Here is a 144,179-nt window from a genome sequence, read left to right as displayed (position 1 = left end):
CAGTGTGTGGGGAAGTCTAATCGGTTTGGACTTTAGGCCATTTCCAGTAATCAGCAATATTTCTGTGGCAAGTGACTGAACTAGTCTGAGCTCTGTCATACTTGACTCAAAGGTTTGTGCTCATAATTATAAATATTTCCATAGGTCATTTTCTCATTTTCCCAATCCACTTAGTTAATTGTATGAGAATAAAACACTGCGAAATAAGGTGTTGTATGCACATGTAAGTTTTTAATAAAGAAAGGAGAGTACCATTCTTTTTCTAAAATATATTTTATTAACTTATTCATATTACATCTCAATTGTTATCCCATCCTTCGTGTCCTCCCATTCCTCCCTCCCATTTTCCCCTTACTCCCTTCCCCTATGACTGTGACTGAGAGGAACCTCTCCCCCCTGTATATGCTCATAGGGTATCAAGTCCCTTCTTGGTAGTCTGCTATCCTTCCTCTGAGTGCCACCAGGCCTCCCCATCCAGGGGACGTGGTCAGGCGATTAAAAACAAGGGATTCCCGAAATTTGTGGACAAATAGATTGAACTAGAAATGATCATAATGAGTGAGTTAACCCAGAAGCAGAAAGACTCAAATGGTATATACTCACTTATATCTGCACACTAGCCCAAGAGAGTACCATTCTTGGACCAACTCTTCTCAAATTGGAGCATATCTAGGTCCATTTTATGGAAAAGAAATATAAAAACTCACAAAGGATAAATGGTCACCAGGTAATAAAGACAGCCAGTGGTCTAGACATCTCCAGTGCCACATGATATGGTTCCCATATGGCACTGCTTGTGACTACAACCATGGCACAATTTAATCAAATACAAGGGTAACACAAAAGAACTTGTTTATTAGAACTCTTCTTGGTGTGGCTCTTGAAAGATCAATCAAGAAACTGTTTCTTCAGTCCTCCAAATGATTTTGTGACCCCTCTAATATCTTTTACTATGGCCATTGCAACTTAAATGCATGGTTCTCTACTACTAAACTCATAGTGGGGCCATGCTTTCTTAATTACACCTCAAATTAACTAAAAAAAAAAAGAAAAGCAGTTGGGTGCACGTGTGAGGGATTGTTCTGAATTTAACTGTTTGAAGTGGGAAGAGCCACCTTTAATTGGAGCCACGCCTTGTGTTGACAGCCTGTAATAAGGCAGGGAGGAGGGAAGGGAGGTTCCTCGCGTACCTGCTCTCACTCTCAGTTGTAAGATCATTCCTTCGCTGCATGAGAAGCTACTTCGTTGGGATGCCGGTATACACATACTGAGGACCAAGTGAGACATTCAGCCCGGTGGACTTAACAGCTATTTGATCCGGATTCTTGGACTTGATTATACGGCATCATTGGAGTATCTGGACCACAGCCTGTAAGCCACTCTAAAATATATTTTTATTTATATTAAATATCTATATATTTAAATAAATATATATGTACTTCCATCTTTACATTTAATTTTATCAAATACACACACACACACACACACACACACACACACACACACACACATATATATATATATATATATATATATATATTTAATCTCTATTTTCTCTAGAGAACCTTGCCTAATGCATTACTTCTTGATATTTTGGGCCTAGTAGTTCAAGAAAATGTACACACCTAACTATTGTTTGCATACCCAAGCAGTAAATGTTTTGAGTGTTCCTTAGACTCAAAAACTCTGGCAAGAAGTATGGCAATTGGAAATTTAAAAATTACAGCAGTAGCAACTAGGATAGGACTGAACTTAAAGAGCATCCTGTAGTGTTCTTTCTACTCATATTGCCTCTTCTCTGTGTCATGTCTCTAGAGCAAAATAAAAAGTCCAAGGAAGAATCTATGATAATCCTGGTCAATGAGTTAAAACATATGTAGAAAGAGAGGAATGCCACAGACATACGGGAAGACTAGAATTTGACTCTGAGGAGATGCTGGTCTGTCTCCTCCACCATGTTTGAGTAGTCTCCATCGCCATAATTCTATAATTCTCTTTTACCAGTTTTGGAAATCCTTCAAAATAATTGCTGAGGAACAACTGATATCCCCAAATTGTACTGATTGAATGAATTTACTGAAATGAGTTTGAACATATGCACACACTCATTATGCTATCTTTACCATGAAGGTACTAATACTTTTCTTTTCCAAATACATTTTTTGTGTCCTGAAATTTTCCTTTTCTGTGTTTATTTGTTTTCGGTAATAATGCTTGACATGAGATATATTCTGAATATATTTAGCATGAATAATGTATTGTTAAGTGTATGTATTATGTTGTAGAGTAGCTCTCTAGAGTTCATTCATCTTGCATAATAGAATCTTCATACAAGTAAATGTCCTTTATTGTTCATAAAATTGATGTTAAAACACCCATTCTACCCAAAGTTAGCTGCAGATTCAATACAATCTCTATGGCTATCAGAACGGAATTTTCACAGAAGCTGAGAAAGAAATCCTAAAATTCTTATGAAGCCCCACTGTACTCTGAATAGTCAAAATATCTTGAGAAATAAGGAAGCTGTAGACATCATATATACTCATTTCAAAATATATCAAAGTTACAGTAAACAAAGTAATATGTCACTCTTAAAAACCACAGATATAGATCACTGGAATAGGGAGTCCAGAAACAAATTTATATACAGACGAATAGTTGTTTTGGATAATGTTTTTAAGAATATACAATGAAGAAAAAATAGCTTTTGTCAATAATATTATTGAATATTCACTTGTATCAGAAAGCAACTATGCCTTATTTTATTTAATGGATAGAACCCATTTCTAAATAGATTAAATAATTTTTAAACGTAAACTATATACAAGTTAAACTCTTAAAAAAACATGCAGCAACAACTAGACATTGGTCCTGGTAATTTTTTCTTCATATGCATCATATCAAGAGATCATGTAAGAAAAGCAATAGTAAGCAAGGAGTCTACATCAAACTTAAAAGCTTCTGTACACTGGGGCTGGAGTGATAACTCAGTGGATTGGGGTGTAATTCTCAGTACCTCATGGCAGCTCACAACTGTTCGTATTTCAAGTTCCAGGGAGTCTGATGGTCTCTTGTGGATTTGATGGGTGCTGTACCCCGTATGGTGCACAGACATACATGAGCACAACATCTGTAATTAATTAATTAAAAAGAAGCTGATAAAAAGACCCCTGTACACCAAATAAAAACATCAAGAGATTTTTATGAGATTCTATAGACTATGGAGAACTATTTCTCAGTCTCTCTGATAAGGAGTTAGCATCCAAAATATGTAAGAATCTCCACCAGTCAATGGAAATACAGACATAAAAAGAAAACTAACTCTAAAATGCGCAAAAGCCTTCAGGAGACCTTTTCCCAAGGAAACAATATAAAAGGCTGGCAGGTGTCTAGAGGAAGTGCTCCACAATCCTAATCATCACAGATATTAAGATCAGCACCACAATAAAATATTGCCACATCTGTTAGGATAGTTACAAAAAAATGGGATAATAAAGATAAAGATAGAGATTAACATTAGTGAGTGTATAATCTGGATAGGAAACATACTCCACATGTGCATGTGTCTGAAGACCGAGTCTATAGATGCCAATGATGCCGAAGCTGATGTGGGAGGTGACAAGACAGTTAGGACCTGGGATGCCCCTGATGGAAGTGTGTGGCTGCAGGTCAGCCTGCAAGTCATTGGTCACTCTTATTCCCACATATAGTTCTCTCTGGCTTGTGAGGACCAGTGCTATGCACCTATGTAACCATTTTCCCCGTTGCCCCCACTGAGTCTGCCAAAGCTACTCAGACCACCAATCACTATCCCAACCCTGTGGTCTGTACCCTCTTAAGCCATGAACCAAAATAAATCTTTCCTTTAAATTTTGGTCAAATATTAAATTGCAACAACCTGAAAAATAGCACACAAAGAGAAGATGAGAAATTAGAATCCTTTAATGATGTTTGTAAGATTGTACATTTCTGCAGTTACTACTGAACTATGTAGAGTTTTCTCAACAAATTAAGTAAAATTAACACATAGCCCAGTAACTCTATTTATGAATAGGTACAGACATCAGAATCTCAAAAGGATTTCTGCCTTCTAATGCTCACTGCCTTATTATTGTAAGAGCTACAGTATGTAAACAGACATGTTGATAAAGAAAACAAACAATCACGTTAATAAAGAAAAAATAGGATATAGATGCCACAGAATAGTTCCTACCTTGTGGAAGAAAAATGTCCTGCCATTATAAAAAGATAGAGGAGGACATTTTTCTACGAGAAAGAAGCCAGTCACAAAATGACATGGCTCCAGTAATGCGGTATATCAAATAATGTTCAAATTATTAGAATTAGAAGAAAGGGGAAGTGGGAATTGTTGTTTAATAGACATGAAGTTCCTGTTAAAACAGATTTAAATGTGTCTCCATAGTTGTATCTGAACCATAAATTCAGTCCCTTTAAATTGCTCTATCTGCAATCACCCAGACCATTCTACTGACGTGGTTTCTTTTATCCCAGAAACACAAGAAAGCAAATCATTAGGCTAACCCATGCCCGAATTAAAGTAATCTAGTAATTCTTACACCATCTCCAAAGAATGGTTATTTAACCTTTACTGGGAAGCTGCTATCGTAGCTTTTTGCTGTCCAATTAATTGAGGAAAGAAATACAGGTCAAGTGTGGACAGCCAGCTACATACTTCATTAAAAAGCAGTAAGGCACTCACTCTTGGAATTTTTGTTCCATGAAAACATAATATTGTGCTTCTTTATTTACACTGTACTTTCCCCACCCAACTCAGGTGTAAACCAAGTGACAAAGTGTTAGCCTTTCCTAGTTCCTCTGTGAATCCAGCACTAACTCCCAGCAGCTGACTATAGCTAGACCTTCACCTCCCCTTTATTTCCTCAAAATAACAGTTGTCAGATGCATAAATACAAACATGTCTATATAAATAAGGCTGCAAAAATAAGCATGTGCAGGGAATCGTAAGCTCACACTAAAATAACCTCAACTCAATCAATTGGTGCATTTGCCTTTCTAAGTGTATGTTACCCTAGGTTAATTTTTATGCTGTCTCATGTGGTCAACCACACACAACTAAAACATAGCTGGGGTATTTGAGTACCTGAGTATGCTAAAAAAGCAACCCAATTATTTTTCTACGTTGATGGCAGAGCTCAAAGACTCCTAAGTTCTATTGCCCAGGCAGAGGAAGGAAATGTTGAGCTCAGAGATGCATCCATATAAAGTATCCACTATGGAAACACTGTCAAAGGTTTCCCCTCAAGAGATGGAGGCTAGGTTTTGTAAATTGTTATATTTTTTTAAAAAAGTAAGGCAATAATTTAAGAAAAAGATCTGTAAATGTGTATGCAAATTCAATTAACAGACAAAAACAAATTATTGGCCAAACAAAACACATCCTCAGGTTCATGTCAAGCAGGTTGGTAACTGGTTTTAGGTAAGTGGACCATTTCATCTTCTCTCCATAAAGTCTTCATTTACAATCATTTATTTACATGTTTCCACAGGAGTAAGACATTTCTCTAATGGGGTTATGTGTTACTGAGCTAAATTACAGGAAGTATGTCTTTGCGATGAGTAGTTTTAGATGGTGATTGCTGATTGCAATACAAACAGTTCTGCTGGATTGTGAGAGAAACAAGTCAGAAAAAATATGTCCTCATAGAAATTATATTACCTAGTCAGGCTCATTGTCCCACAGTGACAATGGAAGTACTTTATAATTTTTCTACTCAAAAGTTCAGGCATTAGCCACACGTGGCTATTTAGCACTTGGGAAGAGGCTAGTACGTTGATCAAAATTCTGTATTTTGTCTAATTTCAATTGAGTATCAATATGTATTGTAGGAGACAGCATAGTTCTAGGAACACACCTCACAGCTGAAGATCATTCAAAACGTATCACACCTATGTGCCAGGAGTTATGTGCCCAACACTGATCAAGGTTTCAACATTTGCTTTTTCAACACCTAGCTTTTCAGAATTTAATTGTTAACTCTTAGATGACCAATTATGGTAGCTCTTCAACAGTTTAACCTTAATATTCCTGACTAATAGAGTTTGCTATCTTATAACTTGGACTATCTGATTTTGTGCTTGCAATTGCCTCTTCATGTACATTGAACATTTTCCTAATGTCTGATCTCTCCATCCCCTCCCTCTTTCCCTCTCTCCCTGCCTCTCACTCCCCTCTCTCATTTCCTTCCTATTTGATAAACAATTTAGAACTTAACTCTTTACCTGTTGTATCAATTTAAAATATCTTCTTCCAGGCTGCACATTGTGTTTTCATTTTGTAGTGTCTTATTTTAACCTTTAAATAAGGATGACATTATCAAATTACTATATGGCTTCTGCTACTTGAATCTCAATATAAAGGTATTTCTAAAGTTATCCATTTTATTTGAATTTAAAATAGCTACACCAGGGGTTGAAAATTTAGCTTAGTGGTAGAGGGCTTGCTTAGCAAGTGCAAGGCCCTGGGTTCGGTCCTCAGCTCGGGAAAAAAAAAATAGACAAAATAGATACCAGCATTATTTTAGCTTTAAAATTGCTGGATTTGTAAATAAAATCTCAAGATATTAGCTATCTGTGAGTTAAGGTAGTGACTATTTTTCTTTTTATTTTTCAGTATATTAGTTTATTTCAATAAACATCCTTAAATTAGGAATATTCATTGATTACCTAAAATCAAAATGTGTCTGGCTGTCTTTCATTTTAACAGTCAACCTTCTTGGATATGTTTTCAATTTATTTAGTCCATGATTTTTTATTTTACCCAACACAAAATTCTGACTTTCAAAAAGAATTATTTCCAGTATCCTCTATTGCTGTTTATTTATTTTTAAACATTAATTTTATTTTTTTATTTTATTAATTTATTCATATTACAACTCAATTGTTATCCGGTCACTTGTATCCTCCCATTCCTCCCTCCCTCCCTCCTGCTTTCTCCTTGTTCCCCTCCCCTAGGTCTATGACCAAAGGGGATCTCCTCCCTCACTATATGGTCATAGGCTATCAAGTCTCATCTTGGTAGCTTGCTTATTCTTTCTTTGAGTGCCATCAGGCCTCCCCACCAGAAGGAGGTAGTCAAATATGGGCACCAGAGTTCATGTCAGAGTCAGTCCCCACTAACCACATAACTGTGGAGAATGTCTTGTCCATTGGCTAGATCAGAGTAGGGGTTCGATGTGGTGGGTTTATTCGTAAATACAAGCAGATAATCTGATAGTCAAATCAGTACAAATGTACTTGTATGTAGATTATTTCAGGGCTGACCACTTGATATTGCATTACCAGTAGGGCACCTCTTCGCCAGGGAAATAATCCTCCCACACTCAGAATTCCTTAATTAACTGTAGATAGTTAGCATGTTTTCACCAAGCTTACCTTCCTCATCCATGCCTTTTCCTGTAGTGATTAGATAGATATACATGTCCCACTACAAGCCACAGATTGTGTGATCTAACTCTATTATTTTCATTGTTGACCTTAACATTTTCACAAACTCAGCTGATTTATTGATTGGTTGGTTTATCTGTTGAGTCAGGATCTTTCTGTGTTAGGTAGGCTGGCCTTGATCTCACAACAATCCTTCTGATACCTCCAGAATTGTGGGACTACATAGTTGCATTGTCATTCCTGACTTTACCCAAACAATTTTTTCTGGAAGCTATAATTGGTTATTATGTTCTTTGACCATACTTACATGAATGTTTTCTCATTTACTCATTCCGCAGTTACTTTGGTATTAAAACTGGTTTGGCACTTGGTACTTTAGATGACAGATACAGAGCTTCTCATCCTAAGAGCCAGAAGAAAAGCTTCTGCCTCTTGGTAATGACAGAAGCCATACTTCTAAATTTGTACCAACATGTCAAATAGATATGCCAAGGTAGATGGGGGAAAGCCAGTGAGTCCTCACCCTTCGCAAATAATTGTAGGCAACTAAGGAATTTAGAGTGGAAGAAATACTATTCTCTAGGGAAGAATAACTATTGTTTATGCACTGCCAAAAGGTCAGTTCTGAAAACACACATACAAGTAGAATTATATAGACAAAGAAGGTTATATCTAGGAATATGTTTGTATATGTGCATACAAAAATGCATGTAATGGCAATTAATGGAAAGAGACCATGAACCAGAAAGAGAGCAAGGCAAGAATATAGAAGTGTTTGGAGGGAGGACAGGGCAAGGGAAAATGATACAATCATAATCTCAAAAATTATTCTCATTTATTGAAAGAAGCAACTTATCTGATATCAGGTTCCAAAAGTCATCTATAGCACTAAAGATGAGCATCCCATTTGTTGGCCTTGATAAAGACTTAACACATCTAAATATGTGCAGGAGTCAAAATACTGTTTACAGAAGCATTTGTGGGAAAAGAGAGGCTCAGTGTATCAGCAAGCACAGAGGGATGTGAAGCAAGGCTGAGCTCTGACACTCTATGGTCCACCCACATTTAGGAGTCCATGTTGGACAGCTAGCCCCACCTCCTTTAGAGTCTACAGCCTCGTGGCAGAAAAACCATGTGGGGAACAAGTATTTGGACACAGTAGCCTGTGGTTTATGTTCATGTTTCATGCATGCCATGCCACAAATAAATATATTTATAATGTACTGTTTTAACTTTTGCCTTCTCCTCTTAGACAGAACAAGTCTCCTGTAGTTTGGGATCTCAGTTCTCCATACGTAGAGGCCTCTTTTAAAGAGACTTCTTTTCTTCAACTGCAGGCACAAGCTTTCAAAGAGCTTACCAACAGAATTTCCTTTCATCTGCTCTTCAGGAATCTTACTTTGCAGTTGGATTGTGAAAGCGGTATCAGAAACTTGTTGAACATTTTGAATAAAGTTTGGGGAAAGAGTTATAAGCCCCATTCAGTTTTCATTTTGTTAAAGAGAGTATACAAATGTAAGTGCCCTGATGGAACAGTGCAGTAAGGAAAGAGGGAGAAGTAGAAGGAAGCAGGGGAAAGGGAGAAGAAAGAGGAAGCGATGGAGAAGGAAGGAAACGAAAAACAGGATTAGGAAGAAGAGAATGAGTAAATTGGTGAGACTGGAGTTCATTTTGCCTAAGGATATTCAACTACTCCCACAACCACAGCTGAGTTTTTTTGGGGAAAAGAATTAGTTCTTCCTGCCTAAGTTAACATAAATTTTAAAAATAACTTTCAACCCGTAGTCCTCACACGTACACGTACCAGTAGACAAAGTCCTACGGCATCAAGGCAGCTGAAATCCTAAATAATAACCATTTTCTGCTCATATTGATACACCCAGGCAGTAAACTGGCCTTTACTGACATCTAAAATTCACTTCATTGAATTATTGCTACTTTCCGGTACTGCCATATATACCTCAGGACAATGAATATTGTCTGTTAATTTTTGTTATGTTGTTTATTTAAAATAAGCACCATTAATCAACCTGACGCTTTATGCCTTAGACTCCTCTTTGCCTCCCTTAGGTTCACCTAACTTGAATAAAATCTTTTATATACACCTAGCCTCTTCTTTCAAGGAAATATTTTGGAACAAGGCAATGCAATCATCACATCTATACTTTAGAAAGGAAATCCAAGAACTATGTGAATAGCAAATAAAATGTCAGTAATGACGGCATTAACAAAAAAAGGCTGGTGAGTGATGACAGGGAATTGAGTAGAGAAAGAAGCACTAGCTATAGGAGGAGCTCATTACCCAACTTACTTTGCAATCACATATTAGGGTCTAGATTTCATTAAATTCACTTGAATGGTTATTCAAGTGGAAATGATAAAGGAACGGTATGCTTACTAATTTCATAAATGAGTGAAAAAAACTTTAGCAAGGCGTATGATTGCTTGAGATCACAAGGTTGATATTACTTTAGATATTTTCTTGAGGATAAGTTCAGTGGCTGTGTTGGAGTGTGAGGTCAGGCAAAGAATACTGGAAGGCGTGGTAAGAGGCAAGAAGGCTTCTAAGGCACAAAGTGGGAAGTAGTCTTCTTCACAAAGAGACAAAGAGGTAAAGAAGAGAAACCCTTCTGTGAATAGAGTTAAACATGTTATGAAGAGAGAGGGCATCATTTCACAACCTCAGAATCCACCAGAAGAAACAGTGAGACAGCTACAGTGTGTCCCAGAATGAGGCCTGGGGACTTGACATTACAGAACAAATGAGAAGCTCTGAGCAGAGATATCCTTCTTCTGTCTTCGGATGCTTTCTCCGTGACTGTGATATCTTAGACTTCATGCATTTACACATATTTAGGGGATATCTATCTTTCCTACAGACTTCTGACTTTTCCCACATTGCTGATCCATACAGAGAAGTTGGAGTAGAAAGAATATTGCAGGAAGAAAAAATTAGCTAATGATCTCAAAGGAAGGAATATGATATCACATACTTCCAGTTGACAGAATGGGCTATTCCCATACCACTATGCCCTTGGCCAAAGGTAGCATGGAAAGACAAAAATACTTCCTGTTGTGACGCTGAGGTGCTATGAGCTTTGTGAGGAGACTGCATTACACTCATTGGTACCTCAAAAGCAGATGGGCTATGTGAGGATTTCTGGTAACAACAGGAAGATGCAAAGTCCTCTCTGGATAGGCTAGAGTTTACTCCTCCTTGATATTGAATTATGTGGACCACGTATGCAAATAGGGACATGAAGCTAACCTAATATCTATTGGTTCCCATATCTATCTATCTTGTTTCATCCTGGATATAGGGGAGCTACTTTTAGCCAAAGGGGAAGCAATTTTTCCTGGAGAATTTAATTAATAAAGGCAGTTTCCTTGCTTGAGATGGTGGACAGATCCCACCAGCTGGCTACTGCTCTTCAGTAAATAATGGCAACTTTTCAGCATGTGTACATGGTGGTGGATGGTAACAGTTAGATCTTACATGTTAATTCCTTGAATAAGTATGATTTGTTCTCCTGTGAGGAGCCAGGACCAGAGATCCAACCCAGATCTTACATACTTCTCCATTTTCTTCAGCATTCACTGCTGCGCTAGATTCATCACCTTAATAGTAAAAATTATTTCTAATGTGGGCCTTGCACACTGAAAGCGAGCATAATGCCTATATAATGATAATTTAAAACAACAACAATAGAAAAATTTATAACTTTGAAACAAGACCAAAGATAAAGAAAAAATAAAACAAAAAGATAGACCTATACATAGAATATAATATGGCTATAAATCAAACTCCAATAAAGCCTAAAAGAAAGATGCATAGTAGCCAATTCGGAAGAAGTGAGCCTAGGACATCTGGGTTTTCTGTTTGTGGGTTTCATTCCTTTTGATTTTATTTTTGTAATAGTTTCAGTACATAACCAAGAACGGCCTTGGATTTATAATCTCCCTCCCTCAGCCCTCCTCAGTGCTGGAAATACAAAGTGTATACCATCATACTCAGTTTGAAACATCTTAAAGAAGTCACGCTATAACTCTGATTACAAAACTCACTAGTTAGTTCATCTATCAGGTAAAGTCCTCACTCCCAACAGCATCTATCTATACCCTGGAGCCAAGATTTGATTTAATTGGAAAAAATTTGTACCTCCATGCCCAAGGGCATTCTCTGAACATGTATACATTTTAACATAATGAATAAGGAAGGCTAGAAGTGATGATGAGACAAATATCTAAGGTTTCATGGCCCAATTTCCCAACTGTCTCAGCCTTTGTCTGGATTCACCCTTAAGTTGTACATTATAGAGTTTTCCATAGATTGTTTAGCATGGTTGAATACCAATCACTCTATGTGGACATCAGTTCCTACCAATGCATCCAGTGAATACTGCCCAAATGATCTATTTGTGATCAAACCATCATTCTGTAAGTCACTGTATACATGCACATATATCGTTTTAATGAAATTTTCTCATTGGAGCTGACTGTTCTCCTTCCAAGAGCCAAAGATCACCTAACAATAACCTCAATACCAATGCCAGATAGTTACTTTAGAGGAAGCTCTCAAGATAGCCTGCCAATCAGACAATACTGTTATATTGCTACTACTGTCTGACTATAAAGGAACATCTGATATGAGGTAATTTATAAAATATACATGTTTTGAAGAAGGAAACAAACTATGAGAATATAAATGTAGTCTATATTGCCACTGTTAAAATTTTATTTATTTTCATCTATGTGAGTAAATGCCAAATGTGCCTAGTTAATTCTGTATCCATGCACAGGTCCTGAGATGAGCCTCTCTTCCCAAACCTGGATGAGAACATTTATCCATAAAGGTGATGCAGCACTTGGAGTAGAAGCCATTGTCTTTGAGGACTAGTTTGTTTGCTCAAGTGACAGGACGTTTCCAGGCCACCTGGAAGGAGCAACTGATCAGTGAGGCCTTAGGTAGTCACTGCTGATCAGTTAAGCACACCTCCAGAATTTACGCAGTTCTTCCTTTATTTAAACCAGAATCTCCTGTCAGGAACCTAAAGATCAACTCACAGTAACATGAATATTTGTTCCCTTTGTTAATTTGGCCATATCTAATAAATATGTTACTTCTGTTTATCAAAAAACTAAAATAAAAAAAAAAGTAAGAAGAGACAAAAAAGGAAGGAAAGAAGGAAGGAAGAATGTAAGGAACTTAGTGCTTTCAAAGAATAGTTGTAAAACCCCTAGTTTCAGAATCACTTGACAAGTTAAATGGCAGTTTCTTAGGTTCTACAAAGTCACTTTAAAGTTTTATGAGAGGATTGTATTTAGAGGAAGCTGGTAAAACAGCCCGGGATGGGTGAGATGATGCTGGGAATGGTTGCAGGTCATAGGAAGGACCATAGCCCAGGATGTTCAACTGCTTCTTTGTTAATTCTCAACACATCATAGCTGTTCCATCCAGGCTTTGAAAGCAAAAGATTTGAGTTCAGACCCTGGATTTGATACTTCCTTGCTGCTGGTTCTTGAGCAGGCTGTAGTATCTTCATGAACCTTCACTTCCTTACATTGCTATAGGCAATAGCACCATCTCAAAGGACTGAGGATGAGCATAGCAGACAATATCAACAAAATATTCTGAAGAATACTGGGTACGTGTCATCATCTTTATCACCACTGTTATCTCCTCTCAGAAAAGCCCTAGGTGTTCGTAACTCATAAGGCACTGATTGAAAATATTCAAAAGCAGAAGCTATAGATGGTGAGTTCTTCAGAGGAGTAATGGAGTTAGCAACTAAAATTTTGGTTGAAATTTGTAGTGACATTATTTTGAAGGGCGAATGCTAAAGCCAGTGGAGTCTTTGGACAAGAGTAGAAGTCTAGGACATGTGCAGGAAATATAAAATACATTAGAAAACAATTTATAATTTAACCTCCATTCTGCAAAGAACCTGTCCCTGAATAAAAAGTACGAACATTGCAAAAATCTGTCCCTTTCTGCTGATATTAAAAATAAACCCTTTCTTTATCCCCCCTCCAGCTGTAGAAAAAAAAAATCAGGTCTAAAATTATGCTTTCCAATTTGTACTACATTATTTCATATTTATCGGTTTATATTTGCCAGGATATGTTTCTTTTTCCATTTTTTCTCATTTACATAACAACATAATGGAGAAAAAAATATAAGAATATCATCTTTGCAGATGGTGATGTAGCTTCTGTCGAAGAAAGGTGAGGAATAACACAGTGGAGACTTGTGAATAAGGCATAAGGATAGCTGGATTATTTGGACTGTCTTTCTGGTGCCATCAGCAGCTGGCTGTGTGATCACAGCAGCATTACCAACCTCTGCTGTGTCACCCAGCTCTATCATCTGTAAAACTAGAAAGATGCCAGCTGCCCTCTATCCCTCTGAGATTGGTAATAAGATCAAATGAGATGTCACAGTCAGTGCTTTGCAAAAGCATAACAAAAGAACGCTTATTCTTCGTAAATGGTGGAGACTCACTTCTTAAGCCACGTGCACCCATATTTCCTTTTAAGGCACCAACGAGAATTGAAAGAGGCAATGTATAATTAGAATGGAGCTCAAAAGAGCTACTCTCCTGGGCCTCCTCCTCACCCCCCCCCCATTGTCATGTGTGCTGATTAATCATGGGGCCCCTTGACTTCCCTCTTTGGTGGCTGGCCACCCTAGGTTTGCAGCCACTTTTCAAATCCATCTTTTAGGCTTCCCAGCTATCCAGGACAGAAGTCTTCCCTGGTGTTAGGGCATGCCAAAGCTGAACCCAGACCCCCGCATTAGCCTAATTGACAGCATGGTTTTCCCCAGGGGAGAAGAGTGATAATCTAGCCATTTATCTTGTCTGTAGGTTTACCACCACTGTGCTCAGGCAGAGGTGTTTAAATATAAAAATGAGGTAAGGCACAATCTTTCCAGACTATGTGCTATTAATGCCAGGTTGGGGGTAAGGAGAATGAAAGGGGAGCATCTGGGATTATGGTCCCCTCTGTTGCTGTTTTATGTCTCAAGTGGCCTTGGAGTAAGGGGATGTTCATGAGGGCACTAAGGGGCATCTCTTTGTAATTGAGAGCAGGCCAAAGCTGCATGGCCACTGGTACCTATGGAGCAGCTGTCTACATGCAGCTAGACTGCTGATTTTCTGGGAGGCAGGAGAGGCCCATTAGAAACATGAAGGGGAGGTTTAATTCCACAACAAGATGTGTACAAATGTATGCCTCCCATCAAAACCCATGCAGTAGCTTCCAAAGTTAATTAAAAGCTAATTTTCTAATGAGGTGGTAACACTGGCAACAACACACTATCAGTATGGGAGCTACAGCCGCAGCCGGTGAGGGAGCAGGCAGCCTCCCTCTTACCGGATGGAACATCCTACCTGCATCCATTAATTAACCTCCAGCTGCATTGCTGTACTACCAGACACTAGTATAGGCTGTCGCGGAAATCATCAATTGCTTTGGCTTTGCCAAGATAGTGTTGATACTTATTATGCAGCAGGCTATTCTGTAGCCATAACATCACAGGCAGAAATCCATTCTGGGAAATATTAAATCTAGGGGCAGTGCCATGGACACTCTTTTCTGTCAAGTGCCAGGGGCACTTTAATCCTTCAGGCAATTGCTAATTGTAAGCCAGACTTGCAATTAGCCTTAATAAACAGAGCAAAAGTGCCTTAAATTAACTACACTTATGTTGGTTTTGCCTCTTGTTTTGATTCCAAACACATAGCCAAACAAGATGACTCTTGGTCATTATCCTAATGATATGGGTCTCCTGGCCATAGTCAGAGTGTGCCAGACACCTGTGGCCATTCCTTGGCATTCCTCACAGAAAATGTGTAATGGTGTCAGGCAAATAGATTCTGAGTATCCGCACGCTAAGGGGCAAGAACATTACATGGAATCTCAGATTTTTTTTTTGATAGTTAGGGCATACTATTTTATGTTAGCATATTAGTTACTTTTCTCCTGTCCATGACCAAATATAGATATAAGGCAATATGAGAAGACCATCAAGGATGGTGGAACTGGCCCCAGGGGCTCCTGCTCAAACTACGGTACCAAGCAAGGACAGTGCATGCAGTAAACTTAGACCCCTCCTTCATATCTAGCCAATGGATAGCACATTCTCCACAATTGTGTGGAGAGTGGAGACTGACTCTGACATGAACTCTGGTGTCCCCTATTTGACCAGTCCTCCTTGGTGGGGCGTCCTGGTGACACCCAGAGGAAAAGTAAGCCGGCTACCAGGATGAGACCTGACAAGCTGTGAACATATCGTAGGGGAGGAGGTCCTCTTCTGTCATAGACCTAGGGGAGGGGAATAGGGTAGGGGAGGGAGGGAGGGGAAGATAAAAGTGAGGGGATAACAATTGAGATGTAATCTGAATAAACTACTTAAATAATAAAAAAAAATTTTTTTAAAGGGGTAAAGGCAGGTGGAGTCATTCTGCCTTTTCCTCAGACCTTAACATATCTGAGAAACCTATTGGAAGTTGCCAGCCAATTTGAGGGTAAGTTTTCATCTTCAGGTCTCCGTCTATGAAAATCACTTCATAGATGCATCCCAAATTGCATCTGCTAGTTTATTTTAAACCAGACAGGTTGACAATCCAATCATCAAAATCATTAAACAATGTGAAAATTTCAGTGTAACTATAAGGTATCCTAAGGCATTTCCGTGAGTTGTTTAATGGTCAAAAGCAGGCAGAGAAATAAACTCTGAATATTTCATTACTATGAAAAGGTTCTTATTACCAGCTCAATAGAAGAGTCTAATTTAAATAATTTGTTCATTGTGGAAAATAGTACAGTTAGGTCATTTTAACTGCTCTTCATCTGTAGCCTTACAGTATACTTAGCATCCAATTTTCTCTTTCTTATGTCTCTTTTCTTAGGTGGAAAGCAGCAGTAATCGATAACTGAAATTCTCTCCTGTGAAAATCATAAATATGCTTAAGGTATACAAGACAAGGGGAGAGAACAACATTTGAGAGAAGCTGCCGGGATTGCCATCCCAAAATATAATGAATGAAGTCAATATAACTTTCTTCAGAAGAGGCAGAATTGCATGTTCTGTGAAACTGAGGGCGACACTGTTGGCATGTCAACAGTAAGACAAGTCTCAGAAACTTGTCATGGAGGAAAGAGATAGAAAAGTAAACACAAATAAAGTAATTTCCAGTTGTGATGGATGCACTCTGTGTAGGAGTGGATAGTTCCCAGTTTAGAACTAGAACAAGTATTATGAAACAAATTTATCCAGGGAGGCATCTTTAAATAGGTCATGGACCAAATCAAGAAGAAGCAGAGTTACACCACAAAGGTCAACTGAGAAGGCACAGCTTTATTTCTGCAATGGTATCATAATAAGTAGATTAAACATTTTTTTTCAACATATGGCTACTAAGAATTTAGAATCATTTAATGACTATTCACTAAGCACCTATTATATGCAGGCTAAGTGCTAAAAAACGGGATTTTAGAAACCAACACCACACCTGCTGAGGAGCTGGCATTCTCATCATTAAAAAACATGTCAACAGCTGGGCATGGTGGCACACACCTTTAATCCCAGCACTTGGGAGGCAGAGGCAGGCGGATAGCTGTGAGTTCGAGGCCAGCCTGGTTGACAAAGTGAGTCCAGGACAGCTAACGCTAACACAGAGAGACCCTATCTTTCTAACCCCCCGTCCCCCCAAAAAACCATGTCAACAAACAATGAAATAAATTCTATTTAGTAGATCTTTTGTTTTGAAATTGTGTGTGTGTGTGTGTGTGTGTGTGTGTGTGTGTGTGTGTGTGGTGTGCACATGAGTGCATATGTCTGCAGGGCAAGAGGACTATCTGTAGCTCAAATTACAGTCAACTGTGAGGCACCATTGAAGAGCACTATGCTCTCTTAAGCACTGAGTAACCTTTTTGCCCCTGATAAACATACTTTAAAGCACCCCTAAGTTTTAAATGATACACAGATCCTCAAATGGACAGATAATACAAAGACAGTTGTGGTTTTAAAAGGTAGGCAGTAATTAGGGCACATGACCCTGGCCTCCTATTTGCTCAGGAAGGGTGATATGAAACATGTTTGAGACCCTAAAACAAAAATTACTAAAACTAAATTATTAATATTAATTAAATCACCTTAATAAAAATTTTAGTATCCTGATAAAGATGAAAATGTAAATATTTCTAGCAATGGAGTTTTAATTGGAATTTGGTCCAGAAAGAACTGTGAATGCCAGCTTATAAACTTCTGGCTTATGTGGCCTTTGGAAGAGGAATTACTGCAAGGAGATGAATGTCCAGAGATTTCAGGGACATTTGCTAATTGTCCCTAACATTTTTAAAAAAATAAAAGAAAAAGAAAATAACCCTAAATCATCAATTTAGGAGCCATATACCTCCGGAGGGAACTTTCTAGTAGATTCCAAAGTACGTATATATTAAAGAACACATACCACCCCTAAATAAGGAATTGGGAACTTCTAAATTATACTATCAAAGGTTGCTGGGCCCTGAGTGGATTGCAGTGTCTAAATACTGCTAAGGATGCATATCAAAGAGCCTAGTTTTCACCAAGATAAGAGGAAGGGCAGAGAAAGGCAGTTTGCCCTGTCAGGTAAAGATCCCATGATTTTTCTGCATTCCCACAAAACGAAAGTGATTTTTCAGATAGAAAACGTACAGTGAAGAATAAGTAGAAATTGAACATTGGTGCAAAAAATACGCAGAAGACTGGAGCCGACATAGCTCAGCTGCACTTACATTTTCTAGTACTCCCAATAGTCCTCACGTAGGCCGTTCTGAAGTGTTCATCACTCCACTCAGATATCCTTAAGAAAGTCATGAAGAATTGTCATTTTTATTTCAAAGTAATGGAAGACTACATGAGGGTAAATGTGCCTGAAATTCAAACCCATATTAGAGAGTGGACTTCAAGTTAGTATCTGGCATGCACCCTGCAAATGTCACATAGGCTAAAAACCAAGGGTTTTCAATCACGGACACTTCTGGACCAAATTCTGATTAAAACACTGTTGCTAGAAATATTCCCATTTTCATCCTCCTTAGGATAGTGAAATTTTTATTAAGAAAATTTAATTGGTATAAATAATTTAATTTTAGTAATTTTATTTTAGGATTTCATACACATTTTACACCCATCCTGTTCAAATCTTCAGGGAAGACTTGAAACAGAGACTACATGGGCTTTAGGAGATGACTCTGTGAATAAAACACTAGCGGAAGAAGCATGAATACCTAGGTTCAAATGCACACGACCCACAGAAAGTCATGTGTGTCCATGTATACCAGTGTTCCAGTACTGCAAAAGGGAGTCACAAGGAGCATCGCCGAGTGTTCATTAACCAGATTCCCATGCGTTGATGAGCTCCTGTTTCAGATTATAGACCCAGTAGGTGTAGAATAGGGGAAGAAACCTGACATCAGCTTCTGGCCTCTGTAGCACATGCAAGGTCACACACAGCACATGCAATGTACAGGAGAGCATGTTTATGCAAAAGAGTAGGGCACTATATGCTAAAAACTTATCCCAGACTCATTATTTTTCTTTTTAATTTAGTATAATTTATTCACAGTATATCCTGATTGTTATCACTCACTTGTATCTTCCCGTTCCCACCCTCCCTCCATCTTCCGCCTTATTCCCTACCCCAAGACCTCTGGCAGAAGGGGCCCTCATGCCCCACCATATGACCACAACCTATCAGGTCTCATCTGGATAGCCTACTTCCTCTTACTCTGTATACCCACTGAGCCTCCCCACCAAGGGGGAAGTGATCAAATCCAGAGCATCAGAGTTCATGTCAGAGGCACTCCCTGTCTCCCCACAGCCTTGGAGAATGAGCTGTCTATTGGCTACATCTGAACAGAGGGTCTAGGTTTACTGCATGCATCACTGTGCTTGGTTGGTGCAACAGTTTGTGCATGCCCCCTGGGTCCAGATCCACTGGCTGTGGGATTCTGAACCCTCTGCGTCCTTCCAACCCCCATTCTTCCTTACCACTCTCACCTGGAGTCCAATAGCAATTTACAACAACTGTCCCAATCCCCCACTATGTGGAGTCTCTCAGAGGACATCCATGTTGGGTTAATATCCACTTATAAGTGAGTATATAATATTCCTGTCTTTCTGGGACTGGGTTACCTCACTCAAGATGATCTTTCTCATTCTATCCATTTGCCTGCAGATTTCAAGATGTCCTTATTTTTGGTAGCTGAGTAGTATTCCTTTGTGTAAATGTACCAGAGTTTCCTTATCTATTCTTTGCTTGAGGGACATCTAGGTTGTTCCCAGATTCTAGCTATTATGAACAAGGCTGCTATGAACATACTTGAACAAATGTCCTGTTTTGGGTATATGTCCAGGAGTGGTACAGCTGGGTCTTGAGGTAGGCCTATTCCAAATTTTCTGAGAAAGCACTAGATTGATTTCCAAAGTAGTTGTACAAGTTTGCACTCCCATCAGCAGTGGAGAAGTGTTCCTCTTTCTCCACATCCTTGCCCGCATGTACTGTCACTTGAGTTTTTTTGGTTTTTGTTTTTTGTTTTTTTAATCTTAGCCATTCTGACAGGTGTAAGATGGAATCTCAGAGTTGTTTTGATTTGCATTTCCCTGATGGCTAAGGACATTGAACATTTCTTTAAGTGTTGCTCAGCCAGGCTCACTTTTAAAAAAAAATCTTTAAAAGTTAATTATTAAATTAAATAATTTTATTATAATTTATTCACATTGCATTCTCATTGTTATTCCTTTGCTCTTATATTCTAGTTCACACCCTCTCTCCCTCTTCCCCCCATTAACCTCCCCTAGGCCTCTGATTGGGGAGGGCTCCTCCCCCACCACTTGATCATAGTCCCTCAGGTCTCATCTGGATAGCTTGCATCCCCTTCCTCTGTGTACCCCCAAGGCCACCCCACCAAGGGGCAGTGATGAAATCATAGTCACCAGATTTCATGTCAGAGGAAGACCCTCTGTCCCCACTCCCCATCCCCATTCCCTTGAAGCCTGAGCTGTCCATCAGCTACATCTGCACAGGGTCTTGATAGTCTGCATGCATTGTGCTTGGTTGGTGCATTAGTTTTGCCAGCACTCGGGAGGCAGAGGTAAGTGGATCTCCGTGAGTTCAAGACCATCCTGGTCTACAGAGTGAGTTCCAGGACAGCCAGAGTTGTTACACAGAGAAACCTGTCTCCAAAAACCATAGATAAATAAATAAATAAATAGACAGGCTCACTTTTTAAAGCTAATTTTTCTCACTTTCCTCCAAGTGGCCAGCACTGACCTGTGAAGATGGTTCGCTACTCTCTTGACCCAGAAAACCCTACAAAACCATGGCAATCAAGAGGTTCAAATCCTTTAACAACACCTGGGAAACTGCCCAAACCATCCGGGATGTGCATAGTCAAAAAGCCACCAAGTGTCTAAGATGTCATTTTAAAGAAGCAAAGTGTGCAGTTTGGGCGGTATATTGGTACAATCAGGAGTTTTAGAAGACTTTATCTAACTATCCTACCTTATCATTTTATAGAATCATATCTATCTGCCGCACATAATATATATATTCTTGTGATAAAAGTAGACTAGTGATTGACATAACCATGATTTGATCAGCTAACAATTAACTTGTATAACTTATTTATCCTAAACAGCCTGTAATAGCACTTTCAGAGTATTGGAGGTAAACCTTGTATTATAATTGAGTTATTTGGGTACAATACCTCATATCAGAGTATATATGTGTGTGTGTGTGTGTGTGTGTGTGAAGAATAAACTTACACTTGAATTCTATACCACTGTTTCTAAACAATTAAACTTATTTTGCATCTATATACAAAATAAAAATGTTTTATTATTTTAAAGATTCACTGACAATGAGACAGGTTAACTCCTTGGAACATGCAGCCTACCTCAAAGAGGATGATGAGCATCAAATAACCTCTTTATGGAGATGGCTTTAAATGTGGCAAACAAGCCACTGGGCAAAAATGTCCTCATTTCTACCACAGACAGAATTCTGCCTGAGAAGGGGCAAGCTTGGATGCAGGCAGAGTCAACGACAGCCAAACTCCGCCAAGACAGGGTAAGCAAGTTCTCAATAGTTCCTGCCTCACAAATATGGATGTCAGATATATTGGGTCAAAAAGCTGAAGAAGATGCTCCAACATCTTAGAGAGTTTGGATTCAGGTAGAAAACTGTCTCTGTCATCTTTTCATTTGAAAAGCTACTAACATGCATTCCTGGCATACTCAGGTATTCAAATTATTCCTTCTCAAGACTCTGATGAAGTTGAGGACCAGATAGCTTAGTTTTACAATGAAGCTTAATTGTTTAGGGGTTAAGATGTTTTTAGGTCTAGATAGATGTTTTGAGTTGATAATGACAAGATGTGATGGAGATTGATTTACAGTCAGAATTTTAGATGCACCAAGATAGGAAAGATGTTTTCTTCAAGGCTGTCCAATACAAATAGCTGAAACACTAAGAATGTAACATTTATATAATTCCTGATTGTGTTATGGTTATTCTTGCTATAGGTAGTTTATTGTATATAAGTGGAATAATATAAATGTACATGTTAAAAAAAAAACGTTGGGACCCAGTTAAGAAATGGGGCTCAGAATTAAACAGAGAATTCATAATAGAGGAATATTGAATGGCTGAGGAACACTTAAAGAAATGCTCACCATCTTTAGTCATCAGAGAAACGCAAATCAAAATGACTCTGAGATTCCATCTTACATCAATCAGAATGGCCAAGATGAAAAACTCAAGTGACAGCACAGGATGTGGGGAAAGGAGAACATTTCCTCATTGCTGGTGGGAGTGCATACTTGTATAACCACTTTGGAAATCTATCTGGTGCTATCTCAGAAAACTGGGAATAGGGCTTCCGCAAGACCCAGCTATCACACTCCTTGGGATATACCCAGAAGATAATCCACCACACAAGAAGGACATATGCTCAACCATGATCATAGCAGCCTTATTTATAACAGCCAGAACCTGGAAACAGCCTAAATTCCCCTCAAAGAATGGATAAGGAAACTGTGGTATAATTAGGATATTAAGTTCATAAGAATTAGAAGGGTCTGTTTTAGTCACTAATGTATGTGCCCAAACCTCGGTCATATTACAAAGTAAGCCCTCAGTAGATAATAAACATGAGTATATGCTTCAGTGAATGGCCCTGAACTTAGCTGCATATGATTTCACTAATTGGAGTCTGTATTATAAAGAATGAGAGGAAGAAGAGGAAGAAAGAAAGAAGGAGGAGGAAGAAGAAGAAGCTATGAAGTTGAAAGGAAAATGGGGCCAGGGATCCAGGAGGAATGAAGTGGAGGAGGTGGTGGGAGGTAGATATTTAAATAAGTTATATTCATACTTAAAATTTCCAATACTTTTTTAAAAGAGTACCTATATATTTAACATGTCTTTAATTCAGGTACTAAAAACCTTCTGACCTCAAAAAAAGAAGAAGAAGAAGAAGAAGAAGAAGAAGAAGAAGAAGAAGAAGAAGAAGAAGAAGAAGAAGAAGAAACCGTGGTATATATACACTATGGAATACTACTCAGCTATCAGCTATTAAAAACAAGGAAATCCTGAAATTTGCAGGCAAATGAATGGAACTAGAAATGATCATCCTGAGTGAGTTAACTCAGAAGCAGAAAGACTCACATGGTATATACTCACTTATAATTGGACACTAGCCCAAAAGGGATGTCCCATGAAAGTCTTCACTTACAAGGAGATTGAGATAGATGCGGGAACCTCCTATTGAGACTCTAGGTGAGAGAAGTATGGGAGAATGGGGAAATAGAAGAGTCCAGAGGGTCCTAGAAACCTATAAGAAGAACATCATGACGCGCCGATCTGGACCCAGGGGGCTCTGCTCAAACTACTATACCTACCAAGGACAATATATACAGTACCCATTGAACCCCTACTCAGATTTAGCCAATGGACAGGACATTATCCACAGTTGTGTCCAGAGCAGGGACTGACTCTGACATGAACTCTGGTGCCCCATATTTGACCACTTCACCATAGTGGGGAGGCCTAGTGGCACTCAGAGAAAGAATAAGCAGGCTACCAAGATGAGACCTGATAGGCTGTGACCATATGGTGGGGGAGGAGGTCCCCTTCAGTCACAGACCTAGGGAAGAGGAATAGGGTGAGAGAGGGAGGGAAGGAGGAACAGGAGGAGACAAGCAAGGGGATAACAATTGAAATGTAGTCTGACTAAATTATAAAAAAAAAAAAAAAAAACAACCTTGGGAGGAAAAATGCTGAATTTTTGCTGCACATGCTTAAAAATGTAGAGAGTAATGCTGAATTTAAGGGTTTCAGTGTAAATTCTCTAGTCATTGAACATATCCAGGTGACCAAGGCACCTAAGATGTGCATAATTTACAGCGCTCATAGCAGGATTAACCCCTACAGGACTCTGCCTGCCACACTGAGAAGACCCTCACTGAAAAGGGACAGATTTTTCCAAAGCCAGAAGAGGAGTTGTTCTCAATTAATGTACCATAGGAATGCAGGGAACACTGCATACCATGGGCTATTTACACGTTCCCTATTAGGTGATATATAGGAGTTTCCCTACTACAACATGGACTACAACACGACCTTAGATGCTACATAACAATTAAAGTAGAGAAGACTAACAGCTTCGTCTCTGCCGCTCAAGGAAAGCAGAGAAACTGAAGCCGAGAAGGTGTTTGTGTAAGGCTCACTCTGAACTAAGACATTCTCATTTTGGAAACCAGGACTCCTACCTCTGAGAAGATGACGCTGAGAAGATTCCTTCGCATAACTAAGCGGGAGTAATGATGCTAATCACAGGCATTCTGGAGGCTCAGAGAAGGCAATGCATTTAAAGTGCTTCCTGATGGGCTAGAGGGGCAAAGCCTTCCGTGAATGATAGCTGCTTGTGCTATTATCATTTTTAGCTAATTAAATTTGGAGGTTTTGGAAGTGGCAAGCCCACACAAAGCTCATGGAAAGGGGGCTAGTACAATGGCATAATAAATTTTAAACTGTTAAGAGAAATTATCATATGAGAAAGCCCTAATCTCACATGTTAATATAATGCTCCATTAAAATCTTATTAATAATCATTAATGTTAATTTTATTTCAGGGTGAGCTCTGCCAAGGTAGTCAGAGAACAGCAAAATCATACATAATAAATGTCTAAAACATTGTAAAAACATGTATTAATGCACATATAAATGGCTTGCCAAAAGTAATGGAAGACAGTAACTCTTATATGAATACTTCAAGTGTGCTTTTACATTATAGTGGTCAGCCATTTAGAATTATAAGCATATATATATACCCACATATATATACATATATATATATTTCCATGTAAATATGGGTGGGGTCTCCTGATCTTTGAGATGTTCTGTGAATAGTTTCTCTGACCTTATTTTGAAAATGCATTGCATAATTTGGGATACTTATTCAAACAGCATTGCCTACTGACTTACTCTGATATCAGAATATTAGCTAGTTGAATTTGGTTTGGGTTTTTTTTTTTTTTTTTGGGTACATTATAAAGAAATAAAGAAATGGCCTTCTTGCACAATGGATAGCTCATTGGACTTTTAATGAATATAAACCTATATAGGCTACAGCCACTGCAATATAGTAAAGGATGAATTAGACATGAAGCCAGTCCATGGAGAAGTAGAAAGCTGCATGCATGACTCTAATAGTTGCCGGACACTTTTACTTAAGGAAAGGTGGTGTTGATATACCCTGTGGGGGAAAAGAAACCATCATTAGTGGGCCAGCCGTGAAAATGGGAAAGCACTGGAAAGTAGAAACAGAATGAGTACAGAGAAGAAATGTGTAGGTGACCTTTGTCAAATCCAAGTGGATTGGAATAAGGAGTTCATGCATATGAAATAATTAGGGGGAAAGAGGATAATATCTTGGACTTAGCTTTGAGGACCATTGTGACTTAGATGCAGAGACAAAGAAGAATTAACATAGAAAACTGAAGAGAATCAGGAACGTGAGCAGAAGCAATGGTGTGGCAGGAGCCACAAGGAAGGGCTTCAGACAGAAGGTGGTGTCCACACTACGAAATGCCATAAACAGGCAAGGCAACAAATCAGGACAGTAAGTGAAAACGTGGGAACACCTGGCAAAACCAGTCAATCAAACTGGACATCCCAAAGCTTATAACTAACCTCAGGTAGCACCGATGTGGAGGAGATGTGATGACAGAAATGAAACTGCAATAAGAGAAGAGTGAATTACAGATGACAAGGACAAAGCATGCACTTGGAGGAATCCTGCATGCAATGCTTCCTCCTGCACTGGGTTCAGAGAAGCCAGTATTCAGGACCTGGCAGAAGAAGTATGCAGAGAAGAAGAGACAGCAAGTGTGGGAAGACAGATGCGGAAGACACTGCATATGCAGCCAGGAGAAGGGATCCAGCAGGAGAGCTGTGTTGCTGCAGGAGGTGTGTCTTTGTTGAGTGAAAGGAGACAAGAGAGCAATGGATTTTGTACATATTCTTGAGCTGAGATTATTTACTAGGTCAATGTGGGGTTTTTCTTTTTAGTCTAAATGCAAGTTATTTTTAGATCATATACAGGATATTTTCCTTAAACAAACAGACAAACAAAACACCAGACAAAAACCCCAAAGTCTCTACTCCAAGTAAAACACAATTTAAAAAATTTTAAAAAGCTCATAATGACTTTAGTCCCATTTGTCTTAGGTCCTGTTTCTGTCTGGGGGATAAGCAGCATCCAGTCACAGTAGCAAGTGACATATCCAAAGCAACTGGCCATTTTGTTAATATTTTCCCTTAAATAAAATGCCAGCTGGAGTCACACCATGCTCAGAGTAGTCCAGGAGAGGTACTGTGCCATCTCAACTCAAGTTTTCACCAACCAGTAAGAACTCTAGTTTCTAAAGTTTAGAAACAGTATGCTTTGATCTGCTTTGCAGCCTCTATCACAAAAGGAGTTATTCTTCTTAGTTTCTTTTTCTACAATTTTGTCTTTAAGGGTTCTTTCAGTAGTATTTGACATAATAAGTCTCTTCTGTGGGACTGTTTTCTTGTAAGTAATACCAGTCCTTGATGTTTAGGAAGCTAAGGATCTGGAGCTTCAGTAGAGGAGTTACTATCAATGAGCAAATCATCAATATTAACCCTGTGTCCTACTATATTGCCAGCCACCTTGGGGCCCAGCCCATCCGCAATGACCCTGGGTTTCTTTTTTATTTTTATTAATTTGTTTTTGTAACATCTCAATGGTTATCCCATCCCTTGTATCCTCCCATTCTTCCCTCCCTCCCATTTTCCCCTTATTCCCCTCCCCTATGACTGTGACTGAGGGGGACTTCCTCCCCCTTTATATGCTCATAGGGTATCAAGTCTCTTCTTGGTAGCCTGCTATCCTTCCTCTGAGTGCCACCAGGTCTCCCCCTCCAGGGGACATGGTCAAATATGAGGCAACAGAGTATGTGTGAAAGTCAGACCCCACTCTCCACTCAACTGTCGGGAATGTCCTGTCCATTGGCTAGATCTGGGGAGGGGTTTGAAGTTTACTGCATGTTTTGTCCTTGGCTGGTGCCATAGTTTGAGCGGGAAAGAAAGAGATGCCTATAAACATATAAGAGGCCTACAGAACACCAAATAGAATAGAACAGAAAAGATGACCCTGGGTTTTGCAGATGATGTTTAACAGTTCTTTATGGCTGTTGAGGATGAAGACAACCAGAGGAAGAAGGGGGGGGGTTCTATCTTGGGACACCAATGTGAGTCAGTTCAGATAGAGATATGGCGGGGGTAGGATGGACAGAAGCATGGGAGAGGGGAGTGGGAAAGTTACTTCAATGACTTCTAAGATAAGTTAGCTCATCTTAAGGTTTCCAAAATTATTTTCTGTTCATTTACTAAATTACACTACAGCCTGTGCATTATAATCTATGTGGCCAACTTTAAAAATTTTTTAAAAATCTTATAATACTTCACAATAAGATTGGAATTAACAGTAAATTATTTTTATCACCAAAGACAAATATGTTATATTCAGTTGGGAGCACAAAGGCCCTTGTGCCCACAAATCACTAGGAAAACCAGGAATGTTAATCACACAGGGTTGTCTCCTCAGTGGAGGAAATAAATACTTGTTTTTCCACTCAGAAACCTGAGCATGGACGTTCTTAATGACCTGGTGACCTTTGTTATCTGCAGAGCCAGACTTTACCAAATCCCTCAGAATGTTTATCCCAAACTCTCATTTCCAAGACCTTTATCTTTAGTTCTTAGTTAACAGAACCCATCCTTATGGGCAGGGTTACATGGACTTTATATAGCTTGCTGACCTCTATGCTGACTCAGTCAGACACTACACCAGGTGCTAGGCTCTTAAACTATGGAACCCACCTTAATGGTCACATGTACTTCAAGTTGGGCTTTGAAGTAACTGTGCTTCTTTGTCTACCCAATATTGTATTACACAAGAAACCTTCATATATAGATATAGATATATAGATACATATATATATATATATGAATACATATATGTAATTGTACTGCATTAAAATGTGCTTACAATAAACTGTCTGGTGTCAGATTCCTGAGAAGTTTGAACCGGCACTTACTAAAACTGGCTGAGCTGAGCTTTCCTTCTTGCTTCTTCGTGGTTTATGTCCCTGCCAACCATGATGCTCACAAGGAACCCCCACAATTTTGTTTGAAATTAATAAGAGTAGGAATGCCTAAAAAGATGCTGGAAACTAATCTGTGACCAAAAGGAGAGGGCTGTGCATTCTCCACATTGAGTAGCTTCTGCTTGTTGAAGTATTGTCTTTGATCAGGTCACAGGATAGAAGCTAAATGTGCATTTGTCCCTGTTTTGTGGCCAGCTTGCCCTGGCCTCCTCCTCTTAGGCTTCTCCACCTTACTAGTTTTCATTTGACACTGATGGACATGAAGGGCTCTGCTCATCCTCATTTTTCCATGGGACTAATTTCAATTTTATGAAGTAAAATGTCACCCTTTATGACTCCTAGATTTTTTATTTCCATCTTTGATGTCTCCTCAAACATTGAGTGTTTTATTCCACATAACTATTGTAAATGTATAATAAATACTTTTGAATACCCATGTGCTAGGCATGAGCTTTAGCACTTTACATATTTTATTGTTAGGCAGAAAACATGATAGAGCACATAAACAGAAGTGTGGGAATAGGCCATACAGTTTTAAGTTAGGAAGACTAGAAATAGACAAGATGATTAATAACTAAACTATGTATACTGTCCAAAAGTGATGGTTTTAAGGGGTGAGGAAATGGTCAAGAGATTTGAGGGTTTAGGAGAAGGATAAAACATTGGGTTAAAATTTCGTAGAGTGTTTTCTGTGCACCTGGTTGAGGAGGTGCTATTTGAATAAATATTAGGGAGATCTGAGAACGCAGAGTAGGAGTCCAAAGGCTCTGTGAGGAGAGAGACTCATTAGTTTAAATTCACTGATATATTCCCAGCTATTAACAGTGCCTTGCACTTCAGAGAAACCCAGTACTTGTAGAGTGAATGAATAAGTAATGTAACAATATCATTTGCGAATTTCTACCTACATTTATACATCTTCCCTTTGAAGATGAAAAAAAATATATGGATTTTCCTGTAGTTATAGGCAGAGGACAAGGAACAAATAAATTGAAATTTTGTATGCCTAAGAATACAGCTTATAGTATAGATAGATACCTATCTAAAAGAAAATTACCAAATAAGACCACAGATTCTATATGCATAATATTTGTCTTAATTTTTTATTGTTTTTTTTATTTTAAATAAAGCACATAATAGTATACTAAAGAAAGATAAATATACATACATGCATGACCTAAACCTGTGACATTTGCTGAATTTATCTAAACTTTTGAGAGGGGGTCAAGATGGTCTGTGTACATTAAAGATTTGCCTTGGGATCTTATTATAATTTTTGCTTCGGTAGACAGACTCTAATTGTGGTGTACCTCCACAAGCCATAATTTAATGAACCTGGAGCTTCATTTCTAGCACCAAAGAAGACAAGGAACCTGGAGCTCAAAAACACTGTTGTGTTTCATTAACTGTTCTTAACTGTTGGTGTGGAAAAGAACGTGACTTGTCTTTGACAGATGATGAAAGGCAGGCGACATCATTAGTGTCCATCACATGGCTTCTGACACCTACTGGCAAGAGGGCCTCTGTTTGCTCATGATCACAAGGAAAATCTTGCCACAGATTGATGTGAAATTGCTGTTTAACTCGGGGCTCAGATTGAGCCATGAAGCTAGGGTGGTTCCGGCTCCAACCTTAAAAACCTTCTCCAATTTTCAATCATTTGAGCTCCACATTACAGGATGCTTCAAGGAACAGCAATGCTCACAAAGGAAGAAGGTTCCATAAAATGCTCTATTAGAATTTCAGAAAGAACCATCTCTCAAACTGCTCATTACTAGAAACAACCTGATGCCAGGCAATTTATGATTATTAAAACATATAATTTGCATTTAAATTAAGTGAATTAATAAATACTAGAGATTAAAATAATACATCATATTTTCTTATTGTTTGCTGCTTTAATTTTCACAAAATTACAATAAGGAATAAAATGCATGAGATTTTATTTTTATTATTATTATTTTATTAACTGAAAAGCATTGAGAAAATATAAATTGGAAAAATTAGTTTTCATTATTTCCAGGTTTGTCAGGAGAATATAAACTTATGTGCATTCTTTTCCTTACAGATTCCGTTAAAGAATCTTTAAAGAGTTAGATTATATTAAATTTGTTTTACAAAACAGTTCTCAGTACGTATATATTTAAGAAACTTTTAAAAGAGCATGTAATATAAGCAACCCAAATAAATCGTTTTAATTTTTTATATAAAATAGTTCTCTTATAGCAGTAGTAGTCTTCATAAATAATTTACTGAGAAAGATACACATGAGATATATCAAATAATATTAAAATCAGTACTTTGAGGCCTCTTCCTCAATCAAATGTATAGAAAAGGTTAAAATTTTAAATGAAACAAACTTATAAGAAAAATGCCAAGGCAATTTTATTGTATATAGTTATCTCTTTGAAAAAATAAAAATCTGTTTCTTTTGGAATTATGGGTCTAAGAATAGTACCCCAGTGGCCCCAAATCTCCCCTCAAACCCCATCCATGCCTCACACTGATACTAGAAAAATTATGACACCAATGAAGCTTTAGAAAAAAACAAAAAACAAGGTGTACCAATCTTTTCCTATCCCCCTGCAGCCACACTCTGCTGGCTACTGCTATAGCAGGGACTTAACTCTTCCTATGAGTTAAAACAACACTTTACAAAGCTTACAGGATAAGAAAATTGAAAATACTTTAGGTGGTTCTTGTCTACAAAAACAACAAACAAAAAAGTGTCTAAAACAGTCTCTCAAGACTAATTATAGTATCATGGTTTGAAGATTAGATACACAATAAGAAGGTAGGTAAGTAGTAGATGAAAGTTGCCATGAACCAGAATAAAATTGTAAATGACCCAAATGGAATAAAGGCACAATAGAATCTCTCTATTTATCAATCAATCAATCTGTCTATCTATCTATCATCTATCTGTCTATATATCTACCTATCATCTGGTCTCTCTCTCTCTCTCTCTCTCTCTCTCTCTCTCTCTCTCTCTCTCTGTGTGTGTGTGTGTGTGTGTGTGTGTGTGTGTGTGTGTGTGTAAAACAAAAGAAAAGAGAGATTTTTAAAATCCTTCTCAGAAAAAGTTAAAATATACCCTACCTAAGATATAATGAAAATATTACAGTGAAAATTCAGTGGGTGAATTTTGTAGAAAATAATCAAAGTAATAAAAGTGAGATAAAATATAATAGTTTTGTCTTAGTCTGCTTTATATTGCAGTGATAAGAACACTAAGCAAAAGCAAGTCGGGGAGGCAAGGCTTTATTTGGTTTTCAAGTCTTGATCACAGTCCATCATTGTGGGAACCCTGATAAAAGCCAGGTTAGGAATTCAAAAAACCTTATTAGCTAGTAAAGCATCAATAAATGGAGAAACATCATGTGACATGAATGGATATAGAATCCTGGATGAAAAATGTGAAGAACTGAAGCTAGCCATTTTCAAATGCTAGCCTTTTTCAAAGTATAAGTGGCTTTTTAACTCATATGTTTCAAGAAAAAAATCATGTTAAGTCAAATGGCAAATCCCAAACTATGTTCCATATGAAAGACTCCCCTGATACAGAGCGATTTTAAAAGGCCGGTTTCTGAACACTTTGGAGAAAGGACGCTCAACCTGTGATAGGGGAGACAGGAGAGGGGGAAGGGAGATAAATAGATGACAGATAATAGAAGGACACTAAGATAGCAAGATGATAGATAATTATAGGCAGATAGAGAACATATAGGTGATAGATAGATAGATAGATAGATAGATAGATAGATAGATAGATAGATGGATGGATGATAGGTGCATGGCAGATTATTCTCACATTAAAGAAATCCTTATGATTTAATGGAATGGCTCAGCAATTTTAGAAATAAGAGTGACTCCATCTTATACCTGTCAGGATGTCTAAGAACATTAACAAAAATGACAGTTCATGCTGGCAAAAGTATCGTGTAAGGGGAGTGGAAACTTATACAGCCACTATGGAGATCAGTATGAAGGTTCCTCAGCTTTACCATTCCTGGCATATAACCAAAAACACCTCATCCTACCACAAGGACACTTGCTCAGTTAGGTTTATAGGAGCTTTACTCATGGTAAGCAGAACCTGAAAACGTCCTAGAAACCTCTCAACTGAAGAATGTATAAAGAAAATGTGGTACATTTACGCAATAAAGTATTACTCAGCTGTTAGGAAACGTGAAATCATGAAATTTGGTGGCAAATGAGAGAAACTAGAAAAACTCATCCCTAGTGAGGCAGCCTAGACACAGAAAGGAAACATGATCTATACCCACTGATAAGTGGGTATTAGCTGCTAAGTAAAGGATAATAACAATGCAATCCACAGACCCAGAGAAGTTACAATAGGAGGAGAGGTGTAGGGGGGAAGAATGGCTCTCCCGTGAACGGAAAATAAATTCTGTGGGTGGACTGAGGCAGACTGAGATGGGAACAGGAGGGATCGGGTGCAGGAGGGAGGAATGGGGAGAGTATGGGAAATGAAGACTGGAAGAGGTAAGCATTTAGGGTGTGAGGCAGAAGCTTAGCATAGTGGAAAGCTCCTGAAACCTATGGGTGTGGCCCTAGTGAAGGCTCCTAGTCATGGAGGATTTGGAGCCTGGACAAGCCATTTTCTGTAACTAGGCTAAGCTCCCAGTCATGGGACTGGGACACTGATTCAGCTGCAAAACCTTTGACATACAACTTGTCCTCCATGCCAGATGCACTCGGACAATGGTGGCACAAAGCTTTTGGAAGTGGCCAATCAATGACTAGTCTAACTTGAAGCCTAAGTTATGAGAGAGAGATACCATGCCTGACACTGCCTGGATGGCCAGAATCCGGAAGCTAGATGCCTCACAGACCTAGGGTAGAAGACTAGCAAAGGGGGAGAAATACAATGAAATAAGATGTTTTTAGGTCAAGATAGAGGTTTTAAGTTAATAATGATGCGATATGTTAGATATTGAGTTATATTCAGAAGTTTAGACTCACCAAGTTAGAAAAGATGTTTTATCAAAGCTGCCAAGTACAAATAGCCAAGACAGTATGAATGTAACATTTATAATATTCCTGATTATTTTGAGGTTCTTCTTGCTGTAGGTACTTTACTGTATATATGTGTAGTAACATAAATATATATGTAATTTTTTTCTCCTCTGGTAGTATGCATAGGACTTTATTGCTTGAGATCCTGGTGTTTGGAATTACACTATAATTTTGAATCATTTCTGAAATACCTGAGAAAATACTATCACCATTTTCTAATATGTGTTTATATGAAGTTATTTTTAGTACTGATAATTTTAAAGTAAAAATATTAATCAATTCTGAAAGGCATTGAAAATTATTTTCTGTAGAATCATGTATTTATTCATTTCATGTTATAACTAATCATGTTCATTTATTAGTATACAGATTTGTTTTAATCTTTAAAAAATATAAAAAGAAAAGAAATAATTTCAAATGGTATTCTGTTATACTTACAGATCAGTGCCTAGTCCAATTGTCAACAGAGAGGGTTCAACCAGCAGATTCAAATTTCCACACCCATAGAATCAACTAACCTGGGCTCATAGGTCCTCACAAAAACTGAACTAGCAACCACTGAGCCTCCACAGATCTATTCATACATGCTGTGATTGTTTACATTGGGGTTTTTGCTGGACTCTTAACCATAGGAGTGGGAGTGTCTCTGACTCATTTGCCTGTACATGGGACCCTTTTCCTCCCACTGGCTTGCCTTGTCCAGCCTTGATATGAGAGTTTGTGCCTAGTTTAATGTCCCTCGTTATGCTGTTTTCAGTTGATATTCCTGGGAGGCTTGTTCTTTTCCGAAGGGAAATGGAGGAACAGTAGATCTGGGGAAGAGGGAGGTGCTGCAGGAGAATGGGATTGAAGGAGAGGCTGTGGCCAGGATACATTGTATGAGAGAAGAGTCAAGACAAAGAAAAAGGAAAGTAAACATGACCAATATTAGTGTTATTGTTTCACATTATCTTCATACCATTCTCTTTTCTTCCACGGAAAATAAACATCTATTGCCAAAGAAAGCAACCAAAAATCTACCAACCCCCCTTAAGGGACATGGAGTGTCTTCCCTTAAGGTTTCTTCCAGATGATTTGGGATGGATAATGACTTCGTAGAGTTCCAAATAAAATTGGGGAAATGGTTAAATAAACTAGGAATAGCATTTGTGGTCCAGATTCTAAATGTTGAGCAATTATAGGCTTAATTAGAATCCTGTGTGGGACAGTCTGAAACGCTGGGCCAATTAGGATTGTACAGGTGGTTCCTCATCTAATTTTTCATGTGCCTTAATAAACAGGATTGTATACTTGCAAATCCTTACAGAATCAACAGTAAGACTAAATAAAAACATATAAATATTTTGTAACCTATAATATAAATATCTATAAATGTAATCATCTAAATGTATTTCATCTAAATGTAATTCATCTAAAACTGTTCAGGTCACAGTCCAATCCATGTTTCATGGTGGTGACTGGTAGATTTATAACAGACTAACATAAGTAAAACATGACTATTTCAGGCAGTAATACCTGCCACAGAAAACAATCAAAAACAGGAAAAGTGGATAAGAACCCCCTAAATAAAATAAATGGCATTTGTATTTTTAAGCACATTAGGCTTCACAAGACAACAGTTGTATCAACACTTGCAGCCTCTTTCACAACCAAGTAAGAGAGAACCAAGTTAAAGTCTATGCTAGAAGTACTGAAGGTACTAACTCAATGTGAGCTGATGAGAAAAATCAAACAGCACTGAAGTTGGAAATGGACAAAGTTACCATTTATGTGAACACAATGCAATATGATTAGACAAAATTCCAGCATCTTTATAGCAATTACTAGAATATTAGAATTAATACATTCTTAGTATTACTATATGAACAGGATTAATATGCAAAGATTCTTTGTATTTCTGCACAGTAATAAAAATAAATTTTAAATGCTTTCATGAAAATGAGATGAGAGCTTGGTGGGGATAGGAGGTTAGTTGGGCAGTTGTGTGGGATGGGCATGAAGGAGGACGGGTGGATGAGTGTGACCAGAATGCATTGGACACGTGTGAAATTGCCAATAAATAAGTTAATTTAAAATGGCCAGGATGCTATAAATACTAAAAGATATCCAAGAATATCTCTGACAAAAAACACTCATGAAAAATTTCAGCATATACTTATGTGACTGCTTTAATGAAATGGACAAAATAAATTAAAATAGCATGTTCCCTGGGCTATTTGGGTTGTGTTAAAACAGGCAACTTTTCTCTTGTTGATTTAATAAAATCACATTAAAATTGTTAGACCACATCAGAGAAAGAGAGCAACCATTTCTAATGTTGGGAGGTCACACAGTCTCTTCTGCAGTAAAGGCTGTATAGAGACCTTCTATTCTCCAGACGATTGAACAGTGATGTTTCGGAAATGGACCCCAGATTAAACACATGCCTGATGAGTCAGACTGCAGTCCCTCCCCTACATTGTTCAGGATATTTCAAGAGTTCTCACAGGATCCTGGGATAGAAAGCAGACAGCGCCCAGTAAAAAATCTGGGGTAGGCAGGGGGAATAAAAGACTGCCCCTGGGTGATAGTGAGCAAATCAAAGCCAAGCAAGAAAGCCGGGTCAAGAAGAGAATATGTCTGGTTATCAAGACAGACACCACTGAGAATATAAGGATAGTATTTAATCTAGTTGGGTGGGGTACCCATAACTGCACCAGCTTCTGGAAGACTTTAAAGATTTACTTATAAGAAAAAAGAAACATTCAGAGGAAAATATGTGCATGGCTCTGGAGGGAAAAAAAACCTTGCTCTGAGCTTCCTTTGCCTCCATGTTCCAGTGACAGCCGCATTTTTTGTGTGTGTGTGTGTGCAGTGCCAGCCTGAGTGATGGAGAAGGTCAGAGTGAACCGATTTGTCTGTATTTGCTGCCTGGTTACCAGAGCTGCCTGCTCTTCTGGCAAAGTGAGCACTGTTGCCGTTGATCACCCTTCATTGCCTTCAACAACACAGTCCACATGCTCCAGTATGACTCTACCCAGGGAAAGTTCAACTGCCCAGGCAAGACTGAAAACGAGAAGGTTATTGATAACAGGAAGCCCATCACACTCTTCCAGGAGCGAAATCCCATTAACATCAAATGGGGTGATGCTGGTGCTGAGTATGCTGCAGAATCTACTGGGGTCTTCACCACCATGGAGAAGGCTGGGGCTCACTTGAAGGATGGGTCCAAAAGGGTCATCATCTCCACCCCTCCTGTCGATGCCCCCATGTTTGTGAAGGGTGTGAACTATGAAAAGTTTTAAAGATTCCCCTCAAAGCTTCCTGCACTAACAACTGCTTAGCCCTCCTGGCCAAGGTCATCCAGGACAACTTTGACGTCGTGGAAGGATTCATGATCATAGACCATGCCATCACTGTTATCCAGAACACTGTGGATGGCCCCGCTGGAAAGTTGTGGCGTGATGGCCATGGGGCTGCCCAGAACATGATCCCTGCATCCACTGGTGCTGCCAAGGCTATGGGCAAGGTCATCCCAGAGCTGAATAGAAAGCTCCCTGGCATGGCCTCCCATGTTACTACCCCCACTGTGTCTGTCATGGATCTGACATGCTGATGGGAGAACCTGCCAAGTATAATGACATCAGGACTGTGGTGAAGCGGGAACTCAGGGGCCCACTAAAGGGCAACCTGGGCTACACTGAGAACTAGGTTGTCTCTTGTGACTTTAACAGTGCCTCCCACTTTTGATGCTGGGGCTGGCATTGCTCTCAATGACAACCTTGTAAAGCCATTTCCTGGTACGACAATGAATATGGCTACAGCAACAGGGGGGTGGACCTCATGGCCTACATGGCTTCCAAGGAGTAAGAAGCCCTGGACCATCCACCCCAGCAAGGACACCCAAGAGACAGGCCCTCAGCTGCTGAGGAGTCCCTGTCCCAACTCAGGCCCCGACACTGAGCATCTCCCACACACTTCCCTTCACAGACTCCCAGGATAATGGGAGGGGCCCAGGAGCCCTACTCTCTTGAACACCATCAATAAAGGTCACTGTACCCACAAGAAGGGGAGAGAGAGAGAGAGAGAGAGAGAGAGGGAGGGAGGGAGGGAGGAAGGAAGGAAGGAAAGAAGGAAGGAAGCAAAGAAACAAAGAAGAAAGTTTACTTTGATCTCAGTAATTACTAAAGTAATGCCTGAGCATTTCGTCACCTTAAACTTTTTTTTTTTTTAAATCAACCAACACCTCAAAGAAAGGGATACTGTAACACACAAATCCAATTCTATTTTTAGAAATATCAACATGTCAACAATACTTATTTCTATTTATTTTTCATTATGTGTCTGTGTGTGAAGATGTACACATGCATGCATGTGCCCACACAAGTCAGGAGCATTTGACTCCTGCATATGGGATTACAAATTATTGTGAATCACTTAATTTGGGTGCTGGGAACTGATATCAGGTTCTCCGAAAGAGCTGCACATGCTCTAAACTACAGAACTGTCTCCTCAGCCTCCAAAGTTTTAAATGGAAAAATATGAACAGAGTTTTTACAAAGATAAAATGTAAATAAGGGGGCCGGGTGTGGTGGCGCACGCCTTTAATCCCAGCACTTGGGAGGCAGAGGCAGGCAGATTGCTGTGAGTTCGAGGCCAGCCTGGTCTACAAAGTGAGTCCAGAATAGCCAAGGCTACACAGAGAAACCCTGTCTCAAAAAACCAAAAAAGAAAAAAAAATGTAAATAAGTAGAAATGTATAATAAAACCAATTTAACTTCAAGACCAATAAATAAAAATTTGCAAAAATTATATTTTATATTTCAACTGGTAAAACATGAATCAGGAAATAATAAATATTGACATGTTGGGCATTAAACATATGGGTATGTTTATTTTAAAAATAATTCTTTTAATATCATATGTACATATATACATACATAACCATTTGATAATAAATTAAAATTTAATATTAGACATATGTGTTAGTGGTAAAGAGTTCACAGAGGAAGGTCCAAAGGGCTTTCTAAGAATCAAGCACATATTTTTAATATTTATCATTTGGTTACAGGTTTAGTTATCTTGTCTCACACCTACAACAAAATACCCAACAAAAGCAAGGGCTTATTTTGACTTAACCCATCCCGGAAGTGCAGGCTATCATCTCAAGGAAGATACTATCATAGCAGGGAAGTGTTGGTACAGGAAGTGGCTAGTCACACTGTGTCCGCAGTCAGGAAACAAACTGTGATAAAGGCCTATGCTCAGCTGGATTACTCCCCTTGGGGGCCCACACCATTCAGTCTTCCCATCACAGGGAACCTAATCTGGAAACGCATTACACACAGGCCTAGAGGTTCCTTCCTACTGTCGTTCTAAATGCCACCAAGTTGACAGTCAAGACTCCCTTTAAGTTGTGCTCGGACGCTTTCTTCAAAGCTGTTCTGGGAGCTGACCTGTTCAGATGAGCAGCAGCAGCTGAAGCACGTGGTGAGTAACATGAAGGATGCGGGATGTCAGTATCCAGCATGCTGAGAGGAATGAATCCTGTCAGCTCTGATCCAGCATCAGTGACTGGTTCTGCTGTTCTGAAAATACATAATTTCTCACACGCATTATATAAGCCTAGAATTATAAATGTGTGAGGTATGCATGATGCACAGAACAATAAGGCCACAGACAGAGTTCTGCCTAAAAATGGGCAAGCTTGGATGCAGGCAGAGTTGACAGTCCAACTCTGTCAAGCCAGGATGGGCCAGTTCTCAATAGTTCCTCCCACACAAATATGTCTGTCAGATATACAGGGCCAGAAGGCTAAAGATGAGGCTCCAATGTTATAGAGTTTTGAGTGACTGTTCAGGCAGCAAACTGTCTCTGTCATTTTTTTTCCATTTTGGAAGCTGCCAACCTGTACTTCCTGTTTACTCAGGTAATTAATTTTATTCCTTCTCAAGCCTTTAATAGGGTTGATGATCTGATAGTTTAGTCTTACAATTAAGCTGAGTTATGTAGGGGTTAAGACATTTTAGGTCTAGGTAGATGTTTTAAGTTGATAGAGATTAGATAGGATAGATATTGATTTACATCCAGAATTTTAGACTCATCAAGATAGAAAAGATGTTTTCTTCAGGGTTGCCAAATAGAATTAGCCAAAACACTGTGAATGTAGCATTAATGTAATTCCTGATAGTCTCGTTGTTCTTCTTGCTGTATGTTGTTTATTGCATATATGTGTAATAATATAAATGTATATGTAAAAATAAATTAATTAATTAAAAATTAAAGACTCCCTTAAAAGCTACAGATACATAAACGTTCTTCATAGTGAACAATATTTTGTTAATAAAAATCTGAATACAAATAAGTAAATAAATCTGAATAATAGAATGTAGAGCTATTTAAAGAAAACTTCAAGAGTTAAAATTTTGTCATGGAGTCTAAAATTTGTCTTAAAAGTCTAAAATTTCTTGAAAAAAATTTACTTAATTGACAAAATAAATATTTTAAAGTCTCCACTCCACTCCTCTATGAATAAAACAAAACAAAGTAAGGTTACAATATCATAAGATATTTGCACAGCAATCATCTATACATGGCACCCTCACTGTCTCTCTGTCCATCTGTGCCATCTTTAGTACAGGGTTCAAGTTCGACAACTAACATAAAATTAGGAATGCCTATGCTTAACAAACTGCCTTTCATGAAAGAACTGGAAAGGGTCATCTTATGCATTCCAATTTCCACTCAAGAGTCATTAGGAATCTGATCTTTATGCTCTGTAGTGTTTTGCTTCTGAAAAAGTGATGAATGATGCTGACTTAGAGGCATCTGCACACACAGAGCAGGCATTTGCACAAAGAATTACCTGCAGCTCACCTCCGCTCTAGCAGTGACGTACTATTGGCCCCATTCTCGGGAAAGCAGCACAGTGCTCAGGCCGTCAAAGGCACAGTGTGTCTCACAGGTCAGGAGCACTGAGAACTGAAGATCCAGCAGGAAAGCCAAGGGTTATTTGAGAAAAACAGTTACAAAATAGGTAACTTGTGTGAAATATATACAAGATTTCAGTGAGAGTTGCCTCACTTGGCTTCAGGTGAGAGGGAAAAATCCCCAAGGAATCCTGGGAACTGATTAGTCTTAAACGATGCACATATAGGTGGCATATGCCAGGGTGGACTAGAGAAATCATTTTAAGGCAAGTAGTAAAAGACGAGTGTGCACAAAGGATATGAGTAGGCTTCCAGGCCTTCAGCACCGTTCATACGGTTTATTCTAGATATCAGATGGAATGGATTGGACACCAGAAAAACCTTTGTGCTCTTTTGTTGATTTTTCCCATCTATTCTCATACCATCCCATCGTTTTATTATTTTTCCCCTTTTCCTCTTTGATGAAAACATTGGCTGCTGTCAAAATTACTTGTCATGAAAGAAAGAGTATGTGGATTTTCTCCTTTTAATATCATCCATTTTTCCTGAGCACACAAAGCACACTGAATGGAATTCAGAAAACAAACAGTAAAGAGTTTGTGTGTAAATAAGAAATGATTTTGTCACTGTGAAGACATAACCGTTTCAGCTCTAGTGCTGATCCTGAGGACTCATGAGGGCTGAGAAGACATAGTTAATACCTAATAGATACTTAATAACAGTTAAGTGACTGAAAGGCAATGAAAAAAAGGGAACATACATAGTAGATGTTTGGACTTCTAAGCAGCTCAATGAGACACTGCCCACCTAGCACTCTCTAAAGAGTAGAGATGGAGGATTTTCCTTACTACAATGAAGTGTACCAATCTTAACTTGTACACAGAGATCAACAGCCCTTACTTCTTGCTAAATACCCTTCCTATGCATTTAAACACACATATAGAAAGAGACACATATTTAAACAAAATAGAGTTGTATGTCATGTATCCATTCTCTGATCACTGAGTCAAATACTTACCACTTTAAGGATTACCCCATGCTTGCTTTATGGGCTAACATGGCTTATTTGAGCTAGGCATTTACATTGCTGATAGTACTTTGGGTATTATAAACAGAGCTGTGGCCAATATGTTTAGCCCATTTCTGAACACTAGTGGTGTAATCACCTTGCAATGCATGTATAAAGTACATATAGCACTTAAAGCTTTAAGGTACACTGTGAAAGAGCCTTCCAGAAAACATGATCAATTATCACTCTCAGGCAGTGTGAAAGACACTGTTTCTTCAGAGCCTTAATTACGTTCAAGCCTGAAATGTAAAGGAGTATTTAATGTGTGCTTACCTAAGAGTATTTACATTATGATTTTTAACTCATAAATCAATGTATAGAAATAATTTCCCACTAAAAGATTTTAAATATGTCTGTGTTTTCTCCTCATAACTTATATTATTTCATTTTCCATACACTATAAATTTAATCAGAAATTAATTTAGTAATAAGCCATGGTATACAGGCATGTTCTAATTTGTAAAGGACACTGAATTTTAAAAATACATTTAATGATCATCTCTTCATCATTATTATATATTGTTCATTAAATATATATGTAGTTTTAGATCTCTTACTACATAAAACATCTTTTGTCCTGATGATCTATTTTTCCTAACTATAAATATATACTATATTTCATTATAATGTTATACTATATATTAATATTTTACACATTAAATTTATATATACTGAAAATATATTAATAGTGTACATATTAAGTTTCTCTGTACTCTGAAGACTATTCATGTCGGTACAACTGGGTCTCTCCATCCAGGATGACTTTGGGTTTCTTTTGTATAGAAGCTTCCTCATGTTCCTGTGTAGAGTTTTTATTTTTTAAAGATTATTCATTATATTTACTCATTTTTTGCTTATGGGCCATAATTTAAGTTGACATTAAGAAAGACACATTTGAGATTATATTTACTAACTTGCAAATTATTTTTATGCACATGTAGATCAAAGATTAATTATCATTTATGTTCTCAAGGGGTATATTATATAAATCTCATTGAACAGAGACTTGATACCCTATGAGCATATACAGGGAGAGGAATTCCCCCTTAGTCATGGTCATAGGGAGGCGAGTAAGGGGAAAATGGGAGGGAGGGAGGAATGGGAGGATACAAGGGAGGAGATAACCATTGAGATGTAATATGAATAAATTAATAAAATAAAATTAAAAAAAAAGAATCTTAAATTGAGCATATTGGTGCATGTATGTAATCCCTGTACTCTGGAGGTGAAAGCAGTAGAATCGGAAACTCAATGTCATCCTCAGAGACACAGTGAGTTGTAGGCCTGCCTGGGTACAGAAGTCTATCTCAAATACACCAACACACAGCATACATACACATTACATACATACATACATTCACAGAGACTTACATATATACACACATATACATAGATACACACTGACTTACAAACATACATATACAATGTATACATACATATATACACATGTACATAAAGTCTTTCGTATATGCTTATATTAAAGCAATGGCTCTCATTTTCAGGAAATGTCAAGGAATATGGAGGAAAAAAGTTCATTATTTTAATAAAAATACTTCTAACACCAATCATGATAAAATTTCATTTAGATAATAAAAAAGTTATTGCAATAGGCAAAAATACATCAAACATAAAAATCTATTACTCATAATAACAATAAAAAATTGCAACAATAGTGAATCTGCATCGGTTGCCATTGGAGAGTGCTAACTACCAGCTGTGACATTTAATAATGAGAAAGATACATGTATTTGCCCCTTCTTTCTAAATAATATACAAGTTAAAATGACAAAATATTAATTATAATTGAACAAAAGTAATTTTACTTGAGAAAATGGAATAATGTTCCTTAGGGACTGGGAAAGACAGAAAGTAGGGAGGACAGAAAGAAGTTACATAAAAGACACCAAAACACAAAGAACTAATTCTGATTTTCAATAGCACAGTATTGGTTGTAATGATATATTTTAAAAAAATACTAAAAGACTACAAATGCTATCAACACATAGACAGAATTAAGGAGATAAACCTGTCTTTAAATGAATTCTTCATTACAAACTGTTTAGGTGCAGCAAGATATTCTATTCTATTTCATATAGAAATATACTGTCTCTGTTAATAGTAATAATAATAACAATAATAATAATTATACTTTTAAAATGCAGAATGAATGACAGAAGCTGCATTTTTCAGTGTCTAAGGAGACAACGGATCAAACAATTTGAATTCCTACTAAGAAGTACAGGTAAAATCAAAATTGAAAGTCAGAGTGGAAGAATATGAGCCCATTGATAAGACATAGTTAATCAAGTGAGATAATGAGATATAATCCTCATTAAGCATTATGAATACTCTTGACTTAGATGGAATATTTAACCATCACATCCACAAAAATTGAAGAGTGAAATGAATAATAGTAACACCCCAAATCAGGAATATTGGATATCAATAGAGTCTGTAAGTTAATGGCATGAAAAAAGAAAACAAACTATTCACTTTTGAATACATTTAAAAAGTAATCAAATGTACTACAGACCTGATTCAAACAGAGTACATTATAAGTAGACATCTTGGAGACAATTAGAGACATTTTAGTATTTACTAGGTATTAAATGATACTAAGAAATAATAATCATATTAGCTGCAGTGTCTTGGTAAAATGCAATTAATTAAATTTAAATACTCATCAACCAACCAAGCACAACATTCTTATAAGAAAGACATACTGTTTATTTGTATATAAAAGGTCATGAAATCTAGTTTACTTTAAAATATTTCATATTTGAAACACTTAAGATAGTTATAATTACTTCATCTGAGCAAGGTGTGTGATTAGTTTTTAAATACAGAAAAGCTTGTCAGAAAGCAGGTCATGGTGAATCAATGATCTAACATGAAAGTAGAAGCGCTTCACAAAGAGTTTGCTCTCAGGGCACCACGAGAGGAGACCAACACTTCAGAGAAGACCAAAGGCTAAACAAAACAAGAAACAGCCCAAAGGACGTTAGAAACTGTGCAAACTAAGAATGAAGGACACGAAGTTGAAGGCTGGCAGTCAGAGGAGGAGGCTAGAGAAGTCTAAGCAAAATTCCCTGAAGATCTCTCTTGGGACCACAGATGATGGCGACTGCCCGCAGCTGGCTGTCCCGCCCACTAACTGTCCAACTTTGGCGCTTCCAGGGAAGCATCAAAGAAGGATGGAGAGTTATGGCCTTCCTTATTTTAATCTTTACAGCAAAAATTACACACACATTTGGCTAAAGCCTTACTTAGCCATAAAACTAACTGCGGCATTTTGAGACGTAAAATGTGTGTACCCTCTTTAAAATACTAGGAGTATTTTTTTTTTAAAGCAAATAACAACACTTCGGACTTTTGTGTTCTCACCAGGGTCACCCCACAGGAAGACAGCAATGAAGCGGCCCTCGTCCAGCACAGCCAGTGTAGACGCATGTTGTGAGCAGCAGATGGACAGCTCTTCACCGAAGAGGCTGACAAACCAGGATGAAACTAGATTTCAAAATCCATTTCTTTTAGCTTTACCACGAAACTTTAGCTCCACACAAACAATTTTGTTTGATGAAGTTAAAAAAAAAAAAAAAAGTCATACAAAGATGGGTGCCCGTGCGAACAGAACTGCACACATACTATAGCCTTTACTCACCACTTACTCGATTGGTCCAAATATTTATAGTTCATTGTTATGACTGCCAAAACTGGCAACCACGAAGATTGTTGTCTCAATTAAGACAGTAAACAGATTGTCTCCTTTTTTAATGAAAAAATCTAAAATGTAATGCTTCACAGTTTCACATGTTTATTCATCCAAACGAGCTAAAAAATAATGGTGCGACATCTGTTCCAGAAACACTGGTACCTCAAAATTTGGCTGCCTCCCCGCCAATTTGGTTGGTTGTTGTTTTAAAAAATGAAAAAAAAAAAAAATAGGAGAGGGTACTGTCATCTAAAATCTTCTGGCATGTAAAGTAACTTATTTTTCTTGAAATAAGCATCCCCTATCTGTTGCTAAGGATACAAAAATTGTGTAACAAGGAGTTACTATGCAGAAGGGGCTGCGGTTCAATTGTTTTAAACGCTTCTTGGATCCACTATGACTGGTCCACCCCGGTACATTTCTTCAACCCTTTTCTTCCTTACCTACGCAATTACAAAGGTAATGGTGAGAATGTGTCTGTAGGCACTGGATTCATCTGCTACAATTGTGTCTTTACTGAAGGTTGTAGTGATCCTATGTGATGTCAATGGAACACCATCTAGCTAACCAACACTTTTCTTTCCAGGCTACACTGGTGTAGTGCTAATAAAAGAAGGTGGTGCTGCTGGGGGGGGGGGAGATAGGATGCTCCCCAAGAGAAGGCTGAGGTAAGTGTGAAGAAGTCTCATGGTCGCTGGAGAGAGAATGACAAATCAGATTCAGTAGGCTCTGGCTCGGAGTTTGTTACAGTGTAGTACATTAAAAGAAACCTGTTTAATTCCTAAGCATTTATTTCTGAAGTTTATCTAATGTACAATTCACTCCAGTGAATTGTTTTGGGCTATATGCTTTTAGAGCCTAGAAAATTGAATGTTTTAGCATTCATGTAAACAAAATAAAAATTTAGTTATATTTTCATTTAAAGTGAATACGTATGGTAAGTTGTAGTGAAATGCTAAAATGTTTTTTAAATAAATATGCACTGATTTCCTAAAAATATTTCATAGGAACTGTGTACCAGTTCTTTAGGTCTACAAGAAATTAATACTGTATACATGAGGTTTATACATATGTTATCTTTCAATATATCAGAAAACCATAAATGCTAAATTCTGGTTGATTAATATAGTGTTTAGGTTTATTAAATTCAAACAATTTTTGTCATTTAATATAGAAAAAAATCACTCTGATGCAACTAAAATAACACATTGAACCAAATTCTTACATGCATTAAGTTCGTGGGCAGATGACCTCACACTGGAATGACAGAAATAAGCAAATCTGAATTCTCGGGATCTCAGTCATTGGCTGCGGTTAGAGTGTATCACCAGACTTTGGGAAGATGCTGAAAGAGAAACTCTTGATATGTTTTGCCCTGTAAAATGACCACCTTAATTTGCACTAAAATAGGTCTTGTTTGTTCAGAAAAAATTAGCTGATGTCATATTTTTATAATATTTCTCCTCAAATAAATTTTAATGATTGTTATGTATACTTGTACATGCAAGCATAACCTTTGCACCTCATTTGCAACTCTCCACAACTCTCTGGCCTTGTTGGAAAGTTATACTACATTGCATGTTAAGAGATTCCATTGTTCCTTAAAAGTCAGAATCACATTTTTTGATTGTTGTCTTGGTCACTCTGAGCAGAGCACATTATTATGGGGAGAGAGCCTACACCTGATTGGAACCCCACACTTATGACACAAGGCACCACTAATAAACACGCAGTCCCCTGAAACAACATGGATTTAAACCTTTCTATCTTGATTTAGTCAACTCAGACTTTCATTCTAGACCTTCTGTTCAGGAGGTCAGGGGCTTCCAGCTACTGTGAGTTCATGAAATGTATACATATGAAAACAGTATTATCTAAAAATATCATCATCTCACTTTACCTGCTATTTACTGAAACCAGAGCTTTCTGCCTGGGATTTTTTCCCTCTGGGAATGTGATATATCAGCCAGCTACACAAACAGATACAGGACAAGGATAAATTCAGATAGTGAAAGTTTCTTACTAAGGTACAATTACACTAATATTCATTATTATAGAAACAACATTTTCTCCCCAAAGCGCAGCTCATGAGTAGAACAGGGTGGTGAAGTTTTACCATAACAGCTACTTGTCAAACATTTCCTGGAGGCAAACATCTAACTTGAATACCAAGAACTGTGCTACTATCTAACCGGGATAGGTAGCTGATAAGCAATTATTACATACCCTCTCACTTCAGTCATCACTGAAAATGAGAAATAAGCTTTACTGGATGTGACTGCTTTTTAACACCATATGGGAGGGAAATAACTAAATGAAAATTGTTCACGTAAATGTGATGAGACTGGAAGAAAGCAGTATTTCTTGACATGTGGCATGTCATTCACGAAAGTAAAAGGCCCATCAAATCCAAAATGCCAGCTTGGATAGTCCCTTGCCTCCCACTTCGCCAACAGACATACCACATGGCATAAAATGCTGCAACCTTTCCTAAAAATGCCACTTGGATGGGTCCTCTGTGTGAGTATACAAGAACTCTTGCTCTCTCTCCTGAGTCTGTGAGTTCAAAAGGAAGAATCCAGCAAATAACACTGGCTAAATTTTGCCCTCAGATGTTTGGCATAAATAATCTGTGAGGGTATTGGAACCTTTGGCTGTTTCACACGGATGAAATAAATTATGCTGCTTAAAAAAATTCTACAGAACAAATGCTACACTGACATACTGAAATTTCCTTTCCTTTCCTTTCCTTTTCTTTCTTTCTTTTTTTTTTCTTTTTTGCAAAAGTACTTTAGAATATCTGTTCTTTCAGGAACTATGCTCTAAAGCCAGCTCTACTCCTAGAGTATTTATTAGAGCTTCTGTCTCTTTGCTAGTATGGAATTGACCTTAGAGTTGTATTTATTCTTCATAAAGTCAATGTCATTCTAAAACTCTGCATATATTTCAAAATAGCAATTTTATGTGCATCTTTATATTGGGTAGGAGCTATTCTGTGGATATATATATATATATATATGCATATATATTATCAAACTTCTAAGCTTTATGTGTTCATGTACTTTACAATTTTGTTAAAATTCTGATTGCCAATAAAATATTGAATAGTCATTTTACTTTACTACAACACAAAATGCATTGAAAAAAATCTACAGAAAAGAACATATAAAAGTAACATGTGATATATATTTTTCTGTTATTTACTTTTCTCTACAGAATGGTAATTAATTCATAAGAGACAAAGTGTAATTTAAAAAGCTTTGTAATACTCATATTTAAGAGACGACCCAATAAAATTATTCTGTGTACCTACAGACCTGCTAATTCTGCAGTGTAAAAACCCTGCACAATTAAATGGCAGATTGTTACCCAGCTCCCTAACAAGAGGGGCAAGCTGATAATGCAGACAGCCAGAACAACGTAATTAATACAAGATTCCAACTTTATATTAATGGAGAAATAAGTTAATTAAAATCAAGATCAACTGAACTTTCTATTTACACCAGTTCAGGCAACCCAAGAGAAAAGGAACTCTACTTTAGGGACATATGTGACTCTTTGAGCTTCTGTCATCCAGGTGCCATTTCTGACGCAGCACATGTGCACTAACAGTTGGCAAGGAAGGAAAAGATTATTGTGGATGTATGTGCAGATAGTCTCCCTAATGATATAAAATATGTCTGGAAAGAAAGCATGCTTCTTTGTAAAATGGAAATTTCCCCTGACTTCCTGTTCCTTCTTGGGTGCTGATATGAGTATGCTTCTGCAAATGGCAATGTATAGTTTTTGTTACAATGTGCATAGGATAAAATAAGTTTCATGATTTGTAACTGATGGAGTTATCTATGTAAACTGGAAGGCATCTGAAAATGTGCTTTCATCTTATTTAACTGTACCAAGAATATGATATCTGCCTGAGCAGAAAGACTTATACAGTATCAAGTAGCATATGCGATTCTAGATTGCTGGGGAAGGTTTGTTTCTGATACCCTCTGCCACTAGACACAAAGATACTTCTGCACACTGACAGTACCAAGAGGAAAATATGCAACACGTTCTAGTTTTGGAAATTGGCAAAGTACTTGTCCTCAAAGATGCTCTGATCAGAATTATCTCCCTTCCTTTATTGATTTCTGCTCAGCTAATCTTCATCTGGGTCCATTTCAGAGTCAATATTCGTGGACAGTCGGAGATAAAAGAAAGCGTAGAAAGCCAGTAGGAGGGCCAGTATAGCTGCAAGCAGGAGGGCGACTTCCTGGAGAAGAGAGAAACGGCAGACTTGAGCCAATGGAGAGAGAAGAGAGATCAGCTTCATTAGATACAATAATAATATTATTCCATGATGTAGGACAAATAATGTCATTGCAATAGTTATTAATGGTTAATCTGCTTTTCATAAACAGTATGTGTTGCAACAGCAAGTATATAGTATGTGAGACATTTCTATTAAGATTTTTTTCATGGCAAAATATAAATTTATTATTATTAATACACTTTCTTAATTTTGTCACCAAAATTTAAAGAGCAATCAATGTTGCTTGTGTTTACATATTTCATTTGGTTTCTTTGGGTACATGTAACTTTTTTTTTAAAAGAATTATGTAATTTAGTAGTTATGCAATTTACCAGAAGACATTTTTACAAATTATCACTCTATTTTCTATTGGGAAGAAATGTCCATTATAATTGATTGATTCTAAAGAATAGATTCTATACAAATATAACCATTCATACTCAGACTCTTTTTTTTTTTTTTTTTTTTTTTTTTTTTTTTTTTTTTTTAGATTTTAATAAACCTCTAAGAGTTCTGGAGATCTGGAATTGCAGGTTTGTATCAATATGCCTGACCACATTCTACATTTTAGAACTCTCAACTATATAACTCACACAGTAGGGAACAAAAGTGAACTCTAAGGTCATGAGGCATAAACTAGTGTGGTTCATTTTAGCTCTGAAGATAGAAATTGTATACTACCTTGGTAATTTGCTGTTGATTAAATTAACCATTTGTATTAAATAATGGATAAAATTTATGGTAAAACATATTTTCCTTCAAAAAATCAGTGTATGTGTTTTGTAAAGTAATTTTCTCAACATTAACATGTTCTTTTACTGCACAGAAAAAGAACTGAGTCCAGGTCATGCATCCAAAAGGCTCTAAAACAACCTCCTGATTTTCCGTTTTGTGCCACACCCCTTACCTGGCATTGTTTCATGGGGAAGCAACTCATTTGTATTTGTATGAATATATTTTATATTTCATATGAATATAAAATAAATAATTCAACATGTGCCACCCTAATAAACTTTAAAAAACATTGAAATGAAATTGACGTATAACGAACATGAAATTTCAGGGGAATGTTGAAAATACAAGTAGACATTATGTAGAGATTATCAGTTTTTTTGGTTACATTTACTTAGATATCTAAACTACGAAAATAAATATTAATAGAAAGTACAGGGTAGGAACCTGTGTCAACAGCTTTTGGGAAGCTTGATTTTTAAGATATAGTTTTATCAGTATAATGTCAAGTGAAAGTGAAATTTTCTTTGTTACAGCTGGAAGGCTTTGGCATCTCAAAGGGCATGCAGCGTCAGACAGGTTTCATCTATTTTCTCACATCCACAGCTGTGCTCCCTGGCCCATCTGCTTAAACGGCTACTAATTTTAAGAGGATGTAATAAACAAGAGACACAGGGACCAACTCCATCTGCCTTGTAGAGTGGACAACACAGTGTTCAACAGCAGCCATCACTTACATAAGCTCAACGAAAGAATGAAATGTTTATTCTTGATTCAGGCCCTGTTTCTCGTCGTACTGATAATCAATCTTAATTACTGCTTTCCCATTCACTGTCCCCAAGACAACCTGTCATTTCCCTTATTAAATGAATTCAGGATATTCAGAGGTATTAAAAAGAATGTTGCAAGTAGAAAGTACCATGGTCAATTTTTTTGCCATGATCAAATATTTTAAATTCATATGAAATGTGAAATGTATCCATACAATGTAAACAAATTGCTTCTCCATGAAAAAAAAATGCCAGGTAAGGGGTGTGACACAAAAGTGATAATCTGTAGGGTATTTTATATTATGCATAGAAAAACTCGTGTACTTTAGTGTTGTCTGGTTGGTGTATGACATGCAGATGACTTCAAAAGCATTGTGGGTGATGGATGCCACAAACAGTTTCCTTCAAAATACATTCTGGTTGCAGCAAACAGAATGGAGGATGAGTGTCTGAAGTTTCCTGCTTTGATCAGATCTCAACACTAAGCTTTCAGTGTCCTGGAGGCAGTGCCCATAACCTGAGACACCTGTAGGCATATGACTTCCTCTCTGAGATTTGGCTGCTATTCAGATTTAAACTCAAAATAACAAAAAGAACAAACAATATTTCAAGCTGTTCATCGCAAAATGATTCTGGCAGGATCTGCTCAACACTGAATATTTTACTTATGTGGAGAAGCTAAGTGTTCTTATTCCTTTGTGATGACTATGTTTTTCTAATAGACCTTTAAATTTAGCAAATGAAGATTTGTTTCCTTCTACAAGTTGGGCAACACGGGTACTGGCATTCTATAAAAATTTTAGCGATATGTACAAATGTGTGTCTCCGTCTATATGTGTTTCTTGTGCTTTTTCTTTGGCTCTTTTATTTTTTCTGCTTGTTTGTTTTTTCCAATTCCAGTTTGTGTGGTTTTGCATTCTCTTACCTTAATTTATGATTATTTAGATGCTTGTTTTGTTTCTAGTGAGAGACAAAAAGGGTGTGTATTTGGGTGGGAGGGAAGGTGAGGAGTATCACAGAGGAGTTGGAGGGGGGAAACCATAATCAGAGTATATTGTATAAAAATTTATTTTTACAAAAGAAAAATAAAAAATAATTGTAATGATGGAAAATTAATATTCTACTTGAAAAGCAACAAAATATGAAACCTGAATGTGGAAATGTCTCTAAGTACCACTCACAGCCTTTTTATCTCTTAAATTATTATACTGATTCACAGTTACAAAGCATAAGAAATGAGAGTGGTTTCTAAAATAGAAATTAATTCTACTTAACACAATATATTAATATATTAAGCTGAAACTATTGTTCCTCCAAAACATTTTCTATCACTTACTTAGAAATTTAAAACAAGGCACCAGAAGCCTTACAAAGCAAATGTCCTATGTCCCAAATTGTCCCTGCTCAAGGTCAGCGCACTTGGTTTAACACTGTAAGTCACTCAGGAGGGGATTTCCTGTACACTCTTCAAGACAATCATGTCTTACTCATCTCTTCCCAGAGGTTCTATAATATTGTAGTAGCTTATAGTGATTTCTATGGAATACTGGATAAAGTAATACCTATATGACTTTGAGAAGAAGCATATTAAATGTTTGTGATGGTTTCAAGATGTTAACTCAAATATCCACAATACAAACTCCACCGCAAATCCAAGAGCACTTTGAATCATGATGGCTCCACAGTGCAAGAACAGCTGAGGTAAGGAATGCCCTGACAGATATTCATGGGAAGTCTTGCTTATACAAACTAGACACTGCTGGTTTTGTGTTTTCCCTCTCACTTAATAGTCACGGATGCATTAGATGTGGTGAGTGCAATGCTCTGTGTCCTCCATGCACTTTTTAGCTCTACTGACACCTCTGAGGTGAATGTTACAGTTTCCAACTACAAACACAGCTTCTTAGGTTCAATTACATCACTTGTGCCAACAGTGAGAATCACAAGGAAGTAAAACCAGGCCTTGCAAGATATGTTCTGTTTTGTTTTCATTGGTGTTCTTTTTCCATTCTGTGTGCCTGTTCATATTTTCTGTGAATTTATTTTATTTGAAGACCATAACTCTGAGTCACTCAAATGTAGCACAGCAGCGATGTAACATCACTATGGTCATCCTGTACCAACCAGACACAAGCTGAACATGTTGGACGTTCATTAGTCCTCAGTTGCTTCTCTGACATTATCAATATGGGTAAAATCACTCACTAGGGAAATTAAAAAGCATTAAAAGACAATTGCTGAAGGAAACTCTGTTATTTAAAATCATATGCCAAAATGACAAGGCAGTCAAAGTTTGACAGGGCAGACTAATTAGTATGCCAAATTTGAAACACATGACGCCTTCACAGTAAAAGTTTCAAGTCATAGTAATGACCTCTACACACATATTTTTATGCAAAGAAAATAACAGTTAAAGGCTTTGATTCTCAAGGCTTACAAATCAGAATGATACATTAGATTATTAAAATAGATCTAGATTCTAATATTAGATAATTTTCAGTGCATATTTTATGTATTAATTCTTGATAGTTTTTAAACAGATATTAGCTAACAGCACTGTATGCTAGACTTTAACTTATAATAAGAACACAGTTATTTCCTCTAAGCAAACTAAAACAAAAGTATAATAGCAAATTAAATACGGTGTGTGCATAGAAATGCAGTATATAAATGGCTGCATTGTTTCACAAATCTTAATATCTAACCAATCATGAAACTATGCTAGCAATATATTTTGTTACACTAATATTTCCTTAAAAACCCCTAGTATGTAATGAAACATAAAACCAAATATTAACTGTTTCCTTGGGGGGAAATGTCAAAATTGTTCCTGCTGTAAGATTCAATCACCATGAGACCAGACAGAAAATAAATGCTAAGCATTGCTCTTTAAAAGCTCATACAACAGAATGTCTTTTCCACATGAATGCAGTTTCTTATGTATTTGAAAAAACTAAAAGGCAAATCCCTCTTTTAAAATAAGTTTTTTCATTAAAACAGCACACAACACCAACTGAGGAGCCTGTGTTGTGAACAGAGCATATCACACAGCAAAGCTTGATCACAATCTGCACTCAGAAGCCAAAGGAAGGCAGTGTTTCAGGATCATAATAGCAAGTCCTGGAAGATAACCAAATAGATCATCTGGCAGTTGAACAGCTGTTACAGCTTGCTAGTAATACCTTGGCATTTGTTATAAGCTATAACTTAGAAAAATTGATTTTTTTATCTGCCAGATGAAACCCCAAATCTTCTTTTAACAATTTAATATTTAAATAAAATATTTGTGTTGGTCATTTCTACTTTACACATTTGGTAGTGTTGCTTCCAGATGGATTTTCCTACCTAATTTACTTCATTCTAAATTCTCGGTGAACATTTCATATGAATAATAATAAAAATAAATTTGGTTTTGCTAGCACAGTGAACTAATAATCTATCAACATTATTCTCAGTTGCACTTATCCCACATAAGCAGATCAACACTGGTTTGCCAAAAGGGCAACTTTGAGAATGTCATTAGAATTTCATTATACAGAGTACTAGAGACAATAAAAAGACAGTAATATTACAACAATAATGTAACAACTATATAGTGAAATTTACTGAAAAATCCGAGAATCTAACTAAGCCCACATACACAATTGAAATGTTTGCACAGTAGCTATAACAGCTCGAATAATGACTTTAAGAGTGACTTCTTTTCTATGTGCTGCATATACGATTCACTTCACTTATGACTTTTATTTTAAGAGTCATTAAAAGTTCAAGATAGAAATGGATTTTTCCAACAAATGAATTTTTTTTATCAAAATCTTCACTTTTGATATATTATTGCGATCTAACTAGCTTAAGATGTTCAGAACTCAGTACTAATACAATTCAGTGTGTATAGTTATCTGGCATACATATAGCAAATTTTAACTTATCAAAAAGGAGTGTACCTTTATGCCTATTGCTGTTTTCTTTGCTTCTGCTTTTAATTTGGTTGCTCGTAAAATAGGTTTGGTTTTTTTATAATCCTGTTTACCTAGAAAGAAACAGTTTTAGACAATGAGTTATGTTTGCATATAATTCAAATTTCATGGTCACCTATGAAATATCAAAGAATGTTTACATAAAGTAAAATACAGACAGAGAACTACATGGCCATTCTCAGTTGTGATTAGAATAAAAATCATTCCCAGTCAATATATGTCTTTTTACTCTTTTTGCAAGAAGACTGTGACAGACATCTTAATTTGTTGTGCAAAGAATGTCAAAACCAATAATAACATTTTTAGAGTATAATATATTCACAGAAATTGTCTCTTTGGAAATAAAATCACTAATAAATGAACATATATAATTATATTATCATATTATTTTGTAAAGTTAACTTTAATTTAGAAATTAAAAAATAGCTCCTGATATGTGTAGTATATTGCAGCTATATTAAATATTCAATGATAAATTTAAGAAATATTTGGTTGCTTTTCTCTGAGACTAAAACAGGAATATCTAAACAATTGCCTTTCCGTTCCCTAAATTCATTAAAAGAAAATATGCCCATAATTTTCTTTTTTGTTTGTTCTTAATTTTTAATTTCTTATAATTTATTCACATTATATCCCAATTGTTACCCCATCCCTTGTATCTTCCCATTCCCATCCTGTTCCCCTCTTCTTCCTCACCTAGTCTTCTGACAGGAAGGGCCATCCTCCCTGGCATCTGAGCCCAGCCTATCAGGTCATTAGGATAGCCTCCATCCTGTTCCTCTGCACCCCACCAGGGGGAAGTGATGAAACTGCAGGCACCAGAGTCTGCATCAGTGGTAGTACCTGCTCCCCTTACCGGGGGATCCGCATGGAAATGAGTTCTCCGTCAACTACATCTAAACAAGGGGTCTAGGCTCTCTGCATGCATGATCCCTGGTTGGTGCATCAATTAGTATAGGCCCTCCTGGGTCCAGATTTGTTGGCTTTGATGGTCTCCTTGCGGCACCCCTGTGCCCTCTGGGTCCTTCTATCCCCCCACTCTTCCACAGGACTCTCAGTGTTCTACCCTGAGTTTGGATGTGCGTCTTATGCCCTTAACTTTCATTCCTTTCACAAGCGGACAGAACAGACATGTATAAGTAGGGCAGATGTAGCGACATTTAGATATGACCTCAATCTTCTTTATCACATTTCACAGCCAGGAAACAAGCAACATTGAGGTAGTGTCAAAAAATTTTGGTATTGGTATAACCATCTGGTGACTCCACTGACAAGCTATAAAAGAAGCATTACTTGGCCTTGCAGGGAGGGGGGACACATAGATTTCACAACAAAAGGATTGCCAAGAAAAAAAAAAAAAAGAGCTGATCTAAAGTATACCATAAAAGTTTAATGTGAAATAAATCCGCTTCTTAATGTGTCTGCTAATGATTCAAAACTGCCTTTAAACTTCCATATAGATTTTCAGAAGTAGAAACGGCAGAGAAGTGAGGTAAATGGACAGTCATACTCCAGAGGAGCTACAGCTGAGCTCACTGCACACACACACACGAGGGTTTCCCTGCTACAGAGCTGTGTGTTAGCGCGTGGAACAGCGGTGTGTGTTTTCACATTGCTGCAGCACGCTCACTCTGCACCGCACAGCAGAAGCCTGATGAGTATCATTTGTTGATGGGGTTTAATGATGCAGAAATGAGTCGATTGTAAAAAAAAAAAAAATGTATGTCAAATGTTCTAAGTTTAAATCATGGAATAAATAATTTGCAGAAAAACATGACTCTGATCCATGTTAAATTAGTAACATTTAATTTTGCTGGAAAAAGAAAAAAAAAACTTGACAAGTGTTCATTCTGATTTCACATCTCAACAGTCACGTTATTCTTGTCATTATTCCTGCTGTGAAATAAACAGTTCAGAACAGTAAAATGGTGACACAACTTCTCCACTCAGGGTTAGCAAGCATATTTCTAATGAAAATCTGAAAATAAATGTGAAAGTCACAGATATGAACAGAAAGAAAACACTCTATTCATCTTGTGTACTTCTATAATGACCCCAAGCTAAAATGGTGAAAAATAAGTATAAATGATGGTTTCAAACAATGTGACTCATAAATATCATACGTCATTTTATATAATACTCTGAGATAACACACACCAGATAGGTATCAGAGTCAATGCAACAGTAAAAATTTACCATTCAACTTCTGGTACCATTAAATGATTTGTTAAGTATCTCTACTGTACGTTTAATCTTTTACAGAACAGAACTTCTAGATTATCATCGAGGTGGATACAAACATCTAAAAGCATATTTATAATAGATGTTATTAAAATGAGTATATAGCTGGCACATTTCCAAATAGCACATCTGGCATTAATTTACATTTACCTTCCTGTCCATGACACGCAACAGCATACACCATACAAAGGGGTTTACACTGAGAACACGCACAGGGCATCTACTTAGTTCTTGAAACTCAAACTACATTTTTGTGTATGGACAAGGAACTTTTTAACACTTGAGTTTTTTTTAAATTTATTTATTTATTTATTCTTGTTACATCTCAATGTTTATCCCATCCCTTGTATCTTCCCATTCTTCCCTCCCCCCCATTTTCCCCTTATTCCTCTCCCCTATGACAGTTCCTGAGGGGGATTACCTCCCCCTGTATATGCTCATAGGGTATCAAGTCTCTTCTTGGCAACTTTTTTTTTATTTTCTGACAGTGTCTTGCTATATAGACCAGGTTGGCCTTGAACTCATGGCAACAATCCTCCTGCATTTCTATCCCTAATGCTTTAGTTACAGATATGGTCTCCACATGTTGACAAAATTCAGATTTTGCGGCTTCAATACAGAAGCCTATGGCCATAATAGCTGTATTACCTACACGCTTGTATTTAGAGTACTTGTATTTGGTTACCTAAACTACATAATCTAGATTTTTACATGTAAATAATTAAACTTCCATTTGATTTGGGATATATTAGTCATACAATAGGGACGGATAGTGTAGCATAGTGATTACATATGCTTAGCATCCACAAGGCCTTAGATTCAACCTCCAAGCATCTATGACAGTAAATAAATGCAAACAAATGCCCAGAGTATTTCTGAGATAGTTGTGCAAGATGTACATGGGAAACAATAAACTAATCATTCAAGCCAATGAAGATAATCACACTAATATTTGTGTTAGCATGAATTTTCCTCCCTTTAGATAGAGGTTCTCAGCTCATGTGTTAAATATGTATGTAGATATGTATGTGTATATATATATATATCATACATAAATAAATATGTGATAAACATTTATCATATTTCTGGAAGAAGCCAAACTGGGACCTCAGTCATCTTCTCTGTTATGATGTGAAGATAAAACATACTGAAGGCTAGGGTCTCAGCTGGTTGTGTTATTTTGGAGGTGCTAGACACTGTAAGAGTTTGGTATACCTGGAAGAGGTAGAGCACTGAAGGCTTTACAAGGTTAGACCTGGTCCCTAGACCTTGTCTGTGGTCTGATTTCTGTCAGCCAACAGATGAGTACGTCTCTGCTACATGGGTCCTGTTGTCATGGGCTTAGACTAACAAGATCTGAAACTATGAGGCAAATAAATTCTTCCTTCCACAGCTACTTTGTCCATTATTTCAACATACTATAAACATTCTAGCACACTGTCTATACTATCTGTGTATACGCAATAAAAATTATACAGTAATTTTCTTCCCAATTCTACTTCTTACCGTTTTGTACTTTATTTCTCCCATATATTTCTGATGCTCTTTTAAAAGTTTTTCTTCATTTATTTATTGTGTGTATTTACATGAGCTACAGTTCATGTGTGGTAGTCAAAGGACAGTTCTCAGGAATCAGTTTTCTCACTCTACTATATTAATCCCTGGGATCAACCTAAAGTTGCTAGGCTTGTGGCAGGTATCTTTCTAACTGAGCTCCCTTGTCTGCCCCTGTGACACTCTTTTAAAACATCATGTATCTGTATGTGTATATTTGGATTAATCAAGGTTCTTTCTGTATATGGGAAAAAACATGACCTTTGTCTAAGTCTTACTTATTTTGCTTAACACAACAATCTTCAGCTCCACTCTTCTTTCTACAAATAATATAATTGTATTATTTATGCTTAAAGATATGCCCCTGATGCAGCAGTGGCATAAATATTATGGGCATCATGAATAACATTCTGAATGGATCTAATTCCTGCTCCATTAGATAGAAACAATATATGGCACTGTTAGAGAAGCCAAGAACCTGTGGTTAAATAAGTTTTATGTACTTGAGGAAATCTAGTACTATTATTCTACTAAATGGATATAATATTAAAACAATACTCAATGGATTATTGCTACACTCATAGATAAGCTGATCCAAAGATGAACCCTCATCAGAGAGGCTACTTCTTGTAGTAGATGGTAATTAACATAAAGACTCTCTACTGGTCCATGTATGGAGAATAATAAAGAGCAGATAGAGAAGAAAACTGAAAGTTGGGCAGGTAGGGAGATGAGGGTGCAGACTAGAGATATGAGAGAAGTTAAGGAGGTAAATATGATAAAAATATATTATATGGATTTTTAAATTAATAATATATTGCTGAGAACTCATTTTTATATTCAGTATCATAAAATATGTTTAAAATCAAGCAGTTTTCATAAAAGAAACAAATATCTAAATAAATATAACACAAATGTACTGAAAACACAGGCACAAAATATTTTTAGTAAAAATCATGTATTTTAATGCTTTACTAGTTCTCAATAACCGCTCCTCATATAACCTTGTTTTAGGAAAGGATATAGTAATTTATATGTGCACTAAACCAATATAAGACCGATGTGTAAGAAATTATTTCATATTTCAAGTAGTCCTTGCCTTTAATATTACAAAGCTTTAAGTAAAAATAAACAAAAACTGTCTTTGGTTCGACCCTACTCAGTTATTTACCCTTGGCCAGAAAGAAGTCTGTGTGTACCCTGAGACTGTTGCTCCAGTTCATTATCATGTGAATATCTGGTCACTGTATTATAAATGGTCACCTTTTCACAAGCATACTGCTTCTCTTTTGACTTCACATTGGCCATATTCATTATCATCATGTGACAGCACAGCTTCCTCTGCCTTCACTGCTTTAAACACTAATGCTCCGTATTTTCTGAATACTGTATAAGCTGCTTATGACTACATTATGCTATCAAACAAGCACATGCAGAAAAGCTTCCTAAACTGTTATTCTTGCGATGAAAATACAGCTGGTTCTGCTTCAAAGGCACATCCTTTCACCTGCAAATGGACTTGCTCCTACACTTATTCCTCAATTCATTGTCTTTTATTTGTGTCTGCAAATCTTTAATTGCCTTTAATTAGAAAAAAAAGTAAATTCAGTGCTTTAATCTTTCAAATACATTCAATCATAATTCTGTCTGGGATGAATACCAAGTTCTATTCACTGTCTGATCTCTATAACAAAGATATATAATTTATTGTCCATTTATATAGACCACACCAATTAAGATACAATAGAAAAGAAGAGAGATAACAGTCAAAATATTTGAAAAGAAAAATTTGCAATCTAAATTTAATTACTCAAATGAATTATTGGAAGATGAGTTATTTGCAGCATGCCAACAGCACTGACAAATAATATTTGCTAATCAAGAGTAAAGACTTTTATCTTGCCTCCAACATTTTAGAATGAATTTCAACTGCTTCAAATTCCTTATTCAAAAGTAAAAAATATTTTATAGTCTTTTCTGGTACTACTAGAAGTAAATACAAGAGCAAGACAAAATTTTACATCATTTCAAAACTGCCATATAATTTATTTTTACTGTATTACATACTTCATGTAACTGCAGAAATTTCAATACAAACCAAAACTCAATAGTCTTTCTCAGGGTATTTATAGGAAACTCTAGTACCTATGTCATTAAACAATTTGCATTTTGATATCATAAAGATAAACCACATGTATACTTAAAATGATAACCAAGTTGGCAAAAATTATTATATAATAAGAAACAATTAGAAACATTGATCCATGTGCATATACAATTTTGGTTGTTGTCAGTCACATAAAATAATACCACATGCTTCCTAAAAGATAAAGGTAATATAATAGTAAAATTTGAAAAAATGTTTTTTCAAAATGATATAGACATTTAGATGACACCAAGCCACAAGGTCAACTATCCCCGAAACACATAAATCTCAGGCCAACTCTGAGTATAATGATGCTACAGGGATGATTCCAACAATTTCCAGTGGTGGGCAGATCATATTGGCACTAATCATAACTTTGAAGGCCGTATCAGCATCTAATGCCATATAGATAAGCAAGTACTAAGATTTATGGTACTAAACGAAAAACAAAACAAAACAAAAATGGCCAAGAATGAGAAAGAACAAAGATTTCACAAGAGTTATATAAGTATATCTTTTAGCATGTTTCTAAGTTTAAAAACATTTCAACAGACAACAATAGACATGCAAAAATAGAAAAGCCCAGGAAACCTTAACCCTTCACAGGGAACTGAGGGCAACTAAGAAGTAACCCAGAAGCAGAAAGACTCAAATGGTACATACTCACTTATATCTGGACACTAGCCCAAGGGGGCATGTCCAATGAAAGTCTTCACTTACCAGGAAAGTGGGACAGAGGGGACAGAGGGGAGGATATCCTACTGGGACTCTATGTGAGAGAAGCATGGGAGAATGGGGAAATAGAAGGATCCAGAGGGTCCTAGAAACCTACAAGAAGAACATTATTACAGGCGGATCTGGGCCCGGGGGTCCTGCTCAAACTATGGCACCAGCCAAGGACAATATGTGCAGTAAACTTCAAACCCCTACCCAGATCTAGCCAATGGACAGGACATTCTCCACAGTTGAGTGGAGAGTGGGGTCTGACTTTAACACGAACTCTGGTGCCCCATTTTTTTTACCATGTCCCCTTGATGCGGAGGCCGGGTGACACTCAGAGGAAGGATAGCAGGCTAGGAAGAAGAGACTTGATACCCTATGAACATATACAGAGGGAGGAGTTCCTCTCAGTCACAGTCATAGGGGAGGAAAGTAGGGGGAAAGTGGGATGGAGGGAGGAATGGGAGGATACAAGGGATGGGATAACAATTTAGATGAAGTATGAATAAATTATATATTTATAGTGCTGAGAGTACAAAAAATAATATTCTCCAGGATAGACAACACCAACTGGTTGTCCAATACCATTGCTTAATCCTGAAAACATACATACAGTTAACATTATACACACTGGATAGGTTACACTTAAAATATATATGCACATGCATATACATATATGTCTGAATAGCAGTTAATGGAAAAGGCATGAATTTGAAGGAGAGCAAGGAGGAGTATAACGCTAGGGTTTGGAAGGAGGAAAAGGAAAAGAGAAATATTATAATTATATCAGAATCTGAATATGAAAGTTAAAGATATTTAATAAATTGTTATTCCCTAAATATCAGTACAGAAACAAATGAAAAATAAGAGCATTTGCCTTCAATAATATTAAATTTTAAAAGACAAATATCATTACATATAAGAAATAAGAATACTCAATATGATCAAAAAGTTGATAAACATTAAGTGTCAATAAATATAATGTGACAGAAAAGAGAATGAATGAAGAAATCCCAGAAAATAAATAAATAAATATGTTTTCAAATACTTATGAATGAAAAGCAGTGCAATATTTAGAGATGTAAAATAGGGTGCAAACTAGTAAAGAACATTAAATTTAAATGATATAAAATGAAACAAAAAATATAGAACTTTCATTCATCTTAATGTTACAAATTACATTTGTTCCCCCAAAAGTAAAGATTTTGAGGGATACATATATATACTCATAAAATCAAAATCTGAAAGTCCAGTTAATAATGAAGAGTGAGAAACATACTTGAGAATTAAACAAAAGTTAGAAGAGGAATTAACAATACTACTTTAAAACAAAAACAGCTCTGAAAACAAAAAAATCTTTTCAAATACTTTTCTAAGTCATTATAAGAGAAAGAGGTAGTAAAATACACATTAAGTTTCAAATGTTAAGTGACAAAATAGAAATGAATTATTAAAATAGGAAACATTATAATCTTAAGACATTTTAATTCTTTTTTAAACACTGGCATTTCAATATATATAACAAACAAAATACTCTATGAGCATATAAAGGGGGGAGGAAGACCCCTCCCCAGTCACAGTCATAGGGGAGGAGAGTTAGGAGAAAATGGGAGGGAGGGAGGAATGGGAGAATACAAGGGATAGGATAACCATTGAGATGTAATAAGAATAAATTAATAAAATAAAATTTAAAAAAAAAGAAGAGGAAGTTATTGCCAAGAAATGATGATGCTTTAAAACAGGTGTTAAATATTTTCTTCTAAAAAAATCAGAAGAAATGTTTATAGCCACCTTAATTTAGATATCATACTTCCAAAATGCTGCAGTAAAATCGTAAATGTTTCCATTTACTTCAGATACATTCAAGGTTATGAAGAAGGTAGCACGTGATACAAAATTTAATAAAAGTGTAAATACAGTTGAGTCTGAGAAGAATTACTTGTTCTGGATTAAATAACAGAATGGATTCTGACATTTAATTTGATTTGGTGATACCTTTTTATGTTTGTGTAAACTAAGAATTTCTCAAACAAAAACAAAAAGATATTAAAATTATTTTCAGTTTTTGAGAAAAAAGAAAGAAAACAGAAAGTACAGAGGTAAACCTCACTGACAGAATACCAGAGATGGGAGAAAGAATCTCAGGTATAGAAGATGCAATGGAAGAAACTGACACATCACACACATCACTCACCATGATCAAGTGTAAACTGAAAAACTAATTATAAAATAATCACCACACAGAATACCAGTTTTTTTGCTACAAATTTTTTAACTTATTTATATTTTCACTATTTTATATGTCAGTACAACTGAGGAATTAACAACTCTCACAGGTCAAATGTATAAATCGTGTACTCTTTTAAATAAATTTATTCTTAGGCAAAAAAAAATAGTTCTGAAAAAGTCATAATTAGTGTTAGTAGTATTGTATCTAAATTTAATATAGTACTTATTCTTTCAATGCCAGAGAAGATGTGAGCAAGATTACTACACAGAAGAAAGTGTCTATCAAAACTTGATAACGCAAAATAGCATTCACAGCTTTTGTACGTAGTTTAAGTTGTTCCCAGCTTTAGCTAGACTATGATGTTTCATCTGGGCAATCAGAAACAAACATCAATAGTAGACACGGGAAAGATAAGGACTTTATAGCATTAAAAATCATCGTGAAGAAACACCAAGGGAAGGAAAAATGAAAAAATAAAAATGAAACAACACAATGGCCTAAGTAACTCCTGTTCTGTTGACAAGTATTTGAAATGTAAATGGAATTGTACCAATAAAGAAACAAATAGCTGAGTGGAATGTAAAAAGATACAATTTAATCCCTACAAGATGAGAGTCACTTTAGATTTAATGATACATAGGCTTTGTCTTTACAGAAACAGAAAGTATATTGAAGAAGGAGGGAGGGAGATACAGACAGACAGAGACAGAAACAGATGAGAAAATTAGAGAGAGAGACAGGGGGGCGGGGCGGGGAAGAGAACTAGAGCCAGAGAGCAAGCACAGGACTGACCAGGCTTAAATCTGACAAAAATAAACTATAAAAACTGTGATAAATGAAAAAAAGTTGTAATGCAACATAAATGAGTCAATTTGAGAAAGTGATATAGTAATGATAAATGTATATAGTTTTTCCTGGTCTTCAGAGGATGCTTCCAGGACCATCAGCAAATACTCACATCCAGGAAAACTCAGATGCTGTCTGCACATGCTGTTAGCGCAAACCTAGCATGTTGACCTCAAAACGTCTCTACATCTCTTATAGCCCCTAATATAATACAAGGCCTACATAATGCAGTATTGTTTACAAAAGGATAACAATGGACAGACCCTAGTCATGTTAAGGTCAGAGATATTTTTTTTCAATTTGAGCTTAGTTGACTTCATCTACATGAAATCCATAGATTAAGAAGGCTGGAGAGATGGCTCAGAAATTAAGAGCACTGACTGTTCTTCCAGAGTCCTGAGTTCAATTCCCAGTACCCACATGGTGGCTCACAAACATCTATAATATGATCTGATGCCCCCTTCTGGCGTCAGGTATACATGCAGGCAGAACATTATACACATAATAAATAAATAAATCTTAAAAAAGAAGGCATATTTTATATGTACTAAATTTAAAGGATATACATATAAATACATATATACTTATACGTGCATATATGTATGTATGTATGAGAGAGAGAGACAGAGAGAAAGAGAGAGAGAGTAGACAGATCATGAAACTGGAAAGATCAACATTAATAAAAACAATATGCTGACCCTGAAGTTTCAGGTATGGATAGATCACCAGATGAGAGTAGCAGGGTTAGATAATGAGCCTCATAGATTAATATAGAGTGGCCACATTTTTTATGGTATGCTAACATTCTCCAGGATGTATCACATGGTAGGGCACAAAATAAATTTTGACAAACATAAGAAAGAAAACTAAATTCACTCAAAATATCTCTTGTATACAATGGGATTTCATATCAATAAAACAAGTCAAATGAGGAAAAATCACAAATACGATGTAAAAGAAAATAATTAACTTAAGTAATCACTGAGTAAAAAAATTATGACATGGAAATGAACAAATTAATTGCACACAAGACAAGTAGGTGCACCTTGGGCTAGTATGCAATATAAGTGAGTATATACCATTTGAGTCTTTCTGCTTCTGGGTTAACTCACTCATTATGATCATTTCTAGCTCAATCCATTTATCCACAAATTTCGGGAATTCCTTGTTTTTAATAGCTGAGTAGTATTCCATAGTGTATATGTACCACAGTGTCCCACGAAAGCCTTCACTTACCAGGAAACTGGGACAGAGGGGAGGACATCCTATTGGGACTCTAAATGAGAGAAGCATGGGAGAATGGCAAAGTAGAAGGATCCAGAGGGTCCTAGAAACCTACAAGTATAACATTATGATGGGCAGATTTGGGCCCAGGGGTCCCGCTCAAACCAAGGCACCAGCCAAGGACAATACAGGCGGTAAACCTTAAACCCCTACCCAGATCTAGCCAATGGTCAGAACATTCTCCACACTTGAGTGGAGAGTGGGATATGACTTTCTCACGTACTCTGGTGCCTCACATTTGACCACGTCCCCTGGAGGGGGAGACCTGGTGGCACTCAGAGGAAGGACAGCAGGTTGCCAAGAAGAGACTTGATACCCTATGAGCATATACAGGGGGAGGTAATCCCCCTCAGGAACAGTCATAGGGGAGGGGAATAAGGGGAAAATGGGAGGGAGGGAAGAATGGGAGGATACAAGGGATGGGATAACCATTGAGATGTAACAAGAATAAATTAATAATAATAATAAAAAAAAAAAGACAAGTAGGTGCCACAGTTTGAATGACTTTTTCAAAATTCATGCTGAAATGTAATTCCCAGCCCAAATGTGGCTAATATTTAGATGCGATTAAGGTTATGCAGAATCATCAGGATGGGACATTTATGGTGTGCCTGGCGACTGTAAGAAAAGCAACACAGGTGAACTGACTTTGGGTTCCTCTGTTTCCATGTGATATCTGATGGCATGTTAAGAAACACCAAGGAGGCACACACAACATGCTAGCCAGCAGCAGAAAATGGGCTGCCACAATACGCAGTGATGTTTAAAATAATAACTACCTGCATGAAAAGAATCATCTCAACTAAACAACCACAAATAGCTCAAAAACTATGAAAACAATAAATTAAGTGTAATGTCAGTAGATAGAAGGAAATAATAAATACTAAATAAAAAGGTCATGAATATTAACTAAAATGCAATAGGAAAAAGATCAATAAAGGAAAGCAGGGATTTACTAAACTAAGGAAAGTGAACAAATACCAAAATGAAGAGTAGAGGGAGGAGGAATTCAGGAAATTAAACTCAAACATAAAAGATCATAACAGGCTATTATGGATAATTATATGCCAACAAACTGAATAATGAGAAGAAATGGGAATATTTATATAAACATGAGTATATTCCTAGAAACATTTTTTAGCTCGTTGTAGCAAGAAGGAATCAAATATAAATAGAAAACCTAAAGAGACAAATAACAAATAAAGATACTGAATCAGTAATCAGAAATTTCCTGACTATAAGCATCTCAGTACCAGATGCCTGTACAGATGAATTCTACTAGACATTTAGAAAAGAACATCCTTCCAAAACACAGTAGACAGAACATTTCAAGCCAGTTTAACTTACATGCCAGAGCTGAACAAAGACATCACAAATGAAAATTAACATCTCATATTTATAAGAAAAGGATCGCTAAAATCATCTATAAATGAGAAGAAGGCTGAATTTGATATTACATTCAAAATGCCATTCCCACTGACCAAACTGTATTCATCCCAGATGTTGTGGTTAATTTAAATTGTCAACTTACCTAAATTTGGAATTACTATGAAAACATGTATCTGGGTGTGTCTATGAAAATGTTTCCAGGAAGATTTACCTGATGAGGGGGGATACTGACGATGACCGGGGTAGCCACATACCATTTGTTGCCTAACCGTTTTGTCTGAATAGAAGAATGAAACTTAAGCAGCATTCATTCTTCTTTGCTTCCTGTATGTGGATGCAATGCGACCAGCTCCTTCCCGCCAATACCAGTATGCCTTCTCCTGCCTGGGAGACTGTGTCCTGTGAAGGACTGGTAAACAAACCTTCCCTTCAAGCTGCTTTGGTGAGGTATTTTGTCCCCACACTGATGAGAAGAACTAACTGTAAATTGGTGCCAGGAGAGAAGTTCTGGCTTTGAGGAACCTGATCATTGTTTGGGGGCCTTTAGAACTGCTTTCTAGAAGGAATGTGAAACAGTAGGAAGGCATGTAGGCAAGGGGAGCCCTACAGTGTGGTGGTAGAGCTTAAGGGACAATTATCAGGATAGCTCAGAAGACCAGAGTGCTAAGAGAAATGGGGACGTGGAGGTCCAGACCATGAAGTTTAATCAACCAATACTCTAAAGCTGCCTTCTGCCAAGAAACCTTACTTTGTCCTGCCCACAGCCTGATAATTTGAGCCAAATGAAATTTAGAAGTAATACATATATAACAACAGTAATGAAAAGGAAAAAAAAACAAAACAATGGGAAATTGAGGTTTAAATAGAACAATGGGGATATGGAAAATTTTGGAGGTGTCAAAGGGAAGGAAGAAATTATGTAATTACATTATACTCTCTCCTCCCAAAAAGGATAAAAAAGAAGTAATGGATATCTTTGGTTGCTACCCAAGTGGAAGGACAGGAATGGGAATATATAGGTCAAACAGTATAAAGCTGCAGCATCTAGAGATCAAATATGGGCAACATTTAATACTGCATCATGTTCAACAGAAAATCTATGAGTACATTTTAGGTAGATTTAGCCTCCACAAAAGAGACAATTATGTGGAATGGTGAATATATTGTTGGCTTTGGTATGGACAAGTTATATTGATATGTGTATGTGGGTATATATAGATATATGTAGATTTTATAGTAATACATCATACAAAACATAAAATTTTATTCATTGGCCTATGCATTCTTATTTTTTACTTAATTTTTTGTAATTTTTTAAATGCATGCTTTGGGAATATTATAAAATAAATGCACATTATTTTGTATCAGTTATTCTGCTTATTTTTCTGAATTCAATTGAAAATTTTTATTCTACAATAATGTAATGAGATCATATTAATTGACCACTTTTTTGTTTAAAAAAGATTGGATAGTGGTAGAGAGAAACAAAGAGAGTGGTATGCTGAGGAGAGGGAGCTTTTGTTTAGCTTTTGATTTCTACTTTATTACACTTTTTTTTTTTTTACAAAGAATGGGTTTCTAGGCTACAATTTCTCTAAAATGTCTGGTTTTTCCTTGTGCTCTACCTAGTGCATGAGTATTCTGTGAGCAAATGCTTCATCTTCATTTAGAAAAAAAGCCTGCACTTGGAGCAAGCTGTTTCCTGCTCTCCCTTGTTGTCTTCCCTATGGATGGCCATCTTCCCAGGAACCTTTGTCTTCGTATCTGAGGTTATGCTTTGGGTCTTCATCGTCAAAGCTTTGTTTCTTGTCTCTCATAACTCTTGACTTATAATTCCTGGAAAGTTCCTCTTTTTCTTTCTAAACTCAATTCTATATGTTAAATGGCATTAATATTTCATTCAACATGTTTTTTTTAAGAGCAATGAAAATAGCCTTTATTATTTGGGGTGACCTCTTTTACTAGCCTGCCCAACAAACATCTTGAAGGGAGATACACCACGCCTGGTACCAGGTATTTTGTTTTATAGTTTCTGGGTTCTTTCTCAATTTCATATATGTGTATAATGCAACCTGGTCTTTTTCACACTTTGTTATGCTCTAGCACAAGAAAATGTGCTCAACCATGTTCATAGCAGCCTTATTCATAATAGCCAGAACATGGAAACAGCCTAAGTGTCCCTCAGTAGAAGAATGGATAAAGAAACTATGGTACATATACACTATGGAATACTACTCAGCTATTAAAAACAAGGAATTCCCAAAATTTGTGGATAAATGGATTGAGCTATAAATGATCATAATGAGTGAGTTAACCCAGAAGCAGAAAGACTCAAATGGTATATACTCACTTATATCTGCATACTAGCCCAAGGGGCATGTCCCACGAAAGCCTTCACTTAACATTCAACATGTTTTAATGGAGTATTGTGAAAATAAAACTCACTGGCATTATGGCACAACAGAATTAGCATTTTAAGCTAAAAGAGTAACTTATTAGATGATAACATGAAAAATATTGTAAAACAGCATCTATTCTTAAAAATTACAGTATTAATTTTGTTTTTATCCAATTGGTAAAACCACAAAAGCACTAGAAAAAGCAAATACATGAAGTACATTCTTTGCTAAAAAGCAGGGTTATATTTGCTCTTCCTCCTAAAGCCCTGTAAAGTATTGCTTTATCCATATTTTCTGTGAGTCGTATATATTACAGAAAACGTATTTCTTAACTGACATCCATTAGTGTCCCTTCTTTATTTCCATTATAAGAAGCTTGCTGCTTACCAATTTGCTTTCTGTACTGATCGACAGGAAGCTTTGTAGTGGAGGAGTCTTTTCTACCCATCTTTGCTCTCCAAAATACCTGCTAAAAAGAAAGAAAACAATTATAGTAAAACAATTTTAACAACTATCTGCAAACTCCCCCATAGAGTTCCTTACAATGATTTCTAAAGCAGTGAGTAGACATGCTGCCGACTCAACTTAAATTTGATATCTACAGAGAAAACAACACTCTTCAAACAAGTAACTGGCTATATGCTTATTGGTGATGTTAATTTTATCAAGAACTAAGACCAACTAAACCAGAATACTCGAGACAGTATCTGTAAATGGAAATTTCTTTGTGATTACCCACTGCGTTTCATTATAATAGAAAGGCTAAAGTTTGTGAGTTGGGTAGTTTAAAATACCTCACAAATGTTGCCAAAGTAGGTGGGTTTAGGCTCCGCTCTGCCCTTTGTAGTATAAAAGCAGAACACATACTATGTGTTATTATTCTCACTTTTGCAGTATGCGCTGCTTTATTTAATCCTCAAAACAGCTTTCAAATTCTATTTTTATTAAATTTAACTATTGTCCCAGAAACTATGCTCTTCTCACCAAATCTATACTCTCTTTTTCTTATTTTCAATTAGACTACTCTGCCTAGCTTTAATTAAAATAGTAATTAAGTTCTTATTAAAGAATTTGAATGTCTCATTTTCAAATGCAAGTATGAAAACCTTGCAAGCGTGACCATGCATTCTCTCTCCCTCTTCCTAAACCACTTCAGTGTAAAGGAGCCTCACACACAATGAGAAGGCCCCCTTTCTAGGAACCTCATTATCTAAGGAATAGAGGAAGTGTTTTTTAATAATTTAGAATTCTTAAAAAAATTAAGTTCTCTTGTGAGTTTTTAGATATTTCTGGTCTATATGTACTATCTATAATCACAAGTGTTCATTGATAAAATCCAAACATTAGTGTTCCGAAGTTGTTCTTTTTTCCTCTTAGCATAGTTCTATGTGAAAATGACAAGGCCAAGCAAGAAGTCAGATTAGGATTAAAACTATCAAGGCCTCTTTTTCTTTGATTATTATTTTTATTACATGTATATGCATAACTCTATAAGCAGTCTGCCTTGTCTGCTTAGGGGGACTGGAGTGCATATGATTTCAGGACTGGCCACTTGGGACTGGGTACCAATTAGGTGCTGCATCCCTGGGACAGGCTAACTCTCCCTCCCTGAGCAGTCATTAGTTGCCTCTAGTTCTTTGTCTTGGGTAGAGAGGAAAGCAAGTAGAGAAGTTATACAGTTGTGTTTTAATTAAAAATTGCTAAGTAGAAATACATAAAGGCACAGGAATTCTAAGAACTTGAGGTTTAGGAATCTGGAAAAGCTAACTTCTAAAAAACCTGAAAGGAAGAAAAAAATTGAAAAATGTTTGAAGATTAGTTTGAAGATCAGTTAATACTTCTTATCTGAGAGACTGCAAGGAAGGAAAGGAGGAAAAGAAAAGAGAAGGATGGAGAACAAGAGACAGTGGAGGATGGGCATTACTGTGTCCGAGATCTACTGCCTCGTGCTACCTCAAGAGTCGAAATTAGTGGCTGAGAAGCAGCTGCCCACAAGTCCTAAAGAACAGCTGAAAAGCCGACAAAATTATATTCATGAAAGAAATTGTGGCAAAATTACTGGCACGTGGCACTCCCTGTAAGTGGTAAGAAGATTAGCGAAAACTGAGGAAACTATTTCGTAAGGAAGCAGAAGCCTTTAGCACTGGATTGAAAATACACCTAGGTCCTCATCTTCTGCAAGAGCTGATGCAGTGCTTTCCACAGTAGGCAACTGCACAATGTTTTACTGCCTTCACACTGAAGGAAGAGACATCCAGAGAAGAGAGACACAGGGAGGAGTTTCTCTAAAATGATCATGATTCGGTTGGAAACACAAACTTCCCATAGGTTATGTGAGGAAAGGCAGGGGTAGGCTGTGAGTTTCATGGTCTAGAAATGTCAAGGGCCCAGGACACAACTTGAGCCAGGACAGTCTGTTCTAGTCTCTCATGTTTGGACTGGATTAATGATAGGGGAGCTCTTTCAGGCTCCAAATAAACTGACAGAATTTTCCTAATGAGCTTTATTAGGGCTTTCAGATACCAAGTACATCTGAAGTCTATTCAAGTTAAACTACATTTTTTACCTATCCTAACAGAAATAGCCAACAATGATGTCATTGACACAGCAAAAAGACATCACCAGAAGAACAACTTCCACCCACATGTAAGAAAAGTATAAGTTCATCTAAATGCTTTTCTTACAATAATAGTAATAATCTTCAGATTGATTGTATAACAAAACCTAAGAATGGAAAATACTACTAATAACAGAAAGTCAAATAAATTAAGTCCTTAACTCTAATAAACCATGGTGTTATTACATCTAAGATGACATATACTTAAAGTTTTCTAAATGAAAATAAGACATCACCAAAGCCATATAGTCTTACTTGTTATAATTCAAAATATTAAAATCAGTTCTGTCAAGACAAGCCATAAATAATGTCAATAGATATAATATATTCATATAGCAGTTCTATTTTGCATAGTGTTTGCATTTATTAATAGTCAAGTGGAGTCATTATTTTATTCTTAATTGTGTGCAGCTTGAAGACATATCCATTTCATGAGAGAAGTTAGTTTACATGAATAAATCACAAGATAATACTCTTTCTTCAGTATAGTTTTGCTCCTTCATGGAATAGGCTTAAGATAAACACACAAAATAAAAGAAATTGGTAAGTCTGTGTGCCAAAAGGCTGTTCATGGCACTACCCTTCTCTTTCTGGTCACTTTATAACCTTTGTATTCTACTCACTTAACAAAGTAACACTTAAGAGGCCAGTGTAGTTGTTTTGATTCATTACTTGTAGTAATAAAAACCAGTATCATTCAGTATCTTTTGATTACGTGCAGTGAACTCTATTCATTTTCATAATATTATTTTTAAAAAGTTAACAAATTTAAATAGTCACGTGACTACAAGCTGTAAACAGACTACATATATGTACATATATATAATATATAGCATATAAAATTACAAAAAACCTTAAGAATTTTAAAGATATATATTAAAGACAAAAACTAGCTTATAATTAGTTTCTAATTATTTTAATGATTGATAATAATAATTGATCAGACTTTCAAAATTTCAACTTTCTTTTCATATTTGAAATAATTATATTATATTCTTTAATCCAAAAAATTATTTAACCAAATGATGGGTAAAATAATAAATTAGAAGCCTAAAAAAATCCACCATGACATATATCTACATTTTGTTAGATGAAACAAACATAAATTAGTAAAAAAAAATACTAAAAAATGCATTGATTCTATTTAAAATGATCTAAAGATGTACCCATTTAGCTGTATGGCACAAACTGTCAATGTTTCAGACATCTAGAACTTTTAAATGTTCTGACTTGTGTTTTGCTCTTCAAAGCCTTATAGTAATCATCATTCATTTCTATTGCTTTGATGACATGATAGGAAACTCCCAAGAAATCCATGGAGACATTAGCACATACACCCATGATTTCTAATAAGACAGCTATTTGCATATGAGATCAGCAACAATTTAGAATGTGTTGTGATGGATGTGGAAAGGGAATAACAGATTTAAATTAGCATGTACACTACCAAGATTGTATTCACAATTTAATTCTTCAGAGACTATGTCTCGTCACCTTCTTTTATAAATAACAGTGTATTCCCTGAGGAGGTAACTTGCTCTGAGACCCAGCTCAACTAAAATTTGGATTAATAAGCTGATATTTATTATTTATGAATTTTGCTGTGGGAATGATTTCAGATTAAATCATCAGAGAACTTTTTATCATTTTTGAAACTTGATAACATATTTAAGAAAGAAAAAATACAATTCTATTCAAAACTTAGACTACATATTAAAATAACTCATAATTAAAATGTTGGTTATTTAAAACTTTATACTCTAGAACTTTTAAGACTGAAGATGACATTGCTGTTTAGATATGCTTTCTTAACCTGAATTAAACACCAATTTCAGTCATATGTATGCTTAAATATTTTTGTGTCATTTAAAAAGGATGTAGATATGGCTTTTTGGCTAAGAACTCATACTGTTTTTTCTGCAGAATTCAAGCTGTAGTGCCCATCGCTGTCTGTACCTACAGCTCCAGGGATACTGATGCCTCTGACCCGCATGAGCACTTGCATTCATATGAACCTATCTGTCTTTCACCTCCACCCACACAAAATACATCTTTAAAAACAAAGCATTCATATGCTCCACAATCCAACTGAACCCATTTTGTCTCTAAAGACTGGATCATAAGTGAGCCCATTTAGGCAAGGTCTAAACAAATCTTAGTCATGTTTGTAGTATTTAGACCTTTGTATAAAGTCCAGGAAGAAAAAGTTTAAAAGTAGTAAACCCTACACCACTGTATATATCTTTACTTCCATAAAGAGAATTAAATCCAGATTGTAACATTCTAATCCATATCAAAACATAAGTTATATTTTATGATAGATGTTGATTTACATTCAGAATTTTAGACACACTGAGATAGGAAAGATGTTTTGTTCAAAGCTGACAAATACAAATAGACAAAACACTAAGAATGTAACATTTATATAATTCCTGATTGTGTCATGGTTATTCCTGCTGAAGACAGTTTATCGTATATATGTATAATAATATATAAATGTATATGTTAAAAAGTGGTTAATTAAAAATAATTCACCCTTGACCATAGAATAATATATATCTTAGCATTTATTCCTAATAGAAAGACCATAACATATGAAAATTCTTCATTAGATATCAAGTTATAATTACACAGAAAAGACACTTGGTATAACTAAAATAAAATTAAAATGTCAGAAAAATAGAGCATCATGCAGAATGATCATGAGCGATATTTCTTCCTGATCATCTAACACATTCACTGTTTCCAGAGTATTCAAAACCTTGACTGTGCAGTTAATATACCTGAATCTTCTGAATGATGGTGAGGCTTTTTTGTTATTCATTTTCTATAGGTTCATATAGCCTAGGTTGGCCATGAAAACTCACCAGTTCAAAGCTGGCCTTGTCTACAAAGCAAGTCCAGGACAGCCAAGGCTACAGAGAGAAGCCCTGTCTTGAAAAACAAAAGCAAACAAGCAAAGAAACAAACTAAGTGCAAGGCCAGCTTTGAACTAGTCAGGGTTTTAATCCCAGCCCTAGGGAGGTACAGACCAACCACACCAAGCTGGCCTTGAGCTTTGGCTCTTTCTATTTCTACCTGAGACTACAGCCATGCAAGACCAAATCTGGCTCACATTAGCTTTGAGTTCCATTATGGTAACTCATTATTGAGATGAAGCCAACTATGAAAGAGAAATGAAGGAATTAATAGACAAGATAAAAATTTTATTTTGAATGCAAATACTGAAAGGACATGGTCTAGCCACCTGCAGTCTTGGACAAAGAAACTCTGGACTGAGAAGACTATGGAAGGAAGGAGCTGTCCACAGAGAAGGCATTGCAGTCATGTAGAATAAAGACATGAGTTGTGGTTTTTGTTTGATTTTTTTTCTTGCTTGTTTTAAATATATGTAAATCTAAGCATCATAGATGTAGAACTAAATACATAAGATGATTACCCATATACTAATTCTTAGGTGAGCCTAGTGTCACAATGGCCTTTAATTATAGAACCCTAGAGGGAGAGGCAGGAATATCAGGAATCCAAGGTCAGCTTTCAGGCCCACCTAGGCTACTAATATAATGTCAAAAACTAAAAACTAAACAAGCAAACACAAGACTTTGTGAAAATTGGGTCTATTATGAAAATCTGGATAAATAAAAAATGATATGCTTAAGTATGGAAGGATTTCAAGAATATGAAAATACATAGAGAGCCAAAGAAATATCAGGCGTGGATATGGACATGAATATTCACAGGAGGACATATGACCAAATGGCTCATACTTGAAAGTAATAAAAAAGAATGTGTTTCATCCTAAACCAGTATTATCTCAAGACTACACAGAATCTTGGTGCCTTTCATGACTTATCTGGGGCCTGGGTAAAATTGGGAAATCCAACCCTCCTGAGAAAGTTTAGCTATACAGAAGTCAGCCTCTCAGAGGAAAGTCTCAAGTCTCAAGGGGCAGGAACACTTGACACCAAAAGGGACCAGATGTTCTAGGTCAGCCATTGTCAAAATGTCTGTCTATCTTATTATCCATTAAGAGGCAAGTTTCTGGGCCCTTCCCTAGTCCTGCTGGACCGGAATCTCAGCAACTAAGAGTCACAGAGATTTGGTACTGTTTAACTTTTAAACTTTCCAAGTAATTGCTGTAAGCATCAAACCTGCTGATCTCTACTTTGCTTCTTCTTTAACAAGCTCACAGGAATGCTTCTACATGTGATCATTTGCAAAGCTGTTGAATGAAAGTATGGTGCTTGACAAGGGACTGTGACATCCTCAGCCTTCTTGGAGGATGACAGCCTCTTTGTACAGGGCACTAGGCTGTTGAGGCTTTTTATTTTGATAGGCTTTCTGAATGCATCAAGAACTCATCAAAGGGTTTTGTGCAGTAAGGAAACCAAATGCCTTTTTACATAGTAGACTAGGAAGCTAGAATATCATTGATAAATGAGAAGTGGCACACAGCTAGGGAAATCCCAAAGACCATCCAGCGTGTGAGCAGCACAGGAACATAACAGGATGCTTATGTGCTGGCTGTGTAGAATTGGGAACAACCTTGATGGGTCCATGAGGCAGAAACACGGATATCAGCAATGGTTCCCAACTTCAACAATAGTTCATTAAAATACAGAATGCAAGGCCTCACCCACTTATTACAGAATACTCAGTAAGACCGAGGGGTGGGCTAAGTATATTCAACAAACACTTACTCTTTATGAGAGTTGTCAAACTAAGTGGCCATGGGCCATGCTTTGCAAAATATAAGTTTGGACAGATGGTAACAGTACTAACAGAATAAGTAATATAGGAGGATACAAAGGATTGATGGTAACAGTGGGGAGTGTTACAAACCCATCTGATAAAATGTTTATAACTACAGGAAAACAATGGGCTTGGTTTTCCTCAAATCTAACAAAATTGGTTGTTTCAAGCATAATTGTATCAGAAATCCTTCAGTACCTACCAAAAGAGATCCACAAATATTTTGCTTACTTTTCTTTTGATTCCTTTTAATGCACAGACTGTTGTGGCATCTGGATACATGACATACTTGAAAACAACACATTAAATTTATACTGCCCAGAATAGACAGAAAGCTGCCTTGTGTGTGCCATTAATAACATTCTCCATTGAGGGAGGTTAATGTGACATTAGCTGGGACCCATTTTTATAATTTTTATAATTCTAACCTTTGCACAAACATAATAGGAGTAGGTGCTACAAGCCTGACATGCCATATAAGGGAGACCATCTCTAGCTGACCATTTTCCCAATCATGAAAGTAACCTTTATAATTCAGTAAAGTTTTATGAAAGAAAGCTAAGAATTAACTTGTTTTGCTAAATTTCCAAAGGAGATATTTAGCTACAAACTGTCTAGGTTACCCATCTGAACTGTGGTCATCAAATGAAAATCATTAACTGGTCTAGGAAGTGTTCAGTGAATAACAGTTCTTGTAAAAGCAAGAGGTCCCGAGTTCTAATCCACAGCACAAACCTAAAAACCAGGCATGGCCACACCAGCCTGTAGCCCAAAGAATGGGAGGCAGAAACAGGCAGATGCCAGGAGAGGCTAGCCAGCCCTCCCAGCCCAAACTACAAGCTACAGACTCAGAAAATAAGGCAAAGAATGGTAGGGAAATGCCCTTGCCCATATTCTCTACTCATCAAATGCACATGCTGTAAGACGGCACGTGCGTGGACACCTGTACTCAGGCATCCCTCCTCAAACACAAATATAATACGCTTCTAAGCAGGGGAATACATTTCCAAGGGTTTACAAAGACCTCATAAAAAGAACACTGACATTTAAAAATGGATCATGATATCTTTTCATATCAAGATAAAAGTAACCCAAAGCAAAGCATAGTAGTATCAACCCTGACTACTAAGCAACAGAGTTCAACTTGTTTTCCATCGCAAGACAAAGAGTAACTGGAACTAGAGCTATATCTACAACTTCCAACTGTGACTTCCTCATATGTATAATACTTTTAAGTTTCTTTAAAAGATGAAACCCAAGCTTGTCTGAATCATTATAAAGATAATAATGTCCTCACTTTATTCAGTTTGTACCAAATGGTGGTTCTAAAAGAAAAAGGAAAGCAATAAGCCATAGATATGAACATTTTTTTCTTTTTCCCAAATCCCTGGGTAAGCTGATATGAGATGGAACAAATTCTCAACATGGATTGAGTGGCCAACTATTTGAGACTTGATAGGCAAGAGACATAGAAGAAAACCAAATACTACTGTTAAGCTAAAGAAATGTGGCAAGAAAATGATTCCTAATGACATTTTGCTATGCTCGTAGATCAGTGAGTGAGTTGTTCAACTATCATCAGACAAGCTTCCTTATATAACAGATGGGAATAAATACAATTACCACATCTGGACAATGTAGAGCATGAGAAACCGTGGAACACTCAGTCCCAAATGAGATGTCTCCATCAAAGCCTTCCCTAAGGCTCAGGGAACCATGCAGAATATGACGTAGAAAGATAGTAAGAGCCAGAAAGGATGGAAGAAACCAGGGAAGCAAGGCCTTCTAAACACAGAAGGACCAATGTACATATGAGCTCACAGAGACTACAGCATCATGCACAGGACCTGTCCAAGTCTGGGCCTGATGGGGTCCCAGTGTTGAGACTGTAAGTGGACACAAAGCCCCATCCCTAACCCAGAAGCTATTTCCACTTGATTACCACTGGCCATTGAAAAACTAGTTCTCTCTGACAGAGTCTCACTTTGTATACAAACAACCCTTAGGGTCAGGCCCTCTGTGCCAAGCAGTTGATGGTCAACACAAAACAAATTCAATGGTAAGTTTGGAAGGCTTATTGTTGCCTATGTTTTTTATTTGATTTTGCCTCATAATGCTTTGTTTGGGTGTGTTTTCTTTTTCTTATCCTACAGGTCTTTTACTTACATATTTTGATTTTTGGTTTGTTTTGGGGGGGAATTTCTATGTGTGGCAGTATGTATGTGTCTACATCTATATGTGTTTCTTATACTTTTCCTTAAGATGTTTGTTTTTCTGTTTGTTCTGTCCTATTCAGGTTTCTTTGTTTTTATCTCATATTATTGTTTTACATTTTTAATATGTCTGTCTGTTTTATAATTAGAAAGAGCAAAAAAAGGATGTGGATTTTGGTTGGTGGTTAGGATTTGGGAGGAGTTGGGTGAACTATAATCAGAATATGTTATATAAAAACATTTATTTTCCATAAAACTATAATTTTAAAACTTACCTAGTATGTATATACAGGTATAAATTAGGAAAGAACTACATATATAAAAAATTTTAAATTTAAGATATTTATTATGAAATTATGAATATATATTCTATCATAACCTGATTTTTTTTTTGGTTTTTTGAGACAGGGTTTCTCTGTGTAGCCTTGGCCATCCTGGACTCACTTTGTAGACCAGGCTGGCTTCAAACCCACAGAGATCTGCCTGCCTTTGCCTCCCGAGTGCTGGGATTAAAGGCGTGCGCCACCACGCCCGGCATAACCTAAGATCTTTAAAATATGATTTTATACTTTTGACTAGAGATAAATATAGATGTCACATTATAAACTAAGCATCTCAGGTTTGTTTATTATGTACTTTATAATTTTTATTAAATATTTTTGCATATACATTTATATTATTATACATATGCAATAAACTACCTACAGCAAGAACCACAAAATGATCAGGAATTATATAAATGTTACATTCTTAGTGTTTTGGCTATTTGTATTTGGAAACCTTGAAGGAAACATTTTTCGTAACTTAGTGAGTCTAAAATTCTGAATGTAAATCAATATCTATATCTCATCAATATCAACTTATAACACCTTTAAACCCAACAACATCTTAACCACTAAACAACTAAGCTTAACTGTAAAACTAAACTATCTGGTCTTCAACCTTATCAGAGACTTGAGAAAGAATAAAATTAATTACCTGAGTATACAGGGAGTGCAGGTTAGCAGCTTCCCAAATGAGAAGGTGACAGAGACAGTTTGCTCCCTGAACAGTCACCCAAAATTCTCTATAATGTTGGAGCATCATCTTCAGCTGTCTGTCCCAATATATCTGATAGACATATTTGTGAGGCAGGAACTATTGAGGACTTGCTTACCCTGTCTTGGCAGAGATTGGCCTTCGACTGCCTGGACCCAAGCTTGCTCATTTTTAGGCAGATTCTGTCTGTGGCAGAAATGATGACATTTTGTCCAGTGGCTGGTTTGCCCTCCCTTCTTCATCTCCTGTCCTTCCCTTCCTCAGAAAGGGAGCCCTCCTCCCCTAACATCCTGTCTCTACCAATCAGGCCTCATCTGTAGTACCTGCATCCTCTTTCTCTGTAGCCTGGCAAGGCCGCCCTGTCAGGAAGAAGTGATCAAAGTTGGGGGGCCAGAGCCGATGTGTGAAGTCATTCCTACTCCCCATATGTCGGACCCACAAGGAAAGTGTGCTGCCTGTCTACTACATCTGAGCAGAGTGTCTAGGTCCACATCATAAATGGTCCTTGGTTGGCGTATCCACCTCTGTGTTGTAGTGGGTCTATCCTGTATTATGTGGCTAACATGTGCTTATGAGTGAGTATGTACCATGCATGACTTTCTGGGTCTAGGTTACCTCACTCAGGATGATCTTTTTTAGTTCCATCCATTTGCCTGCAAAATTCAAGATTTCCTTGTTTTTAATAGCTGAGAAGTATTACATTGTGTAAATGTACCACAGTTTCTTTATCCATTCTTCAGTTGAGGGACATCTAGGTTGTTTCCAGATTCTTCCTATTACAAATAAAGCTGACATGAACATAGCTGAGCAAATGTCCTTGTTGTATGGTGGAGCATCTTTTGGGTATATTCCCAGGAGTGTTATGGCTGAGTCTTGAGGTAGGATTATTCTCAATTTCATGAGATAAAACCAGTTTGATTTCCAAAGTGGTTGTACAAGTTTGCACTCCCAGTGGAGGAATTTTCTCCTTTCTCTACATCCTCTTCAGCATGTGCTGCCATACGAGTTTTTCATCTTAGCCATTCAGATAGGTGTAAGATGGAATCTCAGAGTCACTTTTATATGCATTTCCTTGATGAATAGGGATGTTGAGCATTTCTTTAAGTGTTTCTCAGCAATTCGCTATTTCACTGTTGAGAATTCTCTGTTTAGTTCTGTACCCCATTTTTAATTGGGTATTTGGTTTGGTAGTATATAATTTCTTGAGTTCCTTATACATTTTGGATATTAGTCCTTAGTCGAATATGGGGTTGGTGAGGATCTTTTCCCAGTCTGTAGCCTGTCATTCTGTTCTGTCGACAGTGTCCTTTACCTTAAGGAGCTTTTCAGTTTCATAAAGTCCCTTTTATTAATTGTTGACCTTAGAGCCTGACCAGCTGGTTTTCTGTTCAGGAAGTTGTCTCCTGGGCCAATGAGCTCAAGTCTCTTCCGCTCTCAGATTTATTTTTAGTGACAGGCATAACTTATGTACATTGCTAGTCATTTCATTGTGTATCATCTACTTTAAATAACCAGGCCTCCAAATGTGAATAAACTATTCTAGAGGACATCGAGCAGGGCAACACTGAGGGGACAGAAAATGCAGATGTGTCGCTTCCCTGTCTCTCTGCATATCTAACTACTTGAGGGTTAATAAACTGAAACAGAAATTTAGAGTCATGTCGTGAATAGCTTCCAAGAGACACTCAATGTTTGTTCTTTGGCGAGCGTGGACTAATGTATAAGCACACAGACTAGAAGGCATAAGGCATTAGTTTAGCTGCTTCTTTTCAATAAAAGACTAGATGGTCTGACAAATTTTTTATAAAATATTCCTAAATCCTTTGGTACAATTTTAAATTCTAGCATGTATGAGTCTATGTACTTGGCTGAGAGTAATTACTTTAATGCCTAGAAACATATTTTGCATACTAGGAAAGTCTAATAATACTAAAATATGATATTTTAATATACATATTCTAAAACAAATGAAAACATGAAGTAAACATAATCTAAGTGTTGAAGGGGAACCAAATAGCTCAAGTGAACTACAAGAATATCCTTTGTGGTTATTTAGTTTTTAGTAACTTTGTAATTCTGCATTACTTATTTAAAAACAGTTTTATTAGTAAGTAGATGTCAAAAGACAAAGTTACATTAAAAGTATTCATTATATGAAAGTCCCATGTGATATCATTACCAATTTACTAATGTAAGGATTTCTCAGAGTGGTAGTTTAAAAACAGATTGCAATATTAAATTTTACATTTACAAACCATGAGGCATATTACACATTTAAAAGCTACCAAATTATATTAAAGAAATGCAATAATGAGTACTGAATTTATAAAGCTGGGTAAATAATATGCAAAAAGTTAATATTGAGAAATGCTGGGTATCAATAATATAAATACACTGTAGAATAAGAAAAAAGAATACTAAAAATCATAAGTGAATCATTATTAAAGTGTATCATAAAGGAAAAGGACTGAAGGGATTAAAAAGTATATAAGAGCAGGAACCCTGGAAAGTCCACTGTGCCATAGGTGTCCAGCTTCCTTCTCCTGCTCTGATGTCTCTCCTTCATCAAGGGTACAGCACCTTTTCACATAAGGAGATGTCACAGAACTGATTTATAGTGATCCTGGACCTTTTTTAAGCATTCAGTTTTTAAAAGAGAAACAATACAGTTCTAGGAAATGAAAATATGGTAAATATAGATTTGAAATATATTATCCAAAAGTAAAATGACTCCAAATTTCAGCCACATTGAGAACAACAGATGTTAACCTGCAAAAATGTCTAAAAACTATGGCTAAATCATTCAGGATTTCGTATAAATGTTCATTTTGTGAAAATATGCCATATACACTATAGTGCTATAGACAAATCACTATATATGTTTTATGTCAGGGGATAATCTTTTTAAAAGGAAAGTAGCTATAATTATAAGAAAAAATTATTAGACAAACAAAAGGGCTAAAAATGAACTATAAAGAACTTGCTGGAAGTATGAAATCTCAAATGACAGGTAATAAGACAGTACGTTAAATAAAAAGGAGTAAAAAGATTAGAAAACAAGATTTAAAAGAGATAACACAGACAAAAAAAGATATTTTTAAACAATGGAAACTAGATTGTATTTGTTTTTGTAATGTGCTCATCTTGATTTTATATCAAACCGTATTAAGTCCTAAGAAATGTTTGGAAGTGCTGTTCCTGTCCGTGTGCTTCAAAGACACTTCTCATTTCACATCTAAGAGATTTTGATAGTGATTATCACTTTAACAGTTAATAGAACTTACCCATAAAACCAGTTAATCTTGCCTATTTTTTTCTATGTGTAAGTATAAGATGGTATAAGGGCTGGGATACAGCTTAGTACTAGGATCTGGGTTCATCCCTAGCATTCTAAAAGAATGACAAACAAACAAAGCAGGCCAAAACACTTTGTGAGTAAAGCTGATACAAACTTCAAAACAAATTAAATACTGGCTGAATAAAACTAGTGTGGTCAAGGCTGTCCTAGAGACTCTCAAGACAATGTAGCCTATTGTTGTTACTTGGTTGCCAAGCACCCACCCCTAGAATTTAAAGTAAGACTTTATTGCTAAAGACACCACATGTTAGACACAGAAGTTGGAGGAATCGTACCTGACCTGGAATCCTCATTCCTGGGGACTATGTCTAACAGTATCCAAAGATGCTATGCAAGCTACCTAGGGTGAAACATAATCATCCAGCAAGATATTCCTGTTGGTGTCAAGGTGGTTTATTCATCTTGATGGTAACCAACAGTCATCTAATTGAACTTGAAGGAAGCCCAATAAGAGGGAATTCATGTCTGGTACTGTAACCTTGGCCAACTATCCATAGTTGGAGAGGTCCTGAGTCCAGAGCTAAACATACTGCTGCCACGTGCCTAAACCAGTATATTTCCTATCTGCATTCTAAATGTGTATTCTTATACCCACAGATAAGTGTAGTTCTCACCCCTCATCAAAGAAAAGTTTCTTCTTGAAGAAATTAGAGATTATTAAAAAAATCTATAACTGGTCACAGTGCAGGGAACAATGGACACATCTATACTGCCACCCCTATATCTAAGACTCATATAATATCATAGAATAGGGGACATAAAGATTATAAAAGCCAGATGCCATTAAGTTAGCACAAGACTGTATAATTTAGATATTACAAGAAAGCTGCACTCATGAAATCTCAACAAAAGGCTGCTTAAACAAGTCCAACACAATGACACCATTTGGCATGCCAACATGGATGGAGAAATCTTACAAGGTACCACCTATAGTTAAAAAGTTATAGGTAACAAATGGCCAATGGGAGAGAATCGACAGATGGGCCCCCTGGTAGATTCTACAATCCTGAGTGGTCAGCTCTAAAATATGTACATATGAACAATACTAAATAGACTCAATAGATGCCATATAAATATATACATATATTATACAATCAGATATCATATATAATGTACATGTTATATGTAATATAAATATATTTGTTATATATTAAACATGTGAGATATATATATATATATATATATATATATATATATATATATATATATATATATATCACAATAATAATTAAGTGGTTTTGAATGGGAGGTGGAGAACAGGAGAAAAGTGGGACAGGATAGAAGTGGAGGGAAGAGGGGGAAGAGTGAAAATGATGTAAATACAGGATTCATGTAGAAAACTTAAAATTGTTTTTTCTTTAAAATCACTGCTATAAATTGACTGCATTATTTATGGATTACTTGTCTCCTAATCCTCATTTTGCACATGTGTAAATCCTACAGCTATGAGGAAATTCTGTGGTTATGTTATGTGTAAGTAGCACAAAAAATATCAACCTACAACGAAGTTCCTATAACAGAATATTTTAAAGGATGGATATTATCCTAGTGGGACAGAGCCTGTCCCATTAACATATTTAATCTTGGTCTAAGAGTCACTTAGAGAAGTTTAAAATTCCAAGTAAATATGAGAAAGCCTCCATTGCTAGCCAGGCCAGTGATGAGCCAATCTACCAGGAAGGCAAATGTCTGGCATCTGCGATAGGCTCCATGGGATATTTGCAAAGGAGATTATCAGTAGTTTGCTATTTGCCTCAGTAAACTAACAGAACACCAATCACTAATGTTCAAAAATGAGAATCTGCAAGTACAGGAATGCAAAATGTCTTCTGAACTGAAGAATATAATTATAAAAAGAAAAAGTCATTTATATACATAAAAAACAAAAATGGTGCTTATAATTTTTTTGTTTTTTATTTAATTAATTTATTCAGATCACATCTCAATTGTTATCCCATCCCTTGTATCCTTCCATTCCTCCTTCCCTCCTGCTTTCACCCTACTGACAAATCTGTGACTGAGAGGGACCTCCTCCTCAACTAAATGGTCATAGGCTATCAAGTCTTGTCTTGGTCTTTCTTTGAGTGCCACTAGGCCTCCCCACCACGGGGAAGTGGTCAAATACAGGGCACCAGAGTTCACGTCCAAGTCAGTCTTTGCTTTCCATTCAATTGTGGAGAATGGCTTGTCCATTGCCTAGATCTGAGAAGATGTTCAATGCTTGCTGCAAGTATTGTCCTTGGTTGGTACAGTAATTTGAGCAGAACCCCTGGGCCCAGATCCGCCTATCATGATGTTATTCTTGTAGGTTTCTAGGACCCTCTGGCTCCTTCTGTTTCCCCATTCTCCCATGTTTCTCTCACCTAGAGTCCCAATAGGATGTCCTCATAACTATCCCAAACTCCTGGTAAGTTAAGCCTATCATGTGACATGCCTCTTGGGCTAGTGTCCAGTCATCAGAGAAATGCAAATCAAAATGACTCTGAGATTCCACTTACACCCACCAGAATAGCTAAGATCAAAACTTCAAGTGACAGCAAACACTGGCGAGGATGTGGAGAAAGAGGAACACTCCTTCATTGCTGGTGGGAATGCAAACTTGTACAACCACTTTGGAAATCTATCTGGTGTTGTCTAAGAAAACTGGGAATATAGCTTCCTCAAGACCCAGCTACTCCACTCCTTGGAATATACCCAGAAAATGTTCCACCACACAACAAGGATGTTTGTTCAACCATGTTCATAGCGGCCTTATCCATAATAGCCAGAACCTGGAAACAATGCTCCTCAGTTGAATAATGGACTAAAAAACTGTGGTACATTTACACAATGGAATACTACTGAGCTATAAAAAAAACAAGGAAATCCCAAAATAAAATAATTTTAATAAGGACAAAATTACATTATAATATTAGTCATCAAGAAATGCAAAAAAATGTTCTTGTGTAATAAAGGCTCTCTCCCTTAGAATCCAGTTATATTAGTATAGTTTATAGGTATATTTTATTTCAATCTTTTATATGATGATACTTCTATATTGATATCACAATGAAGAGCATCTGGTCAGTCTTGTCAATTAATAAAAATTTTTCTATACACAATGAAGTATTATTCAGCTATTAGAAAACAACATCATGAACTTTTCAGGCAAATGAATGGAACTAGAAAAACTCATCCTGAGTGTGGAAACCCAGACTCAGAAAGACAAATGTGGTATATATTCACTTATAAATGGATATTAGCCATTAAGTAAATGGTAATCAATCTACAACTGGAGACCCAGAGAGGTTGAGTAAAGAGGAGGGTATAATGGAGATACATGATCTCCATGAGATGGGGCACTGGAATCAATCTTACAGGTGGATGGGGTTGGTTGGTTGGGTCAGGTTGCAGGGGGTGGGGTATGGAGAGAGATAGCTGGAACGGAGGGATACTTGTGGGGCAGTGTGGACACGTAGTGCAGTAGAAACTTGCTGGTGATCCTAAGGAAGACTCGTAGTAATGAGGGATACAGAGTCTCAACTGGCCATCTCTTGTAGCCAGGTGAGGCTTCCAGTGGTGGAATTGGGCTGCATTCAATTGAGTTGTTGGCCAAGAGGTCCCCATGGAAATCTCTAAACAACCCAAACTGTTGCTAAGACAAATGGTTGCTTTCACAAACTGACAGTAGGGTTCCATTCCTGAGGACAACATCTATCCAGCTCATTGAACACAGAGAGGTTGATCTGGTGACTACAGGGAGCCCTCACACCTATATTCTAGTCTCTTGGGGATGAAAGGTACTATGCAGGCTGCTAAAAGGGAAACCTGGACACCAAGCTTGCCACAAAACCTTTGACATATGATGTGTCCTGTCTCCAAAATATACGCGCAATAGTGACACAGAACTTGGTAATATAGCCAATCAATATCTGATTTGACTTAAGGCCCACTCCATGAGAAGAAACCTGTATCTGACACTGGTTGAGTAACTAGTAAGCAGAAACTAGATAACTCAGAGACCTAGGGTAAAACCAAACATGACTGATATAAGCTGTTTTTTTTAAAGTCAACAAAATGATTCCTAATGATATTCTGCTACACCCATAGATCAGTGTCTTATACAGCCATCACCAGAAAGGCTTTCTTTGGCAGCAGATGGGAACAGACGCCAGAGAACCTACAGCTAGACATTTCCGGAGAGAAAGTCTAAACTGAAGTTTTCCATCAAATCTTTCCCCCTTAGAGCTGAAGGAATTACCACAGAAGAGGAGGTGTAAAATTAGCAAGACCTAGAGGGGTTGGAGGACAAGGCCCTCTGAATCAACTAATCATGACTCATATGAACGCACAGGGCACACATGGATTGACCTCAGTCTCTGCACAAATACTACAATATTAGATTAGTGTCTGTATGGGTCTCCTGGATGTGGAAACAAGTAGTCTTTGACTCTTGGGCCTGCTCTTGGTACTCCTGCTCCTGTTGGGTTGCCATGCCCAGCTTCAATATGATAGTTTTTCTTTCACCTTATTATATGTTATTTTGTCATGTTTGGTTGTGAACTCTTAGGAGCCTGTGTTCTTCTAATCAGAGACAGAAAGAGATTGTATCTGAAGGGGAGGGGAGGTGGGGAGGAATTGGGAGAAGTAGATGGAGGGGAAACTAAAATCAGGAAATACTAGATGACAAAGAATCGATTTTCAATGAAAGAAAAATCAGAAAACTTTAAAAATGTGCTTTAATTATTTTGGATACTGACTAGAAGATTATCCTCCCAAGATTTTTAAAGGAAATTGAGAACTATATGCTTTGGGTCCTCTATATAAATAAGTAGTAAATGAATAAAAACAATTATATGCCACATGGTCCTTGTATACTCATACAAATATTAGTCAAAATATATGCAGCAACAACAGCAAAAGCAGAATTTTTTTTGCATGATTTCCAAATGAATAGTAAAACTGACTGGTGCCAGAGAAGGAAGGGAAACTTTTAAGTAAAATCTCTGGTTTCAAAATTTAAAAGAAAAAATGATTTTTAGTCCTCATCGCAATTTGAATAATGTTTCATAATCTGGAAAGTAAATGGTGGTATCTGCTTGCTGCTTAGAAGCATCTGCCACATTCATCAATAATCAACATATTTATTCATGTTATATTAATTACAAAGCCCCTCTTTATATAGTATTATGTGTCTATTGGGATGTATGCAGACACACCTATGTTCACAGATAATATGCATATGTAGACATGGAAATTTAGTCTTTAATGACAACATGTGCCCATTGAAACAGCTCCAGGTATTGCTTAGAGTATAAAATGCAATTAATTCTCAACCAAGTTATAAACAAAGGTATTGAAGGTTTGTCCAAAGACCAGATAGTAGCATTTTTCATTAAAAAATAGAAGCAAATAGCAAAAGATGAAGAGAAATATATTTATCTTAAATAACTATAAGAAGAAGCAAAGTTAATTTCCCAGTGGAAAAGATGGTTTGTTTAATGATAATAGTCTAATTCTTAAAAACATCTACTGCATTTCCTAGAATGCTTTGATGATATATACAAAATGATGAGCAAATTATTTCTCAAGTGTGATGTATCAAGGAAGTAGACTGCCGAAACAAAAAGAGTAATATCACAGCACACAAACAGAAAATTCACATTTAGACAGAAATCTCACAGTTTACATTGCATTCATGTATAAAATTAAACAGCATTTTTTTCACATTTTGAAAATTTCCCCCCTAAATGTGGAAAGAACAGCAAGCCAGGACTTTAATATAATATTTTTTCTAACCTGGAACAGCTGCAAAAAAAAATCTTGCTGGAGATAAGCTTGGTTATAAATATCAACATTCCCTTTAAATAAGGGAGTCCAGTTTTCATACCATCTGCCTCCTTCTAAACAGAGAAAACCATGAAAATCATAAACCAGGACATTCCTTTCAAATAAAGCATTTAAAAATGAATGCAGTAAAAAGCCTGTGAATTACTCTCAGCCCTCATCTTTATACTTGCCTTTTGTAGCTCAGATCACAAAACAGACTCTATCCTGAGCAGAAGCCTGACTTTGCTTCTCTTACCACAACACTTTTTTCTTTTCCTTTTTTTTCATGTATTATATACTAATTACAGTTTCCTCTTTCTCTACTTCTACCAGTTCCTCCTCATGTCCCCTCCCATCAGGAACCACCCCCTTTCTGTCTTTCATTAGAAAATAAACAGGCTTCTAGGGGGTGATTATATAATAAATATAGCATAATATCATATAATATATATGAGAAAACAAAAGCAAACACTTAGGAATAGGAAAAATAACAAGTAACCATCTCCTTTCTGTCTTTCATTACAAAACAAACAGGCTTCTAAGAGATCATATAATATAATATAATAATATAATATGAGAACACAAAAATAAACACATAGGAATAAGACAAAATAAACAAGTAGAAGGAAAAGAGCCCAAGAAAAGACACAAAGATCAGATAAAGAAGCAGAGACACACTTGTTCAACACTCAGGAATAACAGAAGCACAAAACTTGAAGCGATAATATATACACAAAGGACCTGTATGGTAATAAAGACAGAGAAAAAATATAAACAAACACATAATTATAAAATTTAAAAGAAAAGGGCCTGACATAGCATTATATGACAAAGATCCTCCAAAGATGCTGTTGAGTTCACTTTCTATTGGCCACCTAGTGCTGGGCATGCGGGCTATCCTTAAGAATAGAACTAGGTAGGACAGGGGCCTGGGATAAAACCAAATACTACTCTTCTACTAAAGTGACACAGCAATAAATGACTCCTAATGACAGCTGGCTATACTCTCAGATCCCTGTCTTGCTCAGCCATCATCAGAGAAGCTTCCTCCTGCAGCAGATAGGAACAGATACAGAGACCCACAGCAAGACAATATGCCGAGAGTGAGAGAACTTGGAACGCACATCCTTAAAGCGGATGTCTCCATCAAATCCTTCCCCTCAAGGCTCAGGAGACCCTGTAGAAGAGGAGGCGGAAAGAGCATAAACGACAGAGGGGAACAGAGGACACCAAGGAGGTCTTCTAAATACACCCGGACTGATGCACATGTGAACTCACAGAAACTGAGGTAATGTGCAGGACCTAAACAATATGCACCACATGGGGTCCAGGAGCTGAAGGAAGAAGCCATCTCTATGGCAACTCTAAACCAGATGCTATTTCTAATTGATAACCACTTGCAAATGAAAAAATTAGTATTTTCAAAGGGTATCACACTTGGGAAAGCACAATATTTTTTATGACCTTCTTTTCTTTGCCCTTAAGTGTTTTCATTCTTTGTCAATGACATTGTGAGTCAATGTTTTACTTTTTCACTATACCACAACACTGTTATTGCAATAATGAAGTGCATAAACTGCATTTATTATTAAATCACAAAAGTACTAAGAAGATTAATATATGACGGTCTACCAAATAAGGTTCAGAGCATTGTTCTAGACCTGCCCAAAGGCAGGAATATCCACTATGGTAACTGAAACTACTATTCAGTAAGGCAGGGGGGTGGAGCCTGAGTTTACTCAATAAACTACTTGGAGGAAAGCACATTGGGAAATGCCTGGGGGTTCTCACTTCAAGGAGATTGATTCGGTTTCTAGAGCAAATACAAAAGAAAGACGGCCACACCCCAGGGGTGGATTGCAAAGGATCTATTTTGAAATATGCCAAAGCTCCCTGTTGTTGACAAGTTCTGTTCTTACAAGATACTAGTTAACCAGCACCTGACTGATATGGGGAAAGAGTCAACCAGTTCCACTGTACATGTCATGTGAGAAGAGGAAATAACTATCTCCAGGTCACTTTAGCTATTCTGTTATGCTCAGAAATCTTCTAGAAAAAAATCAAAAGTTTCAGAAAATAACAGGGTACAAAATTACCTTCCAACCATCAGTAGCCTTTGTCTGCACTACCAACAAACACAGAGAGAAAAAGGTTGTGGATACTCCCATTTATAATAGCCTCAAAGACAATAAAATATCTTGGAATAAACATAGTCAGGGAGGATTAATACATCTTCTATGTATATTTCAAATTGCTGAACAAAGAGATTGAGAAAGACACTAGAAATGGAAAAACACATATATTCATGGATTGGTAGAATTAATATTGTGAAAATGACCATCTACCAAAGGCAATTTATAGGTACAATACAATTCCAATTAAAAAATACCACAACATTCTTCATAGAAATAGAAAAACAATCCTAAAATTCATATGGTACCTAAAAGACTCCAGATGGTCAAAACAATACTGACATAAAGAATAATACTGGGGGGACTGCCAGTCCAGACTTTGAGATATATTATATAGCTATAGTAATAAAAACAATATGGTACTGACACAAAAACAAACATGGAAACTAATGAAAGAAAATAGAAGAGTATTCATAAGTATACATGAGTATTCATAACTATCACCATCTGATATTTGACAAAGGGGTAAACAACATACACTGAAGAAAAGACAGTGTCTTCAACAAATGGTGCTGGGAAAAATGGTACTCTCATGCAGAAGAACAAAATTACATTCATATCTATCAATCATTCTGTACAAAAATTAATAGCATATGAATAAAATACTTCAATATAGAACCTGAAATGATAAAACTGATACAAGAAAACATAGACATGTTTTCTTGTGTGCATCTAAGTGTAGGAATTGACTTTCCAAACAGGACTCCATTTGCCTAAGAATTAAAGCCAACAATTAACAAGTTTAATCTCACATAACTAATAGTTTCAGTAAAATAAAGAAGTAAGCAATCAAATGAAAGAGAAACCCACTGAAGAGAAGAGAATATTAGACAGCTACACATTTGACAGAAGGTTACTACATTTATTAATATACAAGTAATGTACAAGAACAAAAAAAAATAATCAAGGAAACAAATGACTCATTTAAAAGTGTCTAGGGACCTAATCAGAGAGTTCTCAACAGAAGAAATAAAAACAGCCAAGAAATGCCTCAAAGTGCTCATCATCCTTAGCAATTAGGGAAAAGCAAATCAAAATAACTTTGATATTCTACTTTATCCTACTCAGAATAGTTACACAACACAAAGCAATTAAAGACAAATGCTGGTTGGTGGGGTTATGAGGAAAGGGAAACCCTAATTTATTGTGTAAATTTATTGTGTAATTTATTAATGTAAATTGGTACAGCTACCCCGGGAAAAAAAGTATAGATAATACTCAAAAATCAACTCAAAGTAAGCCTAACATATGACCAGCTATATCACTCCTTGACATATGCTCAAAGGACTAAGCACCCTATTCACTATAGACACTTACTTAACATGCTCACTGCTGCCTTAATCACAATGGTAAGGGGGGAAAACTACCTAAACATCCTTCAACAGCTGAATGAGTAATGAAAATGTAGCACATATATATAGTGGAATATTATTAAGCTATTAAAAAATGGAAAAATTCAGGTAAATATCTAGGCCAATAAAAGATTAAGTTGAAGTAAGTAAAACTCAGATCAAACAAACGTGGCATGTTTTCTCAACTACAGTTCCTGGCTGTAAATCCTCAGACGTGAGGATATAATATAGGCTAACCACAACACCCAGGAAAACATAGGCTAACCATGAAACCCACGAAAACATAAGGGACCATGGAGGGTGGCTTGAGAGGCTGAGAGCAGAATACAGATGATATGAAGCAGGAACAGACAATTGGGGAGTAGGGGTCCAAATGGAGATGGGGGAAAGTCATTAAGGGAGGAGAAGAAAGGTCTGTTTGATAAAACCTTAAGGAATCTTATTATTTTGAATTTACTTAAACATGTATACAATATATACACATTTAGGCATATACATAACATATTAACATATTTACACACACTCACACATATGTGTGTGTGTGTGTGTGTGTGTGTGTGTGTGTGTGTGTAAACTATATCACCAAGGCTGACAATATTACCCAGAAAAAAAAGTGACTAACAAAGCCTCCAGTACCAGGCAAGAGAGCCCTCCTTCCCAGTGTTTGGTCAGAATAGTGCCAGTGCCTCCCAAAACAATTCAGACTGTGACTGTTGCTCTGGGGGTTGCCCTTTGGAGGCTGAAGAGAAGCCTCTATTGCTGAAGAACACACTTAGGAAGCAGCACTCTGAAGATTCAAGTTGAATTTAATCTTAAAGCCTACTCCTTCTGTGGTCTGGTTTCCATGGTGCCAGAAAAAAAAAAAAAAAAAAAAAAAAAAAACATGCAATCAGCCCAGGGAGAGAAGCAATTAATAATCCCATCAGCTTTGACAACTATGAACCAAAACAATAGCCAGCATGACAAGATATCCATGAAGATGTGGTAAGTGGCACTCACATGGCATGGCATCACGTGATAAATAACTGCGGTCTAATAGGATGTGAGGCCCAGTCAAGAGAAGGAAGCCCATGGCTAGCACTAGAAACCTAGCAAATGTCCAAGGGCTGGTGAGGTCACTGATCTTGGAAGATGATATACTCCTGCTGTATTGTTAGCTGGCATAATTCCTACCACATACATCCGACATTTTACCCTGTAGCCACGGAGAAGTGTGGCTATCATCCCTCACTAAAGAAACTTCCTTTTACAATAAATGGAGATTAGCACAACTACAACGGGAAACAAGGCAGAGATCAACCAATCATGGGGACCCCCGGCCCAATGGATACATCTACATCACGGTTCTTGCATCTCTGACTCAAGGAACATTGCAGAGGGACACCAACATGTCTGCTGTAAAACAGTCTCTCATAGAAATGCCTATATAAACAAGATCTGCATGACGGTCACATCAATAGACATGCCAAGATGGAAGGGGAAAATGTCATGGGGTCACAGTCTCAGAGAAGGAACTACAGGTAACTGATGACAACTGAGAGGGAGAGTGGCTTCTCCCAGGGATGAGCCCCTTTTCTGGTTATTCAATAAGAACCCTTGTTGCTGGAAGGAAGGAGGAACTGAAGTCACTCTGGAAGATCTGTAGGCATTTTCTTATAAAATTAATCATGCCCTTAGCACTGAACCAGTAATTGGTATTTACCAAAATCAGCTGAGGATTTATGTTCACACAAAAACCTCTACATGACCGCTAACACTTAGAAAGAAGCAATATGTCCATCAAAAGGTGAGTGTTAATACTGTGATGCTCCCACACAAAAGAGTGTAATGAAACCAAACCCAAAACGTTTTAACAGAAACTTCAGCTACTTGGTGAAAGAAACAAGTCTGTGAAAGCTATTATTGTAATTAGCACACCCAGTAATCGGTTTCATCACAGCAATTTCATGCACACTTTCTTCTTATTACTCTTCCTCTACCTCTCCCCTCCTATGTAGAAAAAAAAAAAATGTTGTATCTGTTTTTCTAGATCTGGCTAATTTTATTTAACAAGATAACTTCCAGTTCCATGCAGTTTTATACCCATGTCATAGCTTACTATTTCTGTACTAGTGAACAACATTACCTTGTGTAGATCTACCACATATTCAGTAATCCATGTGATCTGTTCATGTGCATCTACATCAGTTCTAGTAGCTAGTATGAAGATGAGAAGGCAGCATGGATGTACTGGCGTCTCTAGGGTAGGACTTTATATGTGTGCGGTATAGCCAGGTCACATGATATTTCCATTTAGTATTTCGAGAAACCTCCATATTGACCAGCATAGTGTTTATACCAAGTGACACCCACACCCACAGTGTGTAAGGGCTCCTATGACACCGCGTCCTCACCAGCAGGTGGTATTGTTTTGCTGATCGCAGCCATTCTGAAAGGAGTTAAATGGATTCTCAAAGCAATTTTACTTTGCATTTTCCTGAAAGCTAAGCACTTAATTTTTGTCAAATATGTCAAAAAATATACACGAGGACAAAAGACAGCTTTGTCTATAAATAAAGCTAAGAAAACTGGACACACCTGAATGCGGAAGACATTAGATACTTATCTTCAATCCTGCACAAAAATAAGCTCTCAGTGGATCAAAGACCACAGTGTGGCACCTTCAGCCCTGAACTTGCTGGAGGAAAACACTTCAAGGTGTAAAAGTAGGACAAGCTTTCTTTTAAAAGACTCCAATTACACAGAAAATAACCCTGAGGCTTCTGTGAAACTTAAAAGCTATACAGCAAAGAAACTACCAGCAGAATGAACAGACAGCATATCGGATGGATGGAGACCTCTTCCAGCTATATTTCAGACAGGGATTAAATAAAGAACACATAAAGAGCTGCAAAAATTAAAAACCGAAATCAATCTGCCTGCCAGTGATTGAGTTAATGAACAGAATGGGCAGTCCTCCAAAGCAGTGACACAAACAGGCAGCATGGAAGTGTTTCACAGGGTTCTACACATTCTCTTACTCTAACTATATGATATTCAGGGGAAAGGCAAAATTATAGATACCAAAAAAAAAAAAAAAAAAAAAAAAAAGGAGTTGTAAGCCCCCGGGGGGGGGGGCGGGGGGGGAGATGAGGAAGATGCAGGAAACTCCCAGAGCAGCAAATCTATTCTGGTTGACACATGTCCTTCTGCAGAGACTCAAACCCATAGAATTTATGGTGCCAACAGCAAGGCTGCAGAGCTGAGATTGGAGAGATCATGCTCTACTGTGCCCTCCTGGGACTGTGCTGGGGGATGTGGATCACAGGGGAGGCAACATGTGTGTTGGAACAGGAGATACATGGGAACTCTCTGTACCTTTCTGCTTTGCTGTGAATCTAAAACTGATCACAAAGACATTCTATAATAAAAGACTCTCATACAAAATGCTTCTCTAAAATAATTACTTAACTTCAGAAACTTTTCTTCTAGTAGGAAATTTTTTATCACATTATGCAATATTTTTGCCCATAAGTTAGATTATGTCTCATGAGTCATTCTAGTGGAAACTACACAGGATTATTTTCAGGGATGCCTTTCCATATGTTTCTGATTCGGGGGCCATGTAAAGACCAATGAGCTTCCTGACAATGTTTTTTTTTTTTTTTTTTGCAGTAAACTGTGTGATCAAGTTTAGTAAATGCCTAGTGAGGCACTGCAACTCTGGACCTCTCATGTGCTGTCTCCCATTTCACTCCATAGGTGCCCTCACTAGTGCCTCTCAAGCCCCAGCCACCTTCAATCTAGTCTGGACACATAGGCTTCTTTTCCCAGGTCAAACAAATTTGCATAGGACACCAGGCAATAATCATTCGCTTTGTAAGCTTGCTATAATTCATTCCTTCCACCACACGCCAGAAGACAAATCTATCCACACATCCTCAGAAACAGTCTGCCTCCAATGGTGCCTCTGCCTTGTTCTCAGAGCAAAGAGCACCCTGCCTTCTGCCAAGGCCTCTTCTGTGCTCAAGTGGTGCCGACAGTCTCAGCCTCCCGTCCTCCTGCTGGCCTCCCTTTCATCTGATGGCCAACCTGAGACTCATCCGCTCACGAAATTCACATCCTAACTGGTTCCCCTCACTCCAGTTCTCCTCCCTCAAGCCCATCTCCACACTAGTTCCAGAAGGAGCTCCCAAAACTTAAATTTAGTCATGAGCCTCCCCTGGGGCTTATACTTCAATGTTTCCCTTTGTCCTAAGTACAGTTTTTACTCTATTATAGTCTGGCTTTTCTTTTCTCACCAATCTTTTTACCCGTCTAACTCCCACTACACACACACACACACACACACACCATGTGCCTACTATTTTGAGCTGTGTGGAACCCTGAATTTATCTACAGAACAGTTTACTGTTTATGCTCGTTTGCTATTTCCTGGAATACATCTTAAATACTTCTTTACCTACTAATGTTCTTCCTTCAAAGCAAAAAGCCAGGGGAGCTGTTGAAGTGGCTTAGTGGAGACAGACATCATGCCTGATGGCCAGACTTCCACGCCGCGGGACACAGCACACAGTGAGAGAGCTGACGCCTCTAGGTTATCCTCTGACCTCCACGCACATTCTGTGGCATGTGTTCCCCACCCCACATAAACACAATGAACAGACACACACTTACACACAAGCACATGCACAGACACACATGTATACACATGTACAGACACACACAACATGCATGCACACATGCACACCCATACAGGCAGAAAGGTATCGCAGCTGTGAACATAAATCAACTACTTTGCACCCTTTCCCCTGGCAGGATGCAAAGGTGTTCACACCATTCCTGCATCTGGAATTCAGCTATTTGCTTTGACCAATGAAACTCTGAACTCAAAGGCAGAAAAGCTTCTTGTCTCTCTCACTGCTGAGGGATCCTGGGAGTATGGTCAGGTGAAGCCTTGATATCCCGGCACTTAAGCTTTCCTTTCCTCAGGCACACAGCCTATGTAAGAAAATAAACTTGTGGTTTCAGGACATTGAGATATGGGTTTGTTTACCTAACTATATAAATGCATCATATCCATGGCTGTTCTAACTGCTCATCATTTTTCCAGGAAGCATTTCATTAATACACTATACTCTGATTTAGGTCAATACAACATATTACTGCACGTTTTTATAACACAACATTGCAATAGAAGAGCTGTTGTAATTATGTTTTCTTTATTAAACTGTATTATTCAAGGCAAGAACTATGTACAGCATTTAGTAGCATCACTATCTAGCAGTATTTATCTCTTAGTAGGTACTTTATTCATCACTCGCTTATTAGTAACCGGAAATTACTCTAGCCAATGGAGACTGAGTGAAAACACAGCCATCATATACTGCATCATTTACTCTTCTCGCTGTGAACAAATAACCACTAAAGAAACAAGGTAAGGCAGGAAGAATTTATCTCGGTTCACTGTTAACCATTGCAGCCCTGAGGCATAGTGGGAGACCAGATCGCAGTCTGACAGCAGGAGCATGGGGTGGGGGAGGGCTGGGCGTGCTACTTGCTTACATCCCCTTGGACCAGGAAGGAGAGGCAGGACAGGAAGCAGATCTGACCTGCATATCCTAAGCCCACTGAGTCATTTCCTCCTCTCAATCTCAACTCCCAAAGGTCCCTCAAAACACCAAGTGCTCAAATACACAAGACTGTGTGGCACATTTCACAATAAAACCATGATTAGATATTATATTCTTGCTCATGATAACCTTAATAAGCAAGATCAGTATAAAATATGCAGTTTGTTAAATACTGACAACTACTACAAGATAGAGAGCAAGACATAGTGTTGACAGCAGACCTTCTAACTGAAAAGTGGCTTTTTAATACCTATAGATGGTGATATCTTCATATACTGTGAAAGCGGTTAGGCAGAATGGAATAGCAAGTACAAGCTTGCTGAGATGGAGAAAGCCTGGAATATTTAAAGGCGTGTGCTCTACGCCTGGAACAAATGAATGGGTACAAGAAGAGAGATGAAATTAGAGAGAAAACAAGGGGACAGATTTTTGTAGAAAATTCCTGGCTGACTTCAGAGCCTAGGTTCACAGCTTAAATGTCTAGAGAGCCATCCAAGTGCTGTGAGTTTGGACGGAGAAAGGAAAGACATGGTCAGCCCAATAAGAGCCTGGTCCTTTGGCTGTATTTCCTGCTTAGAAATCCTTTGAAGCCATGCAACAATTAATTAAGAAACAGTGAATGTAATGTTGTATAGCTAAGTTTATATTCACTAATTAGCATATTGCAACATTGACTAAAAGCAATAAGTAATTACCAAAATAGTATAGCATACTAGGGTAATGTGCTAAGTGTCAAGAGACTACATGTTGAATGTAATAAGTCAGAACACAATATAGAACAATAGCATTTAACAAAAAAAGTCAGATAAAAATCCACATGTATGTCTAAATTACACAAAATACAAACATGTAAAACATTTCCTTATTATAATAATACCCTCTTAACAAAAAGCCATGTTCAGAATCCAAGTTCATTGCCAGAAGCAAACAATTCAAACCAAGAAAAACAAAGTAAAAGCAAGCAAACCACAAATGAAAACACCTTTTTCCAAGTGTTCAATCAAGAAAACATACCTTACACTGTGTCCTTGATGCTGCCAAGTGTAAGCTCTGGAAAACGGCCAAAAAGGAGATGTTTCCCGAAGCAAGGTCTCAGAAGCTGAGCTGCATTCCTGGCAAATTCAATTCCAGTCACCAAAAATTACACTCTTGGTTGATTTTTCTTACTGTAATTTAAAAAGAGAATATATGCACAAATTAAATGGATGATTTCCAGTTACCTAATTGATTAAGAATGAGACACATTGAAGGGGCTGGAAAAAGATCAGTTGGTAAAGAGTTTGCTGTACAAATCTAAGGACCAGAGTTCAGTTTCTAGAAAGCATGAAAATGCCAGACAGGAGCAGGGCCACCAAAATTCTCAGTGCTTGGGAAGCAGAGACAGTATCCCTGAAGCAAGCAGGCTAGGTGGACTAGCCAAGTAGGTAAGCTCTGGGCTCTGTGCCTGACCCTATCTCAATATATTATGTGGAGATAATTGAGGAGAACCCCTGACGTCAGGCCTGGGCCTCCAGATAAACCCACCATACATACAATCACAAATCAGAACATACAAACACACAGAAACAGAAACAAAAAATAATTTAAAAATTAAAATGAAACAAACAGAAAGAAAAGAGTATTTGGAGTTTCATATGGTTTCTTTTTGTTTTCTTCTTTGATGTCTTTGATTCCTGGTTTTCTTTCTCTCTTTCTTCCTTTCTTTCTTTCCCTTTGGCTTTTTGAGACAGGGTTTCTCGGTGTAGCTTTGGCTATCCTGGACTCCCCTGGAAGATCAGGCTGGCCTGGAACTCATGGAGATACACTAGCCTCTGGCTCCTGAGCAATGGGATTCCTGGTTTTTATAATTATCTATTTAACTCAAAACAGACTTAACTGCCAAAGTATATTTGGAAAAGAATGAATCTTCATAAGGCACAATTCCATAATAATAGCTAGGAGAAAACCCCTTGTAGGAAACCATTACAGAAATTTATTTGACATAATATGTGTGCAAAGGTCATGCATGCATGTGAGTGAGGGTGCCTGTGAAAGCAAGAAAGGGTGCTACAGATCCCCTAAAACTGGTACAGCAGTAAGACACCCAGTCTGGGTGGTAAGAACTAATCTTCAGTATTTTGCAAAAGCAGCAAGAACTCTTAACTACTGATCCATTTATCCAGCCTTAAGGCCATTTATAAGTACAGATAAACATTCAAGTCAGAGTCATAACATGAAAGACTGTCTTTGAAATAAACAGTGCTATTACAGAATACAGTTTGATGCTTACCTCATACTACAGACTAAAGATAACAAAAGCAAATCACAGTCCTAAATGCAAGGGCTAGCATATAATAAACTTGTAAAAAAAATCTTCAAAGTGAAACTTCTTGATTTTGAGTTACTTATGTGAATGTTGCTTTTATTTCCTCAGAGGAAGTGGTGAGATGAGAGCCGTACCCAAGCTGTAGGAACTGATGCCTTGGGATGCGCCCAGAGTGTGAGTGTCTCTGTTCTAGCTATACCTAGGTCTGGGCCTGGAAGCTTCTAACTTCTGTACAATCTAATCTGTTGTAAGCCCAGACCTTGAATGCTTCCAGCATTTGTCTGCTACCCTAGGCCTAAAATGTTTTCATCCTCTGAAATTTACTGCCGAATAAACTCATTGTTTCCAGTTCTTTCTGAATTTGGCTAGTTGGTTCAACTCAGCTGTCCTGGGTCAAACTCCTCTTCAAGCTGACTGATTCAAATTGGCCTCTCTTAGCTTCTGACAGAGGAAAAACTGCCTCTGAACTGCACTGACTTCACTGCATGAACTGAACTCAACCACATTCAAATGAACTGCACTGAACTCAGCTCTCCTTCCTGTCTTGTTCTAGTGAGAGTTGGATGTATCCTATCTCTCACTCAGACCATCAAATCTTTCTCTGATTCATCACTTTGTCTGCCCCTCAATTAGACTGTTACTTTCAAACATACCTGCTTCTTTGTATAACTAATCTTACTTTCATTGTTTTAGATTTAAGGTGCGTGCTAAAGGCGTGACTGCATTCTAGTCAGATCACATAGACCTAGAAGGTATTTAGATGTGATCCCTTGCCAGAGCAGCCATGTTGGTGGATTAAAATTCCTATTCATACACAAGTTTTTAGAGACTAAAGCCAGAGCATTATAAGCCTCAAAGAACAAAAACAGTACAAAGATGATCCACACAATGGGAGAAAACATTTACAAATCAGTTATTAGATAAAAGTTTTGTACTCAGATTACATGAAGGACTTTTACTATTTAGCAGTTTTAAGAAATCATTTATCCAATTTTCCAATGATCAAAGTATTGGAAATGACATTTTTCCAAACACTTTTCCAATTTTCCAGTAAGCACATATATTATTTATTTATTATGGAAATTCAGAACAATGGCACATCACTTTCATCTCTACCTGGTTGACCATACTAAGAGAAGAACATTGACCATGGAAGGATCAGAACTGCCACTCATTGACTAGGAAAGAGGAAGAGTAAACTCACGCTTTAGAGAGCAGTCAGCAACTTCTCTGAAGAAAACACAAACCCAGAATCACATATGACTAACACTTCTGCTTTAGGAAGACTGAAAGGATCTCTACAGAACTCATACATGCATCTTCAGAACAGAATCATTCGAACAGCTGTACAGAGGGAGCAATCCACAATGAACAGGCTCAAAAGTCCAAGTCACAGCCACAGAATAGGATATTAGCCAGAAAAGCCAAACAAAGGTTGATGTACACAACAACATGGATGATCCTAGATAAAAAGCTAAGTGAAAAGGAGCAGGCAGGATAGCTCACTCAATGTATCCGTGCTATTGTTCTCTGGACATGAAATACTCAGAGCAGAAAAATCAACAGGGAAAGTAAAAACACTAAAGGCTGCTTATGCTGTAGAAGTAGAAGAGATAAAGTGTGATTTTGAATGGAGAAAAGATTTCTCGCTGAAATGCAAAAATGTTTCAAAATTAGTGCTGATGGGTGCACAATTCTATAAACATTCTAATCCTATTTAAGTGTACCATTTTTAAAATGCTAAATCTTATACCTGTAAACAATAAATCTCAATATAAAGTTGAAAATAAATGTGTCATAATAATCCATTTTAAAGTCCTTATCTAAAAACATGGGACCAAGTGATCCTTATAAGCTTTTAGATTATGTAAAGGTGCCATATTCATCTCTCACGTGTGTGAAGCTCCTGATGTTAAGTGAGAATGAATGCTGAAGAAATCACTTGCCCACCGAGAGCACAAGCACTCCAATGACAGGGCAGCCCTGGCTGTCATTTCAAATAGTTTATGCAAAACTCCAGAAACAGTAACTTAACACAATGACTGGATTTTTACAATGTAAAGAATGGGGACTGGCCCATCATAAATGATGATGAAATTGGTGATAATACTGAGAAGTTGGCATTTTTAAAATGGCAGTTAGCATGGCAGGCACTGTGATTGTGTAATAAGCTGTATGGTCAGAACTTGTTCTCGCATCCCTCTGGGATAAGCACAATTAGCTGTAACTGAAGAAATGGTTCCCTTGGGATTCAGTAAGTGGCCTACTTGAGCATGCTACCTTGAAAGGGAAAAGGACAAACATCTGCATTAAAATCTATCCACAGAGTTTACTCTTTATGGGGAGCTACGTGTTCTGAGCTGTGGACTGTCGTTCCATCTGCAAAAAGGAGGAGAAGACTCTTATAAGATGAGATATATAAATGAGATATTATTATCAAGAAAACGATTTCATTATTAACTGAACCAATATTAAAAGGGGAGCACAGATAGTCAAATTCTCTGCAGCCACTGAAATAATAGTTTTATCAAAACTTGCTAAGCATTAGTTTAGAGACTGCACTATCTACATCTAAACTATGAATCTAAATAAGTCCAGGTGGCCCCTAACTAGATTATCACCTTAAGCATTCATGAACTTTCCATAGGACATATTTAAAGGCATCAGAGAAGGCAAACATATGAATATGGATTATGTTTTGTCTAAATTGATATGCATGGGGAGAGCAGAAAATATTATATTTTATACCTTATAGGTAACTTAATCTTCTACATTTTAAATGATTTTTGACTTATTTAGTACATGTGTTTATATATGACATAATCTTATATACTCCATGTGTTCCTAGGACAACTAAGAAGCTGCTTATATACAATCCTTTAAAGGAGAGTGTTAAAATTAACATAGCAATGAGAATTCTCAAGGCTACTTTCATTTATGTGATAACAGAATTGAAGAATTTCAGGGAACGCTGTATTTGAACGGTTTTAGAGTTAACATTTAAAGGGATAATTGATTATTTGTTGTACTATTTTTTAATACCTCTAGTAGGTCCTATGCTACACGGTGCCGGGTTTTGTTTGTGCATAGCATTTATCAGCCGTCTTCACTTGGCCCTCAGGTCCCTAAGGCCCAGATTCAGCAGTGTTATGAATAGTCTTCCCTAGCCATTGAACTCCTTTCTATTTTCTAACCAAATGCTCCCCCTGCATTTACATCTTCACAGCTATGTTCCCTTTACCTCAATGCAACCTTCCTCCTAGACTTATCAACCTTGTATTCACAGGGATTTTTAAGACATCACTTAATTTTACACCTAATCTGTGTAACTTACCTACTTCTCCCAGACACATCTTTGATCATATGATTAGAATGTAAGTCACTTACATTTATAGTCACTTGGTTTTACCATACAATAATTACATACTTACAATACTCAGGTAGTAACTTTTTTTTTTTTTTTTTTTGCCATTCAAAACCAAAGTCTAAGATCTTTATAGAAATGTTAACCTAACTCTATAGATGATAAAATAAAATAATGACTATGAAATGTAAAAAAAAAAAAAAAAAAAGTAGATTTTTCTAGTGTTGGCACAATTTGTTGAAGACCAAGAAGATGCTGATGCAAGCAAAACATTGATAGACATTTGGAGTAAATCTGGATCCCCTGAATTGAAAAGTAACATTTAGTCTTGTATATTAATATTTATCATTCAGTCCAAGACAGAACATTTTACAAGGTAAAGAAAGGACCAGAAATACAAAAGTCATATTTTTATGTAAGATATGACCATTCAAAGAAACAACAATTTCAAATTATAAACACAAAAAGAACTATTTCACATTAAACAAAAAGAATGTATCTTTAGGAAGAGAAAGCTGCTGTTTTCACATCTGTTCTGTACATTGTCCAATTCCACAAAACCCACACAGCAATCATTTGGGAATTTAAACTGTATTCCTATGAGTTTTGTATTTCTACGGTTTGGGTAACAGAAATCTGCTACTATATGTATAAGGGAGTCTGGCTACTTTGTGTGCTTTGGGAAGAAAATTAGCCTGAAAAGGTACTAATTATAAGATGTGTGCCATGGACATAAAAGTGTATGTGTATGTTACATAAGCTGATGTAGTGTGTCTCCAAATATTTTGATTAAATCTACTTTAAAATTGATAGCACATGTAAAGGGAAATTTTTAATTCAATAGTACATTGTGAACTTCTGACTTACTTATGTCAGAGATGATATTATACACCCTGGTGCAAAGATGTACAAACTCTAATGCCCAGGACCTGGGATAAGTTTCTGATGGATCCTTGCTGTCATGAGAAGATGGGCTACAAAAGACTAGTCAGACACATGTAATGTTTCTGGCTTAGTAGATGAAAGAAGAGAGCCATAAATGTAGTGATGTATGTGGCCCTACGATCTGGGGAAGGCACAGAACCCAAGATTGTCTACTGGAGTTTACACAAAGAATGCAGCCTGGTAGCACTGCCATTTCCATTCAATGTGATCCATGTCAACTCCCAACTACAGGAGTATACGATGACAAAAGTGCTTTGTTTCTAAGCCACCAAATTAGTGTTGTGCTATAGCGAAAATAAAGACAGTGGTTTCCATAATTTTCTTGACATCTTTTTATCTTTGCTACTATCTCTATGACATCACCTTATCACTGTTTGTCCCTTTTGGATGGAGTTCTAAACAAAGAGGCCATTCATTCTGAATGCATCAGCATCAAAATTTCCTCGAGTTGGTCTTCTTTGACTTCAGGCATGCCTCTGGGTTGTTTGCTAATTTCCTTCATTTGATGGGGCTGGTTTTTTTCCACTTGATTTCACTGTCAAATGCTATCTTTCCCAGAATATTTTAGTACATAAAAACTTGTATAGGACATTTCTGCATAGTCCAGTGTTTCTCACATGTTTGGAAGAAACAGATCTGAGGAGAGGAAAGAAACTAGAACATGGGAAGCCTAGAAGCAGAGAAAGAATAGAATCAAAAAATGAATAATCTGCTCTGGCCCTGCCCAGAGAGCCCTAGTGCTACCCTGAGTCCCTGTAAAGAATGCATTACAATGCTCAAGTGAAGTGGTGGAAAAATAAAAGGAAGCCACAAATCTCCAGTCTTCCCTGCACAGAACAAACTTGATAACTAGCAATGCCTCCATGGTTTCCCACCATCTTGGACTGCTTATAGTACATTAATCCAGAATAAAGCCATCCGTCCTTAAATTGCTGTAGTCAGGTGTGTTCTCAGCCACAAGGAAAGTAACTAAGACAGGGGAGTATCTAGCAGTGACTGGATCCACCAGTCTACATCACTACATGATGGAGCTAACATGGATGATACAAAATGGTAAGTCTGTTGTAAGTGTATCTACTATGAAAACTAAGGATTTTCCCACAAGCTGATTAGGGTCCTGGTCTCTAAGAAAGGAAACAGAAGGCTAGCGGAAGCTAGGAGGAACTAGTAGTCCTTTTGGTATCCATTTAAAAGCACTAACCGAGTCAGTTTGTTAGTACCAAAACTGAAGTTTGAACGCTGTTTGCAAACTCAAGACAGGAAACAAAAATCTCCATTGGCTAGATCTGGGTAGGGGTTTAAAGTTTACCGCCTGTCCAAATCTAGCCAATGGACAAAACATTCTCCACAGTTGAGTGGACAGTGGGGTATGACTTTCACATGAACTCTGGCGCCTCATATTTAACAAGAATAAATTAATAAAAAAGTAAAAAAAAAAAAAAAAAAAAAAAAAGAAACAAAAATCTCTCACTGAGTCTTAAAATGTTTGGGTCATTGTAATGCTCTATCTAGTCTAGCTTTCTTTGATCCAGTTTCTCTACCAAAAATGGAGAGTTCAGTACAGAAGGGCAGAGTTCATATGGACAGTTTTAAGAAATACCAAGTCATTTTTGTATACTCCACACTTCCTAAGAGAGAGAGAGACTTCCTACTTTAATGCTTTCTCTGTCCAGTGGTAGCATGTCTACAATAGGAACCCACTTTTGTGAGTTATTTTAGCAAAGAAAATAGCAAAGTCTAACATTTTCTATTTGAAAATAAAATCAGGAAAACAGTTACCAGTGAACACAACCATGCTTTTTTAGTCTATTAAACTAAATTAAATTAAGTTAAAATAGGAAATATATTTTGAATGATCTGTAAAAAGAATCAGGTAATAATTTTACAGTTGTCTGAACTAAGCATAATTAGCCTTTTTGTCCTAAATGAACACTGATGCAAGAGAAATTTTACATATTTAATGTTTATCTCAAAATACAATTTAGCACTGTCCTATAAAATTCAATTTTCTCCACTTCTTTAAGTATCTGAATATGCTTTCATGGGCTTGATCAATGGAGATCTTGCAGGAAACACAGCTTACACTGAAACAAAGAAGCAAGTCATTCAGTACTGGATGTTTGTTTGATGATTTCTAATAAAAATTAGATGGATTGTAATGAGTCCATTTGGATAGTTAAATGGAGTAAGAGGCTCTTTGAAAGAAAGCGTCTTTTTTTTTTTTTTTTTTTTTTTAATATATCTCTGCTCCGAGTTTTCCTTAGTGAAACATGGGGGAAAGTAATTATCCTGTTCCTAGATTAAAGGAAAATAGATGGTCTCTATAAGGCTTCCACTTAACTCTTCAAAATCTTCCCAGTCTAGAGGATTACCCAACAGCTTTCCTTGGCTTCTCAAAATGGTCACATGAATACACTCAGAAATTATTAGATCTAACATGAACATTTCCTAATCTTTCCATGAGCTTCTACAGGACCATGCCCACATGGCCATGATCCCTTCATCTTGTATTCTTGAGGGATGGAGAACTAATGCAGTTAAGGGCAGAGGAATTGGCATGCAAGATATTTCATGTGCTACCTAAGCAGTAACAACACTGAGTCAGTAGAGGAAAGAGGAATGGGCCAATTCTCATTTCTCAGCAAACTAAAGAAATAAGAAAAAAATTCAAGTACTTTAAAGTACTGTCTGCTAAACAAATGGAAATTGTAACCAATAATGCTTTGCATTTGTGCAGATCATCATTTTAATTATACTTTAAAAATCAATCCTGCTAGGGTAGATACTAGATTGGGAACTTTACAAACGATGAAGCAAAACTAACCTTGCCAGCTTCCTTGCTACCAGGCATTGTTAACAGTAGAACAACGGAAGCACCCTTCCTGCGGATATACGCTGGGAATCTGGCATAGGGAAGGAAAGGCCTTCTGCTTTGTTTTCCTATAGAATGTTTGTTCTGCTGACTCACGTGGGCCGAAAGATACCACGGAAGAATCAACTTGTAGTAGTTACCTCTGTTATCTCGTAGTTGATCATTAAATACGGACTTAATACTAGGTGCTTAGAGGTTTGACATGCTTCTCGGTGTTGGGAACAAGCCAAAGGAACTTACTCGAAGCACTACCATTTTGTTTTCAAGGCTCCATTTAATCATAGGGAGAAACTAAACTCAAGGTTCCAGGCCTTAGGGCAGCTAGGGACTTCCCAATGGCTGAACACCTCCTGTTGTAAGGAGACAGGAGTCTGAGTCCAGACATCTCAGGGACAGCTTGTAAGGAGGCAGTTGTCTGAGTTCAGACATCTCAAAGACGACTTCTCCATCTTGCTGGAAGGGGCAAACAAATTCACTCCATTCCCCAATCCCTTATGTCAAAATAGGATTGGACAATGCTACAGCCCACATACCACATTCCCCCTCACTTTATGGTGCACCTTTTAAATATACTGAACAGCTCCAGCGTCTGTTCTGCGCCGCGGATCAATCAGTAAAGGCTTGATTAGAATACATTTTTGTCACCTGCATTGAGCTGGTGTTTGACTTACGTTGGATTTAAGTAGACCTCATAACAACAATAGATTGCAAGGAAGACCAAATATGAAAGCCCTTCCTGTAATGCGTTGCAACTTGCAAAGGAAGTTCATTAAGGTCAAGTGGAAGACGCTATATCGCAGAGTTCCTTTTCCAAGTCATCCATATATATAGCAACATATTTGGGTTCAGCGATTCATCAAGCAACAGGAAAAGTAGCCCTACGTGACCAGCACCACTACCCAATAAATGAACTGTTCTCTACAAATATTTGAGCTTTCACAGACTGTTCCTATAAAAGGAAAACAGGAAAGAGTACACAGGAGTTAAAACACAGGAGGAGGCCTGAGCAGGATTAGTAGAAACTGGAGTTACACGCAGCTATGAAAAGGCCCCTCTAAGTAAAGGAGCTGGGAGAGCAAATCCCCAGTTTAGGGTAAGTTCTTGGGGAATGAGTTTCAGGACACTAGGACACGCTGGCAGGGCAAACCCCGCGTTGCTAGGCAACAGAGACAGCCACGCCCACCCCGCCCAAGCCCGGGCAGTTCTCTCTGGGCCCCAGAAGCAGAGACCGGTTGAATTGGAGGCCACCCCGCTTGGCTCCGAGCCCAGCTCCCCGAAGGAGCCTCGCGATGCCCAGGCCCAGCGCCTGGCGCCGTCCCCTGGGCCGGAGCTACAGTCTCCACACAGGGCTGGGAGACGCTGGGGAACCGCGCTTCCAGCCCTGGGCCCGCGTCCAGAGAACTGTGACCCCGAACCCCCAGCCCTCGCCAGAAACACACCTCAGCATAGCTCAGAGAGGGCGGCCCAACTGCGGGTCCGGCCGGGTGGGCAGCTGTCCACGCTGCTGTCACTCAGAGGCAGGGGCGGGACGAGGAGCTGCACGCCCCTACTCCAGAAGGACTAGACGTGGATGGGCGGGGCCAGCACTCAGTCTGCATTCTGATTGGCTAGACGATTCCTGGGCGTCTTCTGGACTGTGCGCGCTCTTTGGCCCATCCTTTTTAATACCACAGAGCTATAGTAAGTCTGAGGATACAGAAGTTAACTGAGAGGAGCCTGACTTTTTTTTCACAAACATAAAACGAAAACCAAGTTATTTTAATGAGTGACCAACTTCCACCTTTTACACGCCAACCCAGCCAAATCCGGTCAGGTGCATATCCTTAGGAAAGCATTCCAACCATGAGAACGAATTCAAGGGGGTGCGGTGGGATAAAAAAAAGAAAAGAAAAGAAAAGAAGCGGGAAGCTCTTATTTTAATTTTTAGCTGTTGTTATTGTTGTTGGTGTTTGTTTTTTGTTTTTCGGAGACAGGCTTTCTCTGTGTAGCCTTGGCTGTCTCAGACTCACTTTGTAAACCACCCTGGCCTCAAATTCACAGGGTAGTTTTTGCTTTTACCAAGGAAGTTAATTTAGGAAAAGGAATTGCTGAAACCTGACCAGTGACTGATTGCAGCTCTGTTTCAGGAACTTAGTTTTCGCACCTGTAAAGTAGGAGCAATATTGAGGTATTTACCATTTGGAATATATTTGATAACTGACTGATCTATAAATTATGCTTTTTACAATCCTGACAAAAACTTCCTGAGAAATACTCTTATCCAGAGTGTATGAAGCACAGGCTATAATCGGTTAAGTTTATTTTACTCAATGAACAAATCTAAGGGTCCGAGGTGATTCTCTTTATACTGATGTAACCTAAATTTTAGGTCCAGAGTGTACGAGTCACAAGGGATGGAGGATTCCAGGAGGGCATGGCCCACCAAATCAACAGTGGCTCACGTGAGCTCACAAAGACTAAAGTGGCAAGAACAGGGGCACATGGTCTGTATATGTTATGGCTGTTAGCTTTGGATTATTGTGAGACTGGTAACAGTGGAAGCAGGTGTGTGTGTCTCTCTCTCTTGCCTGCTCCTGACACTTCTTTCATCCTATTGGGTTGCCTTGTCCAGCCTCAATATGAGGCATTTCACCTTGTTTTATTGTATCTTGTTTTGTCCAGCTTGGCTGTTGTTTCTTGGAGGCCTGCCTTTTTCTAAAGAGAAAATGGGGGGGGGGAGTAGGGAGGAGGGGGAGAGGGGGAGAATCTAGGAGAGGGGGTGGGGCTAGAAGGGGTGGAGGGAGAGGACATTGTGATTGGGGTGTATTATATGACAGAAGAATCTATTTTCAATAAGGAAAATATTTGAAAATAATAATAAAATCTTTTCAAGTGTAATGTTTCTATTGCTATAGTTTGTTACCCTACTCTGGCTAGCCCATCATATCTTTTGAAAGAGGCAAAATACCATACAAAAAGAATGTAGAAAGATATAAATAGATTTCTCTAAGATCTCCCATGATAGCATATTGAGAAAAAAAAACCAAATTATGGTTTTATTTTCTGTACTTTTAATTTTCTGGTATCCAGCATCTTTAAGCCTAAAGAAAGATAGAATTAAATGAGATTATATCAGTGCTTCTAATGGGGCTTGTATGTGTTTCTTCTGAGGAGGGTAAAATAGTTGTCTTTTATGATAGTAAAAAGAAAAATACATATCTCAAGATATATGGTTCCTTGTTCAAATAAAATGGCCACTATGCTGTGACAAATTCTTCTAATAAAACAAACATACTCCAATTGCACAACCCCTGAGTTGTAACCCTAACCCTGAGTTGATGATTTTATTTTCTGATTTTATTTTCTTATTTTGCTGAACTTTCAAATTCTTCTGAGAGCTTCAACTATGAATACTCTACCCCAAACTTTCTTGATGTGTGTGACTTATGCTCCCATTTAAGTTTCTTTAATCTTTTAAAATATTTTAGTCTGAAAGAGTTGTGATTGTGTAATAATAAGTACATTGTATAAATAAATACTGTTAGCTTTAAATAAATATGGAGAGCATCTTTGAGTCCTTTTTAAATGCATATTCAAATAAAGAAAATGTCTTTGTTTGAATTTCTCACATGCATAAAATATACATTTAAGTAAATGTATTGTGTGCATGTAAATGTGTTATATTTGAAATAAACACAGCTGTATCTTCCACATATGTATAGCTGCAGATGTTTGAGGCATTTATTCTGATTGCTGGAACTCTGCACCTTTTTATTTAGTCACACATCCAGTAGAAAACACTGTGCTCCATCTGCAAAGAACAGCAAATAATGAGTTTCCCTCACTGAATTTCTTATTGTGAGTACCCTTATGAGAGGAGCTTGGTTAAGCTACTTATTGCATAAGCATTTACTGCTGTACGAAGTGGGAGTGGCCACTTCACAGTACATAATAACTACTACAAAGTAGGCTTACAACAGTCTTTAAAATAATTATTCTAAAAAAGTTGTCTCCAAGTAACTTGATACTTCCTACACTCTGAGTATATGAATGTGAGTCTGTCTAGACCTGAGTTGCTTATTTTTCATTCCATATTTCTGTCCCAACACTTATAATTACTGCATAGACACAACACATACTGGAAGAATTTATGTATGTGGGAGACCTAATATAACAGACCAAGTGCCAAACAAATAACTACATATATTTTAGAGACAGGCAATAAACACATTAAAAGGCAGTGTGATGGTACACATTCATGTCCCTGGCGTGTAGAAGGCTGAATCAGAGGAATCATTGCAGTTTCTAGGTCAGTGTCTTAGTTCATGTTCATTGCTGTGAAGAGAAACCATGACCAAGGCAACCCTTATAAAGGAAAGTATTGAATTGGGACTGACTTGCAGGTTAAAAGGTTTAGTGCATTATCATCATGGCTAAGGACATGGCAGCACGGAGGACGGCATGGGGCTAGAGAGTTAACTGAGAGATTTACACCCCGACCACCCCGACTCTCAGGCAGCAGCATGCAGAGGAGAGAGAGAGAGAGAGAGAGAGAGAGAGAGAGAGAGAGAGAGAGAGGGACAGATGGACAGACAGACACAAAGAGACAAGGACAGAAAGAAACAAGAGAGTAAGACTGGAAGGCTGGCTAGCAAATGGGCTTTTGAAATATCAAAGCCCACTCCCAGAGACATGCTTCCTTCAGCAAGGCCACATCTGCAAATCTTCCCCCTGGCTGCTCAGCTGGGGATGAAGCATGAAAATAATACATGAGTCTGTAAAAGCCAACTTCATTCAAACTACTGTAGTCAGCACGGGCTAGGTAGTGAGTCCCAGGACAGTGGAGACCACATAGTAAGAAACCCAAACCCAAACCTTAAAACATCCAGATGTACATAATGAAATGTTCTTTATTTCTGATGATATTACCAGCTGTGAAGCAAAATTTACTGATATCTATTGTCTTTCATTATTTTGTTCATATTTTTTGTCTGGTTTGGTTTTGGGGTTTTTGTTGTTTGTTTGTTTGTTTCTGAGATAGGTTCCCAAACTATAGCCCAGGCTGACCTGGAGCTCACTATATGACCTAAGTTGGCCTTGAACTCATGGAGATTTACTACTCCAGTTTCAACAAGTACTAAGATTACAGGCATGAGCTGTCACACCAAGCTTAGTATTCTTTTGCATTTTTTTGCATAAATAAGTTAATATTTAGTTTTCCAAATTTTAATCAACTACATATATAGAACTACATATATAGAAGTGTTTTAAATAATTTAGATAATTTGTTGCTTTTGATCTAACTTGACATTAATCGCCATGTGGGTAGGACATATGTCTTTACCATCAGTTGTTTGTGTCCTATTAGGGACTATTTTTATAACTCAAGTCGGTTCCTTTTATTGGTTTAGCATGAAGAGTTTTAATGGTTGACACATGGTTGCAGTCTTTACGTTTAACTTGCCACCATCTATCTGAGTAATATATGTAGTTTGGTACATGATCTAAACCTCCCACAGTCCATGACATATCTTTATCCTGTGATAGGTCATGCATTTTATTTAAATATGTTCCATAAATTGAATAACACACGTGTTTATTTTATTTTTATTTGTGTGTGTGTGTGTGTGTGTGTGTGTGTGTGTGTGTGTGTGTGTGTGTGTGTTCCTTTAAAGCAGTGGTTCTCGGCCTTCCTAATGCTCAGACCTTCAACACAGTTCATGTTGTGGTGATCCCCAACCATAAAATTATTTTAGTTGCTAATTTATAACTGTAACTTTGCTACCAATATGAATCATAATGTAAATATCTGAGCTTTCCGATGGTCTTCGGCAACTCCTGAGAAAGGGCCGTTTAACCTCGAAGGGGTCATGACTCGCTGATTGAGCACTGCTCCCTTAAAGGGATTTGGAGAACCTTAAAAATGAGTATTATTCAAAGACCCAGAAATGAGTCCATACACATATGGTCACTTGATTTTTGACAAAGAAGCCAAATCAATGCAAAAAGGATAGCATATTCAACAAATGGTACTGGTCTAACTGGATGCCTACATGTAGAAAAATGGAATTGGACCCATATTTGTCACCATGCACAAAACTCAAGTCCAAGTTGATTAAAGACCTCAACATAAAACCAGAGACACTGAATTGTTTAGAAGAAAAAGTGGGGAAGAGCCTGGAACACATTGGCACAGGAGACAACTTCTTAAAGAGATTACCAACAGTCCAGGCCTTAAGGTCAACAATTAATAAATGGGACCTCATGAGGCTGAGAAGCTTCTGTAAGGCAGGAGACACTGTCAACAGAACAAAGCGACAGCCTACAGACTGGCAAAAGATCCTCACCAACCCTATATCTGACAAAGGTCTAATATCCAAAATATATAAAGAACTCAAGAAATTAAACACCACCAAACCAAATAACCCAATTGAGAAATGGGGCTCAGAACTAAACAGAGAATTCTCAACAGAGGAATATTGAATGGCTGAGAAACACTTAAAGAAATGCTCAGCAACCTTAGTCATCAGAAAAAATGCAAATCAAAACGACTCTGAGATTCCATCTTACATCCATCAGAATGGCTAAGATCAAAAATTCAAGTGAGACCACATGCTGGAGAGGAAGTGGAGAAAGAGGAACACTCCGTCATTGCTGGTGGGAATGCAAACTTGTACAACCACTTTAGAAATCTATCTGGTACTATCTAAGAAAACTTGGAATAGGGCTTTCTTGAGACCTAGCTATTCCACTCCTTGGAATACACCCAAATAATATTCCACCACACAACAAGTACATATGCTCAACCATGTTCATAGCGGCCTTATTCATAATAGCCAGAACCTGCAAACAGCCTAAATGTCCCTCAGTTAAAGACTGGATTTAAAAACTGTGGTACATTTACACTATGGAATATATGGAATACTACTCAGCTATTAAAAACAAGGAAATCCTGAGATTTATGGACAAATGGATTGAACTAGAAATGATCATAATTAGCCCAGAAGCAGAAAGACTCACATGGTATATACTCACTTATAATTGGGCTCTAGCCCAAAAGGCATGTCCCACGAAAGTCTTCACTTACCAGGAGATTGGGATGGATGTGAGGACATCCAACTGAGACTCTAGGTAAGAGAAATACAGGAGATGGGGAAATAGAAGGACCCAGAGGGTCCTAGAAACCTTAATGATGAACATTGTGATGGTGAGTTGGGGCCCAGGAGGGTCTGCTCAAACTATTGCATTTACCAAGGACAATAGAAGCAGTAAACATCCAACCCCTATTCTGATCTACCCAATTGACAGGACATTCTCCACAGTTATGTGGAGAGCAGGCACTAACTCTCACATGAACTCTGGTGCTCCATATTTGACCACTTCCCCTTGGTGGGGAGGCCTGATGGCACTCAAAGAAAGAATAAGCATGCTACCATGATGAGACTTGATAGCTTATGACCATATAGTGTGGGAGGAGGTCCCTTTTGGTCTTAGACCTAGGGGAGGGGAATAGGATGAAAGCGGGAGGAAGGGAGGAACGGGAGGATACAAGTGATGGGATAACAATTTAGTTGTAATCTGAAAAAAATAATAAAATTAAATTTTAAAAAATGAGAGTTTTTTGTTTTTTTTTTTTTTTTTTTTTTGGTTTTTCGAGACAGGGTCTCTCTGTGTAGCCTTGGCTGTCCTAGACTCACTTTGTAGACCAGGCTGGCCTCGAACTCACAGCGATCCGCCTGCCTCTGCCTCCCAAGTACTGGGATTAAAGGCGTGTGCCACCACCGCCCGGCTGGAGAGATGGCTCAGCCATTAAAAGCTAGGCTCACAACCATAAAAAATGAGTATTTTATATTCATCCACTTATTTATCATTTCCAGTTCTTTTTATTACTTTCTGTAGATACCCATTACAACATATATTATTTTTTTTTTCTGCTTAGTAGACTTTTTTGAATATTTAATGTGTTTATCTACTGGCTGTGAGTTCTTAAACCTTTTTGTATGTTCTAATAAGTTATCATTTTATCTTTTTTTTCAAAGCATATCATTGTTAAGCATAAAATCCAGATGCCTGTTTTTATTAGTACATTAAAGATGATGTCCAAATTCCTTCTGCCTTGTATGCTTTCATCAAATTCTCTGTTTTTTGTAACTACTAAATCTTTTTTCTCTGCCTGCTTCTGGCTTTTCCTTTTAGTGATCACTTTAATTTGGTCACACCATGGAAAAATGTCAAATTTTTTCTTACTTTTTGTGCTTCTGGTCTATGTTTCATTTCTTACAAGGATTTATAATTGTCTTCATATTTAAAAGTATTTTAGTCATGATTTTAAATATTTTTATCCCTGGTACTATTTTCTTTCAGGGACTTCAAAAATGTATATATTTGAGTATATTGTTTTATATTAAATTTTTTTATTCTTTATTTCATCAAATGTATTCTATACATTGATTGTTTTGTATTAATAAGTTTAAAGTAGTATTTTTTAAATGCCATACATTTATTCCTTAACTTTTATATCCTCTTCTTTTAACCTTTGAGCACTTGGGGGTATATTTATAATGACTGTTTATTCTGTTTCTCTACTAACTCTATCATCTGTATCCTTTCTGTGTTTGGTACTATTTTAATAGCATATGTTAATTATACAAAGTAAGGAATTGAATTATAACATTTCCATGCTTAAATATAATGTGCTTTGATAATAGTCCACTAAGTTCAACTAGTGCCGACCATATGAAAATGGGTGTGGGGTGATCTATTGGAGCATGAGCAATCTACCAGAGGGCACATCTCAAAAAAAAAAATAAAATGACTCCCTCCCCATAAGCCATCACCTGCCTTTATTTTCTCAGGTAGGAGTTCTCCTCCCCTGTCTATGTTGTGATTTTGATTGCTTTCATTCTGTGCAGGTCTGGTGCTGCTATGGGTACCTATGTGCCTTAACAGCTTTAGGTGCAGAAGAGATAATGTCATAGCACTTCTCAGATATCTTCTCATTCTTACATTTTTCTTACATTCTTACTTGGGCTCAGGGAGCACAGCAGAACAGGAGATGGAAAGATAGTAAGTTCTCGATTACTGGGGAAGTCTACCGTGAAACAGTCTCTCCTAGAAAGGGCTGCATATACATGAGCAGGAAGATGGCGACATCAATGGCCATGTTAATGTAAGGGAAGGAGAAGTGTTCTGGGTCCCACACTAGACAAAAAAAAAAAAAAAACAAGGACCAATGACTACCAGGAGAATAATAATTGGGCTCGCCCAAGATAGGACCTCCTTATTGGTTGTCCAATGCAGAGCGCTTAGTCCTGAAGCCATATATACACAAACCACAAAAATAGAGTTGGAAAATTATAGTTTTATATATGTGTGCATGCATATACATACATGTGCATATAACAGTAATTATGAAGGAAAAAGAGACTGCTAACTTTAATGTTGGGGCATATGGGAGGAGTTTGAGGGAAGGTAGCTAGGAAGGACTGGAGGAAGATAAAGGAAAGTGATATAATTCCATTTCAATTAAAAATATTTTTAATATAGGCAACAATAATGACTTAAACAAAACCTTGTAATATGCTGTATTAGTTGTTTTTCTTGTGGTGCTGACAAAATACCTGACAAAGTAAATTTGTAAATGCTTTATTTATCTTCACTGTGTGAAGGGATATTATGGTGGTTTGAATGAGAATGGCTTCTGTAGTTTCATGAAGTGAATATTTGGTTTCATACTGCTGGAGTTGTTTTGAAAGGGTGAGCAATTAAGGCCTTGTTGGAGGAGACGTGTCACTGAGGGTGGTCTTTGAGGTTTCAGAAGCCTATGTCCTCTCCCGCCTCTCTCTCTCTCTCTCTCTCTCTCTCTCTCTCTCTCTCTCTCTCTCTCTCTCTCTCTCTCTCCTGCTTGTAGATCAGATGTAACTTTTCAGCTCCACTTGCATTCCCTTTCTTTTCTGCTCAGGTTAGGAGTGAAGTATGGGGATGGTACTATCCACATTCAACATGAACATTCCCTGTTCAACTGAACTGCATTGGAAATAATACTGTCAGAGATATGCCCAGAGGTATTTCTCCCAGGTGATCCTAAATCCTAGGATCGCCCAGATCCTAAATCAAATGGATATTCAAGATTAAACATACAAGCCCAACCCTTGTTAGGTTGATGTAAAACACTTCACTTTAAATTTTAACACCCAGCTATACCACTCCTGGAAATATATCCAAAAGATGCCACACCATAGAACAAGGACATTTGCTCAACCGTGTTCATAGCAGCATTATTCATACTATACAGAAACTGAAAACAACCCATATGTCCCTCAACCAAAGAATGGGTAAAGAAACTGTGGTACATCTGCACAATGGCATACTGTTCAGCTATTAAAAACAAGGATATCCTGAAATATGCAGGCAAATGGATGGATCTGGAAAAGATCATCCTGAGTGAGGTAACCCAGACCCAGAAATATACACATGGTATATACTCACTAATGAGCATATATTAGCCATATAATATAGGATAACCACATTACAAACCAGACCTAAAGAAGCTAACTAACAAGGAGGACCTTAGGGAGGATGCTTAATTCTTATTCAGAAGGAGAAATAGAATAGACACTGGAAGCAGTTGAAGATAAGGAACAGGAAGGGAGCCTACCATAGATGTCCTCTGAAAGACTCCACCCAGCAGGGGAATGAAGCAGATGCTGAGACTCACAGCCAAACTTTGGGCAAAGCACAGAGAGTCTTATGGAAGAGTGAGGGGATAGAAGGACCTGGAGAGGACAGGAGCTCAACAAGAAGACTATCAGAGCCAAAAACTCTGGGCCCAGGGTGGAGACTGAAGCATCAACCAAGAACCATTCATGAAGACAGCCTAGGCTCCTCACTCAGATGTAGCTGATAGGCAGCTCAGTCTCCATGCGAGTCCCCTAGTAAGGGGAGCAGAGACTGTCTTGGCTATGGACTCTGCTGCTTGCTCTCTGATCATTTCCCCCTGCCGAGGTGCCTTGCCAACCCACAGAAGAAGAGGATGCTAGCAGTCCTGATGTGACTTGGTAGGCAGGCGTCAGTTGGTAGGACAGGAAAGCTCCCCCTTTCCGGGAACTAGGAGAGAAGGATGGGGGGGGGGCGGGGAGAGGGAGGGAGGGTGGGACAGGGAGGAGAAGACGGAGGGGGTAGACTTGGGATGTAAAGTGAATAAATTTTAAACAAAACAAATTAACTAAAGAAATTGTGACACACTAGCCCCAACCAAATTCTTCAAAAGCCACATATTTCCAAGACTCAGTGGCTCTCTTTCTTTGGGGATCCCTTATTATTGCACTTTGTACACTCGAATAGTCAGTACAATGTGAAAAATGGTGCCAAGTCCTTTGGCAAACAGGAGATGTCTGCCCCTCTTTTATCTTGGCCACCATGTGCCTGCATGGGTAACCTAGAAAAACACTACTTCTTGTGGTGGGTTTTGTACAAAGTACCCCAAAGTTGTATTCTCTGTTCAGTCTCTCTCCTTTCAAATAAGGAATTTGTATTTTTGCAAGCTACAGCCTTTCCTGGGTGGAGTCTTGTCTTAGTTCAAAGCAAGAAGTATCTCTTTAATTGTGCTGATTGTCCTAACTACAGCAGCCTTCTCTGCATCTCCTTCAAACACAACTTTAATCTCATGCATGTACATTTCCTCATCAAACTAGGTTTTATGAGTTTATTTTTCCATTGGTGCTCCATCTAAATGTGACCATGGATGAGAGCAGTAAGAACTAACCATGGTGCAGCCCAAATGCTATTTTGCCTTGACATTTTTCTCAGTGAAACAAAACCATCCACCACTTTGGAGTTCAGCCTCAATCTTGTCCTCAGAATATGAAAATGATGAAGCCAGATTTATAACACTAGCCCAGTTCCCAGTAGAGTCCTTGCTCAGTTCTAAACGTCATGAGTCAGATCCCATTTCTCCTAGCATTCTGGTCTTCCACACTCCCATCAGCCTAGCCCATTTGCCCTGCTTACACAATTCTAGACCATCTCTAGACCATAATTGCAACCTATGTCAAGGGCCTATAGACTATGTTTATTAAAACTTTGTTACAGCAACAGCCTCATTTCCAGTACCCAATTTCTGTATTAATCACTCTTCTTGCTGCTGAAACAAAATGCCCCCAAATACAACTTAATAAAGGGTGTGTTTGAGATAACTGCTTTAAATGGATGTAGTTTACTATGGCAGGGAAAAGATGCTAATAAGAATGTCTCCAAGGTGTGTGGTTATGTCACATGTACAGTCAGGAAGTAGAGAGAAGTGAGTGCTGGTACTCAGTGCACTTTCTCATTGTTATTCAGCCCAGGATAGCAAACTATGAGGTTACCACACTCACATTCAAGGTAGGCTATCCTTCTCCAGCGAACCTTCCCTGAGAATACGCTCCAAACCAAGATAAGTCTAAATCTAGCAAGCTGATAATCAAGTTTACCCATCATGTTAGTCATTTTTAGGAAGAACCAACAATTCAATACCTGAGATTATAAGAGGTCATTTAAAATAGAAAATTGTTCTCACAGTGTTTGGTTCTGGTCAGAATGAGGAAAGATAGAGACAGAAACCTGGAATCACCAATGAAGCAGTGTAGTATGCTCATTCTTCTTCGGCACAATGAAGGGAAGTGAGACAGTTCATCCTAAAGATTCTTCTCAAATGGTGGGAGCTTCTTGTCTTGTTTGTCAATTTATAAAAAAAATTAAATTAACTAGAACATCTGTTGCTATAAGAATTCAGTCAATTATGTACTAATATGGATGCTATTTTTGCATCGATGCTCTTTTTTCACTCCCTATGTTTTATGTTTGTTTTTACACTGTGTTTTGTGTGATAAGACTTGCCAAGATGAATTTGTGTCATTGGTGTTTAAGTTAAAATGCAAAAAATATTTTTTATCTCTCGTACCAAGTAGGATCTGTTGATACCAAGTAAAAAACTTGATTTTGATTCAAAGAAACATGTGAGAGAGAGAGAGAGAGAGAGACAGAGAGAGAGAGAGAGACAGAGAGACAGAGACAGAGACAGAGACAGAGACAGACAGAGACAGACAGACAGACAGACCGACAGACTGATAGAGACAGAGACAGAGACAGAGACAGAGAGGTTAGTGAATTTATAGAATTAAAAAGAACATGAAAGAGGCTTGGCTGGTTATTTTTTTGTCAACTGGACACAAACTGTAGACACCTGGGAAGAGTGTCCTATGGGACTCTCAGTTGAAGAACTGCTTCCACCAGAGTGTCCTATGGGTAGGTTTCAGAGCATTTTCTTGACAAATAATTTATGTGGGAGAGTCTAAACTGCTGTGGGTCATGCCTTCCCACCCAGATCTATAGTTCTGGGTCAACTCTTCACCAAATATTTATTAACTTGGGTAGTCTTGTTTATTTTCAGTTAAAACTGATAGACTTCCTTGATAAGTGTAATAATAATCAAGGAAGTTGATCTCTTCCAACCTCATTTTCCCATCTCATTGCATTAACTATTACTTTAAAAGTAACATGAAATAATTTACTTAACTTATCAAAGTATTCAGCCTAGCTTACTCTTTTTCCAGGAGCTAGCTAAAGCCTAGAGGACATAGCAAAGAACAGAGAAAATTCTCTATCCTCATAAGAATCACAACCTGAAGAATATGATGCCAACAAGAAGCTAAAATCAATTAAATACACAGCATATTTTGTATTCCTAGTGTGAGTAATAAGAATAAAATGTGGAAAGTCACAGCCATTGTTGAAAGTTAGCTGACTCCCTTTTGGTCCTACTTTCAACAGTTGAGCCTCATCCTTTAGAATGACTGATGCTTCTGTGCAATCAACCTAACTTCTATTTCATTAGTTTCTTTTTGTAAGTAAAGTCAGTTAATGTTATCCATTTTTACATTTGTCTCAGTATAATCAAATTTAGTAGTTTTCATTAATTGTGTTTTAACTCTCCTTGCAAAGTTTGTTTTAGTTAGCACTTGACATTGGTCTCTCAGTTTTTGATATTATGATTTCAAAAATCACTTATGATCTACTCATGTGTTCTACTTCTTGGACTGACATTCATACCATGCATTTTGTTAGAAAGATGTCTACTTCTGTTAATTTTCAGTTTCATCCCAAGTTATAAATTTTTAATTACAAATTTTTATTTTTCTCATATCTGTGATTATTCTCATACCCATATCAAATCACAAGCGTATTTACTTCCATTCTGGTATTAACTCCATTTTTATCTCCAAAGAATACATGTTCAACTTAGAACTTATTATTACATTCTATATTATTTAATGTCCTACTATTTTTTTAATTTCAGATTAGTGTTACATTATTTGTTTGTTTGTTTTGAGGCAGGGTTTCTCTCTGTGTAGTACTACTTATCCTGGACTCACTTTGTAAGCGAGGCTAGCCTCAAACTCATAGACATCCACCTGCCTCTGCTTTCCAAGTGCTAAGATTAAAGTCATGAGCAACCACTGCCTGCCCAGTTTATTTTTATATTAAATTATCAATATAAAAATTTTAATTCAGGGATACAAAATGGTGGCTTCAAACACATACTTTATATGATCAGCAATACAGCAGCAACTTATTCAACAACCGAAGGGCCAATCTGAGAAACACAAGACACCAGTGCCTGTGACCCACAGGTGAGAGGGGTCCAAACTGTGTGTGGCATAGTTGGGTCCAACCTTCAGCCACCCATCAAAACAAAAGAAAGGTTCTGGATTCCTGCAGAAACTGGCATGCAGCCTCAGAAGGCTTCCACCACATACCTGACTGGCTGACAGCTTCTGAACTCTCAGGGGTGGGGGGGGCAGGGGCAAAGAAAGCCTTGGGTTCCAGCACCTAGCAGACACCACAGTCTGAAACACAAGTGATCTGACCTCAGGTCACCCAGAAAAGCCACAGAAAGCTCCACTCCATAGCCAAAGTGGACCCTGGAAGCCCATACCACTCACTTGGTGGGTGGGCAGCTGGTGAATTCCCAGGGGTGCCGAGTGAGCCAGGGATTGCCAAAACAACAGAGTCTGTGGGTTCTAACACTGAGCAAACACTACAGCCTGGCACACAAGTTGATCTGACTTAAGGTCACCCAGAAAAGCCACAGAAACTTCCAGAGAAAATTCAGGCAATGGGCACACAAGCCAAACAGACATATCACAATGGAAAGAGCTCAGCATAGGAACACAAGCAACAATTCCCAGGACCATTTGATACCACCAGAAACCAGGAGTCATACCACCACATCAAGTTCCAGAGATACTATCAGATCCGATACATAAGAGAAGGATTTGAAATTTGAGGTTTAAAGGAGGAAAATAAATCCCTCAAACTAGAATTGAACAAATTGCTTAAAGAAATTTGTGAAAGACAGGAAACTACTATCAAACAGGAGAAGGAAATGAATAAAAGGATTCAATACTTAAAAAATGGAGATAGAAGTAATGAGGAAAACACAATCTAAGACAATCCTGGAAAAGGAAAACCTAGGGAAGAAGACAGGATATTCAGATACAAGCTTTACCAACATAATTCAACAGATGGAAGACAGAATTTTAGGGGTAGAAGAAATGACTGAAGAAGTCAATACAATAGTCAAAGAACATGTTAAATCTAAAAAGTTCCTGACACAGAACATTCAAGAATTCTGGGACAGTGTTAAAAGACCAAATCTAAGAATAATAGGGATAGAAGGAAAAGAAGACTTACAACTGCAAAGCCCAGACAATGTTTTCAACAAAATCATGGAAGAAAACTTCACGAATCTAAAGGAAGAAATGCCCATAAATATACAATAAGCCTACAGAACTCTAAATAGATTGGAACAGAAAAGAAAATCCTCCTGCCACATAATAATCAAAACACTACATTAAATGTACAGAACAAGGAAAGAGTATTAAAAGCTGCAAGAAAAAAGAACAAGTCACATATAAAGGCAAACCTAACAGAAATATACCTGACTTCTCAACAGGGACTATGAAAGTCAGAAGGGTATGGACAGATGTTATGCAGACACTAAGAGACCATAGATTACAACCCAGATTACTATACCCAGCAAAAGTCTCAATCACCATAGATGGAGAAAACAAGATGTTCCATCAAAATGGGAAAGGACACTTCATACTCACTAAAGCAAAAATACACTAAGATTATGTCTCCATTCTGAATATCTATGCCGCAAATACAGGAGCACTCACATTGATAAAAGAAACATTACTAAAGCTTAATTCACACATTGAACCCCATACATTAATAGAGGAATCCTTCAACACCCCACTCTCACCAATAGATAGATCATTGAAGTAGAAGTTAAATGGAGAAACAAACTACAGACATCATGAATCAATTGGACCTAACTGATATATACAGAACTTTTCACCCAAAAACAAAAGAATTCACCTTTTTCTCAGAACCTCATGTAACCTTCTCCAAAATCAACCAAATACTTGGTCACAAATCAAACCTCAACAGATATAAAAAGATTGAAATAATCTCTTGCATCTTATCAGACCACCATGATTTAAAGCTGTACCTCAACAACAACAGAAGCATACAAACTTATGAAAACTGAACAACTCCTTACTCAATGATATCTGGGTAAAGAATGAAATAAAAAAGACATAAAAGTTTCCTAATATTCAATGAAACTGAAGGCACAACATACCAAAACTTATGGGACAAAATAAAAGCAGTGCTAAGAGAAAAGTCCTAGCACTAAGTGCCTTTATACAGAAATTGGAGAGATCTCATACTAGCAATTTAAGAGCACACCTGAGAGCTCTAAAACAAAAAGAGGCTGACACACCCGAGAAGATTGGACTGCTAGAAATCATCAAAGGTAGGGGGTAAAATAAATAAATTAGAAACAAAATGAACAATTCAACAAATCAACAAAACCAAAAGTTAGCATCTTGAGAAAATCAACAAGATAGGCAAACCCTTATCCAAACTAAAAGGCAAAAATAGAGTACTCAAATCAACAAAATCAGAAACAAAAAGGGAGACATAATGACAGACATTGAGGAAATCCAAAGAATCATTAGGCCTATATGACACAAAATTTAAAAATATAAATCAAATGTACAATTTTCTTAATAGATAACAACTACCAAAATTGAATCAAGATCAGGTAAACAACCAAATAGTCCTATATATCCTACGGAAATAGAGACAGTCATCAAAAGTCTCCAAAGCAAAAGAAGTCCAGGGCCAGATTAATTCAGCATAGAATTCCACCAGATTTTCAAAGAAAAGCTAATACCAAATCTCATTAAACTATTTCACAAAATAGAAACAGAAGAAACATTACCGAACTCATCCCATGAGGCCTTGATGTGTAAAGCACAGAAAGACTCTACAAAGAAAGAGAATTTTAGACCAATTTCTCTTATGAATGTTGATGAAAAACAAAACAAAAACCCAAAACAACAACAACAAAAACTCAATAAAATAACTGCAAATTGAATCCAATAACACATCAAAAATATCATTCACCATGACCAAGTAGGTTTCATCCCAGGCATGCAGGGGTGGTTCAATATACAGAAACCCATCAATGTGATCCATCATATAAGCAAACTGAAAGAAAAAAAACCACATAATCATATCCTTATATGCCTAAAATGTATATGACAAAGTCTAGCAGCCATTCATGTTTAAAGTCTTTGAGAGAGCAGGGATACAAGGCACATACCTAAATATAATAAAGGCAATATACAGCAAGCCATAGCTAACATCAAACTACTTGTAGAGAAACTAAATCAATTCCACTGAAATCAGGGATAAGACAAGGCTGTCAACTCTCTCCATATCTCTCCAAAAATGTACTTAAAGACCTAGCTAGAGCCATAAGACAACTAAAAAAGATCAAGGTGATACAAATTGGAAAGGAAGAAGTAAAACTATCAATATTCGTGGATGACATGATAGTATACATAAGTGACACTAAAAATTTTACCAAGGAACCCCTACAGCTGAAAAAAATACCTTTAGCAAAGTGGCTGGATACAAAATCAACTAAAAAAAAAATCAGTAGCCCTCCTGTATACTAATGAAAAACAGGCTGAAAAAGAAATTTGGGAAACTATACCCTTCACAATAGTCACAATTATAAAGTATCTTGGTGTAACTACAACCAAGCAAGTGAAGATTTGTATGAAAAAAAAAAAAAACTTCAAGTCTCTAAACAAAGAAACTGAAGAGAACATCAGAAGATGGAAAGATCCCCCATACTCATGGATCAGGAGAATCAACATAGTAAAATGGCCATCTTACCAAAATCAATCTACAAATTCAATGCATTTCCCATCCAAATTCCAACACAATTCTTTACAGACCATGAAAGATCAATTCTCAGCTTCATATGGAAAAACAAAAAACCCTGAAAAACTAAAACAATCCTGTACAATAAAAGATCTTCTGGAGGAATCTCCATCCTGGATCTCAGGCTGTACTATACAGCTACAGTAATAAAGAAACCAGCATGGTACTGGCATGGAAATAGGCTAGTGGATCAATGGAATTGAATAGAAGACCCAGAAATAAACCCACACACCTATGGGCACTTGATTTTTGACTAAGAAGTCAAATCCATACAACGGAAAAAAGATAGCATCTTCAACAAATGGTGCTGGTTTAACTGGATGGATACACATAGAAAAATGCAAATAAACCCATATTTATCACTGTGCACAAAACGAAAATCCAACTGGATTGAAGACATCAAATTAAGACCTGACACACTAACTCTGTTAGAAGAAAAAGTGGGCAAGTGCCTTGAACTTGTTGGCATAGGAGACAACTTCCTAAACAAAACACCAATAGCTCAGGCTCTAAGATGGGACCTCATGAAACTGAAAAGCTTTTGTAAGGCAAAGGACATTGTCATCAGAACAAAATGACAGCCTACAAACTGGGAGAAGATCTTCACTAACCCTACATCTGACAAAGAACTCAAGAAATTAAACACCACCAAACCAAATTCACTTCATTTTGACAGCTTATAATCTCTCCTAAAACCATAAGAAGCCTTATTTATATACATAAGGACTTGGTGTTCACTGTTGACTGTGTCCCACAAGCCTCAATGTGATGACTGTTAGAATGATGTCTCAAAGCCTTCTATCACTTTCACAAAGCACAAGGTATCCTCTCCTGAGGAAGAACCAGGAAGCTCTTGGAGTAGAGAGATAGAGAGAGGGTTGCTTTTGAAGAGGAAGGCACTCTCACCACCTTCCCTCAGGGAGATGGAGAGCTGCTCAGACACAAAGGCAGAAGCAAAAACCTTCTGCCACTGAAGAGTATAGCCATGAAAACCTCCCATGGCTCACAATGAGGTTTGTCCTAATATCAGTACCCTTTGTCCACTGGCCAAGTTCCAGGTAAAGGCGCTGTCCCAAGCAAGGGCAAAGGACAGAGCACATCTGCCTGTGGGAAGAGGCCAGGAGCCCTGATTACTGGGCCAACTAAATTTGTATCCAGCATTGCTGAGGTAGGCACACAAAACTCTCTCAGACACAAGACTCAATATTTGGGGACAGGGTGTGTACTGGCTGACACAAAAGGGGTGTCTGGCAGTCTGAGATAGGTCTGTACTTCTGTGGCCGAGAGATCTGGGCTGTCACTGAGAATTTTCCCCTGGTAGTCTATTTTCTTTTCCTTCTCGTCTTTGCAAAGTTGCATCTTTCTTTGATGGATAACACAAAGGTACATCATTTTGATACTACAGAGTGTTCCTCATAGGATGTATTCATTCATTCACAGACTAGGAGAACAGTCTGTTCGTAGAGAATTAGTAGACACTAAAAGCTTGCTAAAAGTTGAGACAGTAGGGGCTGGAGAGATGGCTCAGAGGTTAAGAGTGTTATCTGCTCTTCCAGAGGTCCTGAATTCAATTCCCAGCAACCACATGGTGGCTTACAACCATCTATAATGTGATCTGATGCCCTTTTCTGGCATGCAGGGGTACATGCAGATAGAGCACTCATATACATTAAATAAAATAAATTAATTAATTTTTAAAAAGTTGAGACAGTAAATAGAATAAATGCTGGTTGCTCAGATCCCTCACTAAGCCACAGAGATGCATCCCATTTATAGAAGAAATGATGCTCTGACATACCGAAGGTGATGCCAGTATTAATTAAACCCAAGACAATTCCACTAATCACTAGACTCAGTGGGTTTCCCACATCTGCAGAAAGGACCCTGTGCCCCTCACGTCTGCGCTATCCTTTGCCTTCCCCAACAAAAGATCAGAAGACTATTTGATGGTGACAAATGCTACTTTAATAAAAAGTTCAGTCCATTACTAGGTAGAGAAACAATGGATGTGTTTGTTTCTGCTCTTTCCATTTTTAGTTTACATCTTTTAATCTGTTGGGGGTTTTTGTTTGTTTCTTTTTTACTGAATTATTTATTCCCCTCTTTACTTTTTCTAACTTCGTGTTTTTTATCCTTTTTCCTCGATGTTCAAAATACATTTTAAAGCATTTCATCAAAGCAAGGCCAATGTATGACTTCACTGATCGGTACTGTACTCTCTGCTCTACTGTGTCAAGCCTGTCAACATGAGTTTCTGAGAATGTGCCTGGCTGTTTTGTTACCCTCCCTTCCCAACTTCTCAGGTTGCTAAGATAGTTTGCAGCTTTTATTCTGAGGACTGTGGCTGCCATATCCCTTCTTCCAAAAATCCCAGGTTTATTATGCATGTTACTAATAAGCCAATCATAGTACTATTAAATATAAACAAACTATGTAAATAATAAAACATAACTGTGCATATCAATGTAGTACTATATAATATTCTGATAGACATATACATTGTATGTTTAACTCCTGTTAGAGATTGGTAGCTCCCGAAACATTCACCATTTCCTTCTGATAAGTGGTTTAAACTTTTCTTCTTCCATCTTGCCCCAAGGAATTGTTTTTTGAGTATCACAAAAGTTTATTTCCCAAAAAGTTTCATATGAAAATGTACATGATCCAATTCTACATCACAATCTAGCAGGCTCTTCAGGGAGGGATGTGGGCGCCTCTTCTGAGCATTGTTTACACTCTTCCCAAGGCTTCCAACACGATGCTGTGGTTGCCTCAAATGACACCACTCCGATGTTATTCTGTTGCCCACTCGCTGCCATCTCCACACACTCATCAATCACAAGGTCCATGAAGGGTTCAAAGCCCCGCAGTATTCCTTGTACATGTCTGCCATCATTTAATTTCCATGAGAACTCCTTGTCCATAAATTTCCTCAGTTCAGGAGGATGGGCCTTGCTCCTGGCAACTCCTCAGCGGGCTCAGCACGACTCCGCCCCAAGGGATTTTTATTTATAGGCTTATTGCTCACTGTGACTATCTTGCTAGTCTTCTACTCCAGGGTAAATCTGCATTACAATTTATTTCCTTTTAAAGTTTTCTTTGGTGTATGGCTGTGTGCTATATAGACTATATACACCTATGTCATATCTTAAAGTTTATTTTTCTAGAATGATCTAGATGAGAAACAAATACAACTATCAATACATAAAAGAAGGTATAAATGCCTACTTAGTCCCAACTCTAAAATCCTGCGCTAAGATCTTCGTTAGTAATCATTTTAATTAATATGTATTTTAATCCTATAGAAAGCTCCTAGTAGAGTGGCTGGTCCTCAGTATTTCAATGTATGTAGGATAAATTAATAAATAATTAATATTAAATACTTAGCTTACTTAACAATGTCATGTTCAATCCTCTTTCTATATTCATTTTGACCCCACTAGTCATCAGGTATATTACAATAGAAAGTGAAAGAAACCTAGTCTACAGAGTGAGTTCCAAGACAGCAAAGGCTACACAGAGAAATCCTGTCCCCAACGGCCCCCCAAAAAAGAAGAAAAAAATGAAAGAGAAAGAAATTAATTGAATCTATAGTGTGAGGGATTCATATGAACCCACAGAAGAGGATACAAGCCTCATCCCTAGCCCAGAAGCTCTCATCAATTGATAACTTCTTGCAAATGAAAATTTAGATTTCTTTAATGAAGTCTGACTGGGGAAACAAACCACTCTTAACAGTAGGCTGCATGCCCAGCAGCAGACAGCCAGCAGAAAGCCTATTCAATTTTGCATGTTCCTATATCTCATATTGTCATTTCAGGGCTTTAGTTTTAACTTTATTTTTAAATTTTTATTCTAATTATGTATATATATATGTATATATATATATGTATATATATTATATATACTATTTTATCTGTCTTTATACCCTTTATACCCTACAGGTTCTTCATGTATATATTATAGTTTCTAATTTAGTGTTTTATGGGCTTCCAATGTGTGAGAAAGAGTGAGTCTCTGTCCGTGTCTGTTTCTTGTGCCTTTTCTTGTGCTTTTTTTCTTCGTGTTTGTTTGTTCCTATCTGAAGCGTTTTTCATTTGCTTGTTTGTTTTATTTCATTATTTATCCCTTAAAAGCCTGCTTGCTTTCTAATGGGAGACAGAAAGGGATCAGGATGGGAGGAACTGGAAGGAGGTGAGGGAGCGGAAACCATAATCAGGTTGTATCATATGACACAAACCTATTTTCAAAGAGGTGGGAAAGAGTGCAGTTAAGCATTACATCGGATTAATAACGGGGCAGTTACAAGTTTTCCTCCAAGATGCATGCCTGCATTAGCCTCAGGCAGTTGGCTAGATATCCAGCACCAGGCATGGTTTGCCTCTTGTTGACTGTGACCTTTATTCAACCAGAGTAGTTTTCTGCCTGTCAACTTGGCACAACGTGGACTCACCTTAGAAGAGAAACCCAAGGAAGAATTATCTAGACCAGGTTGGTATGTAGACATGCTGGGCATGGGGGGATCTTGATTGTTACCAGCCAAGGCCACAAAGGACTGGTAACCTGGGCAGTTATCAGTATGCAAGGGGATGGCTGAGTGCAAACCAGCAGATAGACAAGTGAGCATTCCTTGACTGCTCTCTGGACGTGGTGGGACACAGCCTATTTCTTTTAAAGAAAGTACCACCGGCATTTCAGATCCCACTGCATGGGGAAGGCAGGTTGCAAAGCGGGGATAGTGATGCCCTAGAAATACAGGTCTTTTGAGGATATAGTTGATGGGGTGTCAGGCTGATGAGATGGCTCTGTGGGTAAAGGTGCTTCCGGAAAAGGCCAATGACATGAATTCAGTACCCAGTTCCAGATGACCTGTGTCGGTTCACCAGAATCCAGATGGTGGAAGGAGAGAACTGACTCTCAAAAGCTGTTCTCTGACCTTATGCACCCAATGCTATAGAATGAGTGTGCCCACACACAGACAGACATACAGACATAGACACACACAGGCACACACACACACACACACACACACACACACATACACACAAATATGTTAAATATGTTACAAGTTTAAAATTTGCTGGAAAGGAAAAGACATAACTGGGTAAGCATTGACTGTGTGCCAAAGCACTGCATTTTAGTTCATCCTGCAACACAACTATTACTACACGACTGTAGTGTGAGAGCGAACCTTGTTTTATAGATAAGGGAACCGAGGAACACAGGAGTTGGAAAACTTGATTCAAGCAATACAGTAATGAGCAGGGTCCGAACCCTGCTTAAATTCAACCCCTGTCCTTAGTCACTTGCGTTCTACAGTCAGTGCCACAATAAATGCGAGTGCTGAAGGGCAGTGACAGAAGTGGGTGGTCAGGCGTGGGGAGGAGAGGGGAGGAGAGGGGAGGACAGGGGAGGACAGGGGAGGACAAGGGAGGAGAGGGGAACACTCATGAACCAAACCTGACGAAGCATGTAGGGGCCATGAGGAATGTCTAGTACTGGATGGTGAAAGTCAGAGATGAACAGCAGGAGGCACAAAAACCAATGACCCGGAAATTAGCGGTGAGATCATCATAGGGAGTAACTTAGTCTCTACGTTAAATGAATCAGTTATCATTTAGTAAGCCTGGAATGAGGAACCTTATTTATAGGCAGCAGTCTTTCCTCTCCAGTGTTGCCTCTCATTGTCCATCTGTCTTTTCCTTATACTTGACAATATCTTTTTAAAATATGTATTTTATTAATTTATTCATATTACATCTCAATTGTTATCCCATCCCTTGTATCCTCCCATTCCTCCCTCCCTCCCGCATTTCCCCTCCTCTCCTATGTCTGTGACTGAGGAGGACTTCCTCCCCCTGTATATATGCTTATAGGGTATCAAGTCTCTTCTTAGTAGCCTGCTATCCTTCCTAAACTCAGCAAAATGTGTAGGACACATCTGTGTCAATGATCAGTGTCGAAAACGTCGTACGTAGCTGGTCTCATTAGCATGTCAACTGGAGAGAGCAAAGGTGGGCACCATCCCAGAACATACATGGTTTTAACAAGTGAGTGCTCTAGTGTAGTTATGAGTATTCTGCGTCATGGTAGGTCACACTCTGATGGCTAAGAAAGACTGAGCTAGACAAACCACATAGATGGGGCTATTCACTCACTTCTATCATTCAAATCTTCACTTTTAATCCAAAATTCAGAAAGATCTCAGATTTTCCTAAGACCTGGAGATTGAAACAGAGACAGGATCAGAGCGGCAGCATCGGTCACCACATGACACAGATGAATTAGCTCCATCTCGAGCTTAATGTTAACAGCATGTGCCATGGATTTGATTTATCAGTCCCACCCCTGGAAGCCAAGGATAGACCATATTCCTGATGCTGCTGTCCTTACTGTGCAGATCACAATTCAGAGGCAACGCATTTGAGAACACATTAAAAATGCTGTTGTCACACATCTCCCTCAGGATGTTGAGATAGAGAAATATGCACATGCGAACACAGTATTCTGTGATTTCATAGGCACTCTGACTGATTCAGATGCATGTTGAATCTGAAAGCCACACAGTATACTGGCTGTGTGTGTGCGTGTGTGTACATGAGTGTGTGTGCGTGTGTATACATGAGTGTGTGCATGAGTGTATACATATATGCACGTGCATGTGTGCATGTGTGTACATGTGTGCACACGTGTGTGTGCCTGCATGTGTGTGTGTGTGAGTGAATGTGTAGTGTGAAGGGAGAATGTAAGAAATGTGACATGTAAGAAAGAATGATGAACCAAAATAGCTTTGCTAACTCTTTGCAGAGTTCTCAGGCTTAATTAGTAAATGAGTTTGACCTTTCAGTGGAGGTCAGAGGGGAAAATAATATAGAATATTCATAATAGTCCATCCTCAAAAAATTGCCAATAAATTGAAAATCATTCAATGAGATTTCATTAAAGAATGCTTCAAGTACGTGGTTTGACTCTCTCATTCGATGTAAAAAATAATTGTCTGGTCTGGGGCTGTATTCCAATGGTAAAACAATGGCCAATATGCATAATGGCCTGATTTAATGCTGGTACTACAAACAAAACAACAACAACAAATAAAAATAATCATATACATCAGTCCATGTGTCTCCTTTACCCACCCTGGCGAGTAGGAGCTATGATGTATGGACCCAGGACATCATGTACCGTGAGAATCATGCATTGAAAGGACAAGAAGGAAGGTAGAAAAATACCAATTAGAACGAAGTAAATAAATTAAAATTAAAAATTTGAGCTAGCAATAAAAGCAAATAGTGATTTTACTCTAGCACATGAGTTTTATTTCCCAGCAGTGTGGTCCATGGAAAAGGGACATTCCTCCAGCCACTCATATAATAAAACTACAGAATACAAATCTGCGGGGAGGCAGATGCTCGCAGTGTTTATATATGTCAATTCTACATAACCTTCAGTAATACTACTCATCCAGTTTTCCTACATGTTTCCCCTATGAAACAATCCACCTTCTTACACAATAATAATTGCTAGCAGCCTAACTCTTATAAACAACGGGGCAGCAATAAATCAGGATGCGCCTCTGCAGAGGAAGGAGAGGAGGGCGGCAGAAGCAGATGTGAGCATCGAACCTGCAAGGCTTTGTTATAAACAGAGATGAATAAACACCATGAGGAATCCTTAAGCAGAGATGTTTGAAATCAGAGCTAAGGGATGGTCATTGTCACCACCAAATAGACACTACCACCCAAATTGCTAGAAAAGCCACTTTGGGGGAGCGGTGATGCCAAAACATGACTAAGTAAAAACAACGCAACAACAACAACAGCAAGAAAGGTTAAACAAAAATGTGAAACAGCAGCATGAACTTTCTACTGGGAAATCCATTTCAGGATAATTGCATTCTGTTGTGCCAAATGGGAAATATATGAAATAATGAATTAGAAGTCAGTTTCGGATAAGTACATAATATCACAGAAGAAGAATAAAGTGTGTGCTTTGGCCTTTCTTGCTCACTGCTTCCTTCTCTTTACTATTCATGTCAGTAAACACTTTAACAACAAAGGTAGCGAACATGTGTGAGCCTAGCCTAACTAACCAGAAGAGTGATTTTTTTTTCTCATTACCTTTTTTTGTGCTGGCCTTTCTGCTACTGGAATAAACCTAGCAAAAATCATCACGTTCGTTAAGAGAAGTAAGGTTTTAAAGCACAATGTCATTAAGTGAATGTTTTGTATTTCGCAACTTGTGGGTCTTACTGGTGTGATATTTTATTTACTGTTGTTACTATTTGTTATCGTTGATGTTTCTGAATAGCAACCAAGCCAATGATATCATAAAAAGTAACTTTATAAGTTGTAATCACATATATTTCAAACCCCAAATAGGCTATTCAGACAAGGAGCTGTTAGAGGAACCTATTACAATACACAATGACATGGGATGTGGAGATGCTACATTTATTTTAAGAGAGAGAGAGAGAGACAAAAAGACCCTCTGTATTTCATTTGTTACACTGCTAACTTCACTTTAGGTAATTGCATTCAGCTTTATTATTGCCCAGAGCAATAACTGATTGTTAGTTATTGAAGTCTGAAATGATTTTCTCATTTCCCAGGGGAATCTAGAGATTTACATGGTGCACAGCAGTAACTAATAGATATAATCTGGTCATAATGTAGCCATATAATGTGTTATTTACTCGTAGAAAACAGAGATGTTCAACATTTTAACATTTCCTTTAGAAGAGTGGCATATTTTACTCAAGGTATGTAACCATTAATTGCACACTGCTGTGTCTTTTAAGGCTATCAGAATGTCAACAATTTTTTGGAAAATCTGGTCAGAAATAATATTTTGTTAGAATGTGTCAAATTGGGCATACATGTATATGCATATGTCCATGTTTATCTTTTTATGACTTAAACATTACATTTTACATAGAGATGTTCAAAAGAACTTCTTAATGTATTAAAATTCCTTCATAATTCTAATGTGTCTTTCAATTCTAATCAAGTTCTGCGCTAATATAACTGAAGTAAATATTCTCAAGTTAATTTTGTTTGTGGCTATGCAGCAAGAATGTTTTATAAGAAGTAATCATTTTGTGTATTTCATATGTTTTCATCTTAATAGCCCCTATTCAGAAGGTTATATAAGCATAATCTTCTGCTTCTTCAACATATTAAATTACAAAAATAACTATGTCCAAACTAAGAGAAGCACACAAATACATTCAGATAGAGGAGAGTCAGGCAAGTTTCTACCAAAACGCTCACCTTTATTGTGTGGAAAGCTCTTTCTTTAAAAAATGAGAATCCTGGGCAAAATGGACATATCACTCAAATTTATTGCATGTGATGCTTGAATAAATAAAATCCTAAAGCAGTAGTGTAATAGGGGCAAATGTTTTATTAAAGGAGGTTTTTTCTTTGCTTTTTCTTTTCCTATCCAAGTGCTATGAATGTTTTATGAAGGTTTCAGAGTGTCCCTACTGGAAACATTATGTGGCCTGTACATTTCACAAAGCAGGAGACATTTTTGCATCTTAGTCCAAGTAACCCTAATGAGTGTTACCCACAAAACACCTTGTGCATTTAAAAACAAAGTTCCATCATCTTTTTCTCAATGTAAAATAATAAGTCCAGCAAAATTTTGGGCTATAACAGATATGTGTACATTTCAGGAGTGAACTTATCATGTGCGATGTGTGCTTCTATTTGTACCTTCTTTTGCTAATTTTGAAAATCCTCACAGAACACTGATTATCTTGACCTCTTGTGAACAAAGATGTATTAGGAAAGTGCTTCAGTACAGACTCAACTAGTGTAACTATAAAATATGGTATAAGACCTCTTCATGAATAATTTAAGCTAGAGTAGTTATTACAATAAGCAAGGTACATTTTGCAAAACAATGCCCCTGAATTTTAAAAGGAATTCTGACTTGCTAATTCAAAATAAAGATATACATGCCCTCTAGTATTGATTTTAAAAGGAGTTTGTAAGTCAATAGCAACTTACTATTCTAATCAGACATTATCCACTGTAACATGTAGAAAAGCGAATATTAGATGCATAAAACTGATTTACCAACCATATGTCTGCTTTGAATTTTAATTCTGTTGAAATCCAGTGCAAAGGCTTTACCAGCTAGATGTCTCAAATATTTTACTTCTCTGTGGTACTCAGCCAAGTGCTTTAATTTTTCACCTTATTTTGGAACTCCGAATCTTCTTTGCCATGTGGGAAAGACATGCCAGGATGATGATCAGACAAGAAGCCACAAGGAAGAATGTCTAGGCTGAAACATATGCCCTGGAACTAGGCTGACTGTGGCCACTGGGAATAGGGGTGGAGCATAAATAAGGTTTGTAGGGGGAGTGTGCCTGGCAGAGACAACAGGTATGAAAGCCTAGAACTGGGCACAGGTATACCAGTGGATTAAGTGGGCTAAGCAAAGAAAGATTAAAACTGGCAAAAAATTCCACCAAAGGAGAAAGATAAAACATTTACCACGTATTCTTATGGCTAATATTTTGCACCAATTAAAGATAAACTTGCTATTTACAAACTGCTGTGGACAAAATTTCATTTTAAAAAAATTTAGTGGGAGATTGGCTATGGAATAATAAATATGTGACACATTTATATAAACTTTAAATAAGACATTAAGGAATGCTATCTTATGGTTAATCAAAAATGTGAAACATACATAGACTGGGAACTTTCTTTCATATGAATGGAACAGAAACAGGATTCAAAGTTTATAAAAAAGACTCAATGGGTACTCCAGACGTCAGTGTAACAGGCAAGTCAAAATACAGAGCAGGATATCAACATCCAGCCATGATTCCGAACAGATGTCAGCTGAGAAGTATGGCCGGAGTATGTCAAAATAGACTTCTGTCTACTGGGAGCCCACAACTCTGGGCTCACCCAGGCCACATGTGCAGGGGGAGTGCTGCTTTCTAAGCGCTTGATGCAGTGCTGTTGGGGAGTAATTCCTGCATTCCCAGAGCACAGCTTTCTGAACACTAGGAGGAACAGAAGAACTGAATATCAATGGTGCTTCTCAAATCACCCAATAGGAACTTCTTCCTCTCAAAAGAAAGGCAAGTGGCTGCATGCACTGCCTTGCTGTGACCATGGAATTCCCTTCTATTGGGAGGAGACAGCAGGGGTGGGGAGGGGACAGCAGGGGTGAGGAGGGGACAGCAGGGGTGGGGAGGAGACAGTAGGGGTGGGGAAGAAACAGTAAGGTTGGGGAAGGGGCAGCAGGAGTGGGGAGGGGACAGCAGGGGTAGGGAAGAGGCAGCAGGAGTGGGGAGGGGACAGCAGGGATGGGGAGGGGACAGCAGGGGAGGGGACAGCAGGGGTTGGGAGGGGACAGCAGAGGTCGGGAGGGGACAGCAGGGGTGGGGAAGAGACAGTAGGGGTTGGGAAGGGACAGCAGGGGTGAGGAGGAGACAGCAGAGGTGGGGAGGGGACAGCAGAGGTGGAGAGGAGACAGCAGAGGTGGGGAGGAGACAGCAGAGGTGGGAAGGGGACAACAGGGATGGGGAAGAGACAGTAGGGATTGGGAGGGAACAGCAGGGGTGGGGAGGAGACAGCAGGGTTGAGGAGGGGATAGCAGGGATGGGGAGGGGACAGCAGGGGTGGGGAGGGGACAGTAGGGGTGGGAAAGGAGTCATTATTTCCCCTCTAACAGGTTGAAAAGACTTTCTGAAGGAGGCAGATAGCCTTACCAAGAATAGAGATTGGGTTTGTCTTGCTCACTAATAGATTTCCCAGCACCAAGAATAGTGGTTGGCACACAGTACATACACAGACCTCATTTCATTACGCCGAGATCTTATTTCTTATGAGTAAAGAAAATGTGGTTTACATATCCACTGGCATACTAGTCAGCATCTTAAAAGGAAACTCTATCTCTTCTAACAACATGGATGACTCTGAAGGACTTTTTGCTAAAAGATATAAGACAGATACAAATTGACAAACCCTGCTATCATTTATCTATCATCAATCGATCTATTATCTATCTATCTACCTTCTTCTTCTTCATCATCTATCATCTATCTATTTATCTATCATCATTTATCATGTGTGGTTGACCTTGTACCACATATTTACTTCTTATAGTGAGGATCTAAAAAAATGCTTTTTAAAGCAATTTAGTAATACATATTATTTGAATTATTATTATTATTGTTATTATTATTATTGTTTTGCATGTTTATTCATGGAGCATCTCTGTGACAAGCTGGAGATCTAAGTCTGGGTATGCCTCTGGGAAGATATGAGAGGGACTCTGGCAGAGTCTCTTAGGTACAGGGGCCATAGAGACTGGATAGCACATCCTCTAACTAGGCAAGTTTCCTAATAGAGGGAAGGGAACTCCAATCCACCCACAAAAACTTCGACTCAAAATTAACTCTCCCTAAAACATGTGCAGGGATAAAGATGGAGCAAATAGAGCAGAGATTGGAGGAATGTCCAACTAATGCCTGGCCCAACTCAAGACTCGCCCCATGGGAGAGAACCAACCCTTGACACTATTAATGATACTCCACTATTTTTGCAGACAGGAGCCTAGCAGAGTTGTCCTCTGAGGGCCTCTACCCAGCAGTGCCTCAAAACAGATGCTGAGATTCACAGCCAAAGATTGGGTGAAGCATAGGGAGTCTAGTGGAAAAGTGGAAAAGTGGGGGTGGGGGGTGGGGAGAGAGAAGAAAAGGACCTGGAGGTGACAGGAGCTTCACAAGAAGACCAACATAGCCAACTGACCAGGGCCCAGAATGTTCTGCTGAGACTAAGGCACTGACCATGCATAGATTCAACATAGGTCCCTTACAAAGATGTAGCCAATGGGTAACTCAGGTTTCATGAGGGTCCTCTATTGAGCAGAGCTGGGGTTCTCTCTGGCATGGACTCTCTTGCCAGCTTTCGATTACTTCCCCCTGGCGGGACTGCCTTGCCAGGCCTCAGGAGAAGAGGATGTGCTCCATCCTGATGTAACTTGATGAGCTGGGGTGGGTGCATAGGGGAGCTCCCCCTTTCTGAGGAATAGAGGAGGTGGGATAGGGGAAAGAGAGGGTAGGTGGGACTGGGAGGTAAGGAGGGACGGGTCTACCACCAGGATGTAAAGTGAATAAATACATTTTTAAAAGGTAAATATCTGAAGTTATGAATATAGAATTGATGGTTCCAAATGTGTATTAGTTTAAAAACAATGTGGATTCAGTAAAAATTCAACTGTCTTTTAATAATTTGTGGAATTATTCAACAGTACTAAGACCAGATGGGACAGTATGCTACTGTGCATAAGAGATGATGTTTCTTAAAACAAGGACAGTGGATGCCCAGGCAATAACAAAGGTCAGAATCACACTGGGAGAAAAACCCAATCTTCTTCTAACTCAGTCTTTGGGATTAACTTCCCTAAGTGTTTTCTGCTTTTAATTAGCTTCTTTTCACTTGCTGAACTTCTGATCATTGAGATACTGAAGAGCTGAAAAGGAAAAATTACTCCTCAGTAAGATTACACAGATAAGCAAAAACGGTCCCTCAAAGTCACAATGACCTGTCATTTTAAGCATTGCTTTCTCAAATACAGCATGGCCCTGGGATGCAGAGAGGCTCTGAATTAAGTCAGGTTGTAACAAAACCCTGGCTTCAACATTTGATAGTTAAGTATGGATCTAAGGATTTTAACCTTTCTAACAGATACTTTCCTCATTTAGAAAGGAAGCCAGTTAATAGCAACTACTTATTGGCTTAGGACACTGGGTAAGTTAATGTGGTATTGGCAGTGTGGCTTGCTGATAAAGCCCTTCCCTAGCATACTGGAGGCCCTAGGTTGGAGTCCCACCACACATCCTCACTAAGTAAATACATTAGTTAATTTAGGAGAATATCTCATCATGGTGAACCAGGCGAGTATGGGCAAATGGATCGCTTTGTTTAAAACTATGAATAACAATCCATGACTTTACATATCTGTCTTATCCAGTCAAAATGGTACATATGTTAATGCCCAACATATTTGTAACAATTAACAAAAGGAAAATTAACCAATTGATTTGAGTGCACGGCTTTTAACTTCTTTTCATTAAGTCAGAGAAACAAGTAATTATTGCTTCATTTCAGTTAGCGAAGCCTCACCACAGAAATGCCTAGAGCCTCAAGCCCCATTTTTATTTCATAGATAATATGATACACTGGCTAGTATTTAGTATTTTTTTACTTGAGTTAGGGCAAAAGATAATGTATTTGCTTTTAACTTCAATTTTGTTCACCTGCTGCTTAGAAAAATAAAAGCATTTTGAAAACAATCTAGAGTTCAGAAAAGGACAAAAGTTTCTTGTCCTGTACTGGGCAAGTAGTAGAAGCAATGTTAGTAATTCATTAAGTCTCATGCAAAAAGGCTGTATTTCAGTCATGGAGTGTCGTATTCTATACGAGACCTGCTGTCTTTATGCCTGGAATTTAATTGGGTGGGCACTTCACTTCAGGCTAACTGGAGGCTTCTTAGCATCATATGAAAGTCTTGCCTCTGGCAACAATGACATCTTGAACTAATCAGTCTCCCCTGGGTGAGAATAAATAGGTACATATACAGAGGTAGCTCGATCCTGGTTGGAAACAGCTGTGAAGATATACAAAGAAAGCCAGCCAGGTGGCTACGGAGGCTAACTGAGAAGCGATGGGCCACCGGCTGCTGAGGAACAATGAGGTCACTAGGTAGTGTGTGACTTGGCAAAGGCTGCATTCTACCAACCACGGTATTTGGCAATTCATTCATCCCTATTCTTGCTGTAAACAGTTCGTTTCTCCAACGATTTAGATGAAACTTTAATCAAAATAACACAATACTGTTTAAATTCAAGGCTTAAAATATGTGTCACATGTAAGTACTCTATTACTGTACCTATGTTTAATGATGAAAAGCCTCACAATAATAGTACTATCGTGCTAGGAAATTCTTAATATTCTACATGAGGCCTCTTTTTAGTTGTTAATTGTTTCCTGTGTTTAGTCCTTAAACAAATCTGAGAATATTTTCAGAAACAGTTCACATTTTAAGGGCTTATGTGGGCATGAAAACCACTAGTCATTTCATTCTGACTTCATATTGCTTTCATTATAATAGATTTTTCTTATAATCATGATTATATCTTGATTCTTTCATATTACAGAAATCTAAGGCGATAGAATTTCTTTTAAAAATCCAATGTGATTTGAATTATAGATTTATAGATAAGAGAACAAATCTATCTCCTCAGCTCTTAAATATATAGATCACTGACAAGTGGTATAAACCAGTTTCAGCTGGATATTTTGCTCCTTTCCTTTAGATTTTTTCATTAGCTGCTCTAATTATATAATCTAGCTATAAAATATGTAGGTATATACTCTAGATAAATATGTATCTGTACAATAGATGGACTATATATATCAATGCTTTGGTTTGACATAGATATGATGTTATACCTATTGTGTGCCTATGCCTATGTGTTTGTGTTTGTCTGTGTGTGTGCATAAAATCTTATTTTCAAATAAAAATGTAAAAGAAAAAGCTGAATACCCTGTGTCAGAATAATTGCTCACCTAGCTAATCTCATTGCATTGTATAGATTCCTGTCTCTCTTCTTGTTGTCATATCTCTCAATCTATGTGCCTCTCAGTGTCCTTCAGTAGCTTGGGCATTCTACAGGAATCAGTCTTGGTCTCCTGTGTCTTGTCTCCCCAGGATCAGGGAGCCTAGTGGGAAGCCCATAAATGTGTTACGTCACACAGAAAAAAAAACACATAAAGCATATGTAACCACGGATTACAGGTCTAAAGTTGACATTCTAAGGTAGCAACTAAATGCTTCCAGAAAACACAACTTTTTAAAGTCACTATTGGACTCATGAGGCCTTTCTGCTCCAAATGTGACAACAGCAGATAGGACGGATCACTGTTTCACTATAGGAAGGAGAGAGAGTGAGAGAGCAAACAAAGTTTGTCATCAGAAGTCCAAATTAATAAGGCATTTAAACATCATTTGAAATCTACCACAACATGCACTTCCTGTGGCTATTAAAGACTTTAATTTTTGATGACACTTTTGATACTAGAGATCTTTGATACTGAGGAATGTAAAACATAGCAAGGCTTGCCTGTGTGCCCTTTCTTTTGTGTGTGAGTGCATTTAATATGGAGAACTGTGTCTGCTTGACTTCATGCTGGTGGAGGTGGAAGGGGGAGACGGAGGTGGAAGCCTGCCACTGAATTTGAATTATGTAGGGAACATAGCCGTGTTGTACTGTCTTGTCAATATCTCCTTCCAGCTGGTGCTGACATAATTAGGCACATCAAGCACAGAAGAAGACATTTGAAATTCAGAGCACTGTTCCAAGTCCTGTGAGTAGCTATGAAAGGTGCCTGGAGTAATCAATAACACATGGTAAGGTGTATAGCTCTGGTAGGTTATCCACCCACTTGGAGTCTATTATAAGACATGGAGAAGTAGGAAAGCCAAGATGTCTGATTTCTTTGGCAGTGCCCTTGTTCAAAGAGTTTGACTTATTAGAACATATTTCCTTTTGACACACACACATATGTATGGTAGATATACATATATCATATCCTGAATCTCTTTGCACAAGCACAAAGCAGATATAAATATAATTCATAAATGAATATATGAGCATATATTCATTTAGAAGCACACCAATTAATATGTGTTTTAAAGACCTGGTGGCACTCAGAGGAAGGACAGCAAGTAGCCAAGAAGAGACTTGATACCCTATGAGAATATATAGGGGGACGTAATCCCCCTCAAGAACAGTCATAGGGGAGGGGAATAATGGGAAAATGGGGGGGGGAGGAAAGGGAGGATACAAGGGATGGGATAAACATTGAGATGTAACAAGAATAAATTAATAAAAAAAAAAAGAAAAAAAAAACAAAAAAAAAAAATCCAAAAAAAAATCCAAAAAAAAAAAAAGTATAAAAATGAAAGTGGGTGCCTTAAATCATATTTACTTTATTAGTAAAGCAAGAACATATCTGATACTAGGAGACTACAAAGTTAGGATTTCAATAGTAGAAAGTATCTGGAGCACACACATGCCACTCCATAATGTGAAATTATACCAAGTAGTTGAAATGATACTGGTAACTACCATGCATTTTAGCGTTTACAAAAATAATTCAGGCTTCTACCCCTCTCTGTTGCTTGATTCATGCCTGCCTCTTCTCTCTACCAATCTCTCTCCTTCCTACTTGTCAAGTCAAACTCTAGTTTTTATACATTTCTTTGGCAGAGCAGGTTAATTGTCACTTTCAAATGTGATGTCAAAGCCCATGACTTGAGAGCCTCAGACGCTACTCTGTAAAAGACTTATCAAAGTATTTTCCTAAACAAAGACAATTGTCTCCCTAGAAGAACTTTGGTGGCAGCTTCAAATATGTAATTCCTACTGTCATTCATAGAAGGTTCTGTCACCGTTGAAAAAGACACCATATGGAGTACGGTCCATAAATACCTTCCTACAGAATGTGGGGTATAAATCTCATGTGAGATCCAAAAGAGTGCAGTAATCCGAATGGCAGATTTAAAACTTAAGGTAAAATTCTAGGATCCACTTTAGGAAAGAGAGGCTGAAATCTTGATTAGCTATATCTATATTCTTAAGTTTTGCAGAGAAGAATGCATGATCAAAGAAAAGATTTGAAAATTACTGGACTAATTAAACAAAAGGAATAATGAGAGAAGAATACTCTAAGAGATGTTAACAGAATACAAGATAAACGCATGTGATGACCAGCCTGACTCTCTGTGGCTTATATTACATAATCTAAGGCAGAATCCTGGGCCATCAAATGGGTAACATGCACAGCTCTACAGCACCTATATATCACCAGTCTCTAACTTAAAGCCAAACAACAGAGTGAGAGCATGAGTAA

At 37.5% G+C, this 144,179-nt stretch overlaps 2 protein-coding genes and 1 pseudogene across 5 annotated transcripts; 1 reads left to right on the top strand and 2 right to left on the bottom strand.

Annotated features, from left to right (window-relative positions):
- The first annotated feature begins 36,076 nt into the window (after positions 1-36,076).
- LOC127198027 (glyceraldehyde-3-phosphate dehydrogenase-like) lies at positions 36,077-37,190 on the top strand (annotated as a pseudogene).
- Positions 37,191-48,882: 11,692 nt separating this feature from the next.
- Positions 48,883-109,487, bottom strand: Triqk (triple QxxK/R motif containing). Of its 4 annotated transcripts, none has more exons than XM_051160463.1 (5): positions 109,347-109,487; positions 99,436-99,587; positions 69,867-69,948; positions 54,638-54,723; positions 48,883-49,152 (listed from the first exon to the last, which is right to left on the bottom strand). In XM_051160463.1, exons 3-5 carry the CDS (start codon positions 69,925-69,927, stop codon positions 49,039-49,041), a joined length of 261 nt encoding a protein of 86 aa, XP_051016420.1. In that variant the 5' UTR covers positions 69,928-69,948; positions 99,436-99,587; positions 109,347-109,487; the 3' UTR covers positions 48,883-49,038. The 4 variants fall into 4 exon arrangements, with proteins under 4 accessions (XP_051016420.1, XP_051016428.1, XP_051016437.1 ...); XM_051160471.1 differs by having other exon boundaries at positions 69,867-69,945; XM_051160480.1 differs by having other exon boundaries at positions 99,441-99,587.
- Positions 109,488-128,961: 19,474 nt separating this feature from the next.
- LOC127206822 (small nuclear ribonucleoprotein G-like) lies at positions 128,962-129,182 on the bottom strand. Its single transcript, XM_051166099.1, is given in 2 exon segments — positions 128,962-129,014; positions 129,017-129,182. Coding segments are annotated over 2 exon segments (192 nt in total). The 5' UTR covers positions 129,156-129,182.
- Between the last annotated feature and the right edge of the window lie 14,997 nt (positions 129,183-144,179).

This window comes from Acomys russatus, chromosome 2 (genome assembly GCF_903995435.1).
Source record: "Acomys russatus chromosome 2, mAcoRus1.1, whole genome shotgun sequence".
NCBI lineage: Eukaryota > Metazoa > Chordata > Mammalia > Rodentia > Muridae > Acomys > Acomys russatus.
This window is presented reverse-complemented; position numbering and strand designations above follow the sequence as displayed.

Coding starts and splice junctions, on each gene's coding strand:
- Triqk (XM_051160463.1), bottom strand. CDS start 69,927: ATGGGTAGAAAAGACTCCTCCACTACAAAGCTTCCTGTCGATCAGTAC. Junction 54,724..69,866: donor TCAGTACAGAAAGCAAATTG/GTAAGCAGCAAG, acceptor GTTTCTTTCTAG/GTAAACAGGATTATAAAAAA. Junction 49,153..54,637: donor AAACAGCAATAGGCATAAAG/GTACACTCCTTT, acceptor TCTCTTCTCCAG/GAAGTCGCCCTCCTGCTTGC.